The sequence below is a fragment of the Bos indicus x Bos taurus genome, chromosome 3 (assembly GCF_003369695.1).
Source record: "Bos indicus x Bos taurus breed Angus x Brahman F1 hybrid chromosome 3, Bos_hybrid_MaternalHap_v2.0, whole genome shotgun sequence".
Taxonomy (NCBI): domain Eukaryota; kingdom Metazoa; phylum Chordata; class Mammalia; order Artiodactyla; family Bovidae; genus Bos; species Bos indicus x Bos taurus.
Window position 1 is genome coordinate 26,143,047 of NC_040078.1, and position 120,568 is coordinate 26,263,614.

The following is a 120,568-nucleotide window of genomic DNA, read 5'->3' on the forward strand; positions in this document are numbered from 1 at the left end:
GACAAGTCATGAGAGGCAAGGACCTAAGGACATTTGGCAAGGTCAACAGGACTAAATGAGGAAAGGAGAGGATTTTTTCTAACTGCTAAAAATGCAGAAAGAAGGTGTTTCAAAAGTTGGTCTGTTGATAAGAATTTAATGTGTATTTGCCCAAACCATTAAAGTTATATGGTTAGGTTACCAGGCTAGATCCCAACCTAAAATATGAGAGAACATTAAAAAGTTTATTTTTATATAGGTAACCTCATCTATAACATCATTTTCTTGGGGAAAAAAGCCCATTTTGGGTTCTCTGCTACAATGTCGTGGACCTGTCTCCCTCAGCCTAGCAGCACAAGAGACTTGCAGCGATGGGGACAAATGTGGGCAGTGGTCTTCAGACACCCACAGTCCATCCAAGCTGTACATCTGCCTTCTCTTAGAAGGCAAAAGGATTCCAAGCTGGGGAACAAGGGAAAATTACCTTGAAGGGTGGAGTTCTGAATATAAACTCTCACCATTCTTATGTTTAAATTACTTTACAAATTGAATACTCAACAGACTGCCTGTCTTTGCATTTAATTTACAATTCTGTTTTGTGGCCATGATTGAGAACTCAAGGGTTTTTTGCTCTGTGTTACAATTAGTAAATGATTTTATGTTCCTTGATGATGATAAATTTGTTTTTGAATTTCATTATAACATCTAATCTATTATGATTATTATCATAAATAGATGTCAGTACCTGACTGTCAGTATTTTTCTTATGGCAGAAATGAATGATCCAAATTTTTTGAATTACTATGTTGTGGGTTTCTTTTTAACTACAGGAAGAAAAAAAACCACAGAATGACAAAGTGTATTTTGAACTAAACAGGAGTTCAGTCATTCATACTACAAACATTTATTGAGCATTCTGTCCTCTGGATTGAAGATGAATAATTCACATTTCCTGCACTCATAGAATGCATGAATTACAGGAAATAAAACAGATAAATAATTCTACTCAAGACAAAATGAGTAAGTACCATAAAGAAACGTTAATAGCAGAGTTCTTTGGGCAACATAAAAGGAGGAAAAAACATTTCAGCTGAGACAAGAGAAGTTTCCTAGAGAAATTGGTGCAGAAACTGGTCCTTCTTAAAGAAGAATCTAAAAAGTGATGGGCAGAGAGCCCACCAGGGGGTGAACGGAAAACCATTTGTGGTTTTTGGAAGGGGAAGTGGCATGGTTTAGCTGAGTGGTTTAGAAGGCAAACATATACGAGTCCAGTGATGATTGTAGTGATACAAATAAAGTCAAGATGCTTGAACGAAACGAACGGGTGTATACAGGGCACACAGATTTAAGAGATGCTAAGGAACAAAGGTCCGTCTAGTCAAGGCTATGGTTTTTCCTGTGGTCATGTATGGATGTGAGAGTTGGACTGTGAAGAAAGCTGAGCACTGAAGAGTTGATGCTTTTGAACTGTGGTGTTGGAGAAGACTCTTGAGAGTTCCTTGGACTGCAAGGAGATCCAACCAGTCCATTCTGAAGGAGATCAGCCCTGCGATTTCTTTGGAAGGAATGATGCTAAAGCTGAAACTCCAGTACTTTGGCCACCTCATGCAAAGAGTTGACTCATTGGAAAAGACTCTGATGCTGGGAGAGACTGGGGGCAGGAGGAGAAGGGGACGACAGAGGATGAGATGGCTGGATGGCATCACTGACTCGATGGACATGAGTCTGAGTGAACTCCAGGAGTTGGTGATGGACAGGGAGGCCTGGCGTGCTGCGATTCATGGGGTTGCAAAGAGTCGGACACGACTGAGTGACTGAACTGAACTGAACTGAAGGAATCAGGGCTTCCCAGGTGGCGCTAGTGGTAAAGAACCCCCATCCCCGCCCCCCGGCCAATACCAGAGATGTAAGAGATGCAGGTTCGATCCCTGGGTCAGGAAGATCCCCTGGAGGAGGGCATGACAACCCACTCCAATATTCTTGTCTAGAGAAACCCATGGACAGAGGAGCCTGGTAGGCATGACTGAAGCGACTTAGCACTCATGCACATATGCAAGGAAACAGAATCAACAAACTTTAGGGATCCTTTAGAAACAAGAAGTAGAAACACAGATTTGAAAATCAGGAAAGGCAATTACTGAAATTACAAAAGAGTGGTTTTCAAGCTTATCAAGCGAGAGAGTTACCTGGAAAGCTTAAATATCAACACAGGTTTCAGGCTCTGCCTTGTGGACGTAAAGATTCAGTGAGATTTAGGTTTGGTCCTAGGAATCTGCATGTTTAAGCAGCATCCCAGAGGATTTGGATGCACTGGGGCACTGACCACACCTCGAGAAACAGCTCTATGGAAACAGAGGTCACCAAGAGGGTGTGCAAAGCCCCAAAAGGGGCTGATCTGGTTTTTTGGAAAATGAGGAAGAGAATCTGAGACCTGGAGTTCCTCCCTTTTCCCCTCTGCTTCTCCAAGACCTGAGATTAAAGTCACCTTCTGGGAGCTTACTATTCTAATGTAAAATAATGCATACAATAGACACACACAAAAATAAAATGGTTTTAAACAGTGCCATGGAGAAAATAAAGCGGAGTAAGGGCTTGAGAATGGTGGGGTTTGCAGGGAGAGGGAAAGGAGGTGGAAGGAGAGTAGGGGCAGCACTTCTGCACTGAATCATAAGGACAGGCTTTCAGAAAACGACAGGAGTCGAGGTCTGAGAAGAGGACGTGGCCAAAGGAGATGAGCGTTGCAGGCATGGAAACAAGATGGGCAAAGATGATGAGTGAAGCAGCCACCCTGCGTGTTCAGGGAATGACTACAGGGCCAGATGGCTGCAGGGCCAGGGTGCTGGAGCAGAGTGAGGAAGGGGGCAAGTAGTAAGAGCTGAGGGCAAAGGAGAAAGCAGTAGTCACGTCACAGAATAAGACCCTGCTGGATTTGGGAGTTAACTCTAAGGTGTGGGAAGACCTCCTTGGAGGCCTTGAGTAGGAGAGTGTCACGATGTGATTTACTTTTTGGAAGTCACTTTGCCTGCTTTGGCCGTGGAGTGTGGCTATGGGGATTGAGCTGGAGGCACTGAGATGGTCTCAGATAGACGCTGAGGCAGCTGGGACACGGATGGTAGAAGTGGAGAGATGGGGGCAAACCTGTGTTCTGAAAGGAAAAATGACATAACTTGCCAACGCATTAGCTATGCAATATGAGGGTAATTTCTAGCTTTTGGAGTTTTTTGTTTGTGTTTTGGTGGAAGGAACAACTGGATACATGACATGAAGCTGATGTCATATGGTGAAAGCTCAGGGAAAGGAAACCGCAGAGGCATCAGCATTGCTAATGCCTCAAACCATGATGGCACGTGGTAAGCTCATAACATATTTCTTGACTGAATTATTGAAAGACCTGATGCTAGAGAATAACTAAGAAGGTAAGTTCAGTTCAGTTCAGATGTTCAGTCGTGTCCAACTCTTTGCAACCCCATGAACCACAGCACGTCAGGCCTCCCTGTCCATCACCAACTCCCGGAGTTCACTCAAACTCATGTAAGGAGTGGAAAAAAAAAACTCTTGGTGGGATTTCAAAGTGTGTCGGGGCACTTGGTGGGGGTTGGAAGTGTGTCGGGGCACCTGGTGGGGGTTGGAAGTATGTAGGGGCTCCTCTGGTGTCACAGTGACCAGCACCAGTCACACCTAAACTCCTGAAGTCACCACCAGGCGGTTTCAGATCCACTTGCATCTGTGCGTGACATTCCCTCTTCCTACAGGTTTTTCCACGTCCTTGGATCAACTAACTGTGTGCATTTCAATTGGTATTATCGCAGCAAACGCCTATATAACAAAATTTAGCATTTTAACCGTCTAAGTGTACAATTCAGTGACATTTTGTCCATTCACACTATTTCCAGAATACTTTTATCATGCCCAAGGAATTCCATGAAGCAGTTTCTTCCCATTTCTGCCTGCCCCCTCCCCTTCCCTGGCAACCACTAATCTGCTCTCTGTCTCTATGGATTTACTTATTCTACACTTTTCATATACACTTTTATATACTTCTTCTAGACTTTTCATATACACTTTTCATTTCACGCAGTCTGTGGCCTTTGAGCCTCGCCTCATTCACTTAGCATAATGTTTTCCAGGCTCAGCCATGTTGTAGCACGTATCAGCACATCATTTCATGCTGTGGATGAATAATATTCAGTTGTATGGATAGATCGTATTTTGTTTATCCATTAGTCCATTGATGGATATTTGACTTGTTTCTATCTTTTGGCTATTGTGAATAGGGCTGCTATCAATATTTGTGTATAAGACTTTTTTGTGCCTGTTTTCAGTATGTATGTTGGGAGGGTTGTTGAGTTATATGGTAATATTTTAATTTTATTTATTTATTTTGGCTTCAGTAGGTCTTTGTTGCTGCACGTGGGCTTTCTCTAGTTGTGGCGAGCAGGGGCTAATCTTCACTGCAGTTGCACAAGCTTCTCATTGCCGTGGTTCCCTTGCTGCGGAGCACGGGCTCTAGACACAGGGGCTTCAGTGATTGCCTCACACAGCCTTAGTAGTTGAGGCTCAGGCTTAGTTGCTCAGCGGCATGTAGGATCCTCCCTGACCAGGGATCAGACTCTTGTCCCCTGCATTGGCAGGCAGACTTCTAACCACTGCACCACCAGGGAAGCCCTTTATGTTTAACTTATTGAGGAAATGTCAATCAATTGAGCATCTTTTAAGACATCCTTTCTGATGTCTTTCTCGACTTTCCTTTCTCCTCCCATTCGCGCTTTCTCTTTTTCCGTGTATTGCCACTGTTTCTGATATGCACATGTCTCCTGGCACCTGAACTTGAGTTTAGCTACCTTGTGCTAATATTACCCGTCTTCTGTTTAGTGGATTATAAACTCTTTGAGGGAAGAACCCAAGTCTTATTTTTCTCTGTATGGTTTACTGCAACTCCATTTACCTTTGGTAAATTTACAAGCTCTCAATAAATCTTTGCTGGGAAAATGACAGTTCTCAGTGCAGAAAAGAGTTTCAAGCAGGGTGACTTTTCATTTGGGGAATGGAGAACTTTAGATGCTACAAAGTGGTAATTGCTGTTTTTAACTGTAATTGCTGGGGCTGTGCTGGCACACCCAGGTTGCTATTACATTCATATAGACATATAAAGAGGGGGTATGTGTGTATATGTGTGGGGAAGAGGAGGCTGTGTTATTTATGTTGAGGCTTTTTGACAGTTAACCTACATCTGCAAAATCCCTGCAAAATCTCCCTACCAGCCAAGTGACTTCAATCAAGGTAGAAGAAACTTCTCAGAACTTCATCTTTAAACAAGCCTGAGTTGTTGGGCTTCTCTACCGCTATGCTGATATCGGAAAATGCCGCCTTTGATAAGCCATAGCTCTGCCTAGAGAGGCTGGATTTTTGGCAATCTTGCAAAATCCCAGGGTTTTAATTAAATTGCTTTCAAAGTAGCTTTACTTAATGGGTCATAGGACAAAACGTTGAATTAACACAAAGCATTTCCTAATGGAGTGAAAACAAATGGGAGGTGGCTTTTCGTGTGAGCTTCCTGTAATTGGAACCACCAATCAGATGTGCCGCATGAAGGCTCCCTGATGGAATGCTTTTTGTCTCTGAGTCAGCATACAAAATTAAATGCTGAAGAAGTGTTGACTTGCTGAGTGCAAAAGCGCCAAGGGTCAGACAGAGCAGCATAAGGCATGGCTCCCACTCACAAGGAGCTTATACTCTAACTGAGGAGGTAAGAAACAGACATGTAAACGGTAAACATCAATTTCATACATGTAAGAGCTAAAGGATTGGAGAAGGAAATGGCAACCCATTCCAGTGTTCTTGCCTGGAGAATCCCATGGACAGAGAAGCCTGGTTGGCTGCAGTCCATGGGGTTGCACAGAGTTGGGCATGACTGAAGCAACTTAGCAGCAGCAAGAGCTAAAGGGGTAATGGAAACAATTGGCAGTATTAGATAGGGCAGGGGGTCAGTGCTAGGGGGCAGGGAGAGATGCTACTTAAGAGTGTGGAGAAATACATTACGAGGTTGTATATTTCAAGTGACAAGCATGACACATGTCAGGAGCATGCAATGGTTAAGGGCCTTTTAATAAAATATTAATAGTCTAAATGGAGCAGTATATTCAGGTAAGGGAATACGGGATACTCGAGTGGCAAGGATATTTTGGAACTCAGATTGAAAAGAGCATGGAAAATAAAAATAAGTTTAGACTTTATCCAGTAGGGAATGAGAAGCCATAAATGGCTCCTTCTAGGCTTCTGAGAGGGAGAGTGACAGACACACTGACAGTTATATTTATGGAAAAGTAATCTAACGAGGTTTTATAGGCTGGTGTAAAGAAAGAAAATAATGGAAAAGAGAAATAAGTTAGTAGGCTATTGAAATAGTCCAGCAGAGAACTGAGAGCTTAAACTAGAGCAGTGGCAATGGGGATATAAAGCAGTGTGGGAGTAGGAGGTGGATTCGTAAATAAAGTTGACTTTTCTATAGTTTTAGAGAGACATTAAAGAGTGTGAGTTTTTATGTTTAATTTTTTAATTTCTGCTTCATATTTTCCAGCACTGCTCTGTTGGAAATCAGAACTTCCTTAGCTGATGAAGGGGATCATAATAAGCCACCCCCAAACATACCACTTTGGCTTACAGGTTATTTTGAGCTGAAGGCAATTAAGAAATAGCATATACAGGAGAAACTCTGCCCTCCCATTTCTGCCTGAAAACAGGGCATAAATTTCCCCTTGGAAGGGTAACAAATTTACATTTATAAAGATTTCTCCCTCTCCAGCACCAGAAAGAGGAGAAAAATTTTAATTGCCAGAGATGACTCTTATTGCTGGAGACAGCACTGACTGTCTGCATAACAAGCCTGACTCAATAACCTTTACTACCATACTTTTCCTAGTCACCTTCCCATAGCTTCCTAGAAACCCAAACACCCCTTTTCCTTTGTCTAGTCACTTCTCCACAATTTATTGTTGTTCAGTTGCTCGATCATGTCCAACTCTTTGCGACCCCATGGACTGCAGCACATCAGGCTTCCCTGCCTGTCACAATCTCCCAGAGCTTGTTCAAACTCATGTCCATTGAGTCGATGCTGCCATCCAACCATCTCATCCTCTGTCGTCCCCTTCTCCTACCTTCAATCTTTCCCGGCATCAGGGTCTTTCCAGTGAGTTGGCTCCACGCATCAGGTGGCCAAAGGATTGGAGTTTTAGCTTCAGCATCAGTCCTTCCAATGAATATTCAGGACTGATTTCCTTTAGGATTGACTTGTTGGATCTCCTTGCAGTCCAAGGGGTCTCAAGAGTCCACAAATTATTACCCTTTGTTAAGGTGCTATGTAGGCACCTGGGTCTAACTTCGTCTTTGGGTTTTCCCTTATTTTCTGTGAAGCCCTCATGTACGTGCAAAAGAAAATTTTCCCTGTTACTCTGTCTTTTGTCATTCAACTTGCTGGCTTCAGGTACTGAATCTAACAGGATAAGAAAAATTTGTCCTCTATAATGAAGAAAAACTCTTCCTCTATAATGAACATTCAAAAATGCCCTCAAGCAACTGATCATTGCTAAATCATGTGACCACTTTCATGTATAGACTTGAGTCTTAATCTCAAGTGGGTCCTAAGTGCTGCCTGGCAAACTGAATACATTTCTTTAGTAAATTCACTGGCATGTGAAATCTGCATGGGCAGGGATCTCTGTTCAGTTTACTGCCATATGCCAAGAGCCTTGAATACTGCCTGGCACAGAGCATGTGTAGGACAATGTTATGGACAAGTGTTTTATATTTTTTCTTCTTTCCTCAAACCTCAAACCCCCAAATCCTCAGACCTCAATACTCAGCTATTGGCCTTGCTACTTACTTCACTGAGAAAATGCAATTAATCTGAGAAGAACATGCACATACTCCCACACCTAAGTCAACCACCGCCTTGCAAACTTACCCATATTTTTCCCTTCCCACTTATCACAAAGGACAGTTTGTCCCAGCTCCTCTCTAAGTCTGACTCTCCCAACTGTACACTGCATCCCACTCTCTTCTGCCTACTCAAGTTTGTTCCTGCAGTCGACTCTTTCCTGCATCATCAGTTTTTCCTCTCAACTGGATAATTCCCATCAGGATACAGATTGATTTAGGAGAAAACCCTGATGCAGAAAGTAAAGAGGTGTTCTGCTGTGTGCTTGGATGCTGGCAGCCTACTTAGAACTGTCAAGCAGAGCTGCCTTTAGGTGGCCTTGGGCTCTCAGAGCATCTGCTAAGGGGTTTTTCCCAAGGTATAATATTGTGCCTGACAATTAGTAGGTGCTCAATAAATATTCACTGAAGAATGAATAATAACCCTCATCTTAAACTATCCCTCTCTTGACTATGCAGCCCTCCAGCTACCATCTCATTCCTCTGCACACCTTTTATAGAAAATTCTACTAGAGCATTATTTATATGATTGCTGTTTTCACTTTTGAGCCTCTTAGTCTCTCCTGATCTCACTCCAATTGTGCTTTCATCTCTAGGACCCTACTAAAACTTTGAGATCATCAGTGACCTCCATTTTGACAAGTCCAATTCCTAGACCTCATTTACTTGACCTTTCAAGCAATCATTTGACCCAGGGGATAACCTCTCCTTTTTTCCTCACTGACCTCTCTTTCTCAGTCGCATTTGCTGGTTTCTACTCAGCTCTCCAACATCTTAATGTTGTAATGTTCCCGTTTCTGCCCTCAGACATCTTTTCCATCACATTTATTCCCATACTTTACTTCCTAGTCTAGATACTGATGAGTCTCAAATTTATATCCAGGCTCTGAATTTAAGACTTATCCAACATCTCCTCTTGGATTTTGAATAAGCATCTCTCTGTTTCTTCCTTTAAATTTCAGATGTATAGAAGTGAATTAATTATAATCTTTTATTGATGCCATATTCATTTTTGTTTGTTTTTGGTCAATGATTGGCCTTCTTTTCCATTTATTTATTTATTGTTTAATATACTATAATAAATACCCATGAACATATTACATGATAAAGAAACTAGAATGTCTACAATAATGTAAGTCATCCTCTATGATCTTCCCCGACCCCATCCTTGTACTACTCCCCACCTAGTTAACACCCTGGTACCATCTCCATTACCACAACTGCCCAAACCACCATCGACTCTCTCCTAGACTGATGCAGTAGTCTTCTGACTGGTCTTCCTGCTTCTTTTTTTTGCATCAACAACCTCGCCCTCCCCGTCCATCCCCATCTCCTCCTCCACCCCCGGCCAATCTATTCTTTTCACTGCATCCGGAGTGATGCTTTAAGGTCAGCTCATAGCAATTCTATGTGACTCTAACCAAAATCTTCAATGGCTCCCCATTCTCATGCCAGATAAAATCCAAAATCCTTGTGATGGATTACAAAGCCCTCCATGATCTGACTCTCTGAGTCCTCATCCGCTACCATCATGCTCACTAGTCCTTGGGCCTGATACCTTTGAAGTAGCTATTCCAACTGCCTACAATACTCTTTCCCAAAATACCTCCCCGTCACTCTTCCTTATTTTATTCAGGTTGTTACTCATCAGTGAAGCCTTCTCAGCTAATCATTAAGAATAGCATTCCTCCTCCACTTCCTGAATCACTTCCCAACTTCCTTATTCTGTCCACTTGAACTTACCCTATGGGCATTTGTTTATTTTCTGTCTCCTCCCAGTAGAAGGAATGTTCCAGGGGGCGGGCACTTGTGTGTTCACCACTCTAGCCCCCAGTGAAATATGTCTGGTGCTGGGCAGGCACTTGTTGCAGTTAGGTTCCCTGGAAGCAGACTCTGAGACTGGGTTAGTGTGCGTGACTTCCATTAGGAGGGCTCTGTAAAAAGGAAGGGAAGGAAAAAGAACTGGGCACAGGGAGAAGTTGGGTGATGATACAGTCTTAATAAAGGACTTGGTTAATCCCGAAGCTCTGAAGCTGGGATGGCCCTTCAGAGTTGTACCAAACACCTGGGTTTTTATAATCCAGTCATTCGTGGGGCTTGCTTGAGAAAGTGGCCATGACCTTGGAGGAAGGCTGTCTTTAGCTTTGCAGGGTATCATGGGCTAATGACTGAGTGCCTACTGCCAGCAGCACTCCTGGGACCTGGGGAAATAATCCTTCATTTCCAGAGAGATCTAGGCAGCCCATCGTGGTGCCGGCCACAGCAGTCAATAAAGTGGTTGACAGATGAACTTTTTGAGATCCAAGAACACAGGAAATGGGTGAGGGTTCATGACATGCAAAAGAGGGAGGAATTGGGAACCAGGTCAGTGAATCTCCACACCCACAGCACTCCGGTTGCCTCCCGTGGGCAGGACCACGTGCAGGCGCTCTGTGATGGGCCCCAGTGGTTACAGTGTGACGCTGCCCGGGAGAGAGAGAGTGAAACATAGGCAAGAACATCCATGGTACAAAGCAGTGTCTTATAACAAAGTCGGCTTATGAAGAGAAGAGAGGAGGGGCGTGAGGGGAAGGATTGAGGAAGGCAACGTGGGGGAGGCTTTTGAAGTCTTGGAAGGTGGATAAGGTGTTGCTGAGCATGATCGGAGGGAAGACAGCCAGCAGGCTAAGAGGTGATAGACCAAGAGCTCAGATGCAGGAAATCCTGTGCCATGGCATCTCCCCTCTCTCTCCTCCGATACTTGGAGGCTTTACTGCACACAAATCCCTCCAATGCCAACATCACATGCATGTTCAAGTTCAATCCTGAAAGAGGAAAATGCTGCCTCTTCGCTACCAATTCTATCAGCCTCAGGGAGATAATTTGTAGAATTTTATGTGACCTGTTCTATTTTTAAAACTGTAATGAGCCAGTAAATCCCGTCAGGCACACTATAAAACTGTCCCTTGTATTTAGGAAACAGAATCTAACAGCTACAGAAAAGACCATGTCTTTTGAAGAGAAGCCAATGCAGTGGTAGCTGACTCTCTGGTTTAAAAAAGTTAGACTCAGGCTTCCCTGGTGGCTCAGTGGTAAAAGATCGCCTGCCAATCCAGGAGACACGGATTCGATCCCTGGTCTGGGAAGATGCCACATGCTGCAAATCAATTAAGTCCATGCGCCACAATTATTGAGCCTGTGCTCTAGAGCTGGAAACCACAACTGCTGAGACCACGTGCCCTAGAGAACCTGCTCCACAGCAAGAGAAGCCCCCGCAACGAGAAGCCCGCGCACTGCACCTAGAGAGTAGAGTCCACTTACCACAACTAGAGAAAAGCCCGTGGAGCAACAAAGACCCAACACAGCCAAAAATAAATAAACAAATAAAAAATGTAGACTCAAATAAACACATGTAAAGATCATCACTGATGCAACCTTACAGTTGAAGAACTTGAGCCCAGAGAGGTGATAGGACTTTGTCAAAGTGACACAGCAGATCAGTGTCAGGTGAAGCCCAACAATATGCACATGGCCCCCAGACCCCTTTTAAAGGACAGTCTACAAGGCAATGGCACCCCACTCCAGTACTCTTGCCTGGAAAATCCCATGGACGGAGGAGCCTGGTAGGCTGCAGTCCATGGGGTCGCTAGAGTCAGACACGACTGAGGACTTCCCTTTCACTTTTCACTTTCATGCATTGGAGAAGGAAATGGCAACCCACTCCAGTGTTCTTGCCTGGAGAATCCCAGGGACGGGGGAGCCTGGTGGGCTGTCGTCTCTAGGGTCACACAGAGTCGGACATGACTGAAGCGACTTAGCAGCAGCAGCAGCAGATCTTTGGCCAGGGCTCCTTAAAGGATGCCTGCCTCCCTCCTTCTTAAATGAACAGCAGCAGGAGCCACTGGCCAACCCAGTTGCTGGGTCAAGTGGCAGCTCCCACCTAATTGTACCCGTCCACAAAGGAGTGACACAGTGAGTCAGCTTGGAGTCTGGTTTCCTGTAGCTCAAGAGTGGCAAGACGAGGAACAAACCATGGGCTTTATTGTGGGGGTAAGAGAATGATTTACAAGGCCCTGGCCCTTGGCTGGGATAGAGAATAGAAAATCCTTTAAGGAAGTGATTTCAAAAATAATCACTTGAAACCATGGTTTCAGCTTGAGGATCCAGCGTGGCTTTGTGTTTTCCTGCCAGTGAACCAATTTCTGTTTGCCTAAGCTAGTCACCCTGAATAGTGCCTTCCTGATCTGCTTTAGAAATGAGCCTCTCCCTCTCCCGCCTTCCACTATAAATGGATCCACTATTTCTTAAGGCACTAGATCCCTTTGATTGTTTGGTGGCAACCTCTGGCTTTAGCTTGGAATGTGTGGGATACCTCATGACCAAACAAGGGACCAAGATGAAGACTGACTGTCAACAGTGATTACTGCCGTGTTTGACTCCTTGGAATCAGCAACTTGATGGGCAATGACTTGCTTAGAAATTAGACCTGGAAGATACAAATAAGCCCATGTATGAAGTTATACAAAGTCTGATCCCAGGCCTCAGAAACTTAGAAGCAGGTAGAGAAAATAAGAGAGAGAAGCCCCAAAACTCTAAAAATAAATATTATTTATTCCCATGTGGCAGCTTTAACTAATGCTTAGTTTTTCTCAGTAGCAAGCCTCACGACCACAAATTCCTGGGTGTGGGCCATGTGAATCTTTTATTTATAATTATCAGATTTCAAATAATCCATGCTTGGACTAAAAGTTTCAGCAGGGACCAAGTTCACATAAACACTTTGTTGATCTTTATTATCCTATTTGTCAGGATTCTAATAACATCCTCTTTCAAGATGAAATTCTGGTAAAAATTATATTTTATCAAATTGTTTCAATTATTATTTTAATGGATAAATGCCAGGCGGGGCTAATCCAGGCAGAAACAGTTAGATACCTGTTATGGGTGTGGGATAGAGCTTGTTAGACACTAGTGGCCTACTGGCATGAATGTGAGATAATTAGTAAAAATGTTTTTGTTCATCTAAAAATCTTAGATCAGCCTCTCCTTATGGGTCACATTTTGAAGGCTGGAGTTTAAGATGTCAATCATCCATCCCTCAAGTTTCCATCCTCCCCTCTTATTAAATGAATAATGTGGTGGGTTAACCAGGCCAGTAACTAGTTTCTCATGTACTGGGTATCTATTCTCATCACTGTCCTCTTGGCTATAAAAGTACTCAGTTCAATCACTTCCTATTATTCAGATTTAACCAAGATGAGTCATGGTGGTGGTGGTGGTGGTGGTGGTGATAGTGTATGTGTCTTTGTACATTGATCACTATCGAATTAATGCCAAGTTTTCTCACCTGTAAAGTGGGGATGATAATTCTAAACTCAAGGCTTGATGGGAAGGTTAAGTTAGTAGACACCATGCCTGAGAATCTTTGACACACAGTTGGTCACCTTCAATATGTTTGTGAACCTGGATTCATGGGGATCTGCCCACACTCACTGGGCCACACCTGCTATCAGTTATTTGGGTCAAGTCCACGTGGCCTCAGGCATCTGTGCTAAGAGTGCACCTTGGGGGTTGGGTACATGGCTTGATACGGAAGGTCAGGGCAGAGTAGGGAACTGGGCTTTCCGGTCAGGCCACGAGCTCTGGAACTGATTACATTGCGCCAGCACGTCTGAATCCATCTAACTCCAGACTCTTCCATGACATTTGCCTTCTCTCAGTAAGATTTTCCTCTTTCATGTCTCCTGGTCCCTCAAGATGGCTACATTGTCATTCAGCAATCATTTTTTGAGCAGATGCCAGGCACAGGCACTGTGTCAGATGTTGTGAGGGAGGCCCAGAGAATCACTTTTGTTGAGCATTTGCTATGCAGCAAACTCTGAGCTGGGCTTCCTTCATGGCTCAGACAGTAAAGAATCTGCCTGCGATGCAGGAGACCAGGTTTGATCCCTGGATTAGGAAGATCCCCTGGAGAAGGGAAAAACTGCTCACTCTAGTATTTTTGCCTGGAGAATCCCATGGACAGAGGAACCTGGCCAGCAACAATCCATGGGGTTGCAAAGAATTAGACACGACTGAGTAACTAATACTTTCACTTTTCAAGCCCTGAGCTAGGCCTTTTACATACTTTATCTCATTTACAAAGATGAATAAGACAGTCTCCAGCCATAAGGAATGAAACATTATTAAAGGAAAATAAGACATATACACACAAAAAATAACTATTCCAAGTGTATAAGACTGAAAATCAAGACATTAAGAGAACTGAGAATTTAGAGAAAGCAAAGGTTACTGCTAAGAGATAGGGCCATGACTGTATTCAAAAGGAAGGATGGGTTTGATTGGGTCTTGAAGGATGGGCAACATTTGGGCAGGGAAAGAGAAGAAAATGAGGCTGCCCACTTGGGGAATTGCCCAAGCAAATCTAAAAATGGGAATGAATCCCAGCTGTGCCCATCAGACAGTGAACAGCCCATTTCTGAGGCTGGGGTAGGACAATTTCCCTCTCCTCTCTGTACACACACACACACACAATAATTGAGAGGCAACCACTTCAGTGTCAAACAGACTCAAGTCCCACTTGTGTCACATGCCAGCTAAATTAATAAACTTGAGTCTCAATAACTTCATCTCTGAAATGGGAATAAAATACTTCATCTCCAGGTTTGTTATGAAGATTAGATGAAATGATGATATACGTAAACTGAGTTCTGGCAATAGTTAGACCAGAATAAAAAGCTGTATCTCATCAAGCACGTGGATATTGATTGAGTGTCTGTGGTTAGAGCCATCTGTGGTTTGCAAAGTACCTTCATCTACACAGGCTCATCAGGGTGGGCCTCCCCTTTGCTCTGTGTGTAGGCAGAGCTGGTGTCACTGGGGTCCCATTTTACAGCTGGGAAAATGGAAGTTTAGAGAAGCCTGGACTTTCCCAAGTTCTTAACTTTAAAGTCAGATAGACCCATGCTCAGACACTGGCTCTGCCACCATCTGCTAGCTGGGGCACCTCCCTGAGCTTCAGCTTTGCATTCCGTGTTCAGTTTAACACGTCCATACCTACATCCTTTACTAAGCATTTAATTTGATTATTTAAATTGTTGAATGTATAGTAAGTTTCAAAACTTAAAAACTACAAGAAGCTATGTGATGACAAGTCTCCTTCTCACCCGTCCACTATCCATCATGTCCTACCACATCCCACAAGTAACTGCTCATATTTCAGCCAATCACCGTGCATCCTTGTCTGAGTCTCTACACGTATAGAAGCAAATCCAAATGCATGTATATGTGCTTCTGCATCTTGCTTTATCTTTTAAAGCGCATCTAGGAATTTTTTCACATCAGCACATACCAGCTTCCTTATTTTCTTTGGCAGCCAGTATTTCATTACCTGGATGTGCTGTAAGTCATTCAACTAGTCTCCTACTGACTGACACTGAGGTTGTTGCCAGTCCTTTGCTATTACAAACAATACTGCAGTGAATAACCTTGTACATACACTACTCTGTGTTTTCATATGATAAATTTTCATACAATAAATTCTTAGAAGCACATTACTGGATCAAACTTGGGCAATGTCATGTTCATAGCTATTGTTAAGTTGCCCTCCATCAGATTATGCACCCACTTGCAGTATACAAGTGCCAGGGCAGTGTGTTGTCAAACCCTGGTACTGTTACCAATCTGATAGGTGAAAATAGCATCTCAGTGTAGTTTTAATTTGAATTTATCTTATTATGAAGGAGACTGAGCATATTTTCAAAAAGTTCTTTGTATTTCCCTTACTGTGAACTGTATGTTCACAGCCTTTGCTCATTTTTCCATTGGGTTGTTGGTCTTCTATATTTTATAATAAGAACTTTATACAAGGAAAATTTAATCTTAGAAATATAAACCCTTGTGATATGAGTTGCAAATAACTTTTTTCTTTCTTCATCGGTTGTTTGCCTTTTCATATGGATTACTGCATCCGTTATTTGCATGTATGTGTGTGTTAGAAACCATCCCCAAACTTATCAGCTCATCACAACAGCCATTGCGATGCTACAGTCTGGGCTTAGCTAAGAGTCTATTGTTGGGGGCCAGAGTGAGGTACTCCACCCATGACAAAGGTCATGAGGAAGGAGGCTCAACATACGCAAAGGCGGGATCGAGCCTCAGGAGTCCCCCTGGAAATCCTGGAGCATCTACCCCCATAACCAGACCCTGCCTACTTTACTACTTTGTGCTCATCTACACCTCTGACTTTACGGGGGGCTGTCTCCCACCACCTCTTTTGGAGAAGGAGTTAATTTAGAGCTCCAGTTAATAAAAACTCCTGGGCGTGACAAGAGTGTTTTAACCTACAAACTCCTCTGAAGGTTCTCTGGCCTGCCTGACAGGCTTGTCCAGCCACATGTGATCACTCACAGCCTCCCAACCGTGAGAGGCACAAGATGCTTTAAACCTTCTAAAAACAGGTTCCTTAGAAAAGTTAGAAAACTATTAGTATAAGTATAGTGGGCTGATTAGAAATTGTATTGGTGAAGGGTTTTTCATTTGTTGAGCCAATGTTTGTTGCTAAGTCTCCACATCCCCTGCCCTTACACACATTAATGAATATATAGAAGAAATAAGTATTAACCTTTGATATTAATCATGTTAGACCTTAGGCTAAGTAAATTCTTTCCTTAACTAAAACCCACTATACCATCACCTTATAGGAATGTAACTTTATTTGGGTGGCGTCTGTTTTAAGAATAATCACCCCTGGAGAAATAAGTGTTGACTGACCGCTGTCACAAGGAGAGGGTCGTAAATTGTCAGCAGGCCCCCCTGGCCAGAAGATGATGTAACACCCCTAAGACCTCTGTATACATTTGTGTGAAGCACATGACTTTAATAAAAGTCAGGACTGCTGTCCCCGCGTGACTTTTGTATAACATCTCAGTGTATAAAAACAGACTCTGGAAAATAAAGAATTGGGATCAGTTCCTCGAAATACTGGTCTCCCCATGTCTTTCTCCCTCTCAAACTCTGGCTGAGTCTCCATCTGGAGCGCAGAACCCACCATGCTTACTAATTATGCCTGGGCTTCTAAGATCCGACTGGGGAGGCCTCAGTGTCTCCTCTCCTTCGGGCGAACGGAAGGACGCCTGTGGCCTACGTAAGTGGTGCAAACTTCTTGTCTTGAAGTTTTATTGGTCTCCCGCGTAAACCAAGCTACGCAGCCTCTTTTCTCCACTGAATTTTCCTACTGAGCTATCCTTATTCTATTACTCTTTATATCTTTAATTAGTATCTAATTGAAGCTATCGTATCCTGACCCTCGCCGACGCCGTCCCCGCTTTGAACTCCCTGGATCAGCCGGGGCTGGACCCCGGCTGTCTATCTCTGTTCTGCAAGGTGTCAGCTGGGCTCACGTACTCTTTAAAGTCAGCCAGTGGTTGATGTCCTCATTCACAGGCCTGTGGTTGGCTGGCTGTCAACAGAAGGTCACTCGTCATCCAGTAGGCTAGTCTGGTGTTCTTCTCATGATGCTCACAGGTTCCAAAAACAGCAAGACAACAAGTACATACCAAAGCCCAAGTGTTTTTAAGCCTCTACTTGTGTCACGCTTGTTACTGCCTCAGTGGCCAAAGCAAGTAAGGCTGGATTCAGGGTAGGAAGGGAACACCAGAGGGTGTAAATAAAGAGAAGAAATTTTTGGCCATTTTTTAAAACAATCTACAGCATTTACGGGATTTGTTTGGGATTTTGGTTCTTTTCCTTGGTGTTACTACTGTTTATTTTCCTATGTAGTGTTTTATTTTTATAGTAATGTAATTTGTCAATCTTTTCTGTCATAGCTTGTAGATTTTAAGTTATAAGTAGGAAGCCGTTCTTCCACTCTGAGGTTATAATGGTAATTCTTACTATCTTCTCATACTTTTATGGCTTCACTGATTACATTTAAGCTTTTATCCACTTGGACTTTATCCTTTTGTTCACTCCACATTTATATTCTTAAGTAAAACATAATCTTTCTCTATTGTCATGGTAAGCAGTTATACTCAGTAACAAACAACTCCTAAATTTTAGTGGCTTTTAACAAGAAAGATTTATTATGTGCTCATGCCGCATGTCCATCATGGTCTGGGGTAAGCTCTGCTCCCCATCAACTTTACTCTGGGACCCAAGGTGATGGCCCACCCTCCACCTAGGACACTGCCCATCTTGTACAGAAGAGAGACCAAGACCGCATACACAGTGCCTCTTACAGCTTCCTCTCAGAAATAGCATTTGCTTTTCATGGGCTAAAATGAGTCACACAGCCAATCCTGATGCCAACGGAACAGTAAAGTATAACCCTCCCCTGAGGAGGGACAACAAATAACCAAGAACATTTCAGTCTTTCACAACTGTCGTTTCTGTTAACTTGCAGCTCTGGGAAAGGACTCATACAGAGCCTGAAGCTGCTGGTGACCGCATCTTACCAGCTAGGTCAGGAACACCATCACTGACCTGGGATTAGGCATGACAGAAGCAAATGACCCTCACACCTGACCTTTCTCCCTCAGATCTTGTACCCTGTTCAGAGCAAGGGATGTGTTGTAGTCTGGAGCAGCAGAGGATATAAAGAGAGGAGCAGTGAGCCTCTCATAGGAAACTGGTGTAAGTTGAATGGTGTCACCTTAAAAAGATATACTGCAGTATGAACCCCACCCCAGTACCTCAGAATGTTACCTTTTTTGAGATAGGGTCTTACAGAGGTAATCAAATTAAAATGAGTTTATTAGGATGAGTCCTAATATGACTCATATCCTTATATAAAGGGGAAACTGGGATACAGAGGGAAGATGATATTGAAACAATTTACCTCAGATTGAGACTTGAACCCATGTCTTGGGACTCCATCCCGGCTAAAACCCACAGTCTTCCAACTGAGATCACAGACCTGGCTTTAGGACCTAATGATGCTCTGGTTCTTAATGTCGCATCACAGAAAAAACTCAGTGAGAGACAAAATGATAGGTAAGAGTGGATTTATTTAGAGAGAAACACTTCCACAGACGGACTGTGGGCCATCTCAGAAGGTGAGAATGATCTCAAAATGTGGCGTGGTTTGCTTTTATGGGCTGTTTCATTGGCTGATGAGTGGGAGGATTATTCCAAATATTTCGAGGAAGGGGCAGAGATTTCCAGGAATTGGGCCACCACCCAGTTTTTGGTCTTTGATGGCCAACCTTGGAACTGTCATGGCGCCTCTGGGTGTGTCATTCAGCTTGCTGATGTGTTAAAATGAGCGTATACTGAGGATCAAGATCTAGTCAAAGTTGACTTGTCTGCCATCTTGGACCCATTTGATTCTAATCAGTTTATGTTGTGTCCTTGGGCTATTGTCATCCTTTCAAAAGTTGTGCCCTGCCCCCTCCCCTCCTGTTTCAATATGAATACACAGGAAAAAGACAGCCGTCCACTAGTGAAGGAGGGGACCGGGAACAGATCCTTCACTCCCAGGCCTCCAAAGGAACCAATTCTGTCATCACCTTGATGTCAGACTTCCAGCCTCTGGGACGGTAAGAAAATAAATGTCTGCTGTTTAAGTCACCCAGTTTATGGTACTTTTTCATGGCAGCTAGCAAAGGAATACAGGGAACATATCCCACAGCTTGGTAAGGGCTGCCTAGATGCTAATTTGAAGCATTTCTGGTGTCATGGGTTAACAGAAAAGAAGCCCATGTTCAACTAACAATGTCTTCCTTGGATGTGAGGTGGGAAGTGGCAGTGAATTTGGAGACAGCTGACCAGGGAATTCACTCAGGTTCCAGTACATGGTGACTCTGTGATGACAGCAAGAGTCACACCAACTTGTAAACGGGTGAACTTCAGGGCTGGACTGCCAGGAATCCATGACTGAGGGCTTCACCAAGGATAAGGGAGGGGGGGACAGAGAGTAAGCCTGGCGTCTACCTAAATGTGGGTCCCTAGCCTGTCTGGTGATGGAGTAGCCAGCACTTCGCTGATGAGAGAGCACCAGCAACCAGCAAGAGAAAGTCAGGGTCTCAAATGAAATGATAGCTCCTTAATATTTTACTAGATGTCAGCATTCCTTTGAATAAGCCTTTTTGAAGTTTGCTATATTAAGACCACAAAGTCTGCCCTTCTCAGCTCTGCTAAGTATCATGAGATCTCTGCCTCTAGCAGAGTAGAGTAAGATTCCACAGCCCTGAAAAACACAAAGTATTTCTCAGAGCAGGTTTTAGAGGGTACTAGTGTGTAAGAAAAGTCCTGAAATATTGATGAAAAGATCCAGAGATGTGGGTGTAGTGGTTGCTTGCAGCAAGTATTTCCTTCCTGAAGGCAGATTCAACACCAAAAAAAGGCAACAACAAAAAATTTTTTTTAATGTTAATCTCTGAGGGGTGTGTGTGCGCACACGTGTGTGTGTGTGTAATATGCCAGAGCTTGCTGGGTGCTCCATGGAACACCGTTGTAATGTGGGAGCCAGACAACACTTTGGATGTAGATATTAAGGATGACTCAGCAGAAGCGGGAGTGATGAGATGTCTTTGGAAGTGACTTCAGAGGCAGAGCCCATCAGAGAGAGAGATGGAGCAGAATAAAATGAAAAAACAGTGTATCTTTTGCTTATGAAACAAACCACCCCAGAAATAATGACTCAAGGCAACATTTTATTTGTTGGTGATTATGCAGGTCAGCAATTTGGGCTGGGCTCAGCTGGGCGATTCTTGTATTCCCCTAAGGTCACTCATGGGCTGTAGCCAGCAGGCAGTTCAGCTAGAGGCTGGTTGACTGGGGCTCTCAACTGGAGTGGCTCATCTCTGTGCCAGAGGCTTTATCACAAGGCAGCAGGAAAGCCTTCAGCAGCCAGAGCGGGCAAGTCTGAAGACACACACACCCTTCAGGCCTCTCCCTGCCTCACATTTGCCGACATCCCAGAGTCCGGCCCAGGGTCAGTGTGGGAGGGGACTGCACAGAGGTTTAGATATGTGAAGCCATGAGTCCTTGGTGCCTTCAGTGTAAGACTCTTCCACGGTTTGCCTTTCTGAGGACCTCTGTAACATGTTCTGAAACTCTCAGAGGTAAAAACCTGTAGTCTGCCAGAGATTAGATGGTAGAGTTCAGGAGGCAGTGGAAGTTTTATTGTATTCATTTCTGTGATCCCTTCTATACACCCAGGCAAGCAGGCCTGGGAAAGCTCACATTATTGACCTTGAACAAATCCCTTAATCTCTAAGATTCAGTTTCCCATTGGCAAAACTCACCCCACAGGGTTACGGTCAGGATCATGTGAGCTCATGGCCTCTTGTGACACAGGTTAAGTGGGCACTTCCCTATCAGCCAGGATAGGCTGTGGAGGAAACTTTAAACTGGTGCACAGGGAAATGTACAGTGATTCAATGAGAAAATAGAGCTCCAAGTGATTAGGCTGCTTAAATAATTTTTAAAAATTCAGAAGATCTTTCAGTTCTAGATACATTGTTAGTCTTGATTTTTGTCTACTCAAAATTGAAAAGGAGAAAACAGATCGGCTTTGCCTTTTGTCCTAATCTTAAACTATTCTTCTATCTCAAAGGCAACTCATTCTCTCTTGCTTTTAACAGCATCAATCCAGCTCACAGAACATCTCCTCTAGAAAGTGTTTGATGAATCACACCCAATTTGATCCCTGCTCACCTATCCATCAAATATTACCAAGTCCTCTTTAAGTGTCTGGTGTGGTGCTAGGACCTGTGACACAAAGATGAATGAGGCCTTGTTTTTATCCCCTAGTTGCTCACAGACTAGTGATGTGATAGATGCTTAAACAGGAAATAGCACTGTCATTGTGTGCTATGAGAGAAAAACGTACATTTACTCAATAAACATGTAACACCCCTTACTCTGTGTATGCCTTATGCTGGTGTGAAATATAAAAATGAACAAGGGGGACTTCCCAATGGCCCAGGGGTTAAGAATCCACCTGCCAATGCAGGGGACATGGGTTCCATCTCTGGTCTGGGAAGATCCCACGTGCCACGGAGCAACTAAGCCTGTGAGCCAACAGTTACTGAGCCCACGCTCTGGACACCATGTGCCACAACTACTGAAGCCCGTGAGTCCTGGAATCCGTGATGCGCAACAAGAGAAGCCACCACAATGAGAAGCCCTTGTACCGCAAAAAGTGAAAACCCGTGACCAGCAACCAGCAACGAAGACTGACGGCAGCCAAATAAATGAATAAATAAAATACGAACAAGATGCCTTTGTATTCTTAAGGAGTGTCTAGTGAAGGAGTCAGAGAAGTCTCCAGTCATAATTTAGGAACTCAAAAGTAGGTATGAGGTTCTCATGGAAGCACCTGCCGGGTAGAAGTGATCTAGATTATTTTCCTATAGAGTTGATCACAGACAAGGAAAAGGCAGACACAGCAGTATGTTACAAAGACAGTTTGGGGCAGCTTGAGAGTGCGGCATCTGGGGGAACCCAAAGCAGCTCAGCATGCCTGGTACACAGATCGAGAGCAGGGGTGTGAGAGCAGAATCTGGAGAAGTTGGTAGAGGCCAGACCATGGACGCTGAGGAACCATAGATCATTTCAATCCAAAACGTGGTCTGATCAGATATGCATTTTAGAAAAGTCACTCCAGTGGAAGTAGGTAGATTGGCACTTACAGGGGCAGAGTCAGGAAGGGACAAAGAAACGGGAGGCTGTTTGGTAATCCACTTCAAGTGGGAAGTGATGAGGGATCAAATTTAAGAGATACTAATAGGGCTAGAGAGAAGGGGGTGGATTTGGAAGGCATGAAGGAGTTTATGGGCTGAAATGTGTCCTCCCCTGAATATTTTCATATGTCGAAGTCCGTACCTTCAGTACCTCAGATTGTGATTGTATTTGAAGATAGGTTTTTTGTTTGTTTTGGATTTTTTTTTTTTCTTTTTTGGTCGAGCTGTGCAGTGTGGAGGATCTTAGTTCCCCAAACAGGGATCACTCCCACACCCAATGCAGTGGAAGCTCGGAGTCTCAATCATTGGGCCACCAGAGAAGCTATGAGATGGAGAGTCTTTAAAGAGGTGATTAAGTTATCAGCTATTAGAGTGGGCTTAATCCTATGTGACTGCTGTGCTTATAAGACAGAAGAACAATTTAGGATTAGGACAAAAGGTAAAGCAGGTGTGTGAAGCAAACAGGAAGTCTGTTTTATGTTTCCCCCCGGTCGGCCTTGGGGAGAGATGCAGAGACATTCAGAAGAAGGACCATGTGAGGACACAGGGGAAAGACAGCCATCATTAAGCCAAGGAGAGAGACTTCCCAAGACCCTGCTGGAACCACAGTCTTGGGCTTGGGCCTCAGAGCTGTGGGCAAATGGCATTTCCATTATTTAAACCATCCAGTCTGTGGTACTTTGTGATGGTGACCAGAGCAAGCTAAAAGAAGCAAGATGGACATGTACACAGTATAAAACAGATAACCAATAAGGACCTGCTGTATAGCACAGGGGACTCTGCTCAATGTTACCTGGCAGCCTGGATCAGAGGGGAGTTTGAGGGGAGAATGGATACATTTATATATGTATGGCTGAGCCTCTTTGATGTCCACCAGAAGCTATCACAACATTGTTAACCAGCTATACTCCAATACAAAATTAAAAGTTTCCAAAAAGAAAGAAACCTTGTGTGTTTGGGGAGGGTCAGATGTATAGGAATTATTGAAACTGCTGCTCCACTTCCTTTATCCTCCCCAGACCCAGAAAGGATCCAGTTAGCATGGGTACCTCATAAGTTCCTGGCATCACCCCTTTACTTACTCCAGAGAAAGGGAAGGCATGTGGACTCCCTGAGATACTCCACACCCTAGCCCAGGAAGAGGTCCCTTGGAGAAAGTTAAAGGAATTTTCCCAAAGTCATGTGAGGGATGATTCAAAAGATCTTCCCATAACTCTCCTACCCTGTTGGTGCGAATGTAAATTGGTGTAGCCACTATGGAAAACAGTATGGAGGTTCCTTACAAAACTAAAAATAGAACTACCATACCATCCAGCAACTGCACTGGGCATATATCCGGAGAAAACTCTGATTCAAAAACATACATGCACCTCAGTGTTCATAGCAGCACTAATCACAATAGCCAAGACACAGAAGCAACTTAAATGTCCATTGACAGAGGAATGGATAAGGAAGATGCGGGCACCTGTATCCTCTGAATACTAATCAGATATAAAAAGAATGGAACAATGCCATTTGCAGCAACATGGACGGACCTAGAGATTATCATACTAAGTGAAGTAAGTCAGACTGAGAAAGACAAATATTAATATCATATGATATCACTTATTTGTGGAATCTTTTTTTAAAAAATGATACAAATGACTTTATTTACAAAACAAATACAGACGTAAAAAATACAAACCTATGGTTACAAAAGAGGGGAGAGGGGAAGGATAAATTAGGAATTTGGGATGAACAGATATATACCACTATATATAAAATAGATAACCAACAAGGCCCTACTATATAGCTGCTGCTGCTATTCAGTTGCTAAGATGTGTCTGATTCTTTTCGACCCCGTGAACTGTATACCGCCAGGCTCCTCTGTCCATGGGATTCTCCGGGCAAGCATACTGGAGTGGGTTGCCATTTCCTCCTCCAGGGGATCTCCCCAACCCAGGGATTGAACCCACATCTCTTGCTTGGCAGGTGGATTCTTTCCCACTGAGCCACCGGGGAAGCCCAACACTATATAGCACAGGAAACTATTTAATATCTTGTAACAACCTATAGTGAAAAAAAAAATATATATATATATATAACTGAATCACCTCGCTATACACCAGAAATTAACACAACAATGTAAATCAACTATACTCCAATTTTTTAAAAAAGGCTAGAGAGAAAAAATATGTAAGAAATGAAAACGAATCTCTTCTCACTGTTAAACTGCCCCCTCCTCTGCTGTCTTCTCTCCATCACCAGGTTCTTTCTTCCTTTCCCAACTGTGTTCTGTGCTTACTCCAGCAAATTCTGCACCTACCCTGGACTCATTCTGCTGAAGTCCTGGGGCATCTTTAGCCCAAAATAAACACAGTCACCAGCCTGTAGTTGGTGAACCAGCCAGTCCGTGGATGCTTCCTATCCAGGGTGCCCCTCCGGAGGGGATGGAGCGGGTGCAGGAAGCAATACAGAGAGAGCGAGCTTTGGGCCCTAGACTTCTGTCTTGTTGGAAATCTGAGTTCTGGATGAAAGGTCAGAGACCAGATTTTTTTTTAATATAAATTTATTTATTTTAATTGGAGGCTAACTACTTTACAATATTGTATTGGTTTTGCCATACATTGACATGAATCTGCCACGGGTGTACATGTGTTCCCCATCCTGACCCTCTCTCCCACCTCCCTCTCCCCATCCCATCCCTCTGGGTCATCCCAGTGCACCAGCCCTGAGCATCCTGTATCATGCATCGAACCTGGACTGGTGATTCATTTCACATATGATAATATACATGTTTCAATGCCATTCTCCCAAATCATCCCACCCTCGTCCTCTCCCACAGAGTCCAAAAGACTGTTCTATACATCTGTGTCTCTTTTGCTGACTTGCATACAGGGTTATCGTTACCATCTTTCTAAATTCCATATATATGCGTTAGTATACTGTATTGGTGTTTTCCTTTCTGGCTTACTTCACTCTGCATAATAGGCTCCAGTTTCATCCACCTCATTAGAACTGATTCAAATGTATTCTTTTTAATGGCTGAGTAATACTCCATTGTGCATATGTACCACAGCTTTCTTATCCATTCATCTGCTGATGGACATCTAGGTTGCTTCCATGTCCTGGCTATTATAAACAGTGCTGCGATGAACACTGGGGTACACGTGTCTCTTTCCCTCCTGGTTTCCTCAGTGTGTATGCCCAGCAGTGGGATTGCTGGATCATAAGGCAGTTCTATTTCCAGTTTTTTAAGGAATCTCCACACTGTTCTCCATAGTAGCTGTACTAGTTTGCATTCCCACCAACAATGTAAGAGGGTTACTTTTCCCCACACCCTCTCCAGCATTTATAGCTTGTAGACTTTTGGATGGTAGCCATTCTGAATGGAGTGAAATGGTACCTCACTGTGGTTTTGATTTGCATTTCTCTGAAAATGAGAGATGTTGAGCATCTTTTCATGTGTTTATTAGCCATCTATATGTCTTCTTTGGAGAAATGTCTTTTTAGTTCTTTGGCCCATTTTTTTGATTGGGTCATTTATTTTTCTGGAATTGAGCTGCAGGAGTTGCTTGTATATTTTTGAGATTAATTGTCAGTTGCTTCATTTGCTGTTATTTTCTCCCATTCTGAAGGCTGTCTTTTCATCTTGCTTGTAGTTTCTTTTGTTATGCAGAAGCTTTTAATTTTAATTAGGTCCCATTTGTTTATTTTTGCTTTTATTTCCAATATTCTGGGAGGTGGGTCATAGAAGATCCTGCTGTGATGTATGTCGGAGAGTGTTTTGCCTATGTTCTCCTCTAGGAGTTTTATAGTTTCTGGCCTTACATTTAGATCTTTAATCCATTTTGAGTTTACTTTTGTGTATGATGTTAGAAAGTGTTCTAATTTCATTCTTTTACAAGTGGTTGACCAGTTTTCCAAGCACCACTTGTTAAAGAGATTGTCTTTTCTCCATTGTATATTCTTGCCTCCGTTGTCAAAGATAAGGTGTCCATAGGTATGTGGATTTATCTTTGGGCTTTCTATTTTGTTCCATGGAGTGGATCTCTCAAGAGACCAGATTTTCTAGCCCACTCACCCAACAGCAACTGGAGAAGGAAATGGCAACCCACTCCAGTATTCTTGCCTGGAGAAACACATGGACAGAGGAGCCTGGTGGGCTACAGTCCATGGGGTCACAAAGAGTCCAATGCGACTAAGCGACTATCACTCACCCAACAATAATGTCTAGAAAGCGTAAATTCCCTGTCGTTTTGGCGTCTCAAACTAGTTGTTTCAGGGGTGAGGCAGGACCTCTCACCATTTAACTGAGGGATCTGCTCACCCAGCAGCACAGTGTCAGGGGCCCCAAGGTGAACTCCATCTCGAGTGACAGACTCTCACTTTGTCATCTGCGCTCACAGCGTTCTGAGACCCCTCGGCATGAACCCCCTCCATGAAAGATCCCACCAGGGATGACCCAGCCTCTGTCTGAGCATCAGCCACACAGGAGGAGCTCCCAGCCTCCCGCTTCCTGGTACAGACCTGCCACTCTGAGCCATTCCTATCTGTTCTTGGGTGGAGACGCACTCTTCCCCCGGAGCGCTCCCTCTGCAGAGTCAGAAGAGATGTGTGTGAAGCAGGGGGCCTGGGAAGCCTTTCCTTCCCACTCTCTCCCCTGGGTCAAGGCTTGGCAAGGTGGCTCTGTGTGAGCCAGACCTCCCTGGCTGGGATGAGCAGCCTCTTGCCTGCAGGCACTTCTGCAGAGCAGCGCTGTTTCCTCATACCTGAGCTGTGCAAGGCAGCACCGACCACTCCCGGCTGAACCCACTATTTAAGGCCAGTGCACCCCAGCTGGCTGTGAGTCACGGCACTAGGAGGGCAGTGGCAGCTCCACTCACCCCAGCTTCCAGCGCCCTGCAGGAAGGGACCCTTCCCCCGCCATGGCTTCCCTGGGGCAGGTCATCTTCTGGAGGTAGTGCTCTCTTCTCTCTCTTTACAGGTGCAGAGAACCGGGGTGAGGTCTTCCGGGGCTGCTGAAGACTGCTGGGCCATCCCATAGGTCCCCACCGGTACCCTTATCTGATCCAGCATTGGGCTGGCATGAGCCTGGCCAGATAAGAGCTTAAGAGAATTGGATTTAACATCACACCCGGGCCACTCAAAGCCCCCATTCAGGGTCAGATTGGTTTTCTGCCATGGAGGGAGGGCTGGCACCTGACGGCTCTAGACCAAGGAGTGTGGTGCCAGGCTGGGACAGTAAGGCTCTTGTGGGGGCGCTAAGTAGGATGGCATGGGGCTGCTTGTTGGGGTGGGAGGGAATCTATGACTGATGATGGCTGGGGTGCAGGGGGGGACCCTCTATAAGCCCCCAGGATGAAGGAGGTGAGCATGCTTTGACTTTTCTCTGGGTGTGACTTCTCAGTACTGCTGAGTAATTCACACCAACATCCTTCCTCCACTCCGGCTCCAGGGTGGGGTCCCTAGTTTTCCTGGGGGCTCCTTGGAGAGGAGACCCCTGCTGCTGCTGCTGAGAAAACAAACATTTGTGAAAGGCCAGAGTCAGCCCACCCTAGGGCCTGGGATGGGACAGGGGAAGGACATAAAGCAACAGCAGCAAGAGGAGCTTGTGACCCTGGAAACTGCAGTTGGGCAGGTCCATCAGCAGAGCTGAGAGGATGGAGGAGGAGGATTGATAGAATGAGCCCAGCTGCCCAGAGATGAAGGAAGCCCCATCTCTTACCTCCTGCTCCTCTCACAGAGTTCCCTTTAGTTGCCTGTTTATCCGTCAGGCCGTTGCTTACCTTTCCAGAAGGAAAGAGATGGAAAGTGAAGGAAGAGTTTTCCTGAAACGGTTGGTGATTCACCTTTGGTCACAACTTGTGACGATGTTTAAGAGGACTGGTGGATGTTGGTTCTAGGGGTTGTTTGTGTCTTTTCCAGTGAAAGGAAAAGCAGAGAGGGAGGGAGGAAGTGTTAACTTCAGATTAACAGTGAAGTTTCTGAAAAGACTGAGAGAATGTTACTTCTTAGAGGCAGCCTAGAAAACTCCCTCACAGGTGTCCTCCTGAAGCCGCCAGTCCTGAGTCAGGGCCTGGGGGCGCTCAGGGTGGCCGCATGGCTGTTGGGCCACGTTCCCCTTCCTGTGTCTGCGAGGACACCCTGCTCCCTTCCATTTGGACTTTTCTGCCCCCAGTGAGGATGTCCCAAGAAGCACCTACGTCAGAGGACCTAGCGTTTTGCCAGTACCTTCTTTCTCTGTGCCCTGGGCGAGGTGCCTCACCGTGGCCTCCTGTAATCCTCACCACAGCCTGTGAGGGTTCATGATCACCTCAGAGGGGTTAAGTCACGTTCTCAAGGCCACAGAGCCTGGGAGGGGCAGGGCCGCGTTGGAATCCACCCTACCCGACTCCGAAACCCAAGTTCTGTCCCCAGTGTCACGCTTGACTCCACTCCCTGCCCAGTGCCCCACTTCCTACCTCTCCCTCCCACCCCCACCCCCCCTTCCTTGCTTCCACTGAAACACTCCTCATGCAACAAGTGGGTCTGTTGTTCCCAGGAAGGATGTGTGGGCTTTCTAATAATACATTACAACCAGCCTGACTGGTTTTTCAGGAGGATTAGCAGGAGGTGGGTGTTCAAAATGCAGATCCCACCCTTCAGAGACCCACTGGAATCCACAGAGGCTCCTCTTGTTGACCCCAGCATGCCTTGGCAGTTCTTTGTGCTCTTCAGTTGCAGAAGCAGTGAGGAGCCAGCGGGGTGGCTGAATCTGTGCAAACAGGTCCCTGGGAAGAGGGTCGATGGCAGGCTGGGTGGGGAGCAGGGGTCTGGAGGGCTCTGCCCTCTTTCTTTGCCATAATTTCCTTAATTCATACTCACACCTTTACTGAGATTGGTGGTATGGGAGAGTTCATGAGAGGATCTGCCATCCTCTGTGGACCCAGTGGATTATTTCCTTAAATAATTACCAGAGAGCTTACTACCTTCAAAACTCATGCTCAGGATGCAGGCGGATGGAATGCTGGCGTGCAGGTTCTACTGGGCCTGACCTCCATGGGACATTTAGAAGCTCTGTGGTCAGAATTCTCTTCCCCCTTTCCCTTCACAGTCATCAGTGGGAGCAGACCTCACCCAAGGAACATTTTGTTTCAGCTTTTTTAAAGTAAAGTATAATCCATGTACAATATTACATGTTACAGATGCACAATATGGTGACTCACAATTTTTAAAGATTATATATGAGCTTCCCTGGTAGCTCAAATGGTAAAGACTCTGCCCACAATGTGGGAGATCCCAGTTCAGATCCTGAGTCAGGAAGATCCCCGGGAGAAAAGAATGGCAACCCACTCCAATATTCTTGCCTGGAGAATCCCATGGACAGAGGAGCCTGGTGGGCTACAGTCCATGGGGTTGCAAAGAATCAGACATGACTGAGCAACTTATACACACACACACACACTCACACTCAATTTATAGTTACTATAAAATACTGCATATATTCTCCGTGTGGTACAATATACCCTTGTGGTTTATTCATTTTGTACATAATAGTTTGCACCTCTTAGGATCCGATCCCTCTATTTCCCCTCCTCTGTACCCTCTCCCTATTGGTAACCCCTACTTCGTTCTCTAGATCTGTGAGTCTGACTCTTCATTTTATTCACTAGTTCATTGTATGTTTTAGATCCCACACATAAGTGGTATCATACAGTATTTGTTTTTCTCTGTCTGACTTATTTCGCTTAGCATAATGTCCTATAGGTCCGTCCTTGTTGCTGCATATGGCAAAAGCGTCATTCTCTGCTATTGCTGAGTAGTACGCCATCGTATCTGAACACCACACCTCCTTTATCCGTTCATCTATAGATGGACATTTCGGTTCTTCCCATGTCTTGGCTATTGTGAATAGGGCTGCTACGACACAGGGGTGCATGTATCTTTTTGAATTACAGTTTTGTCCAGATACGCCCAGGAGTGGGATTGCTCGATCATACAGCTGCTTTATTTTTAGTTTCTTGAGGAACCTCCATACTGTTTTCCATGGTGGTTTCACCAATTTACATTTCCATCAACAATGTAGGAGGTTTCCCTTTTTCTCCACATCCTCTCTGGCACTTGTTATGTGTAGACTTTTTAAAAATGGCCATTCTGACCAGTGTGAAGTGGTACCTCATTGTAGTTTTGATTTGCATTTCTCTAATAATTAGTGATGTTGATCATCTTTGTATGTGCCTATTGGCCATCTGTATATCTTCTTTGGAGAAATGTCTGTTTAGTTCTGCCTATTTTTCAATTGGATTGCCTGTTTTTTTGATGTTGAATTGTATGAGCTGTTTATATATGTTAAATAGTAATCCCTTATCCATCATATCATTTGCAAATATTTTCTCCAATTCAGTAGACTGTCTTTTAATTTTGCCGATGGTTTCCTTTGCTATGCAAAAGCTTTTAAATTTATTTAGGTCCCATTTGTTTACTTTTGCTTTTATTTCCTTTGCTTTAGGAGACAGATCTAAAAAAATATTGTTGCAATGTATTTTAAAAGGTGTTCTGCCTATATTTTCCTCTAGAAGTTGTATAGTATTTGGTCTTACATTTAGGTCTTTAATTCAATTTATTTTTGGGTATGGTATTAGAGAATGCTCTAATTTCATTCTTTGACATGCAGCTGTACAGTTTTTCCAGGACCACTTATTGAAGAGATTGTCTTTTCTCCATTGTATATTCTTAGCTCTTTGTTGCTGGTTAATTGACCATAAGTTCAACCCATGGCAGAGAAGGCAATGGCACCCCACTCCAGTACTCTTGCCTGGAAAATCCCATGGACGGAGGAGCCTGGTAGGCTGTAGTCCATGGGGTCGCACAGAGTCGGACATGACTGAAGCAACTTAGCAGCAGCAGCAGCAGCAACCCATGGTGGGTCTTCACTGGAGGCTCAACAGTAAAGAATCTGCCTGCAATGCAGGAGACATGTAGGAGTTCGGGTTCGATCCCTGGGTCAGGAAGATCCCCTGGAGTAGGAAATGTTAACCTGCTCCAGTATTTTTGCTTGGAAAATTCCATGGACAGAGGAGCCTGGTGGGCTACAGTCCATGGGATTGCAAAGAGTCAGACACGATTGAGCACGCATGCACTCCCCTTAGGAATCCATGGGTGAAGTAGTGATCCCTTCTCTAAAGGGCTTACATTCAGTCGACAGTATTAACAGAGCACCTACTATGTGCCAAGCACTGCATGAGGCACTAGGTCAAGGGCAGTTAAAACACTGAAAAGATTTTAGGTTAATGGGAAAGAAAGACTCCCAAACAGACAATTAAAACCTTCTGTTGATAAGCCATGAGACAGTACAGCAGAATGAAACTGGAGCACTTCCCTAACTTAAGAATTTGGGGAAGGTTTCCTGAGCCAGGTGATGGCTGGGCTAAGTGTTGAGGATTGATTAGCACGATCCAGGTGAAGAAGGATGGGAAGGGGCCTCTAGGCAGAGGGGATAGAGCTGGACAGGATAGGAAAAGATGATAGACTAAAGCTCATGAAGCAGTGTGAGGTGTTGGAAAGCTATAAGCTACTCTGTATCATCATCAGAGCCTGAAGTTTGAGGCAGGGAGTGCTGAGATGAGGCTGGAGAGGCTGAGTCAGGTCATGCTGGGCCTTCATCTAGCAGACTCAGCTGGGAATTTGGTGTGGGTGATGAGGAGCCATCGCAGGTCTCTAGCAGGGGAAACTTGGTGGTTTTCATCTTAGGCAGGTTATTCCAGAGGCAGCGTAGAGGATGAATATGAGGACAGATTGGTAGGGAAATAGGTAAGGAAGATAAGGACCTGAAATTGAGAATGGTAACTGAGGTCCAGGGAAAGGAAACCTAGTTAAGATACATTTAGGATTTAAAATTGGTGGTATTTGGTAAATGAATGGAGGACGGTACAGAATAGGAATGGATGGGAAGGTTGAAGCCTGGAATGACCCCCCATGTTCCTGCATTAGGTACAGTGAGGTGGGAAACAGAGACAAGAGATGAGAAGTAGTTAACTTTGGCCCGTGTTGAATTTAAGGTTCCCCTGGGAACCTTAGCTCACCTCTAGATGGTGATGCTCAGTGGACAGTGGAAGCCTTGTGGCTGAAACTGGGAGAATTCAGGGCTGGAGATGTCAGTGTGAGATTCAGAAGTAGGAGGCAGAGAGTAGTCACCTGGAATGTCTTCTAAAGAGAGCCCGTAGAAGAATAGGAGCTAGGGGCTGGGCATGGGAAGCTGAAGAACACCCGTGTTTAAGGGAAGGCAGAGGAAGGTGAGTCAGAAAGAGATGGGAGCAAATGGTGAGAGAGGCAGGATAAAGACCAGGATTGAGGACCTCGTGGATGTCAACAGAGCAGTTTCATGGAGCACCCAGGGTGGTGGTGGTGTCACACAGGCCTGGTGCTGGTGGGGAGATCCAGTCCAGACAAGAATATGGCCTACACTTAGCAGCAGCAGCAGCAGCAGCAGCAGCAGCATTTAGCAGAACTCATGTGGCTTTGTGCAGAAAATGAGGAGGACACACTGCCAAGCAGCTCCTGAGTCCAAATGAGACCAGAAAGAGGCAAGGATCCTTTGAGTCTAGTTTCGTGGGTGCATTGAGCATGAGCAGTGAAGAGAGAAGATCAAATAGCTGTAGCATCTGATTGCTCTCCTTCCAGAAAGCAGAGACGCAAGCTGAAGTCCAAGTGAGGCCCAGTTAGCATGGATTTCAAATTGTCACTCTGCTCCCCCTTCTTCCCTCCTCTCCCCCATCCCTTCCTTCTCTTCTTCCTCCCACCCTGTCTTCCTTCCTTCCTTCTCCCTGGAACCGTCATCTATCCCCTTCTGTCTCTTCTATCTGAAGGGAGTTCTTTGAAGCATCTAAGATTGGGGAAAATCACCAGCCTCGATGGGATTGATGAAGACAAGTCAAAGGAAGGAGGACACGTCAAAGACATGTCTTTCTCCCAGAGGAAGGTGGAAGAAACAGAGAAGGAGGGAGGCTAGAACAAGGAGGCTCAGGGAACTTTGTTCTGAAAGCTTGGTTCCCCATTCCCCACAAGTTTTCAAGCTGGTGGCTGGCTCAGACATACCAGACTTTGATGGCCAGACAAAATAGTGCTTGGCAACATAACAAGTTTGCCTACTGAGAAAATCTTACCAAGGCTTGGACTGGGGAGGATGTCATCACAGGCCATGATGACACTTGAAACCCAGCAAGATATGAAAAGAGGGGCCCAAGTTTCAGACCCTCTGAGCCTAAAAAACCTGAGACTTCGGGGCCCTGAGGGCCCATCCTCTTGAGCTAAATAGAGAGTTGGAAGAAGAGATAAACTGCACATTGAAGATTTAAACAGGAGGTGCCTGTGTTCCCGCCCACACCAGATATAGGTTTTCTCTTGATCGTGTGGCTCTAGCCCCATCTCCACCTGCTACAAGGCTACCCCTTTCTTTCAGCATTCAGCTCAAGTGCCACTGCCACTGTGATGTCTTCCTGGACTTTTCTTGTTGTTGTCCAGTCGCTCAGTCATGTCTTTGCAACCCCATGGACTGCAGCACGCCAGGCTTCCCTGTCCTTCACCATCTTCCAGAGTTTGCTTTCCCAGGCCTTTCTGCTGCTGCTGCTGCTAAGTCGCTTCAGTCGTGTCCAACTCTGTGCGACCCCATAGATGGCAGCCCACCAGGCTCCCCCGTCCCTGGGATTCTCCAGGCAAGAACACTGGAGTGGGTTGCCATTTCCTTCTCCAATGCATGAAAGTGAAAAGTGAAAGTGAAGTCGCACAGTCATGTCCGACTCTTCGCGACCCCATGGACTGCAGCCTACCAGGCTCCTCCATCCATGGGATTTTCCAGGCAAGAGTACTGGAGTGGGGTGCCATTGCCTTCTCAGTTGCAATTAATTGTTCCTTATATGTTCGTGGTCGGCCGTGTTGATAAATGTCTGTTCCTGTGCCCATTTCCTTCCCTCTGTGGGGTTGGCTTCTCAAGGGCCTGGCCTTTGTCTTGTCTCTTGCTGTAGGGAGGCAGTGTAGCTCCACGGCTATCCCTCTAGGCTGGGATCACACTGCCTGGGTTCAAATCTATGTGCCACCTTGAGTTCTGTGGGCCTCAATTTACCTACCTATGAAATGGGCTGATAATAGAACCTAACTCTTAGAGTTGTGTGAGTGACAGGTGACAGTTCTGTGCCTGGCACATCCTAAGAGCTATTGCTAGTCTTTATCTGCAAATCCCCCTACAGTGCTGATACATGGCTATGACATATGCATTCTCGAATACTTTGGATAAGTTGCTACTGGGGTTTCTTAAAGACAGGCCACTCTAACAACACTCTGGGAATATTCAGAGTTTTTCAGCTTCTTGTCTTGAAAAAAAAAGCCCACCCTACTTCTGTTATCTATGAGTCTGAGACAATTCTTCTGCAAACCTGAGGATGGCCAGGGTTTAGAATAACTGCCTGGCTCTGCCAGTATCGAGCATTAAGGTGGCTGAGGTGAGCCTGGAAGGTCCTTGTGTGCACACAGTGTCTAAGTCTTCCCATGAGGCACTGCTCAGGGATTGAGCCACAACCTTCATTGGGCCACTGGAGCTCCAGAGCTATGACCAAGCACCAGATAATGGTTAATTAACTAAACCACCCCATACTCCTAATTATCTCCATTTCAAAGATGCAAATGTTGACTCAAGATGACTGCACAATGTCCCCCTGGTCAGCCAATGACAGAACCAACAAGTTCCTACCTAGACCTCTATACTGACTTTGATTAGAAAATTATCTTTGTAGTCAGTTCTGCCTCATCTCCTGCCACTAGAAGAAGAACTCAGCTCATCACCCTCAAAACTCCTCAGAGACCAGAGACCACCAGGGCACTAGAGTTCTCAACCAGCCGAGGAGGGGGCTGGGCCCATAATGGCCTGGGGCCTGTGGTTTATCACCCCTGGGTCTGTGTTCTTCCAGGCGGCTACTCTAGATGAGCGAGTGCAGGAGTAAGAAGTGGTTGAAACTTGGTAAAAATTATATCCTTTCAGAGCCTGAAAATTTAGAAAGTCAGTACACCCCCTCATTTTATTGCTGGGATAATAAAAATAAACTGGCAACTTGCCTAAAGGTTGTGCAGTTAAAAATGGGTAGAAGGAAGCTCTTTCAATGATTCCATATTGCCCCATGACCCTAGCTAAAAACTGTTAGTTCCCAACTGACTACAATCTACCCAAACATCAAGGATCTAAGAGACAAAGCTTCACCCCTAATTACCTTTGACGTAGGAAGAAGTGGAAATAACGTTGGTGCTAGAGTTAGCTTCACCTGTGTTCACATTCCAGCTTTCCTCTAGCTGAGTGACGCCACATTAAGTTACCTAGCCTCTCTGTGTTTTTATTCCCTCAGTAAATTGGAGTTAATAATAGTATCAACCTCACAGTTGTTGTGAAGACTAAATGAGTTGATACATAAAAAGAGTTCAGAGCAGCACCTTGCTCACAGTTAGTAGATAGTGCTGTATGTGTTAGACACCCTTATTCAATGATCCCCTCTTATTGTTTTTACAGAATAACAAAGTGACTCAGAGGGAGGCAAAGAAATAACCAGGCCTAAAGTAGCAGCTTGGTCTAAGGGTCCTCTGCATCCAGATTCTTCTGGGATTTCAGTGGACTTGAGATACTGTCTTCTCTATCCTTGCTCTGTGAGATTCAGGAAAGCGCTTGGCTGCCGGGGGTGGGCACTCTCCCTCCACAGTCAGTATGGTTTCTTGACGGGGCGGGGTGCTGCAGGTAAGAAAGCCAGGTTATATTTCTCTTTATGCTGGCTTTCCACAGTCCCCAGCCCTGTGCCTGGAGTGTTTCAGATTTACTATCACATCACTTTCAAATGTATTCCTACCACTCCCAGCACAGCAGTAATGGGAGAAAGGGCCGGCAGTTTCCTCTCTTTCTTTCTCTGCAGATATAGAATGAGAAATTTCATAGAAGAAAAAGCATGAAAGATTGGAGAAACAGAGCATCCATAAAATGCCGGGGTATTGAATTGTCTCTTTTTTGCTTCCTGTCTTGGCTCTTCATTGCGTTCTCCTCTCTCCTCACCTCCCAAAAGGCCATTTCATACCTCTCTCCTCCCCTCAGGCCTCCTGCAAGCCTCCTCCACCCCGCCCTCCATCCCCAGTCTCAGATGATGATCTTGCTTTATCGTTTACCAAGAAAATGGGAATCATCAGACTTCTGACTCCTCCATCTTTTCACTTCTACAGCTGCCTGCCACACTCACCTGCACCCTTTTTCTCTTCCTCCCCTCCTGGTACCAGAGGACAAGCCCAGCTCTAAGCAAAGGGCAAGGCCTCTGCTGCCTGGATCTGTCTCCTCTCATCTGGCCAGCATCCTCACTTCTCCTCTGCTCCTCCAGTATCCATGTCAGCATGCCACCTGCACATCAGTGTTTCTAGCTTAAAAGAAAAGTCCTGAGAGTCAGCCCTACGACCTTGCCAGCTCCCATCCCCTCTCTTTTCCCTTCAGAGCAAACTTGTTGAAAGATGCTCAAAGTTAGTGATCTTATGATTTGCAAGTGTTATAGAGGCAGTGTCAGGGTGTGGCTCCCAGTACAGACTGGACCCTGGCCTGGGAGGCTGGGGTGCAATCCCAGCTCCACCACCTTCCAGCTGTGTGGCCCTGGGCAGGTTCTCTATCCTTTCTGGGCATGAGGTGCTCACTTGTAAAATGGGCATGATGTTAGAATCTACACTGTAAGATTGTGAGACATTTCTGAGTTGATGCCTATAAAGCACTTGGCAGAGAGTGTAAACCATGGGTTGTATTACTATTCCCTCCTCAACTTACTCCATTGGGGTTTTGTCCCCACTGTGCTGAGACATCGCTACTGTCAATGTCTCTAGTGACCTCCACATTGCCAAATCTAATGTCAGCTTCTCTGATCTAATCTTGTCTCCACATCAGTATTCAACACACAATGTCTCATGACCTCCTTCTTGAAATACTTCGTTCTGTGCTTTCCACGACACTACCCTCTCCCTCTGCCCCCAAGACACTGGTCCCACCTCCTAGGGTTGTCCTCTGCCTCTCTATGCCTGGCCTGGTGGTAGCTGCTCTCCTCTGCTGCCCTCACAACTCAAAACCACCGCACTCTGCCTCCAGGGAACCCACCTCTGGAATGAGGAGGAAGACTTTCCCTCATTTTATGCATCTGATGATTGACTGTACTCTTTGCAAAAAGCCTTGGGGTACAGGAACAGAAGATAAAACTGTGGGGACAATCACCCTTTAGAACTTCAGGGTCAGGATAAAGTCCTATGAGACAAGGGAAGGTTAAGCTGTGTACTACCAAGTGCCCTGTGGGAGGGAGCTTCTTTCAGACCCCAGAGGAGCCTGGACTGGAAGCCTTGAAGCCTGGGGTTAGGTTTCCAGACAGATCCTGGTAGGAAGCCCCATGGCAGGATAGATGTGAAAGAGGAATTATTTCAGCCAAGAAGTTGACCTGTCCAAGGAAGCAGCATCCTATCCTCTTCCTCTGTCTCCACTTTTTTTGATAAGGATCCAAGTCTTGGTGATTCTCTTCACAGCTAAGAGAGAAGTCAGTCGGTGGGAAAGTTGTGATGTTATTCTGATGGCTGTAGGTCAGGGGATCTTTGTCCAAAGACCTTAACATATGGTCATGGCAATTCATCAAGAGCTATCCAAGTTTGAAGCCCCTGCCACAGCCACCTTTGACGTGGGCCCAGCTCTGTGGACACTTCCCTGTGGAGGGGCTCTGCCTCCTGCCAATTACTCATACCATATCCTCTAGGATGGCATCCAGGGGATGCTGGGGGTGGGCTTGCATATGGCTACTTGCCTAGAGTCTAGGAATAAGGCTGATCTGGGAGTGGGACGGGGAGAGGAAGCAGGACTTCCGAAGGTCCCTTACTTAGAAGTGTTCCCTGCCAAGCCCTGGGGATGCCCTGAAAGTCTCTCCCACAGGCCAGGCACTGCCTGAAGACCTGGACAGAGGAGTTCCTTGGCACCAACAACTGCATGTGTGCGTGCCCAGCCACTCAGTTGTGTCTGACTCTTTGTGACCCTATGGGCTATACATAGCCTGCCAGGCTCCTCTGTCCATGGGATTTCTCAGGCAAGAATACTGGAGCGCGTTACCCATTTCCTCCTCCAGAGGCTCTTCCTGATCCAGGGATCAAACCCATGTCTCCTGCAGCACAGGTGAATTCTTTATCACTGAGCTGTGGGGAAAGCCCTCAGCAACAACCTTACCCTCTTACCAACAAGTAGCTGAGGGGCTGTTAGGGCAGCATCCTAAGCAAGACTAGAAAGACATTGTCCCATGGACACAGCTCAAAAATGCAAGCTAGATTCTCGGTTAGCCCACAAAATCCATGCACTCCATGCTATAGCAATAACGGTGTGCTTACGGTAGGAATGTTTTCTGCTATTTTCCTTTCTCACTATAAACGTGCCATATTTCTGAAACCTGGAGATTCAACAGGGTTTTGGGGCCCTGCTGAGGAAGCTCATCATCATTTATAAAGAGTGTTGCTAATAGGATCCTGTCAAAAACAATTTAAAGGCAGACGTTAGAAAATAGCCATTGGGTATTAGAATGCTTGTAGACTTGGGGATCTGTGTGGGCAGGCTGATTCTTGGTCTGGATGCGGAGGCAGAAGGGCTGTTAAGGTAAGTGATGGAGCCACTGGGACATGACTGACTAAAGTTCTGGCTGGAAGGTCATCTTCCCCTTGATACCACCTTCCCATCTGGAAAGAATGGAGAGGGGGTGTGTTGGGACTCTCTCAGAAGACACTCTGGTGTTGACTCAAAGCCTAAGGAGTAACTGGTATAATTTTTGTTTGTTTGGGTTGTTTTTTTTTTCTTTTTTCTGTGAAACAGTAGGATAACATTTGAGGAATTATTTTAAAAAGGAAACAAAAGATCATCCATAGTTCTATCACTATAGATGACTATTTTCTTTTTTTGTTCTTGCCCTTTGTAAGCCCAACAGTAAATCATTTGTACATAGTAATACAGTGTGTACCCTTTCACATTCTGCTTCTCCCATTGAGCCTTTATGTATTAAAGCTAAATGTTTTAAAGCACTTTTACAGTTAAAAAAAAATCCTTACACCTTAATACAGCAGCAGTTGTGACTCTATACAATAATGTGCATTTCTGCATGTTTATTGGGTTGGGGAGTGCCATACTGGGCCACCTTCCCAGAAACTCAACCCCAAAGCCTGGCAGGATTCCCACATCTGCTTGTTTCCCATTCTGCTCAATCCATTATCCTGTTACACATGAGCATCCTGGGGTCCAAGCAACGTGTACCATTCAAGCACCTAACACTCTCTACATTAAGTACTTAAAACAGTGGCTCCCAAAGGGAGTTCTGAGGACAATGATATTGCAAAAATTTCCCCACAAGAGGTCTGTAGTCAAACAAGATCGAAAGTGCTGAATACTCTTAGGTTGGGCTATATGCGATTGCTACTCTTCAATTGTTCTTGACCTCTGAAAGAGGGATTTCAAATAGTTCAACCTAACACACACACACACATACTCCTCTGGGGCATTCACCATGTATATTAGCATGTTAAGAGCTTTAGAGGGATTTCCTGGTGGTCCAGTGGTTAAGACTCCCTTCTTCCACTGCAGGGGGCCCAGGTGTCTGCCATGCTGCCAAAAAATAAAAACGCAAACAATAACCAACAGTAAGAGCTTCTGAAAAGTCCTATAAAGAAATCTATTTGATTGTGATTGACTTAACATAATCCTTTTAAAAATAATACTTATTAATATACACCAGGACATGCTTTGGGAAACTGGGGCCTGGAGTAATCGCAAAAGAACACAAAAATGTACACAAATGAGGAAGCCCAGGGCAGCATGGAGGGCTGAGCAAATAAATGCTCAGGAGGGAAAGAGCAGGTGGGCATCTTCCTTCCCGCGACTGCCCACCCATCTTTGAGATCCAAAATCATCCTATTTTCAGCCCTCCTCCTCCGACAGTGATTCTTCTTGAATGACCTCTACTTTTTTCTCCTTAATAAACATGTAGGGAGGATTCATGAAGTGACAGCAATGGCTCACCCCATATTCTTCAAATGACAGATACTAAATAAACACGGGTATTATTTTGACGGCTCTCTCATTATAATAATTAGTTCATCTTTTTAGGATGTTATTATCGTCCCAGTTCATAAGTGATCATCTAATTTGCTTACAACTAGGAGGTGAGTTAAGCTGATCTGTTTGCAGGGAGGAGGCTCTGACCTGGCTATGGTCCCTGGGGGGAGTGCCTCACACGTGCTCTATAAAGAACATGGGCATGTGGCCAGCTTTGACTATCTTGTTCTCCAGACACCGGAGCCAAATATCCAAGACAGAGACTGGAATTGTCGGCTGGGGTAGATCCAAGTGGCAGACAGTGGCTTAGCCAGGACTAAGTCCTCAGGGTCTCTAATCCCTACCCACCCCCCACTGTCCCACTGTATGGAATTCTTCCCAGGAAGAGCCTCTAATAGACCTGTCCATCATTCACACACTACCACTGGACATCAGTGTGACTGACTCTGGGGAGTGATGGCATTTTGGTCCCTCTGGTCATCTAGCAGAATGTTAGGTGTGGATAGGAATTATCTGATACTCCAGGGAAGCGGGAGGTGAGAGTTGAAAGGTAGGGTGTCACTTCCCTGTGAGAGCCCACAGTTTATATTTAAAGTTCTTAACTGTAGCACAATGAGATTTATTTTTTAATATTTATTTATTGGGCTGTGCTGGGTCTTAGTTGCAGCACATGGGATCTTTGATCGTCACTGTAGCATGTGAGATCACTTGGGACCTAGTTCCCTGACCAGGGATTGAACCTGGGCCCCCTGCATTGGGAGCAAGGAATCTTAGCCACTGGACCACCAAGGAAGTCCCCGTGGTGGCATTTAAATGACATTAAATGGGACCCTAACAGTTTTGTGCCCTACAGTGGAAGGCACTGCCCAGAGGGAGCATACTTACAGAGGAAATTATTGGCCTCTCAAGGGCATTGCTACAAACATGCAATTACCAAGAAAGGACAGAACAAGGTTATTTGATTTCTCATGATGTGAGTGAAAACAAAGCCTTTAACTTCAGCTGACTGAAACAGCAAATACAGATAAGCGTTGAATGGGCCACACCATCTTTCAGATCCTCATGTCTCATTTGTCATCTATCTGTCAAAGTCAAATAATCTTTATAATGTCTGCTGTGAGAGCTCTGAGAGCAGAGGAAAACGGAAGGGGCGGAGTGTTGCTGTTTCTCTTCAGCTGTACAGTAGATGGGAAAAGATGGATTTAGAATCAGGGGAGCCTGACTTGACCTTCCTTTCCAAATTTATCCTGTGTGGTCCTGTGCCAGTCACTTCATTTTTATTAAGGACAATAAATGGGCCTCCCAGAACCACCTTGAGGATCAACGGTGATAAGGTACAAAAGATGGTCATGACAGTGACGCTGAAGGCAACACGTAGCTCTCTTGCATTACCTGACACGTCTACATCTTTCATCGAGAAACTGCCTTGCTCGTTGGAAGAAGATAACCTTTAAAAAAAACCAAGACCCATATGCCTATTTTAAAAAAGTTTATTTGTTTATTTTTTGGTTGTGCCGTGTATTTGTTGCCACGTGGGCTCTTCTCTGGTTGTGGCGCGCGGGGGCTGCCCTCTAGTTGCCGGCTTCTCACTGCAGTGGCTTCTCTCACTGAGGAGCACAGGCTCTAGGGCACGTGGGCTTCAGCAGCGGCGGCTCCAGGGCTCTAGAGCACAGGCTCTGTAGTTGTGGCACATGGGCTTAGTTGCTCCTCGGCGTGTGCGATCTTCTCAGATCAGGGGTCGAACCCGTGTTTCCTGCATTGGCAGGCAGATTCTTTAGCACTGAGTCACCAGGGAAGCCCCCATACACCCTTTAAAACAGGCAGAAATGTGAAAAAGCAATGGTCCTTTATTTCCCATTGCTCATTTCCCCTTTGGTTTCAGCTTCCGGAGAGTCTATGTCAGGGAGATAGCCTGACAATTTGGATCTCTCAGCCAAGGAGTTATGTCAACTGTGGAATTTTTTTTTATAGGTCGTCTACTTTGTAGCTGGCACCATAGATCCTAGAGCTGTAGTAATGTACAAAATAGAGGACTTACCATCATTTAGAGGATAGAATGGGGGAGACAGGTAGACAGACAGAATACTGCATGCTCAGTGCCACCACAGGCCAGCTGCGGAAGCTCGAAAATCAACTTCTAGTCCAGTCGTGGTAATGGTGATTGTAGGGGGTTATTCCAGAGGAGGTGGTTTCTAATCTGACTGGGAGTTAGCCAAGCAAGAGAAGTGGTGAGAATATCCAGGCAAAGGCAAGACCTATGAGGTGGAGTGGGAAGAGGAAGAGGAAGGGAGAGTGGTAGCTGGAGAGATGAGCATGAGCCACATTTAATCTTCTCAACAACTGAATAAGGTGGGTGTTTGTCTTCCCACCCTGCAGCTGAGTAAATCAAGGCTGAGAATGATGTGAGAAAGTGTACGGGGATGTTTGGGAGAATGATTCGGAGATAGGCAAAACCAGAAGATGAAATCAAATCATTTTTGAGAATGATTTTCAAATGGCAAGGAGGGACAGTGAGGTCAGGGACTCACTGGTTAACGACTGGGCTCTGCTGGGCCCGTGGTGCCCCTTACTGATGCTTTTCTCCCAGGGATCATCACGTTCACTGCTGATCCATGGTCACAGCGAATACAATATACGCAAAGGGAATAAAATGTAGAGTCTAGATCTATCGGCCTCCAAAGTTTGTGCCCTTTTCTAGTCTAGAAAAAATTATTTTATTTTTGATACTAAGATTAAGCGTGTGGAGACAGTCAGGGTGGCTAAGCTGGTGCAGATCCCCTTAGGTCCAAGGTTATGGTAGCTGCAATTTATCAAGAAGCCCAGCTTCCCAGGAGTCTCAGTGACAAAACCCCAAATGCCGGTTCCACTGCCTATCTTAAAAAGCCTTTAGAAGTAAAACTCTGAAGTGTTAGCAGAGAGGAATATTGGTATGAGAAAGAAGTATTTTGATATTACAAAGCTATCAAGATCTTGGCTCTTTTGAATCACTATAAGGATTTTTCCCCTTAAAAGATCTTCCACACTACCATGTGTAAAATAGATAGGCAGTGGGAAGCTGCTATACCACACAGGGAGCTCCATGACCATCTAGAAGAGGGAGACGTGGGCGTGGGTGGGGGAGGAGAAGGGATATATGTATACATACGGCTGATTTTTGAGAGTTCTTTGCACTGCAAGGAGATCAACCTAGTCAATCCTAAAGGAAATCAACCTGAATAATGAATATTGGAAGGACTGATGCTGAAGCTCCAATACTTTGGTCACCTGATGTGACTCATTGGAAAAGATCTTGATGCTGGGGAAGATAGAAGGCAAAATGAGAAGGGGGCAGCAGAGGATGAGATGGTTGGGATGGCATCACCAACTCAATGGACATGAAGTTGAGCAAACTCCAGGAGATAGTGGAGGACAAAGAAGCCTGGTGTGCTCAGCTGGACATGACTTAGCAACTGAATTTTAAGATTCAAGCTGTTGTACAGTAGACACCAACACAACATTGTAAAGCAGTTATACTCCAATTAAGAATAAATTTGAAAAAGAGGGCTTCCCTGGTGGCTCAGTGGTAAAGAATCTGCCTGCCAATGCAAGAGATAAGGGTTTGATCCCTGGTCTGGGAAGATCCCACATAATGCGGAGCAACTAAGCCTGTGTGTCACAACTACTGAGCCTGGGCTCTAGAGCCTGGGAGCCATAACTTCTGAAGCCTGCAAGCCCTAGAGCTTGGCTCTGAGATAAGAGAAGTCACTGCAGTGAGAAGCTCGTGCACCTCAACAGAGTGTAGCCCCATCCACCTCAACCAGAGAAAAGCCTGCATAGCAACAAAGACCCAGCACAGCCAAAAATAAAGCAATAACTAATAGTAATAATAGAGGTCTCCTAAAACTTCTGTGTTTAAATTGTAGGAGAAAACGAAAATCTTGAAAATTTTTGAACATGATCAAAACTGTCAGTCAGTCACTTCAGTCACTCAGCTGTGTCCGACTCTTTACGACCCCATGGACTTCAGCATGCCAGGCTTCCCTGTCCATCACCAACCCCCAGAGCCTACTCAAATTCAAGTCCATCGCGTCAGTGATGCCATCCAACCATCTCATCCTCTGTCGTCCCCTTCTCCTCCTGCCTTCGATCTTTCCCAGCATCAGGGTCTTTTCTAATGAGTCAGTTCTTCGCATCAGGTGGCCAACGTATTGGAGTTTCAGCTGCAGCATCAGTCCTTCCAATGAATACTCATGACTGATTTCCTTTAGGATGGACTGGTTGGATCTCCTTGCAGTCCAAGGGACTTTCAAGCATCTTCTCCAACACCACAGTTCAAAAGCAGCAATTCTTCAGCACTCAGCTTTCTTTATAGTCCAATTCTCACACACATGACTCCCACATCCATACATGACTACTGGAAAAACCGTAACTTTGACTAGACAGACCTTTGTGGGCAAAGTAATGTCTCTGCTTTTTGATATGCTGTCTAGGTTGGTCATGGCTTTTCTTCCAAGGAGCAAGAGTCTTTTAATTTCATGGCTGCAGTCACCATCTGCAGTGATTTTGGAGCCCCAAAAAATAAAGTCTGTCACCGTCTCCATTGTTTCTCCATCTATTTGCCACAAAGTGATGGGACCGGATGCCATGATCTTAGTTTTCTAAATGTTGAGTTTTAAGCCAACTTTTTCACTCTCCTCTTCCACTTTCATCAAGAGGCTCTTTAGTTCTTCGCTTTCTGCCATAAGGGTGGTGTCATCTGAATATCTGAGGTTATTGATATTTCTCCCAGCAATCTTGATTCCAGCTTGTGCTTCAAAGAAGCACAAGAAAGCAAGAAAGATCAAAACTGTAAAAAAAGATAAATCTGGCTATTTTCTCCTTTTCTAGGTTGACATTTCTCATAGACAAAGTTCTAGATTAATGAAATGCTCAACTTTTATAGATTCAACAAATAAGCATTTTCACTAAGAGTGATCCCAACATACTCCATTTATTCTTATCAATGTGTTATCTGTTTATAAATGCTAGTTACCTGACGCAGAAAGTGTGGGGCCTGTGAGATAATTTGTTTAATACATGTAAGGGATTCTACCCTTATGGCAAAACTGTAAAGCAGTGAAGCACAGGATGGTGGCTTTCATCAGCATTTTCCAAAGGTGTCCAAATGTAAAGGAAATGCTATTTACTGGGGCTCCTGGTGCTATTCACCTGGGCCCCCCCAAACTGAATCTGGTCTCCATCACCTCATCTTATAAATCACCTATTGAGCTATGAAGAACATGCCTGCTAATTTAAAGGAAGAAAAAACAGTTATGGGTAACTTCTAGCATGCATTCACTGGGTTCTGGCTTTTCCTGTGGGAGCTCTATGATAAGTACAAACCACTGATTCAGGAAATTGTTGTAAGTGAACAACTTTGTGGGAGCATCTCGTTGAAAGATGCCTGTTCATACACTGTCTCAAAGAAAGTTCAAACCTAGGGAAAATAGATCAATGTTTTCTTTTTTAAAATATGTTCTTCTTATTTATTTTACAAAAGTAATATGAGGACAGTGGGTAGAACTTGGAAAATACAGAAAAGCCCAAAATAAAAAATATCTAAATCTATACCATCCTGAACCTGGAGATAACCACCTTCAACATATCCTTTCAGCCTTTTTTCTCCATATTTAGATTTAATAAATGGTAGCATACAGTACATATTATTTTAGAAGCTACTTTCTACTTACCAATTTTGTGACCATTTCTCACATAAATAAACATTCTTTTATAATGTGATTCTTTACAACTACATAGCATCACCTCTAGGGATGCACCTTAATTTACACACTCACTTCCCGATTCTCAGACATGTAGGTGCTTCCAATTATTTGCCCACAACTATTATGCTACTTTTAATCACCACTATAGTTAATGTCCTTAGAAATGCATTCTGCTGGTTCTTTAGTGTAGACTCCTAGAAGTAGAATCGCTGGATTAAGACTCACTATGCACACTGAAGCATTATGGTACACATGGCCAAACTGTCCTTCTGTCCCTACCCTAAGTGAAGTGAAAGTTGCTCAGTCGTGTCCGACTCTTTGCAGCCCCATGGACTATACAGTCCATGGAATTCCCCAGGCCAGAATACTGGAGTGGGTAGCCTTTCCCTTCTCCAGCAGATCTTCCCAACCCAGGGATCGAACCCAGGTCTCCCACATTGCAGGTGGATTCTTTACCAACTGAGCCATAAGGGAAGCCCCGTACCTACCCTAAAGTTTGCTCCAATTCACACTCCTACCAGACAACTAGACTCCCCAAAATAATAATTTTTACATAAGCCTTTTTCCAGGACCAGAACTAACCCTGCCAACATTTTGAAAAAGAAAATGGCAAATTTTGTATCTAATGTTTCCACTTTTCCTCATTATTGAGATTTTCTTTCTTATGTCTTAGTCTCTTCCTAATTTACCATCCAAGCCTAGTGTAAAGTAACTAATACACTCATTTACATCCAAGTATCCATAACTAAGCGGCTTGCCTGGTAGCTCAGATGATAAAGAATCCACCTGCAAAGCAGGAGACCCAGGTTCAATCTCTGGGTTGGGAAGATCCCCTGGAGAAGGGAATGGCTACCCACTCCAGTATTCTTGCCTGGATAATTCCATGGACAGAGGAGCTTGGTGGGCTACAGTCATGGAATCACAAAGAGTCGGACATGACTGAGAGACTAATACTTTCACATCAATGACTACTGAGATAAAATATTATATTATATATTTTAATTAGAAACAAAAACCAAAGCAACACATCTCTTATAAGGTTTCACTTCATAGTCAAGCTAAAGATGAGTTCCTGTGAGGTGCAGAAAGTCCCAGAGGTAGTACAAGAGAGGCCAGGTTTTCTCTGATGTCCATTTTTGTTTATTGAAGTTGATTTACTATGTGTTAGTTTCTGGCATACAGCAAAGTGACTCACTCATATATATATTTCAGATTCTTCTCCATTGTAGTTCATTGTTGTACTCTTCCTCCTAATGCTGCCCTTTGGCAAGTCTCCCTTTTAGAGGAAAATGAAGTTCACAGCCTCTTTTTTCTCCCCACAACTCCTCAGGAAAATCTTGGTGTTTTCTGCTAAGTCTGCTCACCCAACCACTCATGATTATGAATTCAGTGGAGTAAACCATGCAGAGAAGTCTGGGAATGGTATAAGAGAAAGGGAAGAGCAGAGTGGATTTGCAGCTGAGAGTGGATTTGAGGCTATGAGGAAGAAAAGACAAGGGAGTGGATTTCAGAGGAAATCTGGTGACATTTTTGAGAAGGGAAAAGTTTGGGGACCTAATAAGAACAGAAGTTGAGGAAGAGGATTTTTTTGAAGTTTTTTTCTATTCAGTTTCCATGTAATGCCTTTGGATACTTTCCTACATGTCCATTGGTTTCAGTTAAACTTTTCTATTGGATTCATAATTCTTTGTAACATTGTCAAAAACCAGACCACAAGATGTTTGGGGTTTATAGAATCTGCAATAGCAATGAGTCTCTAGAGCTTGACTATATTTACGTATAATAAATAAGAGCTGATATCTAAATCTATATTTGTATTTATAAGGTGATTTTAATTGTTTCCATAAAATCTTCCCCAAAGTGTAATTTAAATAGACATAACCCTGAAATAAAAATATGGGCTGCCATCCATTTGGGCTGCCTCATGGACATGTTTTGATTCATAGAAGAGTATGTGCCAAAATCAGTCAGCTCAGTTTGGCATTTGTCAAATGTCTAGGATGAGTCAGGCACTATGTCTGACACTTAGGGGAATAAATGTGACTGATATATTGATCCAACATGAACAGTAGGTTATAATCAAAGCAAGATTTTATTTTTATCTTCCTCTGACCTTTTAAAGTACATTCAGTAGAGAAATACATGCTGAAACTTCTGAAGCCTCTGATGAAAACTTGTCCTCTTCATCATCTGGCTGATGTCCCCTCAGTCCTTTGTTCCCCAAAAGTCTACATCACACGTGACTCTCAATGCTCAGGGCTCATCTCCCAGGTAATCCTATTGGTGGGAACTCATTATGGCTCCAGGATATCTGGCCTGTTGGACAAACTCATCTATTCCTTATTTTATGAAAAGAGTTCTTGTTGTTGCTTAGTCACTAAATTGTGTCCAGCTCTTTTGAGACCCCATGGACTGCAGTGCACCAAGCTCCTCTGTCCATGGTATTTCCCAGGCAAGAATATTGGAGTCAGTTGCCATTTCCTTCTCCAGGGGATCTTCCCAACCCAGGAATCAAACCCATGTCTCCTATACTGCAGGTGGATTCTTTACTACTGAGTCACCTGGGAAGCCCTGTGAAAGAGTGGTGACCTCAAATGCATATTATCTCTTTCTTTCTCTCTCTCTCATTGACCTGTTCTATGCTATACATGCTGTGCTAAGTCATTTCAGTCATGTCCAACTGTTTGTGACTCCATGGACTGTAGCCCGCTAAGCCCCTCTGTCCACGGGATTCTCCAGGCAAGAATACTGGAGTGAGTTGCCATGCCCTTCTCCAGGGGATCTTCCAAACCCAGGGATCAAACTCACATCCCTTATGTCTTCTGCATTGGCAGGCAGGTTCTTAACCACTAGCACTGTCTGGGAAGCCCCTATGTTCTAGATTACATTAAATTTCTTAAGTATGACTTTGTCTATAGTCCATGGTGTCCCCACCACACCACAACTTTGTGCTTTGTGTGTTGGGAGGGGGAAGAGTACGTGCTCATAGCAGAGGAAAAAGTTTTTTTCTCCTAAGAAATAGCATCACAAATCTTCTCTTTCCACTTTGATTCCTTTTTATAGTCCTTCATCTGATTGAGGTAGCTAAGAATCATGGAACTGGTTGTCAAAGATTCCATTTTTAAACTCTACAGAGTGATGTGGTGTCTCAGTTTGGTATGCAGCATCTATTGTATCTTGAATCTCAGTTGAAGCTTTAAATTTAACATCCTATTATTACACAAAAACAAAAAGGTGCAGTTCCTGTTCTTGAGAAATTGAGAGGAGATTAAAGAAGACACAAATGTATAAATAGATCATTCTAATACAATATGAAAAGTGTCAGACACAGAAATGTACAGGGTTGATAAGGGCAAGGAGACAGCTTCTAATACGCATTGCCACTATTGAGGGAGGCCATACTCAAGAGAATAAGGAGTCTGTGTAGCCTGCAAGTGAGCTGAAAGAACGTGGTATCTTCTTAGGAACTTCAGAGCAAAGGCTACTGATTTGTCCCCCAGTTACTCAAGTGCCTGGAAAAATGATTAAATTATGGGTCTGGGGTAATACTGCATAATTGGTTAAAGTGGATAGAAAAAGGATCCTTTTTTAAGGATTTGAAAGGAAGCCCAGAAATCTTGGCAGACAAATGTGAAAATAGTTACGCTCTCTGAATCTGCCTTGAGGTATTGTGGAAACAGGGCTGGTTCTGGAGCCTGGACTACTCAGATGTGCCTCATGTACCCCTTGGCTCCATGGCATCGGTGACCATATAGAGGGCATCTGGACACACACAGCCCCAGACAGAAGTGGAGAGGGAGCATGAGGGGCCCATCCCCCACACCTGCCTTCTCACTCTCTGCATTCTCCATTCTACCCAGTTCTTTCTTTGCCTTTGGAATGAGTTCATTGCATGTTCCCAGCCCCTAATCCCGGCATAAAAGATGACATTATAAGATTGCTTGGAAAATAGCAGAAAAATCTAGGAATGAATCTGTTCCTCTAATGTTTTCTTTTTCTTTTCATTTTTCCTTTTCTGATTTGATGGTTTTCTTTTGTATTATAACATGCTTGAGTTCCTTTCTTTTTGTTTTTTGTGAATCTATTGAATGTTTTTGATTTGTGGTTACCCTGGAGTTCAAGTATGTTGACTCATAACTATATCTACTTTCTTTAAACTGATAGTCACATAAATCCAAACACATTCTAAAAGGTACATTTTTTTATACTCCCCTCACCCACATTTTGTGATTTTGATGTCCTATTTTACATCTTCATACTTATCCTTTTGCTGATAATTACAGTTATAGTCGCTTTTACGAAAATTTTTGGTTGTTTTTTAATCTATATACTGGTTTATTTAAGTGATCTCAATACTTCTATATATTTACCTTTCCTATTATGATTTTTCCTTTTCCTATGGATTTTTGCTTCTTTTCTCTTCAGAGAAGACCTTTGAATATTTCTTCTAGGGTAGATTTAGTATTGTTGAATTCTTTTAGTTTTTGCTTGTGTGAGAAAGTCTCTATGTCTCCTATTTTAAATGATTATCTTGCTGGGTAGAGTATTCTAGGTTGCAGGTTTTTCCTTTTCCTTTTCATGACTTTGAATATATCATGCCACTCCCTTTTGGCCTGCAAAGTTTCTGCAGAGAAATCAGCTGATAGCTTAATGGGGTTCCTTTGTAATTGACCCTTTGTTTTTCTCTTGTGGCCTCTAGAATCCTCTCTTTAATTTTTGCCATTTTAATTATGGTGTCTTGGCATCCATTGGTTTGGGTTCATCTTGTCTGGGACTTTCTGTGCTTCTTGTACCAGGATATCTGTTTCCTTCTACAGGTTTGGGAATTTTTCAGCCATAATTTATTCAAATACTTTTTCAATCCCCTCTGCTCTTTATTCGCCTTCTGAAAGCCCTACTATGTGTAGGTTGGAATGCTTTATATTACTATATTATCCCACAGATCGTGTATGTTGCTTTCATTTGTCTTTCTGTTTGCTGTTCTGATTGGTTTCCATTATTCTATCTTCCAGATCACATCTTTTTTTTTTTTTTTTCAATTTTTTTTTCTTCTATGTCATTTAGTCTGCTATTCATTGCTTCTAGATTGATTTTTATCTTGGCATTTGAATTGTCTAATTTTGATTGGTACACCTAGACTTCCTCACACAAGATTGGTTTCTAGTTCCTTATCACAGTTATCTGCATTTCTATTGATAATCTTTCTTAATTCCTTTAACATTTTTATAACCTCCTTTTTGAACTGAAGTTCTAGTATAGACTGGTGAGCTCTGTTTCATTCTTTGTTCTTTCAGGGGATTTCTCTTGTTCTTTTCATTGAGAGCAGTTCCTCTGCTTTTCCATTTTACTTAACTTTCTCTGTCTCTGTGAATTTAGGAGAAAAAGTTACCTACTGTGGCCTTGAAGGGTTGTTTTTATGTGGGAGTATCGCTGTATAGACTGTGTGAATCCAGTATCTTTGGTTCAAGGCCTGGTTTGGGTGTACATTCCAGCCATGTCTTTCCTCAGTGTGCTGGCCGTCATCGTCTTGGTAGGGGTCACAACCAAGAGCCTGGCTGGATGTAGGGGCAGGGCCCCCTCACTGCTCCGTGACTGTCACCACACTGTTGGGAGGCAGGGTCTGCTCCCCAGTTGTTGCAGTAGAAGCCCCAAGTTCAATCAAGCTCCATTGCCCTTGAGTATATGCCTAGTCCTGAAGGAAGTGACGACTGAAGCAAGTCAGGCCTGCACGGTCGCAGTGAACCCACACACAGAAGCAGCCCAAGGTCATTCTCTTTCTCTGTTGTCCTCACCCCAAACCTAGTGCTGGGCTGTGGTGCGATGGGGCTGGGGGCTCAGGTGCTGTGCCTGCAGGTACTGCGGGGCTACGCTGCCACGGGGGACCTGGGCTGCCTCTGTGGCAGACCTCTCCCAGGGTATGTCCGCCCCGATCTAGCACCAAGCTGCAGTGTAGGGTGAGTGGAGCCTGAGCGATCCCACTGGGAAATGAACTACTGCCTGCTCCTGCCCAGGGCCTATCTGCCTGAGACTCCATCCCCAGCCACTGTGCATTCCTGTGGTGCCAATGTCTGCTGTGTCCAGGCCCTCCCCTGCCATGCATGCTGACAATAGGCTCCACGGCTCCCCCTGGGCCAGGCCCTCCTGGCTGTCTCCACACAGCTAAGTCAAGTCCTCTCCCAGGGCTTGTCTGCCTAAGATTCAGCATTTAGCTGCTGTGTTTTCTTGTGGTACTGCCCACGATATCTGCCAGGTGCGTGCACTGACCATGTCTGGCTGGCTCACTCGCTGCCCGCTGTGTGTGCTGACACCCATCTCTGCTGTTCAGTTCCATCACACCCCAGGTGCCCTGGTTTGTCTCTGCACATGTAGACCAGATCTTTGCTCGCATCTCCTGCCAGACTGGGGTGTGGAGCGAGCCGAACCAGGAGGTTCTCTTCGGATTGGGAAGTGCAGCAAGGAGGCTCTCTCCCTGGTGGTTCTCCCACAAAAAAGAAAAAAAGAAGGAAGAAAGCGAAATGCACTCTCAGCCCAGGCCACAACAAATTTCAGCAAATGGAACCCCCTGACCTGACCACTAGCTCAGGTCTCTCTCTTCCCTGATTGTTAGCAAACCAGCATGGGCTTTCCACGCAATTAGAGTCTAGGTTTCTCCAGCTCCTCTGTCTGAGGGGGTTTCCCAGCAGGCGAGCGGTCTCCCCTGGTGGGGTCTGCCCCTGGGGATTTTCTCTTCCTTAGAGATCCCTCAGGGGCACCAGTCCCATACTGAGGTCTTTTTTTTTTCCCTATCTTACACTGTTACGTGGAGATCTATCTTGCAGCTTTGTTTGTACAGGAAATGTGCCAGTTTCCAGCGGCTTTTCTCTGAGAATTGTTCCACACGGGGAGTATATTTTTGATATGTTTGTGCGGGGAAGTGAACTCCCCCTTCTCTACCCTCTTGATTCTCCATCCCCTCTTTTATATTTATCTTTGTTTCTCCGCACTATGCCATGTGTATTTCTTCCATTCTTACTTTGGATTAACTATTTCTCTCTTCCAGTTGTAGTCAATCTACTACTTAACCTGTTCAGTAAGTTTGAACTCAATTATTTATTCTTTATTTCTATATATCTGTCTGGTTCTTTTTCAAATTTTTCTAATCAGCTTTTTTAGTCTCTCGTTCCTTACTCGGGCTTGCCTTCCCTCTTCCATTTAACAAATTTGAAAGGCTTATTTTATAATCTGTTATCTAGCAGTTTCAATATTCAAAGTCTTTTCATTCCCAATCTGTGGCTTGTTTCTACCAACTTTTGTTCATGTTAGTTTTTTCTTTGTGTACTTAATAATTTTTTTATTATGAACTGATTTGGGGGAATTTCATTTGCAGAAATTTGTTGGAGCCTGGGTTGAGAGTGTATTTCTTTCTCTTCTTCTTTTTTTCTTTTTTGAGGTGGGAAAATGATTTTATCTGTACAGATATGTGTGTGTATGTATGTGTGTGTGTATATATATATATATATATATATATCTGTTCAACTGAAGTTTGTACAGGTCTATATATACATAGGCTTCCCTAGTGGCTCAGTGGTAAAGAATCTACCTGCAATGCAGGAGACATGGGTTTGATCCCTGGGTGGGGAGGATTCCCCAGAGGAGAGCATGGCAACCCACTTCAGTATTCTTGCCTAGAGAATCCTATGGACAGAGGAGCCTGGCAGGCTACAGTCCACGGGCTCATAAACAGTTGGACATGACTGAAGCAACTTGGCACACATGCATATATCCTTTTAAAAATTATTTTCCATTATAGATTATAACAAGATATTGAGGATAGTTTCCAGTGCTATACAACAGATCTTTGTTGGTTATCTACTCCATATATGTTAGTGTGTATATGTGAATCCCAAACTCCTAATTTATCCCCCCCACTTTCTGATAACCATGTTTGTTTTCTGTGTCTTGTGAGTCTCTTTCTGTTTTGTAATTAAGTTTATTTGTGTTGTATTTTAGATTCCACATATAATAGGTATCAAGGGATATTTGTCTTACCCTGTCTGACTTACTTCACTTAGTATGATCATCTCTAGGTCTATCCCTGTTGCTGCAAGTGGCATTTTTTCATTCTTTTCTATGATTGAGCAGTACTCCATTGTGGATATATGCCATATTTTCTTTATCCACTCATCTGTTGGAGAGTATATGTCTTCCGAAATATTTCCTTCAACTTCTATCAAGCATCGAAACTTTACCTGCTAGGAACTCTTTAAACTTGGTTCTTGGTTTAGGATTCTTTGGGGCTGGATGTGTTGTGAATTCAGGCTTCTAAACTGCATGATGACTGAACGATAATATAATATACCCAGACTCAGGGGAGTAATTTTTTTCTCTTCACTCAAAATTAAGACCAACTGAGTCTACTGTCCTTTGGGGAAGTAGGGATCCTCGCTTACCTGAGTCTCCAGTTGGGGCCCCTGGCTTGTGTGGTCCCTTAGCTTTGTCTCTGTGTTCTGTATGACTCTTAAGACAGAAGCTTGTGGTCACAGGGAAGCACAGCCAGCCGCTGTTCAGCACTCTCTTGCCTCCCTGGATTCATGTGTCTCCTTCATTGTCAGCCTCTGTACATCTCACTTCTTTTTCTTGCTAGCAAAAGCAAGTGTTCAAAAATAACATGCATGTGGTTTTGCTTTGTTTTATTCAGCATTTTAAACACTTATAAAGTAAGATGGTTATTTTTAATATATCTGTATTCACTGTCGCTAGAAAGTTAAATTTTCATCCTCTGCACAGCTCCTTTAAGGACTTCTCTATTTCATAAGTCATTCATGGAGAGAAATTATATTGGAGTTTAATTGATTAGCAATGTTGTGTTAGTTTTAGGTGTACAGCAAAGTGATTCGGTTATACATATGTGTGTGTGTGTGTGTGTGTGTGTGTCTGTGTGTGTGTGTGTGTACGAGTGTATCTATTGTTTTTCAAATTCTTTTCCCATTTAGGTTATTACAGAATATCAAACAGAGTACCCTGGGCTATACAGTAGGTCCTTGTTGGTTATCTATTTTTCTATTTATTTATTTATTTTTTTTGGTTATCTATTTTAAATACGGTAGTGTGTACATGTCAACCCCAAACTCCCAATATTTTCTTTTAAAAAGGGAAGATAAACGATTTCTGCCATAATTGGATGCTCAAAAGTTAAGAATGTGTTAGTTTCCCTTAGTAATACAGTACTGATATTTAATTTAACCATTACTTCAACAAGTTTTAAATACTATGTGCTAGACACTCGGAGGGAAATGTTTTCTAAGGTGGAGCACTTATTCAACAAACATTAACTGCCTACCATATTCCAAGAACTGGAAAAAAGCATGAGCAAAGCACAGAAATGAGAAACAGCCTGGCCTATTTAGAGGCCCAAAGTAATGTAGAATAGATGGAACATGGAGGTAGGGGCCAGAGTGGGGCAAGAAATGGGATAAAGTATCCACAAATTTATGTAAACTCTTCTTGAGCTTATATTTGTGTTCAAACTTTAAACTTTCAGAATTTATATGCATGCTTCACTTTTCATTCTCAAATCAATACTTGAGATTTCAGTCGTAAGCTTTTACTAGAATACGGTATCTGAATGTGTTCTGAGAAGTCTTACTCAGAAGATTAAAAGAAATCTTGTGTTTCCTTGTAGCCCTGTAACAGTCTCCGGGTCTGTGCCAGATCCTGGGTCTCAGTGGGTTAGGGTGGCTCACAGGGTCTGGGATGGGAGTTGGGGGCGGGTATTGGAGAACACAGTAGGTTCTTATTGCAAGTAGTACGAGGGGAATGCAGAAACCATGAATCTACAGGAGAAAGTTGAGACCAAGGCACCAGAACTCAGGCTGGACCAGAAGGGGAAGACCAAGAGCAGAGTCTGAAATCATCTGGGTTCAAACCCAGCTCCAGGGCAGAGGCAGGCTGCAGAGTCCAGGAAGGCCAGGGAACTTCATGCCTATACCAGACAGGCCCACAGGGGAGTTCAACTTGAGGATGGCTGTGGTTCCTAGAACAGGGAGGGTCTCCCCTGTATTGGGTTTCAGAACCATCCTTGATGTGAGAGGTTTGTTACAGAGCACACAGCAGCAACAGGGCAGCTGAAGAGTGCAGCTCAGACAGAGCGACCAGGTCCTGAAAGAGTGGGCCCGGCAGCCCGATGGCCACATCTCCGTCCTTAAAACCTTTCCAATAGCCACACCTGGAGAACTGTGCCCGTGTCTAAAAGATGAGAATCTGGGTCTTAGCAGGTGAGGATCTGCAGCAGATTTTTAGTCCTGGTAGGACTTTTGGAAGACTGGACAGCATATCCCTACTGACTTCCAAGACACAGTGGCCTGGTTTTCTATGGAATATTTTCTAGGGTTATTGAAATAGAAAGTGAATGATGGAAGCATCAGACTCAACAGATATGACATTGTGTCCCATCTCAGGATGCAGAGACTTCAGACTGCCTGGGACAGACATATGTGCTTGGCTAGAGAAAAGCTCTGAGGAAGACAGATGTACTTGTTTCCGGTTTTCTTAATGAATAAACAGTGAACTAATATCCCAGGGTTAGGTGTTCTGAGAGGATACAACCCAAGCAGTTATCTGAATTTCTTCAGTGACAGTGAATGATCCTGAAGCCAGGTCAAGCAATACAACACCAAACGGTCACTGTGGCTTTAGGGTATGGCAAAGGTGATGGGTTTCTCTGGTGGCTCAGTAGTAAAGAATTTGCTGGCCAATGCAGGAGACATAGGACATGAGTTCAATCCCTGGGCCAAGAAGATCCTCTGGAGAAGGAAATGGCAACCTACTCCAGTATTCTTGCCTGGGAAATCCCAGGGACAGAGGAGCCTGGTGGGCTGCAGTCCATAGGGTCACAAATAGACATGACTTAGCAACTAATCCACTACCACCAAAGGATGAATGGCATCATTCTCAACGACACCAGCCCCTGTTCCCATCGAGACTTCCTCAGATCATGAGTGCTGGGCTCTGTGAGGAATTGATAAGAGGCAAGGATGACACAGTGCTTTCTCTCAGTGTCGTCCATTCCGGAAATGATCAGGCTGAGGTGATGTGGGCCAAGCCAGGGAGAAGGCGGTGGTGAAAGAAGAGCAGCCCAAACAACAACTGTGATCATGAAAACGAAGTGCTTGGTAGCAGCCAAACCTCACCCTGGGTGCTGTGAGCGTCTCCTCAAGGCTGGTTTGAGAGACCCACAGTTAAGCTGTTACAGGGCAGGCCACACAGACCGCTTAGAGGACACCGGGCTTCTCTAACAGCACAGACACTTCACGGGAGGTTTGGAAAAGGTTTGAAGTGTGTTTGTTGTTAAACACAATGAGATCAGTTATGCTGCTGAAGCAATCTTCTGGAAATGTTTCTCCTCCGGGGTGAGAATAAGGAGGAACAGGAAATACAGGTATGATTAGGAAAAGGACTAGTAATCAACCTTGTGTTGACTTTTGTCTCACTCTGCTTGTGCACCCGGCTGATGAAATGCTAATGTGGGCTTTGTGGGCAATCGGGGGACGGTTATAAATAGAGCTGGCTTAAGAATAAAATAAAATGGCTTTGCCGCACACCCAACATTGTCTGGGGAAAGGTGGTGTCTAGTTATGAACATTCTATATTTTTCCACCTGACACTCCTCCTTCCTGTTTTCCTTTCAGGATTTCAGACAAAAGATAGAGGGAGACTCTTTCAGTCCATGTAAAACTGGCCATGTAGTCCTTCCACCAGTTACAACTGTACAAAACATGAGCCTCAGTACAGGTCTGAACACTACGGTTTACAAAACTTGGATTTATATAAAATAGAGCATAGTAATGAAGGCCATGGATGATGGAGTCTAATTTCCCAGGGATGAGCCCTTGGATGAGATCCTTGATAGTGGGCCTTTGTTTCCCCATCTATGAAACACAGAAATTATTACCTCCCTCAGAGGGCTGCTGTGGGGATTAAATGAGGTTATACACTCAGTATCAATTATCATTGGTACATGATTAACAAAGGTTTTAGGAGGCAGGTACAGAATACAGAACTCTGGCAATGGCAAGGCCAGAGCAAATGCCAAGGAGTATCATATTACAGAATCATTTAACTACTACATTTGAAAGGGACTTTGGGGATTGTTCCAACCCTCGTTTAGTGCCAGAAGCTCTTCCCTTCCCTCTTCTCTCCTTAAGTGGTTGCTCAACCCCGTGTGCACACCCACACACAGTGACGCAGGGCTGCAGGCTCAGGCCAGTGCAACAGTTCTGTCGGAAAGTTTCTCTCTATGGCGAATCTAAACCTAGCCTCTAGCACTTTCACCTACTGGCTTTGTTGCTTCCCGGGTGATGGAGAACAGGCCCATACGGCCTACTTCATTTTGGAATGATCATCACTACAGTTAGTCCTCTCTACTAACTATTCTTCAAAAGGCTTCTCTTCTAATCACACCACCACCCTGACCCTGTTTTTCCTGGACCCATGATTATCAACCTGGGTGACACATCTGGAGATGGTGTTAGGTTGTCACAAGAAGGGCAGGGGTGCTACTGGCATCCCGGCTAGTGGCCAGGGATGCTGCTAAACAACCTACAATGAGCAGAACAGCCCCACAACCAAGAATTATCTGGTTCAAATCGTCAGCAAGGCTAACTTGAGAAACACTGTCCTAAATATACACATGAATCAGTGTTCTTAAAATATAGGCATATTTATGCCAAAATATGCAGTCAGCTAATATTGCCATTAGACTGGCATTACTTTGCTATTAAATTAGCCTTGATTTGTTATTAAATTAGCCTCAATTTGCTATTAAACTAGCCTCGACTTGATGGACACGAGTTTGAGCAAGCTCCAGGAGTTGGTGATGGACAGGGAAGCCTGGCATGCTGCAGTCCATGGGGTTGCAAAGAGTTGGACATGACTGAATGACTGAAGTGAACTGAACTGAATTAAATTAGCCTGAGACTCAGGTAGTTGGTACTGATCAGCCAATTAAAGCCCCCTTTCATGTGTTGCTGCTAACCCAGGGATAAGGCCCATGTGATCACTTAGAAATCATTTATCAATAGTGGTCCTCTCTCTTGCTGAGTCTGGAGGCAGCCTTGCAGTCTTTTCCAACATGATATCCTAGGCCATCACCATCAATCATACAAAAGAAGCTGGTGTGCAAATTGAAATACACTTGCTGGTCATGGCTCTCTGGTTTTGTGGCATCGGGGCCCAGATACGATGTAATCCTGGGGCCCGGGCTTTGGAGGACCCCACAATCCTGTGTTATGACCCCTAGTGGCAGCTTGAAAGAAGAGAGGATTCCTCAACTTGACTCTCAAAAGCACCCAAGCTTCTCATACAGTTTCCTAAAATCCCTTTCCTCAACACAAAGCCACGTTGTCTGCTGTCATTAAGGCAGTACGGGCACAGCAGGGATACCCATTCTGCAGTATGGGGCAGAAAGGATGCCCCCTCTTCTACACTCTCCTCAAGCTCCCAGGAACAGCTCCTTCTCTTTGCCAATTTTCTTCCTCACTCTTCACTCCCCACTCTTGCTGCTCATTTTCTGATCCACTCTGTGATCTCATTTCCTGGATCCACAATGGCCTTGATTTCTCCAAAATGAAGAGGTGAAGGAGAGGAACGTAGAGGTAGGGAAACATACTCTGGATTCTTCAGGGAAAGAAAGAACTTGAGTACTCAGCAATCTAAGCTTCTCAACCTAGTTCTAAGCAATCTACACTAATCGATATCTAGAGAATGGTACATAGTTTTACCTTGAAGCCCAATGCTTCACATAGGAAAAAAAAGTGAAAGAAAGTGAAGTTGCTCAGTCATGTCCGACTCTTTGCGACCCCATGAACTGTAGCCTACCAGCTTCTCCGTCCATGAGATTTTCCAGGCAAGGGTACTGGAGTGGGTTGCCATTTCCTTCTCCAGGGGATCTTCTCAACCCAGGAATCGAACCCGGGTCTCCTGCATTGCAGGCAGACGCTTTACCCTCTGAGCCACAAATAATTCCTTTTCTCCTTTTCTGGGGGGGAAAAAAAAAAGCAGAGAGAGAGAGAACCTTTTTGGATAGGCTGTAATAAATGTCTTCAATTTCAGCATCCCTTTATAAACCTAGCTGCTTCATTAGTTTATAAACAAAGTAATATGTTTGATTTATTCAAATATTTACTTGATTTATGCAAATATTCTGCTTGCAATATTTAAAAGTAGAATTTATTCAGATGAATCCCATATTTGCTAACTTAACCTAGTTTTCAGAGTATTAACCATTTATCAGTGGCATGAGTAGAGGTAAGCTGCTAATCTATAAGAAATACAGTCCCTCTCAGTTTTCTAGGTATTTGGGAAGGAGGAAGAAACTGGACAACAGAGAAAGCATTATTGTCTGAATAAAACAAAGAGCATTTGATGCCTTCCCAGATGACTGCTCTACATAATGGCAGAGCAAATTTGGGAAGTCCTTGTTTTCAGAAATAGAGCTAGAGACGATATTCATGGGTGGGGCTGAGGAGGCCTTCCAAACTTGCAGCCTCCTGCCATATGGCACTTTTTCTACAAGTATGGCTCTTAGGAGAATGGGCTCACAAACTGGACTCCCTGGGTTTGAGACCCGACTCTCCCACTTTCTAGCTGTGAGAGTTTGGTCATTTACTTAAGCTAAGCCTCAGTCTCCCCACATGTAAAAAGGTAAAGATAGCAACACTTGCCTCTAGGCATTACTGTAAGGAATGAACGAGACTCTGGATGCACAGCACTGGCACACAGAACAGGACCGATAAGCATTAGCTATTGGTTAATCATCCTTACGAATCTCTGATACAGTGAGAGTTGGTCCTTAAAAGGTAGGTATCTCATCCCAGTTTTCTTTTCTTTTTTTTTAAAGACCTGAGGAGAGTTCACTTCAATGCAATTGACAAGGAAATTTGATTGTTTCAGTGAGGTAACATTTTAAGATAATAACTGGAATTATGACTAATTACACTATAACCGGACGTATCACGGATAGCAAACACCTTGAACTGATAAATTTCTAGGAATTTCATACAATTTTGGAAGCACATATTAATAACACATTCCATAAAAATATAAGCTAAAGAAGATTAAACATTGCTTCTTTTCAACAAGGAATTGCAAATAAAATTTATTAGGGTCTCATATAGCCAGAAGGAGGTGGTACCCCATTTAGAAGGGTGATTGTTAGGTCAAAAGGATTGCCTATTTGGAACTTCTGAAACTGCAGAGTTAGGATATCATCAATCTTGTTTCTTGGTAACTCATTACCATAGTCTGTCTGCTGCAATATAGGTATCTATAAAGTCAATTAGCTCACATGTGGTCAGAAAAGAGAGGACTGATACAGTTTAACATAGATGTAGTATTGAGTCACATGCAAATGTTTCCAAGGCGAGAGGAGCTGAAACAGCAGAGAAGAATGACAGTGTCGGTGGGAAAGGGCTGAGTATGGTTTTCTGTTCTGTTTTTCTTTTAATTTTAAATGAACCCATGCACTTGGGGCTCCCACCCCAGAGGCCCACATCCGGCCTTGCACCCCCCAGGTTCCACTTCCCGCCATTGTACCCACCTTTACCACAACCTCACTGCCTCATATCACCTTAAGCTGGAGTTTCCACTCAATGGTTTCTGTCCATTTAAAAATTTCCCTGAAGCAGCTTCTGGGCCTACTAAGCTGCCTGGTTTGGCTGCCAAGTCATCTCCCAAGGTACCAATTACTGTGTCTCTTAAGAGACCGATCACAGAGTCACATGGGTTTTGAATGGTCTTCCCTTAGCCCTATTTTTTTCCCCACAAGCCTATTACGTTCATTGTGTGATTTTGTAGAACATGAGGTTATTCGGGAACACAGCACGTCTTAACAGAAATGCCTCATTTTTTCTAGTGCCGCAGAAAGGGCCAGCACTTGAAGCAAAGGCACATGAGAGAAGTGAGCGAGGCCCTCCTCAGGCTGTGTGGTTGTTTTATGCTGATTCCCCGTCTGCAAGGCGGGCCCCTCCCCTGGCAGGCTGAGGTCTGCAGCCCCTGAAACTCCCCTCCGCCGGCCCAGAACCCTCCGGTGTGATGCTCGGGTCCTGACCCCGTGCAGTGCAGCAGAGACAACTTTTCCTTTTGGTTCTGCCTTGGAGACAGAGTATCTATTAGCATGAATTAGCTAAACATACTTTTGGATGAAGCCTTTCTCTTTACTTTCTTTGAAATTTGTACATGAAAATGTACTTTGATTCTCCCTATTTCTCTCAGATTTAAATCAGTTCCTGAAGTGAAGTGAAAGTCGCTCAGTCGTGTCTCTTTGCGACCCCATGGAATATACAGTCCCTGGAATTCTCCACGGCAGAATACTGGAATGGGTAGCCTTTCCCTTCTCCAGGGGATCCTCTCAACCCAGGGATCGAATCCAGGTGTCCCACATTGCAGGCGGATTCTTTACTAGCTGAGCTGCCAGGGAAGCCCTGAAAATAATTTCCTACCTTCCTAGAATTCCTGTGAGAACTTGCTCCTCTCTTCATTGAAACCCTCACATTATATCTTATTATAGTGGCATGTATATGTGTCTGTGTGTGCAACATATGTTTGTATATGTTTTATTTGTGCATGTCTCACCTCAATTTACTGTAAGGTTCTTGAGGGCAGGCATTTGGTTTACTTCATCTGTCTACTTCCTGCATAGTGCCCAGAACAATGTCCTGCACTTAGGAACTACTTAATTAATGTTTATTAAGTGAACAAATCCTCCAAAGACACTGGCTGTCATCTGGGCTTTTTTGTCAGGAGGGTCTAACAAACGTGCATTGTGAATTCCAGTGCAGTTGGTTAGAAGACACAGTTTTGCATTAAACATTTCCTGTAGCGTAGTTATTAGAAATGATTCTTAGGAAGTAAAAACCAAAAAGCGATGTAAGAACACCTTATGTGAAATATTTTATTCATCTTTTTAAAAAATTAACAAGCAACAGGCAGGAATTATTTCATTTGGCTGCTCTGATAGTTCCTGCTTCTCTTTCCAAGGCTCTGGAGGGTGAGCTGTTTCCCAAGGGAATACCAGCTCAGCCTAAACCTCAAGGTGATTTCTGCTTAGAGAGGGAACTTGCTGACAGACAGCAGGGCTCTGCTTCCACTGCCGGGGAAGCATGGGGGCCTGGGGGTGAGGGAGATGGGCTCAGCTGCTCTGACTGTGATGTACAATCTCCACTGTCCCCTCCCTGCTGGTGAGTGTCCAGGTATCTATTCAGTGTCTCTGCAGTCCACCCCCCTCATTAAAGAGGGCAGGCCTGTGGCAGGGAGATCTGTGATGGCCCACCGGGCTGGAAGGGTGGTCTGGAGTGCAGGATGCCAGGGGCAGTGTGGGAAGCAGCAAGGCTGGAGAGAGAGGGTTAAGACTCCCTTTGGAAGGCCACGTTGTCTACATCACAAAGTGGATTTTTACTATGAGGGAGATGGAAAGGCACCTGAAGTTTTAAGCACAGGACTAGTATGATTAGTTTTGTAGTCATTCTGATCAGTAGCTCTGTAGCTAAGCAACGGGTCGTCCTCACAAGCATTTCCATTGGCACCACCAATGAAATGTATACTTAGTTATAAACCTGTGCTTATTATATAACCACAGAAGGAAAACAAGAATGGTAATAGCTGCTGCTGCTGCTGCTGCTAAGTTGCTTCAGTCGTGTCCAACTCTGTGCGACCCCATAGATGGCAAAAGTACTGGAGTGGGGTGCCATTGCCTTCTCCATGGTAATAGCTAATACCACTTAAAGCTTTCTGTGTGCGGCTGTTCTAGGTGATCTTTTAAAATGTGTCAACTCGGTCTTCACAAGAAGGAATGGAAACAAGGTCCGCAGTTAGTACCTAGTGGTGCTGGGATGTGAACCTGTTCAGGCTGGACCCAGAAGCCGTGCCGTGATTACAGCATTATACTGCCTCAGTATCACCCTCAGCCCCATTTCGACTAGGTCATCCCCCCTAAGCCACACTCATATAGAAATTCTGGGACTTCCCTGGTGATCCAGTGGTTAAGAATCCACCTGCCAATGCAGCTTCTGTCCCTGGTCTGAGAACTAAGATCCAACATGCTGTGGAGCAGCTAAGCCTGAGCACCACAGCTACTAAGCCTGCGTGCCTAGAGCTCATGCTCTGCAACAGGAGAAGCCATGGCACCGCAATGAGAAGCCTGTGCGCTGCAACTAGAGAGTAGCCCCCACTTGCCGCAACTAGAAAAAAGTCTGTGTGCAGCAGCGAAGACCCCGTGCAGCCAGAAATAAATACATAAATAAATACATAATAAAAAATTCTGAAGTCACCACTGATTCTGGCCAGGGTGAAGCATGGGTTAGCAAGGTTTAGTCTAGAAGCAGGGCTGTCAGGAGAGTGTTGCAATGATGCCGCTGAGACATGGTGGTGACCAGGAGCAGTGGGGACAGAAATGGAGGAATATGAGAGAAATTAAGGAGACCAGGACTTGATCATTCAAACAAATGAGAAAATGTACACTGAATGCTTAGCACGAAGCCTACCCTACTACATGCTCTTTTTGATATACCAAAATACTTATGATATTTTTGTTATTACAAGTTGGGTTATTCTCTAGATTTAAGTCATAGTTTTTAATAATAAGTATGCAGCAAATAGCCACAGATAAATTTTTTTTACAGTAAAAAAGAAACATGAAGAGCCCTGTATGGAATATGCAACAATCACTGCCCATTTGATCTTAAAACAAGATCAAAGCTAGGTCTGCTATAATAAAATACCACAAACCGGGTAACAACAGAAAAAAAAATATTGTCTCACTGTTTTGGAGACTAGCGGTCTGGGTGGTTCCTCCCGAGGACCATGAGAAGAATCTGTTCAGGCTTCACCCCCAGCTTCTGGTATTAGTTGGCAATCTTTGGTGTTCCTTGGCTTCCAGATCTCTGCTTTCATCTTCACATGCTGTTTTCCCTGTGAGTGTCTGTGTCCAAATATCCCCTTTATATAAGGATACCAGTCATGTTGAATTAGGGCCCACCCTACTCCAGGGGCTTCCCTGGTAGCTCAGCTGGTAAAGAATCCGCCTGCAATGCAGGAGACCCCAGTTCAATTCCTGGGTCAGGAAGATCCACTGGAGAAGGGATTACACCAGTCATACGGAATAGGGCCTACCCCACTCCACTGTGGATTTCCCTGGTGGCTCAGACAGTAAAGAATCTGCCTGCAATGCGGCAGACCTGGCTTAGATCCCTGGGTTGGGAAGATCCCCTGAAGAAGGGCATGGCAATCCACTTCAGCATTCTTGCCTGGAGAATCGCCATGGACAGAGGAGCCTGGCAGACTACAGTCCATGGGGTTGCAAAGGGTTGGACATGACTTAGCGACTAAGCACAGCACTACTCCAGTATGATTTCATCTTAAGTAATCACATCTGCAATGACTATTGCCAAATAAAGTCACATTCTGAGGTCCTGGGGGTTAGGACTTCAAAATATGAGTAGGGAGGGGCATACTTCAACTTCTAATATTTTTATAACAGATGGAGCAGGAATTACTCATACTCCCATTTTAAAGATAAAGAAACTGAGTCTCAGAGAGACAAAGTAATTCACCCAAGGTAAGTGATTCCTGGGTCACAAATGCAAGTCTGCTCTGTCCAGCTCAGTAGTCAGAAAGCCAGACAGTACCTCTTGCTATGAGTTTGTTAAGCTGTTCTCACACACTTGGACCAATAATATTTGAGGCCACACCTAGGTGTGTAAAGAAAGGGGGCAGTTGTCAAATGTGGTCTCTTCTTGGAATCAACTGCAGATACCTTATCAGTCCTAGTGATGATTTTGCTTATTCAATTGTTGTCCCTATGGCTATACCTCATGAGGGCTTAACCTCTAGGGGAACTGTTTACTCAAATTGTTCCTCGTGAGTCTATCGTTTCTCTCTGGTGGGCCCATCCCTGAGCTGAGGGGACCTGGGTTCTATGAGCCTATTCGGGGCAGCAAGAAAAATGCCCTGTGCTTCCCTTCTCTCTATAGCATCATTCTTTGCCTCCCTGTACCTCTCTTTTGTCCTGCCAATTGCATAACATCGGTGTGGGTGCAGGGAATGTGTGAGTTGGCAGCAATGAGACTGTGGCGGAGGACACCTGCCTGATGACTTATGCACCAGAGCAGGCAGCACTGGGAAAGCTTCCCAGGGACTGCTTTGCCACCAGGCCAGCTCTGACCTGCACCTTCTGTTCTGTCTGAGTCACTCTCAGCAGCTCAAGCTGGTATCCCCTAATGGGTTCCTCTGGGCAGAGAGGAGGGACACACCCCATCTTGAACCCCCATCCCTGGCAGGCAGTGTAGGAAGTAGTCAAGTACAGATTCTGGAGACACAGTCTAATCCCAGCTCTGCCACTTACCAACCATGTGAATTTAGGGAAGAAGCTTACTATCCCTATGTCATGTCTTCATCTGTAAAATGGAGATATGTTTGTTTACCTCATAAGGTTATCACATGGATAAATGACATAGTCCATAAATGGTGCCTAAAACAACATATCTGTGACATAATTCTAGCACTCAGTAAATATAAGCAGTATTTCCTTATTTGTTTATTTCCTAAACATCATTTATTAATCTGCTCATTGAAAACTGGCAAGATACATTTCAAGAAGTTACCAGTTGTTATGTCTGGATGGTGGAGTTTCAGGTGACTTTATTGTCTTATTTTTGTTTATCTGTGTTTCCTAAGCTCTCTGTAATAAACTTCTTACTGTTTTAATAAAACAAACTCTCAGTGAGGATCTACAGAGTGAAGTGGATTAGTGGGTACGAAGCAAAGATATGACCGCTGTCCTTAGTGGAGTTTAAAGTCTATGGAAGGAGACAAACAGATAGATTAATGATGTAATAAGAGGGATGCAGTAATGGCTCAGGGTGGGCTAAGGATTGAACTAGTCTCCCTCAAGTGGCACCTGGCATTACAGAAATGCCATTGGGTTTTCCCCAGCAGTCTTTGTGTCTGATCTTCACTGATCTGGAAATAGGAAAATAAGATGATGCACACAATCAGACAAAAGAGCCACTCCTTTAATCTATCCCAGCACCCAGGGGGCCGAGGATGGAATTGTTGAGATCCCTTTCTAAGGCACCTACTTCTAGGAAAGGACATATTTTGAAGAAAAAGTTGAGAGTCTTTATATAATACCTCCTACAAAGGGCAGGTATGAGCCTAGGTTGCAAAGCAGCATGTTAAGTGGAATAAAGAAGTAATTTCCTGTTTCTTTCTCTCTCCATAGCATTATTAGCATCATCATTATTCTGGCTGGAGCAATTGTATTTATCATCGGTTTTGGTATTTCAGGTATGTGATTTCCTGCATTACCACAATCCATCCGCTGCTCATCAGTAAGTCCCTAATCACTTAATGTGTAGAATGGCAAGAACACAGGGTCTGAACCCAGAAAACCTCAGAGGAGAGCCCTGGTTCTTCTACTTATTGACTGTGTTCTCTGCCCTTTAGTCATTTAACTCCCCAGACCTCAGTTCCCTCATATAGGATGTGGAGGAAATAACATCTTCATCACCAGGTAGCTGAGAAAATAAATGGAATGTCTCTCAGACTGTTCTCTTCACCAGACAGTGCTGAAGATATCATTCTGGGATCACAGCTAAGTGCCTTGGCTGAGCCATTCTATCAACAGTTGACCTGAGTAGATGATTCCTTTGCAGTGGGGCTTCCGCTGAAGTGTTGAAGAATATCAAGTCTTTAACACAGGGTTCTTAAACAGAATACTTACTGGTCATAACTGCTGTTCCACATGGGAAACAGACGCCACTGTGGCACGGATGGTGAGTTTCCAAAGGCAGTCAACTGGTCTCAGTTGCAGGAACAGTCCTCTCTTCTGTGCAGGCCACGTCTCAGGAGCATCTATTACGGATGCCAGATTAAGACGTTGAGTGACTTAGACCAGCAGCTGTCCTCTCTGAAGCAAGTCACTTGCTTCATTTCCCTTGAAGTGCCTGACTCAGGCCAACACATTTATTTTAACTTAGACTGTGGCCAAAGCTGTCAATTGATAACTTTAGTTCTTATAGTTCCAGCTGTCTTTTCTCTCTGTGACTCTCCTCCAATATGCGTGCTGCCACTAAATAGTAATCACAAGGCCTAAATGAATAAAACTCATTCATTTGTAGATCTGTTTGCCTAGAGAAGATATTAGCATCTTTCTCCATTTTCTTTATCAGTAAAAATGTGTATTTTGTCTTTCATCTATTTTTCTATTGGGTTATCTTTTTCTTTTTGATATGTAGGAATTATATGCTGAGTGCAATTTGGTTATATGTATTGAGAAATCTCTTCTACTCTCTGGCTTGCTTTTTCACTCTCTTAATGATGTCTTTCAATGAGTGAAGTTCCTAATTTTTACACAGTTCAATTTATCTTTTTCTTTATACCAGGAATTTTTTGTAAGCAGTTTAAGATGTCTACCTATTTCAAGGTCATAAATGTTTTCTTCTAGGTTATCTTGTGGACGCTTTAACGTTTAACCTCTCACATTTATATCTACAACCATCTAGAAAAATTTTGTGCATGGGCAAAGACAGTGGTTAAGATGGGTCAAAACACTATCCTTCCCCCACTTCTCATTAGTGTTATTTTTATCATAAATCAAGTATCCAAATGTGTTTGGATCTGTTTCTGAGCTCACTAGCCTGTTTTATTCTAACATTCTTTTATAATTTGCTTTCTCTTCATCTTATCTCTTCCTGTTCCTAATCTTGGGTGCTCTTTCTCCCCAAACCCTCTGGCATCTTAAAATAGATTTACAAGGTGTTAATTGGCTTTATAGTAGTTTTGAAGGAACCAGGTTTTGGTTTTGGTTTTATTTTTACTTTCTCTGATTTCCTAATTTAATTAAGTCTAGCTTTTATCTTCATCAATGTTCCTCTTCCTGCTTTGTTTTGCTCTTTTAATTCTTTTTTTCTAAGTGATGATCCATTCAAGTTCTTTTTTATTTAAAAAATCATTGTTGATGTATAGTTGATTTATAATGTTGTATTAATTTCTGCTGCATAGTAAAGTGACTCAGTTATACACATATGTACATTCTTTTTAAAAAAAATTTTTTTTTCCACTACAGTTTAAACCAGTAGACTGGATATAATTCCCTTTGCTATACGGTAGGACCTAGTTGTTGCTGACTTTTAATTCTTTTTATAGTATCTTAAAATAAGCACTTCACAAAACAGTATGTCCAGAAAGCCAATAAATAGATCCTAGTAGATACTGCCATTTCGTTTTCCAAAGTGATTTACCAAGTTATTCTTAACCAGAGGTGTATGAGGGACCCAGCGCGTCACGTCTTCACGAACACTGGATATTGTGGAATACTGCTGTGATTTTAACTTCTATTTCCTGGTGACTGAGAGACGTATGTTTTCAAATAAGAAACATAATGTTGAGCAACAGAGCAAGACACAGAACAGTACATTCTATATGAAAAAACAGGGACTTCCCTGGTGGTCCAGTGGCTAAGACTCTGAGTTTCCAATGTAGCGGGGGCCGGGTTTGATCCCTGGTCAGGGAACCAGATCCCAAACGTGTAGCGACAGTTCCTTGAATACAAAGAAGACTCTTTAAGTGTTTTCTGAATAGACAAGTGGACAGAGGCATGGTGGGGTAAATACATAGATAGAAGTTACAGTTCACTCAGTTCAGCCATGAGCTACCAATAATATTAGAACCCTACCACCAATGAAAGGTTTTCTGCCTTCTTTCTACTTCATAAAGTAAAAGCTGGTTATTTGGGATTAAATGGACTGTTTATTAGTTTAACACTATTTAGTTGGCTTTTTCTCAATTGCCTATATTAAAAGAACCATAACCGGTACCTGAGAGCATGACATTACCACACTTTAAATGAGTTAGATAAAATGTTAGCTGGATTAATATACTAGACAATGAAATTAAGCAAATAGCATTAGGTAGATGGTGGTGGTGGTGATAATTTTCAAATGTTTTTTGTGTTCACCTCATGGTGCCAAATAACTTTGCATATATTATCTGATTTACAACTCACAACAAATAGATAAATATTACGATGTCCTGATTAGAAACTTGTGTAAAGTTGCACACAGCTAGCAACCAGGCACAAACACATAATTGCATTTCAAATCCTGACATTTGCTTCCAGAACCCACACTCCCACCCATCACCCTATACCATGATACTCATGCAGAGCTGTAACACAGAAGGATGTTTTCTGGTGTACCTTGCAGGCATTATTCCTGAGACCACAGATGATAAAGACATTTCTAAATACAGAAAAAAAATCTATTTCTTTGTAACTTTCCTGAGGCTGTATAGGTCACCTTCTCATAGGCATTCCACTCCTTGGGAACTCTAAATATGGACCCCAAATGCATTTGAGGTGGTTGGCTGGGAAGAGAGGCTGAGCAGCTTCCATCAGGCTGGTTTTAGGGCAGGCTTCGTGGATGACCCTTTAAGAAGGAGGGAGATGCAGTGGAAAGACCCCTGACTATACTCTGCTAGTCTCTGCACTGTCACTCACCCCCTGGGTAACTTTGAACAGCTCTGTGTGGTAGAAACACTTAGAGATGGGAGTTGCTCTAATCTCCGGGATAACATTATGTATCCTTTGGGATGTAACTTAATTTTATAGAACCTCACTGGTAAAATAGTGAGAGTCATTGTGGGAATTACATGAGAAAGTTTTTATAAAGTGCCAGACACATATATGTGTAATAAATGGCTGCTATTATTGTTTACATTGATACTATCAGTGCCATTAATAATTTGCTATTATTAATGCATCCATACAGCACCTCCTAAAACTTGAACAATTTCCTGGCCACACCAGGAAATTCCTCTGAAGTTAGGGAATCCTGGACAGAAAGTCACAGGACACTCCTTCCTAATGATGCTCCATCTTTGGTCACTGGATAAAACAGTAAGGCAAGTGCTTCTGGCACCAAAACACAACCATTGAAGTGGTTTGGAAAGAAAGTGATACATATTTTTTTCACTGGAGTCATCTGGGAAATTAAATAGATGTTGACCTTTCTCATACTTCTTTTAAGGTTTTTAATTGTTTTTATTTTTACATGAGGTAAGGACACTGCTTTCGTGGGTAGGCTCTCCACATATCTCAATCTGGCCCTGGATATCAGCAAAATGTGATAGAAGGAATACAGACTTAGAGCTTCCCTGGTAGCTCAGCTGGTAAAGAATCCACTTGCAATGCAGGAGACCCCAGTTTGATTCCTGGGTCGGGAAGATTTGCTGGAGACGGGAACGTCTACCCACTCCAGTATTCTGGCCTAGAGAATTCCATGGACTAGAAAGAGTTGGACACCACTGAACGACTTTCACTTTCAGGCTTAGGAAAAACTCAGACAAGACTGAGTTTGACACTGGCTCCACTACTAGCTAGATACAGGGCTTTAGGCAAGCCGTCTAACCCCACAGAGCTTCTTTATCCTATTTATATAATGGCTAGAACAGTATCATTTCTACATCTCAAGGTTGTTGTCTGGCTTAAACTGAGTCACTGCAAGCATTTTGTAAAATATTTCTTTCCTCCTGGTGTGCTGATCTGCAATATTTCTAAATGATTCTAACTAATAATGGTCATCAATATCATTGATTTAAGGTTCAACACGTGGCAAGTCAGGTACCATGCTTTACTTACACTGTATCATTTAGTTCTTTCAGGGACCCTCTGAGGGAGCTACTATTATTAACATCCCCACTTTACATTATGGAATAGAAAAATTAGAAAATTTGCCCAGGCCCCATATCCAATAAGTGGCAGAGCTGGGTCTTGATCCCCCACAGCTTGATGCCTGTTCTTACATGCCAGGTTCTGCTGCTGCTTCCCTATTGTTCAGTTTCTAAGTCATGTTTGACTCTGTGACCCCATGGACTGCAGCATGCCGGGCTTCCCTGTCCTTCACTATCTCCTGGAGTTTGCTCAGATTCATGTCCATTGAGTCAGTGATGCTATCTAACCATCTCATCCTCTGCCACTCCTCCTTTGGTCTTCCATCTTTCCCAGCATCAGGGTCTTTTCCAGTGAGTCAGTTCTTCACATCACGTGGCCAAAGTATTGGAGCTTCAGCTTCAGCATCAGTCCTTCCAATGAACGTTCAGGACTGATTTCCTTTAGGATTGACTTGTTTGATCTCCTTGCTGTCCAGGAGTCTGTCAAGAGTCTTCTCCAACACCACAATTCAAAAACATTAATTCTTCAGCACTCAGCCTTCTTTACAGTCCAGCTCTCACAGCCATACATGACTACTGAAAAAAACCACAGTCTTGACCATATGGACCTTTGTGGGCAAAGTGATCTCTTTGCTTTTTAATACACTATCTAGGTTTGTCATAGCTTCTCTTCCAAGGAGCAAGCATCTTTTAATTTCATGGCTGCAGTCACCATCTGCAGTGATTTTTGGAGCCCAACCTCCTTCCCTACATTGCTCCTTTCACAAGTCTGGCCCAGCATCCTTTCTAATGTTTTCTCACAAAGCAACTGTTCTCCTCCACCCTGCCCTCTTCTCTGGCGAGAGCGGCACTGACAGGTGCTTCCCCAGGTGCCAGCAGTGCAGGCTTAAGCCTATGTGTTTCCACCTTTCCACCGTGTGCTATGGTGCCCATCCAAACAGCGGGCTGTGGTGGATACTGAGAATGCTGTCTATGCTATTGGGAACCACAGAACTTACTAAGTCATTTCAAAGGAAAGTTCATTTTCCCAGGTTTCATCCAGTGGTATTGGGCATCCCAGAATCATAGTTTCTATAAAGAATCCTTGCTTTGAGCTCAGCCTGGTGCTCTGTGACAACTAGAGGGGTGGGATTGGGAGTGTGGGGGTGGGCAGGTGGCAGGCACAAGAAGGACGGGATTATATGTATACTTATGGCTGATGCAGGGTTTCCCTGTTGGCTCAAATGGTAAAGAATCTGCCTGCAGCGCAGGAGTCTTGGGTTCAATCCCTGGGACATGAAGATCCCCTGGAGAATGGAATGGCTACCCACTCCAGTATTCTTGGCTGGAGAATGCCATGGACAGAGGAGCCTGGTGGGCTACAGTCCATAGTGTCACAAAAGAGTTGGACATGACTGAGCGATTAACAATTAATGGCTGATTCACCTTGCTGTGCGACAGAAACCAACACAACATTGTAAAGCAATTATCCTCCAATTAAAAATAAATTAAAAAAAAAAAAGAATCCCTGCCTTGTGTTACCTATATCCCCACTTTCCAAGAGATTCCTGCTCCTACTGCAGATAGCAGTTAAATAGTGCCCATCCATGTGAAAACAGAAAGACTCCAATTTCAGCTTGCTGCCCTCTGACAATCCTCATTTTGCATGCAGACCAGAGCTGTGGTAGTAATTAGCCCCCAGGAGCTACAGAATTCATTTTCAGTGAGTGGTTGGGGATTCTAACTTTAAAAATGTTTGACAGAATCTTAAGAGACCAGTGGAATTCTTAAAGCCCATGCTGTAAGAGACGGTTAGAGTTTTGAATCTACTGATACAAAACTCTAACCGTCTCTTAAAGTCCTTTTACCCTCAACCAGCCACACAAGAGCCCCTGGTGTTTAAGAGACCTGGAGAGTCACATTAGACCAGACTGTGGTTCCTAGAACATAGCTCCTTGAGCCAATATTTGTTGGCCAAATTGAAAATAGATTTCTTTTTGAGAGAAGCAATATTTGTATGGTATTGCTTGCAAATTAAATTTCATTTTATCACTTGTAACCATCGTTTATTCACCTAACAAATAAGTATTTATTGATTGCTTTCTGGGTGCAAAAGCAATGCCTAGGTCCTCAGGGTTTTTAAAATTCTCACTGGCTTTTATTCCTCCTTGATTTGCTACAAGGAGGGGGGATTTAATCAACACTGCACTCATTCCATCTGCCACATCTTTAATGCAACCTTAAATGAGCTAGAGCTGGAGGTGGGTCCCTGGGGCACTCCACAGCTGCCTACTTTTAATCATTACGTTTTCTAAGAGATATTTCAACAAATTCTCCACCTGTGGGCTCAAGGCCAACACATTAAAATTAATTTGGTAACATAATTACTGAACTAAGATAAGTCATTACCATTTCATTCTCTCCATAAATTGTGCTAATCATGTACTTTTTCTAAAAAGTAATTTTTCAATTCAACTTTAATGGGACTTTATAAACTACAATCAAATTTACCCTTGCTTTAAAATAGTTACATTTGCTTTATGATTTTATTGAGAATCATGGTGTATTTTCATTGCTTTTTCTATTTTTCACTGACTCATATTTCCCCAAAATTAAGATGGGATAATCTTGCCAAATGTTCCTTACTCCTACAATCACTTTGGATAGAATCATTATTTCAAACAGTGTCTTGATTTCAACTGATTTTCATTCATTCATTTATTCATTCACTCAACAAACATTATTTTTCTCTGTAAAAATATCACTAGGCACTTGTCTTAGTTTGCTCAGGTTGCCATGACAAAATATCATACACTGAGTAGTTCCAAGAGAGGTCCCCTGGCCTGTTGAAGCATAGAGCTGAATAGCACTGTGGTCTGGTCTTACTGTAGGATCTAAGAAGTCTGGTAGCCTTCCTTCATTTTGCCTCATTTTTCTATACCCTTTGGTTTTTTCTGTACCAAGCTGGCAATATATAATCCTATCTCTATTCCTGGCTTCTGTTGTGGTGGCTGTTATAATCCATGAGTCATACATATCATCTCCTTATCAAATGGATGTTCACCCACACCCTGAGTGCTATCTTCAGAACAGCCTTCTCATTTTTTGCAATACTGATAGGCTGAGAATTTTCTAAATCTCAGTTATGGATCCTTTTTGCTTAACAATTTCTTCTTCAATTCATCTTTCTCCTTTCCTATATTTTAGTATAAGCAGTCAGGAATAACCAAGCCACTCTTTCAACAATTTGCTTAGACATCTCCTCAGCTAAGTATCCAATTTTATGGCTCACAAGTTTTACCTTCTACAAAACACTAGAACACAGTTCAGCCAAGTTCTGTGCCACCTTCTAACAAGGACTGCTTTTCCTCCAGTTTCCAATAATGTGTTCCTCATTTCCCATCTGAGACGTCACCACATGGCCCTTAACATCCACATTTCTAGCACACACCTCAAAGCTCTTTCAGCCTCCACCCATTACCCAGTTTCAAAACTTCCTCCATATGCTTATTAGGTACTTATTACAGTAGCACCTCCACTTCTCAGTACCAAAATTTATCAGTCAGGGTTCTCCAGAGAAACAGAACCATTAGGGTAGGTGTGGGTATGTATGTGTGACAGGATATAAGGAAGAGGAGAGAGAAAGACAGAGAGAGACAGTGATATTTAGAAAGAATTGGCTCATATGATTGCGTATTTTGAGAAGTCCTAAGATCTGTGGTTAGCAAGCTGGAGACCCAGATAGTTCAGTTCAAGTCTGAGTCCAAAAGTGTGAGACCCAGAAGAGCCAATGGTGTAGTTCTAGCCTACAAATAGGTAGGCTCAAAATCTGAAAAAGCACAACGTGCCAGTTCAAGTCTGAAGGAACTGACTGGCAGGAAAAGACTGATGTCCCAGCTCAAAGGCAGCATGAGACCCCTCTTGTTCCGCCTTTTTGTTCTATGAGATCTTTAATTGATTGGGTGAGGCCCACTCACATTAAGGAAAGTGATCTGCTTTATTGACTCAAATACTAATCTCCCCCAGAAACATCCTCACAGACATACCCAGAAAGTGAAAGTGAAGTTGCTTAGTTGTGTCCGACTCTTTGCGACCCCACGGACCGTAGCCTACTAGACTCCTCCATCCGTGGAATTTTCCAGGCAAGAGTACTGGAATGGGTTGCCATTTCCTTCTCCAGGGGTTCTTCCCAACCCAGGGATTGAACCTGGGTCTCCTGCATTGCAGGCAGATGCTTTACCATCTGAGCCACCAGGGAAGCCCAGAATATCTGACCAAGTGGCTGGGTACTGTGTGACCCAGTCAAGTCGACACATAAAAGTAACCATCAAAGCATTTACAGGACTTACAAATATGATTACGACAGTTTTTCCTTTGAAAAGCTTACGAATTAGTGCCAGAGACAGACTAGAGACAAAGCAAAGGGAGACAGATGCTACAATAAAGGCAAAGAAAAGCATTCAGGAAGAGCAAAGAGAATCTATTAACTTTGCTTTGGCAGATCAAAAAGGGTTTCATGTGAATCCCTCAATCTGAATAGCCTTGAATATAAGTAGAATTTGGACAATTGGTGATAAAGGAGAAGAAGGAACTATAAGCTGTAGGTGCAAGATGAACAAGTGTGTGTGTCAAGATGCACAGTACAATTATAACCAGTACTAGCCTGCAATACCTTGGATATCAATCTGTCAAGTAAAAACAAATAAAAAGCAAATTAAATCTTTAAAGCAATGTTCAAGAAAATACGAAAGCAAGGGACTTCCCTGGTGGTCGAGTGGCTAAGACTCCATACTTCCAGTGCAGAGGGCCTGGATGTGATCCATGGTCAGGGAACTATATCCCACATGCCACAACTAAAGATCCGATGTGCCATAAGGCCTGGCGCAGGCAAATAAATAAAAATAATAAAAAGAAAATGCCAAGGCAGAGCAAACTCTTTTCTCATGATGAAGTCCTCTGTTAGAGCCCATTTGTGAGCCCCACTGTTCTAGGATTCTGTACAGGAAGAGCAGATGTGCCAAATTTGTTATTACATTGAATTTTTTATGTTCTTTTTGTGTGTGTGTTCTTTCTTTTATTGAAAAAAAATCAAAAAAAAAAGAAAGAAAAAATCAAGTACATCTTTGCAAAAATAAAAATAGAATTTTATTAGAGCAGCACAAAAGGGAAAGAAAGAAAAGGCAGGGGATGGGGTACTCATATTACACAGTTAAACTGCATACTACCTTCTTTCATATTTTTCCCCCAAATCTCCCACATGAATGGCCATTCATGGCAGTTACTCCAAAGCTTCTCATACCCCATACTCTAAAGCCTCCAAAACATCCTTCCAACTCAGCCTATGCACGTGTTTTTGTTTCCTCTGTCTCCTTTTTACTGATAATTTTTTCTTCCATTAGTAGCTCTCTGTTCTTTATAAATGCATCTAGCTTGCTCCAGTTCTGTCCCACATCCATTACCTTCATCTGTTTATAAAGGCCTAGGAGCTAATGAGACATTTCCAACCTCTTATGGGCTGGAAGACGCAAGAGGCCAAAGATATCCCTATGTTCATAATGTTAACCTCTTCAATTTTTGAAAAATAGCAAGTATCCTTTGCTTATGTATTTTTCCATTGAAAGCAGCAAATAAATAAATTGCTTGATATGCAAACTACAGTATAGAATGTAGTAGAAAGAATGGCTGGAAAGGCAGCAATAAGGGCTAATATATATGGGCATTTCCTATGTGGCCCGCAGTACTTCACTTTGAAGGCCATGCTGTTAGTCTGAAGTCTACTCCACAGCCCTTGGCATGGAAGGTCAGTGATTAGAAAACTGACATGGGGGACTTCCTTGGTGGTCCAGTGGTTAAGAACCTGCCTTCCAGTACAGGGGATGTGGGTTCCATCCTGGTTGGGGAACTAAGATCCTACATGCCACAGGGCAACTAAGCCCATGTGCTGCAATGAAGACCCAGTGCAGCCAAAACAAAAATTCAGAATTAAAAAATAAAAAACAGTATTAAAAAAACTATTGACATGTTCAGATTGTTCTTTAAGGTCCACCTGGATGCAAAGATGAGCAGCAGGAACACCAGTAAGGAAGCTGAGAAGTCCAGCTGAGAAGTGCTCAGCACCCATCATATGTAGGACTTTCTTGGTTGTAAGAAAGAGATGTTTGTACAGACCATTATAATCAGTGTTTGTTTAAAGGATACTCAGAAGGTGCACAGAAACTAGACCTGAAAACCTTCAGGATCTAAGACGCACTAAGATGGGGGACTGCCTTCATTTTTTCCTCTCATGGTCTCCCTCACACTTCTCTGGGTCTGTACCACTCTCTTCTTGAGCTCAAAGACCCATCCTTCTCCTTAGCTTCACATCCAAATCACAGCAGGAGGCTCTCAAGAATATTCAGTTAATTAAATCACCCCAGAGACATCCTCAATCAGCAGCTTCCAGTACAGCAAGAAGAGTTGGTCAGTCCTTTACAGACTGAGTGGGCAACTGCAGAAGAGACAGTGGACATGGCTCTCACCAGAATTAATACTTCTACTTGTGCTATGTTTGGAGAGAAGGGTGTGACTTCTATCTTCAGCCCCAAATCAATTGAGTACCATTCTTCATTATACCATAGCTAGCACTCTAACCTTGATCGAGTCACTTATATTCTCTATGCCTTAGTTTCCTTATCATTCAGGTGGAGATAAAAGTAACAGCACTTTAGAGCTTAGCATTCTTCAGAATTATTAGCCACATTTAGTTAACATGAGATTTCATTTCTATGCCACTTCTGGTCAACTAAGAATAACAATTACCTTATATGGGTAATTACAGTTTGCAAATCAAGTTCACATCCACTTGATTTTGATTCTCACAAGAGCTCTTTAAGGTAGGTAAGACACATATCCTTACCTCCAATTTTCTGAAATCCAGAGGTGTAGCCAAGTTTGCAAATCTCGTAACTGACCAAACCAGAATTGGAATCCTCATCTTCAAAACTCAAGTCCAATACATTCTCCTCTTGTTTGGTCTCAAGGTTTTGGTTGCTTGGTCTCAGAAAGCTATAGTGTAGCTTTTTTTAATCAGCTATTGGCAGATCTGCTGTAGGTATCAAAACTATTGTCTTAATGCTCTATTATGTTTTCTTTTTTCATGACTCTCCTGTTTTGTATATTTCTAATTTATTACAGAAGTCACTGTTTGGCTTTTTAATGATGAAGGATTTGGCTGTAGATGTTCCAAAGCTTCCCTTGGCACTGACCCTTGTTTCCTGAATTGTAGGAAGACGCTCCATCACAGTCACCACTCTCACCTCAGCTGGGAACATCGGGGAAGATGGCATCCTGAGTTGCACTTTTGAACCTGACATCAAACTTGCTGATATCGTGATACAGTGGCTGAAGGAAGGTGTCATGGGCTTGGTCCATGAGTTCAAAGAAGGCAAAGATGTCCTGTCAGACCAGGATGAAATGTTCAGAGGCCGGACAGCAGTGTTTTCTGATCAAGTAATAGTTGGTAATGCCTCTCTGAGGCTGAAAAATGTACAACTTACGGATGCTGGCACCTATAAATGTTACATCATCACTTCTAAGGGCAAGGGGAATGCTAACCTCGAATATAAAACTGGAGGTAAGTTACTTTTGAAAAGTGGGAAAGAAGGGGCCAGGAGATATTTGAGACCAGAGAGTGTGAATAGCTCACGAGTGACTCATATCCAACAAAGACCATCTGAATTCTGTGAGCAGCCATCCTTGCTGTCTAAGAGCCACACCAACTCCACAAGTAACCCATTATAATATTAAGTCTTAAAATCTTTTGTTCAGGACTCGAGCCTCTTCTGAATTTTCTCATATATCCCCTGAAATATTTTTCCAAAATAATTTTTCTCCCTCAGTAGCTCTCTGTTCTTTCTCTTCTATGGTAGCCTTCAGTCTTGCTAGTGAGAGAAGACTATATGTAATCTGGTCTGAGACTTTTCTATTCTAAGTGGGCTCTAGCCCAAGTCTGAAATCAGTACCTCCAGGGACTCACAGCAGTGGAAACCATTATAGGAGTTCAAAGGTAATTGACCAAAATAATATTATCGTATAAACTCACTAATCCTTCTCCCCTGAAATCCACACTTCCTTACCAACTAAATTTAACATTTTCTGAATTTATGTACAAGGGACTCAGATATTGTAAGAGCAAAAAGATGATTAAGAAAACAAAGATAATTGTCCTCCCTTCTGGAGCCAGAGCTCATAGTGTAGAGCTCATAGAGTTGAGGGTCAGGGCAGAGATACGAAATATGTGTAAAATCTATAATAATTGGTAAAGTGCATTAAATGCTTGAAGAGAAAATACAGAGTGATTTGGGGATTCAGAGATCATATCCAAATGCATAGGGAGTAAAGGGATGGGAAGGCCCACATGGCGAGAATTTGACATTTAATAGGAGCCTTGAAAGATAGAAAGTATTCTGAGACTTCCTAAGTTAGTCTGCACAGGTCTTTTCTGGAACTCTCATGACATGTATATGTAATGGTTTGAAGCACAGATCTAGAGACAGACCTGGGCACATAACAGTGGCCTGGGCAAGGTAACCTCACTGAGACTTAGCTTCTCCGTATTAAAATAGGGATTAAGAGAGTCACATCAAAGGTACACTGGAGCCAACTGAAAGGACTTCCAGTGGCAAAGCTGGAATGATCTGAGCAACAGAATAAACAACATAGTATTAAATTATAACTAAGTATAAAATAAATACACAAGTCCATTCTTACATGAGTGAGATGAAACAAATTTTCTTTATAGATGAATCCCAAATAATATTTTTAGATCTCACCCCTTCTGAGAGGTGGGGCTTAGAACTTCCCTGCTCCCCCAACCACCACACTTAGGGTGTGTTAGTGAAGTCCAGCTTCCAAAGAAACCTAGCAAACACAGCCTCAGCCAGGTGACCAACGGTAACACCTTACGATTAAGTCTTGCTGACTGCATGCACTCTTCGATGTGACATAATGAGAACGGTACTTTAACTTCTATTGTTTCCCTCTCCAAAATCCACAATCTCAGTCTAATCATGAGGAGATCATCAGACAAATCCCAATAGAGGACATCCTACAAAATATCTAGCTAGTACTCCTCAATAGAATGGTAAAGAAGAGATCTCTTCAAGAAAATTAGAAATACCAAGGGAACATTTCATGCAAAGATGGGCACAATAAAGGGCAAAATGGTATGGATCTAACAGAAGCAGAAGATATTAAGAAGCGGTGGCAAGAGTACACAGAAGAACTGTACAAAAAAGATCTTCAGGACCCAGATAATCACGATGGTGTGATCACTGACCTAGAGCCAGACATCCCAGAATGTGAAGTCAAGTGGACCTTAGGAAACATTACCACAAAGCTAGTGGAGGTGATGGAATTCCAGTTGAGCTAGTGAAGTCACTCAGTTGTGTCTGACTCTTTGTGACCCCGTGGACTGTAGCCCACCAGGCTCCTCCGTCCATGGGATTCTCCAGGCAAGAATACTGGAGTGGGTTGCCATTTCCTTTCCAGGGGATCTTCCCGACCCAGGGATTGAACCCAGGTCTCCTGCATTGCAGGCAGATGCCTTAACCTCTGAGCCACCAAATCCTAAAATATGATGATGCTGTGAAAGTGCTGCACTCAATATGTCAGCAAATTTGGAAAACTCAGCAGTGGCCACAGGATTGGAAAAGGTCAGTTTTCATTCCAATCCCAAAGAAAGGCAATGCCAAAGAATGTTCAAACCATCACACAATTGCACTCATCTCACATGCTAGCAAAGTAATGCTCAAAATCCTCCAAGCCAGGCTTCAACAGTATGTGAACCATGAACTTCCAGATGTTCAAGATGGATTTAGAAAAGGCAGAGGAATCAGAGATCAAATTGCCAGCATCTGTTGGATCATTGAAAAAGCAAGAGAGTTCCAGAAAAACATCTACTTCTGCTTTATGACTACACCAAAGCCTTTGACTGTGTGGGCCATAACAAACTGGAAGATTCTTCAAGAGACGGGAATACCATACCGCCTAACCTGCCTCCTGAGAAATCTGTATGCAGGTCAAGAAGCAACATTTAGAACTGGACATGGAACAACAGACTGGTTCCAAATAGGAAAAGGAGTACATCAAGGCTGTATACTGTCACCCTGCTTATTTAACTTATATGCAGAGTACATCATGAGAAATGCTGGGCTGGATAAAGAACAAGCTGGAATCAAGATTGCCAGGAGAAATATCAATAACCTCAGACATATAGATGACACCACGCTAATGGCAGAAAGTGAAGAGGAACTAAAGAGCCTCTTGAAGAAGGTGAAAGGAGAGAGTGAAAATGTTGGCTTAAAACTCAACATTCAAAAAATGAAGACCATGGCATCTGGTCATATCACTTCATGGCAAATAGATGGGGAAACAATGGAAACAGTGACAGACTTTATTTTGGGGGGGGGGGGCTCCAAAATCACTGCAGATGGTGACTGCAGCCATGAAATTAAAAGACTCTTGCTACTTGGAAGAAAACCTATGACCAACATAGACAGCATATTAAAAAGCAGAGACATTACTTTGCCAACAAAGGTCCGTCTAGTCAAAGCTATGGTTTTTCCAGTAATCATGTATGGATGTGAGAGTTGGACCATAAAGAAAGCTGAGCGCCGAAGAAGTGATGCTTTTGAACTGTGGTGTTGGAGAAGATGCTTGAGAGTCCCTTAGTCAGCAAGGAGATCCAACCAGTCCATTCTAAAGGAAATCAGTCCTGAATATTCACTGGAAGGACTGAGGCTGAAGCTGAAACTCCAATACTTTGGCCACCTGATGTGAAGAACTGACTCATTTGAAAAGACCCGGATGACAGGAAAGATTGAAGGAAGGAGGAGAAGGAGAAGACAGAGGATGAGATGGTTGGATGGCATCACCAACTCAATGGACAAGAGTTTGAGTAAGCTCCAGAAGTTGGTGATGGACAGGGAAGTTTGGCAGGCTGCAGTCCATGGGGTCACAAAGAGTCAGACACGACAGAGCAGGTGAACTGAACTGAACTGAGTACTCCTCAAAACTGTCAAGGTCATGAAAAACGTGGAAAGATTGAGAACATGTCACAGACCAGAGGAATCTAAAAAGACATGACAAATAAGGGCAATGTGACATTGTGATTGGGATCCTGGAATAGGAAATGGACTTTAGTGGAAAAACTGATAAAATCCAAATGAAGTCTGGAGTTAATAGTAATATATAAACAATATTAATAGTTTCTCAGTTTTGACAAATGTGTCATGGTTATGTTAGCGGAATATTAGCAGAAACTGAGTAAGGGGTATACAAGAACCCTCTGTACTATCCTTGCAACTTTTCTATAAATCTAAAATTATTCCATGTACTTCCCTGGCAGTCCAGTGGTTTAGACGCCACACTTTCAATGCAGGGGGCACCAGTTCGATCCCTGGTTGGGGAATTAAGATTCCACGTGCTGCAGTGTGTGGCCAAAAGATAAACAAAATCATTCCAGAATTAAAAACTTATTTTTTAAAGTGGTCACAATAATAGATATACCTGAGACTGTTTTGACAAACACATGAAGTAACGTCTAGAATTTGGTGAACAGCCCAGAGCACACCCTCAGTAAATGGTGGGTCACTGTCATGTACTCAGGTTCCCACATCATCTCCCGGGAGCTCATTCCTAACCTGTTCCAAGTGTGCAAGTCTGGTCTCCCCTGCTACACTGCAGGCTCTTTAAAGGTATGGCAAAGCTGTCCTTTCACTTCTCACCAGCACTAGCACAGTCCTGGGCAAAGGAAGATGCTGAATATATTAACAATGTGTATCCTGCCTTTTTGGCATAATAAACATTTACTGGCCAAAGTGCACAACTTAACATTTTTTACAAGTGTCTCTCTGCCTAGATAGATGAGAAAGTTAGTTTTAATTTCAAAATGTACTTGCCAGCCCAGGGAGAATTATCTTAGAAGAAAACAAATGCCTGTCTTTATTCATGGATACCAGGGCAATCTCTACCCAAGCAAACTTCAAATCTCCATGATGACAAGTCCTGTGTGTGGAATTTCTGTGGGTGATAGGTGAATGCTCTTTGTTTCTTCCTTCTCCCTCTCCACCCTAACTTTACCCTCCAGGCCGAAAAATACATAAAATTCAGGAGGCTTCACAGGTGCCTGGGAAAATAAACACCCAACTTCCCTAGCTAATAAATTTTTTTGTATGATCACTGGAACTCCTCTTACATGGAAAAATTTATTTGTGTAACAATGACATCTGGAACATAGGTCCTTGGAGTTTGTGATATTGACCAGAATGTTGTGATATATAGCAATAATATAAGCAAATCACTTTTTGCATCTATAATACAATGAGCCATACATAGCCCACTGGGAAAGTACTGAGTCACTTCAGTGTCTTTGTTGTAAGGCCTAGCACCTCAAAGGCTACATTGTCTTATCGTCCAACCTTGACATCTGTCCTTTTGACCTGCAGCCTTCAGCATCCCAGAGGTGAATGTGGACTATAACGCCAGCTCGGAGAGCTTACGATGTGAGGCTCCCCGATGGTTTCCCCAGCCCACAGTCGTCTGGGCATCCCAAGTTGACCAGGGAGCCAACTTCTCAGAAGTCTCCAACACTAGCTTTGAGCTGAACTCTGAGAATGTGACCATGAAGGTTGTGTCCATACTCTACAACGTCACAATCAACAACACTTACTCCTGTATGATTGAAAACAACATTGCCAAAGCCACAGGGGATATCAAAGTGACAGGTGGGCTCCTTCACACTTGTGGTATGAGTTTATTGTGGTTATAATCAAGTATAAATTAAAGTTTAATTTCATTAACAGATATATTATGTACCAGGGCACAGAAAGTTTCCCTGAGACCCCAATCACAATTCCAGTTGAGACTGTATTATGTAAGAACAAAACTAATACAAAACAGTATTTATGGCCTACAGAGCAAAGCTGACAATTAGTTTTCATTTGTATGCCTTCTTACTGCCTGGAGAGCAGTGTTTAGGATTCTGAGGCCCTGTCTAACTCAGAAGCATTGCTTTGGTATAGCAGTATCTAATTTAAAAAATCATCTACATGAGAAAAAGAGAGTTCTTCCACTATCCTGTGGAACAAACTGATGACTGTACCAATTAGAACACTTTTAGTTGCCAAAACACAAAACAAAATCAACTCAGGCCTAAGCTAAAAGGGTATTAGGATATCTCATGAAACCAAGGTCAGGAAGTACAGTATGACTTTAGGAACAGCTGGAACCAAGAACTTAAATTCCATTGGTATTCTTTGTCTCTCATTTCTAGTTTATTCTCTAGTAAATTCTGTCTAATTTACTCTCTTTTGTTTTAGTCAACAGGGAAAAATATGGTTGCCAAGAGCTCTTACCTTTAAAAGTCTCTTTCACTCAAGAGAGTAACTAGATGGAAGCTCAGTCCCTCAGTCTGACTCTACATTCCCAGAAAGGCTCAACTTTGGTCAGCTACCTGTACTTAGACCAATGAGACAGTACTTGGATGAAAGGCCTTCCCAGAAGAGAAGGGAGAATAAAATAAAAATAAAATAAAGAGAAGGGAGAATAAAATAAAACAATGAGTGTTAACAAGAGTATCTCAGTTTAGACCTCAGTTAAATGCTCCAAACTATATAACGAACACTCCTAATAGAAATGGCAATAACTGAACAAACCACAGAAATTGAGCACAGCTTTTATTCAGTGAGCAGTTTCTTTTTCAGTGCATGCTTATCGGATACATTAGAACAAGTGCTCCATATACCAGTAGTAGGACTATACACAACTTTTAGAAGCGTGACATAGCTCAAAAATCAACATAAACTAACATAACTCCTTTTTACCGCGTGCAGGGTAAGTTTTTAAACAATGAAAGAGACTGTGGGGTTTATATCCTGTGTTCTCTTATTGCTAACTGGGGTCATTCATTCAACAAGTATCTACTGAGTGCCAAACACATGAAAAGCAATCTGTAAGTCCTACGAAACACTAAGATGAATAGCACAGTTGTCATAAGAGAAGTTAATCAGTGTGGTGTCTAGGGGAAAGAGTTATTAGAGTACAGTGGCTCAATAGATGAGAAAGAGTTCAAGCTGGGTTTTGAAGGGGGAAAAAATGACTTTAATAGACTAGAAAGGCATGAAGTCAGGAGCCTATATCAGTGTCTGGGGGAGAAATTACAAGGATCTTAACTTGGGCAGTGACAATGGGAAGGAAAGGGGGAAGAATCAAAGGTTAATGAAGAAAATAATCTACAAGCCTTGGTGACACAAATGTGCAGGACAAGAGGAGGAATAACTTGAAAGGGGTCTGATATTTCTACCCAGATTGCTTAGAAGGTTAGTAATGCTACCAAAACCAACGATAATGAAAATGTAGGAAAACCAACGTGTTTGGTAAGATTTTAGAGATGCTGTGTTGAAAGTGTCCACTGTGTACAAATGCAGAGACGTCCAGTGCTTAGCACATGACCCAGCACATGACAAGTCTGGGGGAGGCTGCTTCATCCCTACGCCACAGACTTCTTCCACGGGAAGAGTCCCGTACTACCAGTGTAACCCTTCTAGTCTCTCTCTTCTCCCCTCTTTCACTCTTTCTCAGAGGAGGAGGAATTAACTCACCCGATCAGTGAGTTTATTAAGGGAAGCATAAGTAGCTCAACACAAGAGCCAAGCTGCTTGTGTTATTCTATAACACAAGGAATTATGTTCCTTTCTCTCTAGCTAAACAGAAATTAGCTCCTCTGAGTCATCAGTTTTCAGGGGCAGGATTTGCCCTTGCGGGAGAAAGCAGGCCCCGGTCTTAAGATGCCCGCAGCCCACTTCCCTGCAGACAAAGCATAATTCTTTATTATCAGCTTTATCAGGAATAAAGGTGATTTTAGTCTTCCAGTTGCCTCACTTTTTTCATCTTACTCTTTAACTGGTTCAGAGCTCAGTGGGGGAGAGGGTGTTTATTGGACTCCTTTGAATTCAAACAACAGGCACTCAAAAATATTTGCTGAATATTACATTTTTAAACTGACATACAGTAATAATTACAAATACAGATGTGGAATTTAGGACAGAATTGGGGCTAAGGAGGTGGATTTAGAAATGATCAACTTAATGGAAGTAATGTTTATTAGGCTTGAGTGGGGTTACTGTTATTTTTATAGCTAATACTTATTGAGTGCTTACTATGGGGCTAGGTTCTATTCTAAGTGTTTATACGTATTAACTCATTAATCCTCATAAGAACCCTAAGAAGTTATTATTTTAGCCCTATCTTATAGATGAAGAAACTGAGACACATATAGATTAACTTGCCTAAACTTGCCTGGAGTCACACAGCTATTAAGTGTCAGAGTTGAAATGAACTAAATGACACTGGACTGTCTAGGGAGAAGATAGAGTAAAGAATAATTTAATTCTTCACTTTGGCCTTTCTCTACTTCAAAATGAGAACAATATTTTCTCATTACTTGGTAGTGCTGTGATGAAAGCAAATGACACAGAACCTGTAAAGGTCACTGTCTAGAGGGAAAACAATGTGTCTGAAACCAAGGACTGGCGGTGGCTGTTGGTTTAGCCTATTTTTTATTTGGTAACCAATAGCAATCTGTTTATTGGCATCGTTTTTCATTTGGCTGAGTGCTCACTGGACTGGAAGAGAGAAGGGAACATCTCTCAAGAAAGGGAAAGCTCTGCTTTAAAGCCAGTTACAGAAAGGTGGAGAATGGGTTACAAAATTCCCCCCCCCCTCAAATTAGGGCACAAGTTATATTAGGAACAACTTGTTCTGTTTTAGGGGTACTTTTCTTTGTTAACCAGCCATGTGAAGAAGACATCACCTTTTCCTCTTTGATCCTGAACTTTTTTCTCTTCCTTTACAGACTCGGAGATTAAAAGGCGAAGTCACCTACAGCTGCTGAACTCAAAGGCTTCCCTGCGTGTCTCTGCTTCTTCTGCCATCGACTGGGTACTCTTGCCGCTCTGCTTTTATCTGACGCTAAAATAACATACCTTGGTTACACAGAAACATGCAAAGTCATTCGTATGACAGGTGAGATGAATCACAAATGGTGCTGGCGATCCTCTGTGCATGTTCGTGCTTGTGTCCCTAACAAGAATCAAGCAGCCCCCAGCATCAGCCTCAGAGAGAAACATTAATAATGTCAGGGCAGTAGGCACTATTTCCACTGCTATTGTAAAAGGTAAGCACTTGTTAACAAACAGTATAGACCTCACTGACAGACTTACAGGAAAACCAACTCTATACACTTCAAGTATTTGTATAAATTCAAACACCTTTTCATTTATTGAGTCATCCTTGAAGGAAAACATCTTACTGAAAGCGAAAGAGATATTTGGCCCTGACTCACTACTCTGAATTTCACAAAGAAACACGACATGAGCATAATCACATAAGTAGCTTCGCCCCACCCAGCAGTGCCCACCCCGCAACAGAGCCCCCGTTGACCAGAGACTTGACAAAGCACTCACCAACTAGCCTTCCTGCTGAGACTTCCCACTGTCCCTTCAGTCCTTTGGCTCTAATTATTGGTAGGACATTTCTTTCTAAACATTCTTCTGTATGCAAGATTTGCATACCACTGAGCTTATGAAGTTACAGTCAACACAACCTCATTACTCCGGGGACTGCCACCATGCACCAGGCTCACAACCTTAGAGCTATTTTTGTCCCCCATCTGTCCTCAGGTCAATTGATACCTAGCTGTACAGTATTTGCCCGTGTCTTTCAGACTACCCTAATCCAGCTTCATCATTTTATGCCCCAACTAGTTCTAAAATCTTGTACTTATCCTTCCTCTCTTCCAGGTGATAGGAAACAAGGTGCCAGAATAAAAAAAATCAAATGCTATTTTCATTATAGCATTCCTTTACTCTGCAACCTAAAGTGACTCTCAGGGCATTGTCACATCAAAGTTAAAGTCGTCAGCTCTGCAGTCACAATTCTCTAAGTTTTTCTTCCTAAGTTTCCTCCTTCTCTTAGTCATCTACCACTGCTCTCTGTCCTTGCTCCCTCTCTCTCCCTTCTTGGAAATCTCTGCTGCTGCTGCTGCTGCTGCTAAGTCGCTTCAGTCCTGTCTGACTCTGCGCGACCCCAGAGACGGCAGCCCACCAGGCTCCGCCATCCCTGGGATTCTCCAGGCAAGAACACTGGAGTGGGTTGCCATTTCCTTCTCCAATACATGAAAGTGAAAAGTGAAAGTGAAGTTGCTCAGTCATGTCTGACTCTTCTCGACCACATGGACTGCAGCCTACCAGGCTCCTCCGTCCATGGGATTTGCCAGGCAAGAGTACTGGAGTGGGGTGCCATTGCCTTCTCCTGGAAATCTCCTCTACTCTATGGTAATTCAGGTCCACACTTCCTTCACCCATTTCCTAATGGTCCTTTTATTTCACATCCCCTTGGTGAGCCTGTATAATTTGCAATATCTTATACTCTCTAAGACACATATATTCTTTGCCTAGATAAGTCCTCAAGGGCAGGCAAAAATCTGTTAGCTGCTTTGCTTTTTTGAGTATGGTAAAAAAAAAAAAAATTACATTTATTTTTAAAAAATAGTGATTGAATTAAAAATATAATATTGTATACGTGGATAAAGGTAGTACATGGATATTATAAAAATTGCGAAGATTACAAAAATTGCAAATAATTAAATTAGAGGAAAGCCTTTCTTTTGGGGCTGCTGTGGTGATCATGTCAGATCATGTTTCCTGAATTAAGCTTGTTTTGCTATAAACAACATGCTTTTGTTGTATAGATTTTTGTTTGCACAGATTTTTGGATTGTGTTTTCATTTTCATTTATTTCCAGGCATTTTTTAAATTTCCTCTTTGATTTCTTTATTGACTCACTGGTTGTTTAGTAGCATGCTCTTTGGGCTCCACATGGTGGGTTTTTGGTGGGGTTGTTTTTTTTTTTGGCAGTCTTTTTTCCTTACAGTTGACTTTTAGTTTCATAGCATTGTGATTGGAAAAGATGTTTTTACATGACTTCAATTTTTTTAAATTTACCAAGGCTTGCTTTGCTGTGATTTACCCTGGAGAATGTTCTATGTGTACTTGAAAAGAATATGTATTCTGATGCTTTCAAATGAAATGTTAGATGAATATATATAAAATCAATAAGGAAACACTAGCCTTAAATGACATACTAGATCAATTGGAGACTTTATACTATCTGGATGTCCTGTCCATTAATGTAGGTGAGGTTTTAAAGTCCCCTACTATTATCGAGTTACTGTTGATTTCTCCCTTTACATCCATCAATATTTGCTTTATGTATTTAAGAGCTCCTACAGTAGGTGCATATATATTCGCAATCGTTATATCTTCATCTTGGATTGATTCCTTGATCATTATATAGTGTCCCTGCTTCTTATAGCAGTCTTTATTTTAAAGTTTATCTCATCTGATATGTTTTGCTACCCTAGTTTTCTTTTGATTCCAACTTACGTGGAATATCTTTTTCCCCCCTCACTTTCAGTCCCTGTATGTCTTTAGATTTGAAGTGAGTCTCTTGTAGGCAACATACATACAGGTCTATCCATCCAGCCACTCTATGTCTATTGATTGGAGCATTTAGTCCATTTAAATTTAAAGTAATTATTGATATGTATACTCTTATTGTCATTTTTTGTTCATTGCTTGGGGGTCCTTTTGTTAAGGCTTTTTTGCCCCCTTCTTCTTTTGTCCTCTCGTGATTTGAGGACCACCTTTAGTATTATGTTGGGATTCCTTTTACTTTTCTGTGTACCTAGCTTAAGTTTTTGGTTTGTGGTTACCATGAGGCTTTTAAATACCAATAAAATATACACATGATTGTATTAAGTTGCTGATCTCTTAATTTCAAAGTACAACTCTGCATTTGAGCTCTCCTCCCATCTTGATTACCAGTTTTGATATCACATTTCACATCTCATTGTTTCATGTGTCCCTTAGCTGCTTACTAAAGATACAGATGATTTTTACTGCTTTTGTCTTTCAGCCTTCCTACTAGCTTTGTGCATGACATGATTTCCTACCTTTATGTTTGCCTTAACCTATGAGCTTTTTCCTATCACAATTTTCATGTTTCTAGATTTGGCCTTTTCTTTTTAAATTAGAGACGTTCCTTTAACATTTCTTATAAAGCTGGTTTGGTGGTGCTAAACTTTTGCTTGCCTGTGAAGTTGCTGATATCTCCATGGAATCTGAATGAGAGAGTCTTACTGGCTAGAAGGTTCTTAGTTGTAGGTTTTTCCCTTTCACCACTTCAAACATATTGTGCAATTCCCTTCTGAACTGCAGAGTTTCTGCTGAAAAGTCAGCTGATAGCCTTCTGGGAGTTTGCTAGTATGTTATTTGTTGCTTTCCCCTTGCTGCTTTTAATTTTTTTTTACGTTTAGATTTTGCCATTTTAATGATAACGTGTCTTCATATGTTCCTGTTTGGCTCCTGTATGGGACTCTCTGCACTTCCTGGACTTGGATGTCTATTTCGTTCTCCGGAATAGAGAAGTTTTCAGCTATTATGTCTTCAAATATGTTCTTAGTCCCTTTCTCTCTCTCTCTTCTCCTTCTGGGACCCCTGTAACATGAATATTAGTGCACTTGATGTTGTCCCAGAGGTCTCTTAAACTCCCATTTCATTTTTTTTTCTGTTCAGCATCAGTGATTCCACTACTGTCTTTCAGTTCACTCATCCATCATTTGCTCTGATGTTGATTCCTTCTGGTATATTTTTCATTTCAGCTATTCTATTCTTTATCTCTGTTAGGTTGTTCTACATATTTTCTCTTTGTTAAAAACTTTTAACTTCTTGCTCTTTGTCTCCCTATTTCTTTGATCATCTTTACAGTCACAACCCTGAATTCTTTCCCAGGTAGATTGCCTAGCTCCACTCAGTTGTTCTCTGAGGTTTTATCTTGTTCCTTTGTCTGGAACACCTTGCTCTGTCACCTCATTTTGCTAAGTTGTTTGTATTTTTATGTATCTGGTAGGTTGGTTACATTTTCCCACCTTGGAGAAGTGCTATATTGTAGGAGACCTCTTAGGTGTCCCAACAGCACACTCCCCTCTCATCACCCAAACGATATGCTCTTTATATGAGTACTTTATATGAGGGTTGCATGGGTCCTGCTGTTGTTTCAGGCTGTCTATGTGGGAGGGCTAGTAGGCTTGGTTGGCCCCTGGTCCAGTTGGTATCCAGGCCATCCACATGAGTTGAGGCTGCGAGCTACAGAGGCAGCTGACTCTGGAACCTCAGGGGGACCCAGGGGTAGTGTTGGGTCATGGATGGCTGGAGTCAGGGTCCAAGGAACTCTGGTAATGTTGTCTGGTGAGTGACAGCAGGGATGTCAGTGCCAAACTACTGGTGGGCAAAGCCATGTCCTGGAATCTGGTTGCAGGGTCCAGAGCTGGTCTTGGATTGCTGGGGGAGGGGGAAGGGGCACTCCTGATACAGTTGGGACCAGGGTCTGGGTGTCTCAAAGTTTGTGTTGGCCTGCCAGAGGGCAGGGCTGGGGCCCATCTGGTTCTCAGAGCAGGGTCTGACTTGCTGGTAGGCAGGCTAAGTCTGCAGGCTTTGGGATTGCGGGGTTTTTTGCATGTAGTGTCTGCCCCCTTGTGGCTGAAGCTGGCCCAGAGGCTAGAACAGGCTTCCTGAAGGGCAGCATCCAGGCCCAGGGGATCCTAGGTCTGGTACCTGCCCACTGGTGGATGGAGTTAGGTCCTGGGCCCTCTGGTGGGTAAGGCCACATCCAGAGGCAGCTATGGTCTCAGGTAGTCTTAAGGCAGCCAGTATGCTGATGGGCAGAGCTGTGTCCCTGCCCAGTTAGTTGCTTGGCCAGAGACATCCGAGCACTGGTGACTCTTATAGACTGTTGAGTGGGGCCAGGTCTTGGTGCTAATGAGCTCCAGGCAGAATCTCACACTGGTGTTTGTCAGTGTCCACATGACAGAAGCTCCCCCAGAACGGCTGCCATCAGCAGCTGTATTCCCAGGGTGACGTGCAGTTGCTTCCTGCCTTTCTGGGAGACTCTCCAGGATCAGTAGGTAGGTCTGACCCAGGCTCATATCAGATTACTGCTTCTGCCTGGGTTCCAGAGCATGTGAGATTTTATGTGAACCCTTTAACAGTGAAGTCTTTCTTCCCCAGCTCTTTTGCTCTCCTAAAAGTAAGCCCCGCTGGCCTTCAAAGCCAAGTGTTCTGGAGACTTATCTTCCTGGTGCAGGACCCCTGGGCTGGGGAGCCAGATCTCTCACTCTTTGGGGAGTACCTCTGCAAGGTAATTATCCTCCAGTTTGTGGGTCACGCACCTTGGAGTAGGGACTTGTACATCATGAATCTGCCTCTCCTACCTGTTCATTGTAGTTCCTTCTTTACATCTTTAGTTGTAGATCTTTTCTGGTAGATTCCAGTCTTTTTCATTAATGGCTGTTCTGCAAATGGCTGTGATTTGGTGTGCCCATGAAAGAAGATGAGCTCAGGGCCTTTTTACTCCACCATCTTGGCTGGGGATCTCTTGACCTGCTTTTCATTTTTTCTCTTGTTCTCCAAACACTACGGTGCAGTGTACAGAAGAGATTTTTTTTGTAAGGAAACCTACCAATTTCCATCATTTCCAAACTCCGTGGTTGTCACTGGAGGGAGGTTCCTCTGAGGAAATTATCCTTTGAGGATCTCATTAGAAGGAACCCTTTCTTCTTTCCTTGATTCTCATAACACTGTAATTGAGCTTTAATATACTACAACTAGATAATCTGACCTATAAAGTATAGCCTATTCATCTTTATCTTGTATTCCTTTATAGCAGTGATTTGCAATCTTTTTTTTTAAATAAAATAAGACATACATGAAAATATGTTCATATGCAGTATGCAAAGAGTTATATACTGTCACCTGGTTAGCTACAGCTTCATTTTTTTTACTCTAGAACTATAGGGGATAACCTTAAATCATTTTTTTTTTTAATAAATGAAGAGATCATTACTTGAGATACAGATTATAACTGATCATGACACTTTAGGTCACACACATTCCTTGTTTGAGAACTCAGATAGAAGTCATCTTTCTACTTCCATCTAGGAGCTTGCCCATAGCTCCTCTCTCAGTTCCTGTTTGCTGTGAGGATGATCCCCTTTCTTAAGGGGAGACTCAAGTCATCTCCTTGCCTCTAGTGACCCATGACACATGTGGCCTCAATAGAATATCATAAAAATACAGAAAAACAAATCCATTTCTGAACAATAAATATACTCATACAGTGGAAGGGAGACTCAGTGTTTGATAAGTGTTTGCTGAATGGCTGTAATGGTATCTTATTGCTATTATTTCCAGAATCCCAGGAATCTGCAGAACTATTTCACCACAAGATATGACCTAGTTTTATATTTCTGGGAGGAAATGAATTCACATCTAGAACTCAGGAGTGAACAAATAAGATCAAGAAGCAAAAAGAAGCCAAAAGTAACCCACAGAAGACTTCAATATGAACAAGATAAATTTATCTTCAAAGACATATATTAAAAGTTGAGAAATAATTCATCTGAACCAGAGAAGTGTATTAATACTACCAAGTAAAATGCATGTGGGACAAGTGTATCCCCATATCCCAGGGACCTCACCATTCCCACACAAGGAGTGAGATAATGGGATATTGCATCTCTTTTGTCTCTGAATCTTAAGCTATATTGCTGTGATGTTGCTCTGAGGAAGTTTCTAGAAAGTTCTGATTGCACTATATCCATGTTTTATAATCCAGAAATTAAACTGTAGTAGATTCAGTTAGAGGTTGATAATGTGCTGCCACTTCATAGTTTAGAGGTGGCTGCATTTTAGTGGCTTCCCTGGTGGCTCAGACTGTAAAGAATCTGCCTGCAATGTAGGAGACCAGGTATGATCCCTGGGTTGGGAAGATCCTGTGGAGAAGGAAATGGCAACCCACTGTAGTATTCTTGCCTGGAAAATCCCATGGACAGAGGAACCTGGAGGGCTACAGTCCATGGGGTTGCAAAGAGTTGGACACGACTGAGTGACTAAGCATGCACACACACATTTTAATGATGGGTCAAATGATTCACTTTTCATTAAAATGCAAAAATGCCCTGGCATCTCCTCCCACCTGACAAATGCCAAGAAAAAAATGTAGAAAATGATCATAATTTTAACATAAAAAATGTAGTTGGATGACACTGATTTTTCTAAACTATGTCAGCATCTTATTTTTAAAACAAACTAATGTTATTTTACTTCTCAGATGATGCTTATCCTTGAATGGTCCAGGGAAAGGACCTCTCATCTTGACCATGTGTGATATTATGTCATCACAAGCTTTGAGGCTTCTTCTTTATATCCTGATCAGACAGTGATCACCTCAGTTTTCACCAGCATCTAGAGCGGTGGGACTCAAACAGGTGATTCTGTGCCACCCCCGGAGACATTCGAAAATTTTGGAGACAATTTTGTGGTCCCAACTTGGGGGTGCTGCTGGCATCTAGTGGACAGAACCCAGGCCGCTGCTCGACATCCTGCAACGTACAGGCTATCCATCTACAACAAAGAATTATCCAGCCCCAGAAGTCAGTGGTGCTGAGATTAAGAAACTCTGATGTAGAGAGGAAAGCATCTAGAAAAGAGGGGAGCAAACAAACCTGTTTGCTTCCTAAAATTAGGCATTAGCTTCTGTCTCTCTGGCTGCTGCCTCAGCAGAGAGCGCCAGAACTCAGTTTCAGGCAACCAGGAATTCCTGATGGGATTACCCTCAGCTGGTTGGAGCTTCCACTTGCCTTTTCTTTTTTTTCCTACTCTACAAACCAAGTCCGGTGAGCGAGTTGCCTGAATTTCATCCTAAGTTCTCTCACTCTGAATTTAGATCTCAGGACTCTGCCTCGTCAAAATTCAAATTAAGGCAACAAAAACATGTAACTTCCTTGAAGCAGAGACTTCCAAAATCAAGGGCAATGAACCTTTGAAATGAGGCCCTGAGAACTGAAGCCCTGATAGAAAAGATGTTTTATTTCTAACTCCCTCCCTGTATTTTTCACATGGTGCCTACTGTCTTCCCTGGCTCCTATTACATTTGTGCTTATATTACATTTTGTTATAGAAAACTTGACTTTAGAGTTCTGACCATTCAAGAGAAGGATTAAATATACATTTCCTATGCTGCTGTCTGCCTATTTTGTCAAAGAACATGAGTTTCAGGGAAAATGGATAAAAAGCCATAGATCAGGTTCTAAATATTAGTACTTAGCACATAGCAGACCTTCAATAAATGTTTGTTGAATGAATGAATAAATGAATGAGTGGAAATGATAGGAGCCTATGAACATGCGCAAGGTGGCTTGGTCTAGTTTCTAGTTTTCTTAAGGAAACTACATTCAGCTTTACCAGCCTGCCAAGTCTCCACCTGGGAACATACACTAGGCGTGAGGCAAATCTCCCATTTGAGGGACAATACATATCAGTGCACAAACCCATTACCCTAGGATCAAAAAAAATCTGATTTTTACTACTCAGGAATTATTAAATTCTCAAATCTTAGGAGGTGGAAGGACTTCAGAATCCTCTTTCCTAGTCCTTCCACTTTTCAGATGAAGATCCAGAGGCCCAGGGTAAAGTGTGGGTAATTAGCTATCCTCAGGCTGTATAATTTGCCCAAAATCATACTAGTAGTTGGTGGAGGAGTAAAATAGTAAAAAAAATTTTAATTTCCAAAGGGCAAATTCCCAGGGGACTTTGAAATACCTCTGCTGCATTCCCAGCTTGTTCTCAAAGGTCTTCTGGTAAAGAATCTGCCTGCAATGCGGGAGACCTGGGTTTGATCCCTGGATTGGGAAGATCCCCTGGAGAAGGGAAAGGCTACCCACTCCAGTATTCTGGCCTGGAGAATTCTATAGACTATGTAGTCCATGGGGTCGCAAAGAGTCGGACATGACTGAGCGACTTTCACTTTGAAACTCAGAGAGAAAACTGTGAAAGCACAACCACTCCCAACCCATGTTGTTTCTTTGGCCTTGTCTCTGAGTACACAGTGTTGTGTGCAGATGCATTAGACAACAGATTCATCATATTACATGAAGCACAAAGGCGAGAACACGATGTACGCCGCATCTAAGGAAGCTCAACTCTGGATGCCAAAGCTAGAATATTTCTGAAGTATAACAATTTGAGGGAACAAGTCAAACTTTGAGGAGAAGTACTGGCTACCAGCTATACCCAGATTTGTTGTAAGTGTATACTGACTACAATCTCTTCATTGTTAATTGGGGGATGGGATATGCAGGGGGTCATTACTGCATAACAAGGCTTCTATTAATGAAATTTGTAATTCCTAATCTCCCTTCAGCTGGTAAGTCTCCTAACAGCCAATTGGCTGCTCTAATTCATACTGTCCCAATATATGCCCGAGCGCCTTTCTCCTTCTAACCTTGTCTTATTTCTTTTTTGACATCAATCATCCAGGAGTTTCAGTATGCAAGCCATGAGTAAAAACTAACAGTCACAAAAACAGAACCTGAGAAATGCTCTCTTTTATCTTTCCTTAAATTCTACCTCCCTCAAGCAAAACTTTTATTTAGGCTATCTCTGAGTGGTCCTCTGCACTATGATTTCACTCTTCTCTTCTGTCTACAAATGCAGCTTAACACAAAATCACACATTGTTTTGTTTATTGTTTTTCATTGCTGAGTACTTGGACACTATGAAGATGATGACAAAATAAGGATGGGGCCTAGGTAGTCCTTGGAAGTTTGCTCTTAGGAATGGATCAAGCAGACACTCCTGCCGCTGCTGCTGCTAAGTCATTTCAGTCATGTCCAACTCTGTATGACCCCATAGACAGCAGCCTACCAGGCTCCCCCGTCCCTGGGATTCCCCAGGCAAGAACACTGGAGAGGGTTGCCATTTCTTTCTCCAATGCAGGAAAGTGAAAAGTGAAAGTGAAGTCGCTCAGTCGTGTCTGACCCTCAGCGACCCCATGGACTGCAGCCTTCCAGGCTCCTCCGTCCATGGGATTCTCCAGGCAAGAGTACTGGAGTGGGGTGCCATTGCCTTCTCCGAGATACTCCTAGGAAGCCCTATTTACTGATAGCACCTGCCAAAGAGGCCAAAGAGGTTAAGTCAGCACTTAGAAGGGGTGGGGGTCTGGAGTTGTCGCTCGAGGAGCCTCTGTGTCTATGAACGGCACGGCTCCCCAGATAATGATATGCCTATCTCTTCTCAAAATCATAATTTGACCTGCAGCATTATCTTATCTCTTCAGTTCAAATCTAACTGTCTGGCCTAAGAAGTATCCTTAGCATTTTCAATTTTAAGATCCCTTATGAACAAAGCTAGTGGAAGTGACGAGTTCCAATTGAGCTATTTCAAATCCTAAAAGATGATGTTGTGAAAGTGCTGCACTCAATATGTCAGCAAATTTGGAAAACTCAACAGTGGCCACAGGACTGGAAAGGGTCAGTTTTCATTTCAATCCCAAAGAAAGGCAATGCCAAAGAATGCTCAAACTACTGCACAATTGCACTCATCTCATACGCTAGCAAAGTAATGCTCAAAATCCCCCAAGCCAGGCTTCAACAGTACATGAACCATGAGCTTCCAGATGTTCAATCTGGTTTTAGAAAAGGCAGAGGAACCAGAGATCAAATTGCCAACATCCTCTGGATCATCGAAAAAGCGAGAGAGTTCCAGAAAAACATCTACTTCTACTTTATTGACTATGCCAAAGCCTTTGACTGTGTGGACCATAACAAACTGTGGAAAATTCTGAAAGAGATGGGAATACCAGACCACCTGACCTGCCTCCTGAGAAATCTGTATGCAGGTCAAGAAGCAACAGTTAGAACTGGACATGAAACCACAGACTGGTTCCAAGTAGTGAAAGGAGTACATCAAGGCTGTATATTGTCACCCTGCTTTTTCAACTTATATGCAGAGTACATCATGAGAAATTGAGAAATGCTGCGGTGGATGAAGCACAAGCTGGAATCAAGATTGCTGGGAAAAATATCAATAACTCAGATATGCAGATGACACCACCCTTATGGCAGAAAGTGAAGAAGAACTAAAGAGCCTCTTGATGAAACTGAAAGAGGAGCGTGAAAAAAAACTAAGATCATGGCTCTGGCCCCATCATTTCATGGCAATTAGATGGGGAAACAATGGAAACAGTGAAAGACTTTATTTTGGGGGGGCTCCAAAATCACTGAAGATGGTGACTGCAGCCATGAAATTAAAAGACGTTTGCTCCTTGGAAGAAAAGTTATGACCAACCTGCTGCTGCTGCTAAGTTGCTTCAGTCATGTCCAACTCTGTGCAACTCCATAGACGGCAGCCCACCAGGCTCCCCAATCCCTGGGATTCTCCAGGCAGGAACACTGGAGTGGGTTGCCATTTCCTTCTCCAATGTATGAAAGTGAAAAGTGAAAGTGAAGTCACTCAGTCATGTCCGACTCTTAGCGATCTCATGGACTGCAGCCTACCAGGCTCCTCCGTCCATGGGATTTTCTAGATAGCATATTAAAAAGCAGAGACATTACTTTGCCAACAAAGGTCCATCTAGTCAAAGCTTTGGTTTTTCCAGTAGTCATTTATGGATGTGAGAGTTGGACTATAAAGAAAGCTGAATGCCAAAGAATTGATGCTTTTGAACTGCAGTGTTGGAGAAGATGCTTGAGAGTCCCTTGGACTGCACAGAGATCAAACCAGTCAATCCTAAAGGAAATAAGTCCTGAATATTCATTGGAAGGACTGATGCTGAAGCTGAAACTCCAATACTTTGGCCACCTGATGTGAAGAACTGCCTCATTTGAAAAGACCCTGATGACAGGAAAGATTGCAGGTAGGAGGAGAAGGAACAACAGAGGATGAGATGGTTGGATGGCATCACCGACTCAATGGACATGAGTTTGAGTAAGCTCCGGGAGTTGGTGACGGACAAGGACAGGGTGCTGCAGTCCAGGGGCTGCAAAGAGTTGGACACAACTGAGCGACTGAACTGAACTGAACCCAAAATTCTAAACACTACTTCAAATAAGAACTTTATGGATATCTTGGTCCGTATCACACTCTTTAAACAAAAGTAATACTCGGTTCATCTATCCTGTGAGTGGGTCACAGCAAACTGTAACCATTTCCCGTCTCTTTGCCTTCCATATTTGCAGCTGCCAAAATTTATTTGTAACTATTTATGTATCATAAGATGGAGAAGGCAATGGCAACCCACTCCAGTACTCTTGCCTGGAGAATCCCATGGGCGGAGGAGCCTGGTGGGCTGCCGTCTACAGGGTCGCACAGAGTTGGACACGACTGAAACGACTTAGCAGAGAAGAACTATTAGGTTTTCACAGATAAAATTCCAGGACCTTATGGTACTTAATATGACTTTGATGAGTTGGCTCAGATAGCCCTATATGACTCAAGTGGTGGGGCCAGGTCTCATAACAAGGGTAGATGAGACTGGAAACGTGACAAGTTTACAGCATAAAGATAGCAGTTTCTATTAACAGCCAGCAGGTGGCCCCAGAAGAAGCCAAGTCACAGCCTGCTAAATGTGGATCCATGAGAAAAATAGCGATTGTCTTCAGTTCCACTAATCTTCCCTTTAATCCATTTTCTCCCATACAGCCCAATCACCTCTCCTCTAGGCTCTGAGTACTCTGTCTTTTCACCATTCTTTTCATCAAAACTCCCCATGCACCCCCACGCCAAGAAAAAAATGCTCCCTGGCATCTAGCTACACATGAAAAGGAATTTCTCAACTACTTTTTCATTTGCTTAAGGTATTATCTTCCTATGAAGGCAAATCCTCACTTCACTGAAATAATGCTGAGTAAAAATACCAAACAAAAAATATCAAAGTAGTAAGAGATCCTCGGGGTATCAAAGTAGACCAAGGATTCTCACTGAGGATATGGGGGTGCTTTTTAATAACACATAAGTCACCACCTCATACATAAATCACCACCTCCACCCTCATTGTTGGAATTAAGAATCACTGTGTAACATGAGCTATATTTGAAGAGAATGTTACCTTTATAATCGTTACTATTGTAGAAATATGAGATCCCCTGACACAAATTACAATCTTTAGAGAAGGAAAGAAATGGAGTGCCTCTTATGTCTCAAACATCATACTAGGTATTTGTCTCTTCAGTCCTTATAAGATTGGTATCACCTTGACCCAAGCGCCGTCACCATTTTTCAGAGGAGAAAACAGGTCCTGAGAGGTTAAGTAACTTACCAAAGATTATACAGACAACAGATTGAAAAGCATTCAAACTCTAATCTCTCATCACAACCATACTATTTCTGAAAAAGCATGGGCATTTGTAAAAGTGCTATAAAAAGTGTAATATTGTGTGTGTGAGGGGCTTCCCTGATAGCTCAGTTGGTAAAGAATCCGCCTGCAATGCAGGAGACCCCAGTTCAATTCCTGGGTCAGGAAGATCTGCTGGGGAAGCAATAGGCTACCCACTCCAGTATTCTTGGGCTTCCCTTGTGGCTCAGCTGGTAAAGAATCTGCCTGTATATGTTATATAAATATTGGCTATCATGTTATTATATGTATTAAACTATGAGGACTCATTGGAGCTTTCAGCTTCACTGCTCATGAAGATCTGCAGCCATCTGTAAGGAAGATGGACCCTCTCCCTGGAAGAGATTCAGTGCTTCCTCAATTACACTTGGGCATTTTCCACCACAGCCCTTCCCTAATTCACAAAGGTGCTGGCAGTGAAATTTCAAGCCTCCTCCTAACTCACTCTAACTTCACCTTGATGTGCTCCCAAAAGTCCCTTGGGGACGATCTCTAAGACTTCAGAAGATGGCTGTAACCTGCTGAGGTGCAGTCTTTACCAGATGATCCAAAATGTCTCTTGAGACCGGTTTATGTGTCCTGTGTTGTTGGGCCTCAAAAATACCTGAAGAATAGGTTTAATTGTTATAAATATTTCCTTGAGTTCACAAATGTTGAGCATGGAAACACAGATGGTCCTGTCCACTCTGCCAGGACCAAACATACTGCTTATATATAATCAAATCTATCAGGTTTTCCATTTTTGTTTCTTCTTTTAGTACTTATGCTTACATGCCTTCAGTACCCCTAGATGATATAAAAATGATCATCTTTATATTTTAATATTCCATGTTTAACATTTAAATCTTTATTTCATCTGAAGCTAATTTTTAGTATAATCTGTGAGGTAAGGGAGTTAACTATTGTTTGTTCAAGTGATTCTCCAAAACTACTCATTAATTCATCCTTACCCCCACTGAATTTTTATAATATTTTACTCTATTGCATGTTCTTATATGTATATTTATATCTGTTTCTGAATTTTTGATAACGTTTGAGGCCTACAATGTCAACCAGTATATAAAGGAAAGGAAAAAAGAATAGTTATTTGTAAATACATTTACCCAGCTATTCCCTGGAGATGGCTGTGAGTGGCTCAAGAAAGTAAATTTACTTTCTTTTAGCTGTGGGTGCTAGAAATCCAAGATCCAAGAGTCAGTGGGTTTGGGTCATCTTAAGGCTCCTCTCCTTGGCTTGCAGATGGCCACCTCTTCAGTGCATCCTTACATGGCCTCTTGTCTGTGGACACACATCTCTGATGTCTGCTCCTCTTCTTATAAGGACACCTGCAAATTGGATTAGGGTCCACCCATATTATCCCACTTAACCTTAATCACGTCTTTAAAGGCCCTATCTCCAAATACAGTCACATTCTGAGGTACTGCGGGGTAGGACCTCAACAGAGGAATTCAGGAGAACACAATTCAGTCCATAACACTAACATATAAGAAATAATTAATAAAATTAGTTATTATTAAGTATTAAATATGTGTTGGAAAGGGCAAATGAATGTCAAAGCAACCATAACAGGAAAAGATATGACCATTTTCCCCTTATTTGACCAAGAATAGATATTTAATATTTGAACAGTTGGGACACAAGAGAAAGCCTTGTCCAAATAGCTACTGCTTCAAACCAGGTCAGAGGACACTTGAAGACTAGAGCACAATGGCTCAGCAGGTGGATGCTGTTATAGGAACTGAATTGACTAATGGCCTTCTCAAACCACAGGTTACTATTTTAAATGTCACAAAAGACCAGAGAGCATGAAAAGATGAAAAATAAAACCAGTGTGGATCCAATCTTCAAACAAGTAGAACTGAGTGACAGGAGCAGTTTTGGCTCCATGTGACTAAACTAAATTGCCAAGTACTAAGGCTGTCTTTGGGCTAGCGGTAGATTACAATCTTTTTTGTCCTGGGGCTCTCAAAATAGAAAACAGCTTTTTTTCTTTTTTCTGTCCTTCTCACTAAAATCCTTTTTGCAGTCCTTGTAGAGTAAAACATCTGTGTGTTGGTCAAAATCATGCAAAAGGGACACTAACCCTAGTGCTACATAATGTAAATATAAAAGAGGATGTATCTGACACCATATACAAAAATAAACTCAAATTAAAGACCTGAGTGTAAGACTGGATGTTATAAAATGCCTAGAGGAAAACAGAGGCAGAACACTTTTTGACATAAATCACAGCAAGATCTTTTTGGGTTGGGAAGCTCCCTGGGTCCAGAAGATCCCCTGGAGAAGGAAATGGCACCCCACTCCAGTACTCTTGCCTGGAAAATTCCATGGACGGAGGAGCCTGATAGGCTACAGTTCATGGGGTCACAAAGAGTCTGACAGGACTGAGTGACTTCACTTTTCACTTTGCTAAAGGAAACAAAAGCAAAAATAAATAAATGGTACGTAATTAAACTAAAACCCTTTTGCACATCAAAGGAAACCATCGACAAAAATGAAGACAACCCACTGAATGGGAGCAAATATTTACAAGTGATATGACCAATATGGGATGGATATCCAACAACTCAACATCAAGAAAAACAAACAACCCGATTAAAAAACGGGCAGAAGAATTTGCCGCAAGGGGGACAGACTAGAGATTATCATATTAAGTGAAATCAGAAAGGGGAAGACGAACACCGTATGAGATCACTTACACCTGGAATCTAGAATGTGACACAAGTGGACTCGGTTACTGAAACAAAAGCAGACTCCCAGGCATAGCAAGCAGAGTCAAGGTGGCCAAAGGGGAGACGGGAGAGAAGGGAGAGGGGTAAATTAGGAGCTTGGGATTAGCAGATACGAACTACTATCTGTACAACAGACAACAAGGTCAGTCCTACTGTATAGCACAAGGTACTATATTCAATACCCTGTAATAAATCATAATGGAAAATACAAAAAAGAATATGTATATATGTATAACTGAATCACTTTTCTGTATAGCAAAAACCAACACAACATTGTAAATCAACTACCTTTCAATTTTAGAAGGATAGACATTTTTCTAAAGAGGAAATGCAGATGACACACAAGCACATGAGAAGATGCTCAACATCACTAATCATGAGGGAACTGCAAGTTAAAACTACAGTGAGATATTACCTCACACCTGTCAGAATGGCTATCAGCAAAAAGAACACAAATAACAAATGTTGATGAGGATGTGGAGAAAAGGGAACCCTTAGTACACTGTTGGTGGGAAGGTAAACTGGTGTAGCCACTGTGGAAAACAGTAAGAAGTTTCACAAAAAAATGACAAATAGAAATACCATATGATCTAGCAATTCCGCTCTTGGGCATGTACCCCAAAAAAACAAAAACACTAATTTGAAAAGACACATGCACCACCACGTTTATAGCAGCATTATTTGTAATAACCAAGATATAGATGCAATCTAAGTGTTCATCAACAGATGAATGGATAAAGAGGATGTGATACGTGTGTTTATATATGTGTGTGTGCACACAACAAAATGCTACTCAGTCATAAAAAAGGATGAAAGTTTGCCATTTGTAACAACATGGATGGACTTAGAGGACATTATGCTAAAGAGAAATGAGCTGGAGAAAGACAACTTAAAGAAAGACGGAAAGACTGTATAATTATATATCACTTATATACAGAATCTAAAAAAATAACAAAATAGTGGATGTAACAAAAAAGCAGTAGAGATACAGTGAACAAAGCAGTGGGTACTAGTGGGCACTAGTGCAGAGGGAAGGTGGGGAGGGGCAATATCTGTGTGGGGAAGTGGGAGGCACAAACAACTGGGTGTAAGATAGGCACAGGATACACTGTGCAACATGAGGAATCTAGCCAACATTTTGTAATAACTGTAAATTGAAAGTAATCTTTAAAATGTGTTTTAATTTTCAAATTAAAAAAAGAAAGCTTATTTGGGGAAAAAAACTTCCAAGCAAATAAGAAAGAGCAGAGCAATCCTCTGAGCTTGTTTGGATGGAATGCTTAGGCTGGGTATAGCTGCACCAGACTCATCAGGCCAAGCGTTCAAGTAGAGAGTAGTCACCCATTCTCATTACAGTAGAGAGTGACTCTTCTATACAGTAATGTTCTACGTATTTGCAGGAAAAGAAAGAGCAGGGAACTACGATGCTATAGGAGATCCCAACTGAGGAAATGGCCTTGTTAGAAAGGGTGCCCCCCAGAGCTCAGAAACTTGTACTAGCTTATTCTCCTGTCAAGGGCTTCCAGGGCCCTCCCGAGATGTGTCCTGCTCAGTTAAGGAAACCTATCTACCAGCTACTGTAAAGCAGGTCAGGCAACCCTCCAGTACATATGCTGTTGCTGTTCAGTCACTAAGTCGTGCCCAACTCTTTGTGACCCAATGGACTGTGGCACACCAGGCTTCCCCATCCTTCACTATCTCCCGGAGTTTGCTCAAACTCATGTCCATTGAGTTGCTGATGCCATCCAACCATCTCATCCTCTGTCGTCCCCTTCTCCTCTTGCCCTCAATCTTTCCCAGCATCAGGGTCTTTTCCAATGAGCTGTCTCTTTGCATAAGGTGGCCAAAGTATTGGAGCTTCAGCTTCAGCATCAGTCCTTCCAATGAATATTCAGGGTTGATTGACTTCCTTTAAGATTGGTTGGATCTCCATGCTGTCAGAGGGACTCTCAAGAGTCTTCTCCAGTTCAAAAGCATCAATTCTTTGGCACTCAGCCTTATTTACACATATACATATACAGTACATATACATGTCATTGAACCATTGGTCAGTTGAAATGGCAGCACAAAGCATGACCAATTTTGTTTAAGAGCTTTCACATGGGTGTGCCAACTCTGAGCCAGCTCTCTACCAGGTGGAAAGAAGAGGCCTATAGGTCTCTGCTCAGATTCACATTAGGACCCAAGCTGTGATTCAAAACAAAAACAAAACCTAAATAATCCTCTGAAGTTACACTGCCAGAAAGGGCCATGAAAATTCTCTTTTGTCATTTGAAGACCACTCACAGTCTGTTATATGCAGAGCACAGACAGTTTCTGAGTTCACTAAATGATCAATTCTTTCCCTTTGACCTTCCTCTCTGTTTCAGGTACTCATTTGCTCCCTGGGCAAATTATGGTCCAGAATTCTTTCATTAACAGTATGAAAATAGTAAAAATGTCTCAAATATATATTATGGAGCAGATGGTAATTTGAACCAAAGGAAGAGGGTCACTTTAACTGAAAGATCACATGCATTTTTGGTAGTTACAAAAAAAAAAAGAAATCTGATAATTCTCAAATTTTTATCTCCAGTTTTTATCCCCTTCTCCTGACACAGACATGTTTCCAAATACTGACTGAGCACCTCCATCCAAAGTTATCTCATTTTAAACATATCCAAAACAAACTCATTTTTGTGAGTTGTAGTATCTACATAAGTCATCCAAGCTAGAGGTCTGAGAGTCTTCTTTGATCCCTAACACATCCTAATTAATCGGTCTGTCAAAATGCTTCTATAATCCATCTACTTCCTCTTCATTCTTATGGTTCCTAATTCAGCATCTTCTCTCAAGTGAACAATTACCCAGCCTCTAAACTAATTTTCCTGCTCCCAGTTTCATTTTAATTTTTGATCCATGCCCCTTTGAGGCATAGCAGAAATTCAAGATTGACCTCTTTGGAAGAAAGTAATTTGCTTCAGGAGGGGAAAAGCAAGAATTCATTAGGCCTGATTCTCAAGAGGAATGACAAGGTCATAAAATAGAGAAACAAATCTTTATAGATCAATGTGGCACGATGCTGTGGTTTGAGCCAATGACTCTGAATCTGACAGAGTACTATCATGCTACTGAGAGGAGAGGGTGGGAAATTACTTGATGGGAGGTGGAAAGACAAAGACTGAGTTAAATTAGCTAAGTATCTAATAAGATTCAAAGTGGATGACTATTAGCTTTCCTTAATTAATTTGAAAAAAACTTGGGTATGTACTTACTCTAAAAATTATATACGATTTTTAACTTATATAGAGAAAAAATTACTTCTAAATCCACCACCCCAATGATTACCATGTTTGTGCATGCCCTTCCAGTCTTTGTCCACACAGCTGCAATCATAGCCTTCGTCTTGGGTAAATATATAGGATTACATATAAAAAGATTTGATATATTAGAAAAGCAACTGACCTGACTTAAACTCATGCGCTTCACTTGAGAAATTGTCAGTGTGGAGTACATCATTCATTAGAGAGTAGTTCCTGCTGCTGAAGAGTGAAGTTGCATCCTGAGTTGTACCTACACGATATTATACAAAAGAAAAGTGCAGAATTTGGTAAGGTGCTACAGATTTAAAACTGGTGGACCTCAGATTTGGAGGAAATACCTAAAGTCTAGAAAAAAAAAAAAAAAAAAGACTCTCTTACCTTCATAACATATTCTGGCTTTTATTAGCAGCATCCTTAAAATGGAGTTGATAATATCTACTTCACAGGACTTTTGTGAAGAATAAGTGTAAACTATAAAAAATGATAGAAATGTAAGGAAAAATGATTACTATCATTCATGAATCTGTACCTCTCCCCAACCTCCAAACTTCTGAAAAACAATACCCTTGCTTCCTATCTTGGTATCTGCCCAACCCACCCCCAACCCCCAGCTAAGAGGAACAGCCAATCTGTTTCTCCTGGGATTGTCAGGTACATTTCACCAAGAGTTTTACAAGGGTAATAACAGGCACCTGGGAGCTATACTTAATATTTATAAATGTCAATCTGAAATTATACTGTTATCAGCAGTAAAGCTTTACAAGCTAAATAAAACATCAAGGCTTTATTTTTTGTTTCTTTTTCCTTTTAAATGGAATTATATAAAACAAATATCTCATAGAAAATTTGTTGCTTTATTTAATAAATACTGTGTGAGGCCCCATAATAACCAAAGAGGACAAAAAGATGAATAAAATAAGTCGTAATTCTTTGCCCTAAAGAACTCCCAGTGCAATGAAGACAGGTAAGTTTAATGTACAGGTATAATAATATACGGCAACGGCAATAGTAAGGACAATCACAATAAAGGATTGTGATTACAGTCTAGACTTGAGTGGGACTGGGTGGTCAGGGAGGACTTCCTGGAGGAAGTTAAACCTTAAAAGACTTATGGGAGTTATCCAGGCAAAAGCTGTGTATGAAGGAAGGGGAGGGGCTGCAGATGGTATGTCCAGGCAGAAGAAGCAACATATGAGAAAGACCGAAGAGAAAAATGTTACAAGAAATTATGGTTCAGTAGGGGCCCCATGTGGGGCTTCCCTGGTGGCTCAGCAGTAAAGAATACACCTGCAATGTGGGAGACCTGGAGTAGATCCCTGAATTGGGAAGGTTCCCTGCAGGAGGGCATGGCAACCCACTCTAGTATTCTTGCCTGGAGAATTCCATGGACAGAGGAGCCTGGCAGACTACAGTCCACTGGGTTACAAAGACACAACTGAAACAACTCAGCATACGCATTATACACTAAGGAGTAAGATTTTTGTCATACTCCAAGAACCAATTTTGGCCCACTTACAGGCAATGTCACTATCACTGAGAACACAAAAGAGGAATGAATTAGATTATGAACTATTTCAATTAGTTTTTAGAAACATTATATGAATCACATATAAATTCTAAGAGTTCAAACAAAAAAGTTAACTTCTAATGTTTTAAATTTAATTTATAACATTGTGTTGATTTCTGCCATACATCAACATGAACCAGCCACAGGTATGCATATGTCCCCCCCTCCTCCCCCCGCTTCTCACCTCTCTAGGCAGTCACAGCACACCAGGTTTGAACTTGCCGCATCATACAGCAAATTCTGTTCTGCATAAGGCAGTGTGTGTGCTTCAGTGCTGCTTGTCACCCCACCCTCTCCTCTCCCACCGCGCCCCAAGTCTGTTCATATCTGCGTCTCCACTGCTGCCCTGCGAATATATGTGGAGTCTAGGAAGATGGTACTGACCAACTCATAATGTTTTATTTCAGTTCTTCTAAGAAAATGCTTTTTATTTTAAGCCACTTGGCCACAGACCCCATACTCACATGCCCCAGAGAACCTAGTATGGTAGTAAAAGACCTAGTCATTTATCATCTGGTCTTTGACGAAACTAATTAAATAACATAAGTCTCTGTTGGGAGGGGCTGGGGGAGGAGCATGGCAATCCCAAGTAGTTTGAGGGCAAGAGGGACTGAACCCAGGCAAGTACTAGAGAAGAATCTTCTTTGTCAGAGGCAGCAAAACTTTCACAGGTGTTTGAATAAGAAGATTGTATTAAAGATTAACTCTACCAGTAACACTGTTTTACCAAGATATAAAGTAGTTCTATCCAGCAGAAATTTAAACAGTCTATGTAATTTTTTAAGAAGCCACATTTAAAAAGTAAAAAAGAAACAACTGAAAATAATTTTAACAAAGGGTTTTATTTAATAGATTTTAATTAAAATATTGTCACTTTTAGACATGCAAACTGCAGTATATTCATACATTGGAATGCTTTTCAGTGCTAAAAAGAAATGAACTATCAAGCCATGAAGACATGGAAAATTCTTAAGTGCTTATTATTAAGTGAAAGGACATAATCTGAAAAGACTACATACTGTACGGAAAAGGGCAAGACCAGAGACAGTAAAAAGATGAGAGGCTGCCACAGGTGTGGGGAGAAGAGATAAATAAATGCAGCACAGTGAAACTCTCCTGTATGATACTATAATGGTGGACATATGTCATTATAAATTTGTCCAAATCTATAGAATGAACAAAACCAAGAGTGAACCCTAATGTAAAATACAGACTTTGAGTGATAATTTGTATCAGTGATAGTTTACAAGTAATAACAAAGGTAATTCCCTAGTGCAAGATATTGATGGTGAGGGAGGCTGTGTGTACTTGGCTGGGGCAGGGGCAGGAAATGCATATATAAAAACTCTGTATTTTTTGCTCAATGTTGCTGTAAATCTAAAGTTACTCTTAAAAAGTCTATATTTAAAATGTGTATCATTTTAACATGCAATCAAGATAAACTATTACTGAGACAGTTTGCATTTTTCCATAATAAATATTTTGAAAACCTGCATGCATGTTCCATTTACACCATATTTCTATTAACCACATTTCAAGTGCTCAAAGGCCACTTAACGGCTAGTGGTTCCCACACTGGACAATGTAAGTCTGGAGTAGCAGCAGCACCAAGCCACACTGGATACATAAATGAGGAAAAAGTGTTCTGCTCTGTAAATGCAGCTTCCAAAAAAGCCTTTGAATCTTCTTTCTACCCAGCCTGCTGGCTCTCAGCTCCTCTCAAACAGATATTCAGGAGCATCTTCCCTGCAAGGCCCCTCCCCAGTCCAGCCCTCCAGATGGTATCACTCTGAAGATTTTTTCTTGATGGAATTCTGTCTAAAAGAGAGGCATGGAACACTGAAGACAGAAGGTATTTATCACACCAGAGGTTCCTGAAAACACCTCATTAATATTAGGTGTACTCCTCATTAATAACAGGAGAAAAAGCTTTCAGGTCCTGTACATTGTACAAAAAAATGAAGAATGAATTAAAATGCAGAGCAGATTTAAATGCTACCTAGAAAATAAGTACTTAAGAAAAAAATAGTTTGCTGTCATTATAGAAATAAATAACTAGGCTTTGCCTCAGTCGGTGGGGACTGTTTATACTTACTTGCAACTAGAAACATTATTTATTTATATTTCCTAGCAACATTCCTGGAAATAATGTATAGATGTCTCTGCATGCCATGAAATGTTATAATCTACTCATGCTCTAAATGCTGTTACCAAGATGTGGGTACACTTCAGCTCAGAAAAGTTAGCTGTCATTTGAACTAGAAAAGCCGCTATGTTAAATCAGAATCTGCCTTTACATATTCATCACTTTCAAGTTCTATCACTCATAGAAATGATAAAAAAAAAAAAGGCATTTATTTGCTTATCATTTTCGACAGCTCTTCGAAATGAAGGGAGATTTAAAAAAAGCAGAAAGTAGACCAATTATAACAAAGTAAAATTGCAGTCTCACAGAATCCAGCAAAGAAAAGAGTATGACATGAAGCAGAATGCATACATATCAAGTAAATTGTATTTACTGTTATAAAAACATTACTAAATGTCTAACTCTCATCTGAGTCCTCTTTGAAATAAAGGAAGAAATGTAAAAATAAATATATAAAATTGGTATTTAACTATGTATGGCCTTTTTAAAAATAAAAAAATTTACACAAAAAGTCAAAATTTTCCACCTTTACTTCTAAACCTTTTCAAATAAGTTGTTGTTGTTCAGTCACTAAATCATGTCCCATGAAATGCAACACACCAGGCTCTTCTGTTCTTCACTATCTCCCAGAGCTTGCTCAAACTCATGTCCATTTAGTCAGTGATGCCATCCGACCACCTCATTCAGCATCAGGGTCTTTTCCAATGAGTGGGCTCTTCGCATCAGGTGGCCGAAGTACTGGAGCTTCAGCTCTAGCATCAGTCCTTCCAATGAATATTCAGGGTTGATTTCCTTTAGGATCAACTGGTTTGATCTCCTTACTCTCAAGAGTCTTCTCCAACACCACAGTTCAAAAACATCAATCCTTCAGCACTCAGCTTTCTTTACGGTCCAACTCAGACATCCATACATGACTACTGGAAAAATCATACTTTTGACTATATGGACCTTTGTTGACAAAGTGATCTCTCTGCTTTTTAATATGCTGTCTAGCTTTGTCATACCTTTTCTTACAAGGAGCAAGCGTTTTTTATTTCATGGCTGCTGTCACTGTCTGCAGTGATTTTGGAGCCCTGAAAAGAAAAATAAATCTGTCACAGTGATGGAACCAGGTGCCATGGTGTTAGTTTTTTGAATGTTGAGTTCTAAGTCAGTTTTTTCACTCTCCTCTTCTCAACCTCATCAAGAAGCTCTTTAATTCTTCTTCACTTTCTGCCATTAGAGTGGTATCATCTGCATATCTGAGATTGTTGATATTTCTCCCAGCAATCTTGATTCCAGCTTGTGATTGATTCATCCAGCCTGGCATTTCACATGATGTACTCTGCATACAAGTTAAATAAGCAGGGTGACAATATACAGCCCTAATGTACTCGTTTCCTAATTTTGAACCAGTCTGTTGTTCCATGTCCAGTTCTAACTGTTGGTTCATGACCTGTATACAGGTTTCTCAGGAAACAGATAAGGTGGTCTGGTATTCCCATTTCTTTAAGAGTTTCCATAGTTTGTTGTGATCCACACAAAGGCTTTAGCAAAGTCAATGAAGCAGATGTTTCTTTGAAATCCCTCACTTTTTGCTTTTCCAGATAAGTACCTTAAGAATACACAAGAGTGACAGAACGCTGTGAACTGGTGAAACTGAGTAACAGATACTTGGGGATGTGCTATACTTTTCTCTCTACTTGTACACAACTTATATTTAAAGTCATCCAGATAAAAAAAAAGTTCAAAATCACTGGTGGAAAGTTTTAAAATATATGAGTATCTTTAACAACAACAAAAAATTGACTACAACAACTACAGAATGTTTGGTTGTCTCTGACTCAAGGCCTGGCATTGGAGATTTACTATTTACTCACACTCTTTTAAATTGTTCATGTGTTTTTAATAAAACATTATTTTATCAGTACAAAGATCTATATATACATGTACATATGTAACACAAACATCTACCCCACAGATATATACATACACATGGATATATATAATATTTATTATACATTTTTATATAACATATACAATATATAAGACACATATAGTTATATATACAATTGCATTATATATGTGTACCTTTATACGTGTGTATGTTTTGGTAAGTGTAGAATACTTAACACTTGCTGAGGATACACCTCCCGAGAATGCATTTAGCTTGGCATCTTATCAGCTGTGGGTCCTTAAGCAAGTCACTTCTGAGTCTTCTTAAAGTGAAGTCGCTCAGTCATGTCCGACTCTCTGCGATCCCATGAATTGTAGCCCATCAGGCTCCTCCATCCATGGGATCTTCCAGGCAAGAGTACTGGAGTGGGTTGCCATTTCTGTCTCCAGAGGATCTTCCCAACCCAGGGATCGAACCTGGGTCTCCTGCATTGCAGGCAGATGCTTTACTGTCTGAGCCGTCTTCTTAGGTTAACACATAAATGAGAAAACACATTTGAAAATGCTAATCACAAGGTCTGGTCTAATACAGATATTCACTAAGTGTTACTTTGCTGCTGCTGCTGCTGTTAAGTCGCTTCAGTCGTGTCCGACTCTGTGCGACCCCAGAGACGGCAGCCCACCAGGCTCCCCCGTCCCTGGGATTCTCCAGGCAAGAACACTGGAGTGGGTTGCCATTTACTTCTCCAATGCATGAAAGTGAAAAGGGAAAGTGAAGTTGCTCAGTCGTGTCTGACTCTTCACGACCCCATGGACTGCAGCCTACCAGGCTCTTCCATCCATGGGATTTTCCAGGCAAGAGTACCGGAGTGGGGTGCCACTGCCTTCTCCGCTGGTCTCATCAATTCATGGCAAATAGATTGGGAAACAATAGAAACAGTAAAAGACTTTATTTTTTTGGGCTCCAAAATCACTGCAGATGGTGACTGCAGCCCCGAAATTAAAAGACGCTTACTCCTTGGAAGAAAAGTTATGACCAACCTAGACAGCATATTAAAAAGCAAAGACATTATTTTGACAACTAAGGTCCATCTAGTCAAAGCTATAGTTTTTCCAGTAGTCATGTATGGATGTGAGAGTTGGACTATAAGGAAAGCTGAGCGCCAAAGAATTGATGCTTTTGAACTGTGGTGTTGGAGAAGACTGTTGAGAGTCCCTTGGACTGCACAGAGATCCAACCAGTCCATCCTAAAAGAAATCAGACCTGAATATTCATTAGAAGGACTGATGCTGATGCTGAAACTCCCATACTTTGGCCACCTGATGTGAAGAATTGACTCACTAGAAAAGACCCTGATGCTGGGAATGATTGAAGATGGGAGGAGAAGGGGACGACAGAGAATGAGATGGTTGGATGGCATCACTGACTCGATGGACATGAGTTTGAGCAAGCTCCAGGAGTTGGTGATGGCCATGGAAGCCTGGCGTGTTGCAGTCCATGGGGTCGCAAAGAGTGGGACTCGACAGAGCGACTGAACTGAACTGGTAGCTTTTTATTGTAGCTACTTCCACTAGATGGCACTAAAGACTCAGACTCTGGGAGGAAAATAAATCTGAACAGCAGAAGTGATCTACTACAATAAACAAGAAATTTCTCCAGTCATCTGTCCTACCATTATGATCAGTGCCTTAGAAATTAAACATGAATCTTGGCCATTAAATTCATGCATAGTACATTTATTAAAGCATACTATGTTTGAGACTTGCCCAGTGTTAGGAATGCAGAAATAAAACATTATACCTTGTTCTTAGTGTGGGAGGAATGGGGTGTAGTGAGAAAGAAACAAGTATAAAATTGAAATGAGAATGTTAAAAAGGTCATCACAGTACCATGGGAAGCACAAAGAGGAACACCTAATAAAGGCTTGCTGAAAGGATTTCTAGAGAAGCTGATATCTGAAAACTGAGCTTTGAAGAATGGATAGGAATTAACTAGACAAGAGAATGGGCAGGGTGTCCTATGCAGAGCAAGAAGTCTGTACAACTATACAAGAGGCTGAAGCTCAGGGTGCATGCTAGGATGAGGATGAAGCAGCGCAAGAAATGAGGTTAGCTAGACTGGCAGAGGAAGTCAAGCCTTCAGTTCAGTTCAGTTCAGTTCAGTCACTCAGTCGTGTCCGACTCTTCGCAACCCCATGAATCGCAGCACTCCAGGCCTCCTGTCCATCACCAACTCCCAGAATTTACCCAAACTCACGTCCATCGAGTCGGTGATGCCATTCAGCCATCTCATCCTCTGCCATCCCCTTCTCCTCCTGCCCTCAATCCCTCCCAGCATCCGAGTCTTTTCTAATAAGTCAACTCTTCACATGAGGTGGCCAAAGTACTGGAGTTTCAGCTTCAGCATCATTCCTTCCAAAGAAATCCCAGGGCTGATCTCCTTTAGGATGGACTGGCTGGATCTCCTTGCAGTCCAAGGGACTCTCAGGAGTCTTCTCCAACACCACAGTTCAAAAGCATCAATACTTCGGGGCTCAGCTTTCTTTACAGTCCAACTCTCACATCCATACATGACCACTGGGAAAACCATAGCTTTGACTAGACGAACCTTTGTTGGCAAAGTAATGCCTCTGCTTTTCAATATGCTATCTAGGTTGGTCATAACTTTCCTTCCAAGGAGTAAGTGTCTTTTAATTTCATGACTGCAATCACCATCTGCAGTGATTTTGGAACCCAAAAAAATAAAGTCTGACACTGTTTCCCCATCTATTTCCCATGAAGTGATGGGACCAGATGCCATGATCTTCATTTTCGGAATGTTGAGCTTTAAGCCAACTTTTTCACTCTCCTCTTTCACTTTCATCAAGAGGTTTTTTAGTTCCTCTTCACTTTCTGCCATAAGGGTGGTATCATCTGCATATCTGAGGTTATTGGTATTTCTCTCGGCAATCTTGATTCCAGCTTGTGTTTCTTCCAGCCCAGCGTTTCTCATGATGTACTCTGCATATAAGTTAAATAAGCAGGGCGACAATATACAGCCTTAATGTACTCCTTTTTCTATTAGAAGATAATTTGCATGAGAACAGAATTTTAGCTTATTCCACACAATAAGCTATATCCTGGCATAGTCAGGAATCCCTCTCTTCATGGAAATTATTATTCTAGTGGGGAGCAAGCCATGAGGATATTTGGGGAAAACATATTCCAGGTGCTTAAGTCATATTTGATGAATAAACGAAGGTATTCAATAGTCACTGAAGATTATGATCAAACTGCAAGGGAAAAAAAAAAAGATCTCTAACAGGATTATGGTGAATGAATTGGAAATAGAGGCACTACTCAGTGATCCAAAAAAAATATGATAGGAATTTGAACAAAAGCAGGAAAAGCAGGGAAGGAGTGGATTCAGAGCTATGATACAGACAAGAATGGTATCAGCAAAAAGAGCCCCTGTATAAAATGGGCTGCTGCTTTATCTATATCACCTCCAAGCCCCACAACAACCAAGGGAGCTCTCTCTTAAAAAAATAAAAAAGTTTTGCTAAAAGACCCTAGGAAATAGTAGTGTTTAAAAGCCAGGTGCAAAAAATAGTGCACTGCAAGGAGAAGAAAAGTAGTGGTTAGAAGGGCTGAAAGAGGAAGAAAAATCAAGCACAGTGTTAGAGAAACCAAGGAGGAGAAAGTTTCAAGAGGAAACTGTCAATGTCAAAAGCTATAACAAATTCTGTTAGATGATAACTGAAACGCATCCACTGGACAGAGCAAGGGGGAAGTTTTCAGGGACTGTGGCAAAAGCAATTTCAGGGGATGGCGAGAACAAAAGCCAGATGATACTATGTTCAGGAGTAAAATGTGAGGAGGATTACAGAAGCAAATGTAGACTATTCTTTTTAAGAGGGAAAGTGAAATCAGGAGCTAAAGACAGGTTGTAAGGTAGAAGAGACTTAAACATCAGTATGAGTTGGAAGAAAAACCCATCAGAAAAGAAAGGATAAAGACAGAGGAGGAAGTAGATGAGACTGGGCTTTAGAGCACAGATCTTAGAAGAAAGGATTCTCCTTGCTTTTCAAAGGAGGAAGGATGGTGAATGACAGAAACAGGGATAATGGTGAAAGGGAAGCCTGACATAGCTCTCTGGTTCACTTCTGTTCATTCACCCCATGTCTGGTGCTGCTAATAAGGCAAACTGTCCAATCCAGATGTGCCTGATTTCCCCATGGGTCATCCTCTGTTCCTGGCCTTCTTGCCTTTGGTACTTTCCCTATCTTGGGCTACAGGTTTAGTGGCTTAATCGCTCAGTCGTGTCTGCCTCTTGTGACCCTGTGGACTGTAGCCTGCCAGGCTCCTCTGTCCATGGGATTTTCCAGGCAAGGATACTGGACTGAGTTCCCATTTCCTCCTCCAGGAGACCTTCCTGACTCAGGGACTGAATCCTTGTCCCTTCTGTCTCCTGCATTGCAGGCGTATTCTTTACCTGGTAAGCCTCAGGAGTGCAGTGAAACTCCTTAGACACTTTAACAGACCTGGCCCTTTCCTCAGTCCTATTCCTCTGATCCCAAGACTTTTGTACTTCCCTGTAACTATTTGCTTCCTGGGGTCCCCAAAAAGATGAAGTAGTATGTGAACATGGACTAAAATACTAACTAATCCTAAGAAAGGAGACTCCTTAAATAATTCTCTCCCATAATCTTATCCCATATCACTTGTGGTCTGTATGATCCACAAAACTCTTGGTTGCAAGTATTCCCATTCTACTTTGGGATCATTCACTTGCCTCATCAATAACAAGTCTTTATTAGACGTCTACTATGTAGGCACGGATTTGGTTGCCAAGGGTTTTTCATCTTAACAAAGAGACAAAAAATACGTGTGTGTGTGTGTGTGTGTATACACACATATATACATATATATACATAATAAATTAAAAACACTTAATACCAGAATGTAGCACAACTGAAAAATTAAAAAGTATAAGCAAGTTGCCATCTGACTCAGTAATCCCACCTCTGGATATATATCCAGACAACACTGTAATTCAAAAAGATAAATGCACCTTTATATTTGCAGCACTATTCACAACAGCCAAGACATGGAAACAACCTAAATGTCTACTGACAGATGAACAATGAAAAAGATCTGGCACATACTACAATGGAATACTACTCGGCCATAAAAAAGAATGAAATGATGCCATTTCTGGCAACATAGATAGAACTAGAGGTTAGCATACTAAGTGAAGTAAATCAGAAATGCAAAGACAAATATCACGTGATATCACTTATATATGGAATCTAAAACAGGACACAAATGAATTTACCTATGAGATAGAAACAGGCTCACAGACATGGAGAATAGATTTGTGGTTACCAAGGAGGACGGTGAGTGAGGGAAGAGATGGCTTGGAAATTTAGCATTAGCAGACACAAGCAATTATATATAGAACATACAAATCACAAGGCTCTACTGTATAGCACAGGGAACTATATTCAATATCCTCTGATAAGTCAGAATGAAAAAAGAACATGAAAAACAATGTCTATATAACCGAATCACTATGTTGTATGCAATTATGTAAATCAACTATACTTTAATAAATTTGTTTTAAAATCTCTCTCTCTCTTTAGTCACTCAGTCATGTCCGACTCTTTGCGACTCCATGGACTGTAGCCCACAGGCTCCTCTGTTCATGGGATTCTCCAGGCAAGAATACTGGAGTGGGTTGCCATTTCCTTCTCCATTAAAATAGCCACTGGAGCTCAAATCTGGAGTGCTGAAACAAAGGGAAAAGTTTCAAGAAAGTAGTGTGAAGAGTATGTTTAAATAATAAAGGTGGAAGAATTCTGAAGAGAAAATTGGATAAGACTAAGAAATGTGCTTGGCAATATTTAAGTCCAACTAAAAAGCCAGTTTCATGAATCTATTAAGGAATCCAGATTTCATCCTATAGAGGGAGCCTGGGAGCTACTGAAACTTTTAGAAATGCTGATTTGTGCCATATTTTTACAATTAATTTGGAAAAACTGTGTAGAGAAAAAAAACAGAAGCCAGGAATAATTCAGAAACTATTCTAATCCTCGAAGTAAGTCCTTATTATCTGAAAGTTCTCCACAGTAAGGTGTTGGCTGTAGGGATGGAAAGAAATTGGTACCTGCATGGATATGGAAAAAGAAAAAGGAAGCCAAGAGCACTATAAAGTTTCATGCTGGAGGCAAGAGAATGATATCCTTGAGAGAATAAAACAGAAAAATTCAGAGAACACAGTTTAGTGAACAAAGAAGTTCACTGAAGTTTAAGATATGTGGGGCCTAAGGTGATGGGGCCACATTTGGGCACAGGTTTATAATAAATGGCTATGACCAAAGCGCAAGAGAGAGGTTAGTACTGAAAGTGTGAATCTGAGGATCATCTGCATAAGAAGGTAAGGGATAAAGTGGAGCAAGCAGAACCTGTGACGAAAGAGAACGTGAGAAGCTGTCCAAGAAATCAGAAGGCCAGGAGAGTAGAATATTTCAAAAGGCAAAAGGGAAGCAAGTTTTAAGGATGAAAAAGTACATAACAATGGTGAATACTAAAGAGACTTGAGTGAGAAAAAGGCAGTGACTGGTCATTTGTGATCCACAAGAGCAAAGTCTCAACAGGGAGAGGGAAAAAATGAGTGAAAGCAAAAAGCGGGACTAGTCTTTTGAGAAATGTAATGGTGAGGGTCACAAAGGTAAGTAAGCTGAAAGGCAGCCTAGTCAAGGGAGAATTTCGTAGAAGAATGTGTTAGTGAAGGACTGATTGAAAATGTGGGACAGCAATGTTTTGAGAAGGCAAGAAGGTTGGAATAAAGAGCAAAAGTCTTATGGGGTTAACCTTGGAACAGAAAAAGAGAAGTCAGAAGTCTGAGAGGTGTTGTGACGAATCACAGATTTTTTTTTAGCAAAGCGTGAGTGACTTGCTTTTCTTACTCAATTAAAGGCAGATACCTGCTGAGTTTATATGAGATTCAATGCTTAAGAAGCTGGGGAAGAAAAGGCTACAGGTGATGGGGCTACACTCTTAAACATGGCATCATAAGACAAGCGTTCAAGTCTCATTTGTTCTGCCTTGGGCTTGCCACCAAATTTGAGGCTTTCCTCATAGAGTTGAGGTTAAAGGAGATAATATACAGGTACATTCAAAAGCACTTCTTAAACAAGAGAAGCTTGGAACATCTACCATGGGAGACATGATAGAGCATGAATAAGAGATGAAGTAAAGCATCTCCAGACATCAGGGAGAGTCGAGGTGAAGTTCAGAATAAGAATAAAAGGCAAACCCAAGTCTGCACAGTTTCTGTGACTTACTCCAGCATACTGGAGTGAAGAAAGCAGAATCTGAATCCGTAGGTATGGAGAAGGACAAGAAGCTGAAGAAAACCAGGTAAGGACTATTTTAAGACCTTCCTAGATGTGCTTACTTTTGGAAATTCTATGTAATTCACATATAAATGTAGCATATGACTCATTGACATATTTTGGAAATGGCTGAACATTTCGACTTTCATCTTATAGTTTTCTTTT

General features: G+C 42.6%; 1 protein-coding gene, 1 long non-coding RNA gene and 1 other non-coding gene across 4 annotated transcripts; 1 reads left to right on the forward strand and 2 right to left on the reverse strand.

Moving 5' to 3' along the window:
• The first annotated feature begins 27,405 nt into the window (after positions 1-27,405).
• Positions 27,406-96,248, forward strand: VTCN1 (V-set domain containing T cell activation inhibitor 1). Of its 2 annotated transcripts, none has more exons than XM_027535758.1 (6): positions 27,406-27,516; positions 67,651-67,715; positions 79,342-79,689; positions 84,563-84,841; positions 87,970-88,139; positions 95,343-96,248. In XM_027535758.1, exons 1-5 carry the CDS (start codon positions 27,485-27,487, stop codon positions 88,092-88,094), a joined length of 849 nt encoding a protein of 282 aa, XP_027391559.1. In that variant the 5' UTR covers positions 27,406-27,484; the 3' UTR covers positions 88,095-88,139; positions 95,343-96,248. The 2 variants fall into 2 exon arrangements, with proteins under 2 accessions (XP_027391559.1, XP_027391552.1); XM_027535751.1 differs by lacking the exon at positions 95,343-96,248 and adding an exon at positions 94,424-94,636.
• LOC113888748 lies at positions 67,723-89,167 on the reverse strand. Its single transcript, XR_003510050.1, has 3 exons — positions 88,580-89,167; positions 69,671-69,970; positions 67,723-68,282 (listed from the first exon to the last, which is right to left on the reverse strand). It is a non-coding gene; the product is annotated as an uncharacterized LOC113888748 (long non-coding RNA).
• On the reverse strand, positions 76,264-76,335 carry TRNAC-GCA. The gene has a single exon. It is a non-coding gene; the product is annotated as a tRNA-Cys (tRNA).
• Positions 96,249-120,568: the final 24,320 nt, after the last annotated feature.

Bases quoted from the DNA above. Each gene is read 5' to 3' on its own strand.
- VTCN1 (XM_027535758.1), top strand. From the start codon at position 27,485: ATGGCTTCCCTGGGGCAGGTCATCTTCTGGAG. The intron at 79,690-84,562 runs GTAAGTTACTTT...TTTGACCTGCAG, and splicing joins CCTCGAATATAAAACTGGAG to CCTTCAGCATCCCAGAGGTG. The intron at 84,842-87,969 runs GTGGGCTCCTTC...CTTCCTTTACAG, and splicing joins AGGGGATATCAAAGTGACAG to ACTCGGAGATTAAAAGGCGA.